This window comes from Lutra lutra, chromosome 7 (assembly GCF_902655055.1).
Source record: "Lutra lutra chromosome 7, mLutLut1.2, whole genome shotgun sequence".
In the NCBI taxonomy this organism is placed as follows: domain Eukaryota; kingdom Metazoa; phylum Chordata; class Mammalia; order Carnivora; family Mustelidae; genus Lutra; species Lutra lutra.
This window is the reverse complement of record NC_062284.1, coordinates 19,371,069-19,503,704: the sequence shown is the minus strand read 5'-3', so window position 1 is coordinate 19,503,704 and position 132,636 is coordinate 19,371,069. Positions and strand designations below refer to the sequence as shown.

The following is a 132,636-nucleotide window of genomic DNA, read 5'->3' as shown; positions in this document are numbered from 1 at the left end:
TACAACTGTTTCTCCAGTCTAACCCCTCCCCAATTTTTCACTGGGGAAAAAAACCACTGTCCTCACTCTTCTTCCTTGTTATGTTCTACATCCAAAAATGTGGCTTGAGGCCAGACTGTATTTTTCTACATCCCTCACCAATTCCACAGCCTGATTGCTGTGTTTCTGAGCCTGACTTGGTCAGCAGATCTTTTATTACTGCAGCATTTGGTGGTTGGTTTCTGGCGTTCCTGACCTTGTACTGCACCCACACAAATCAAAACCACCTTGGCAGCTCTGCAGGAAGATTCAATTCCCTCCCCCAACAATACAAGTCCCAAGTTACAAATCAGGTCCCTGACTAGTTGCCAGTGCTAAGCCCTGGTTCATAGACACCCTGCCCCCATCATGCCCCTCTCAAGCTTTTTGTAACTCTGAACTTTCCAGCTCCACCACCTTGAGGCAGTGTGAACAAAGGAATGAGCCAAGTTCTGAGCTTGTTCTTGATATCTTTCCAGGGGCTATGGGATAGGACCTGTGAAAGTGCCAACTCTTCAGGGGGAGATATCGATGGACCAGCCCCAAGTAGAGTTTGGCAATGGGCACTGCCACTCAGTGGCATAACGTTGACTCATGAAAGCAGTGGGGAGTAGAATGTGGCAGCAGAGTCAGCTCCTAGCCCCTCTCAGCAATTATGGAGCAGGCTGTTGACTTGGGGCCAGGAAAATAGAGTAAAAGTCCCTTTTCCTGGCTTTCAAGAACTGTTTGCCGTAGGCTGAGCTCAACCTGCTTGTCCAGTCTATTCTTCAACATGGGCCCTCTGCTCCGATCACTTTCTAAACCAGAATGCTTTACTCTAAGGATTATTTATTGAATGGATGAACCTCACAAGACATTATGTGAATCATATGAACTGCTTAAGTCACTTCCCTTCCAGGAAGTCATCTCCCTCTGCGCTGGCTCAAGAAGACCTTCTTTTACTCAACATGGTGGACTTCCAGTCTGCTATCTAGTTATATGGGGCTTTGTACTGTATTAAACTTTTAAATTCCTGTTTTGGTTTCTTCAGTGAGAATGTGTGGATATGTGTTCTTAAGGTAGGATCCATCCTTTACTTCTTTGCTTTCCTCACAACACTTAGAACCATGATGCTCAGTAGACAGTTGTTCAGATACTTATTTAGAAAATAGTGGACTATTTTCTTACTAAAAATTGGCTGTATTCTTTCTCTCTCTCATACCCTCCAACATATACATATATGGTCTTATGGTCTCAATGGCTATGTCTCCTTCAAGTTTATATTTGGAAATCCTAACTCCCCATGTGAGGGAGGGTATTTGGAAACGGGGCCTTTGGGAGGAGATTAGATCATGAGGGTCGGTGGAACCCTAATAAATGGGATACTATCCTCATAAAAGAGAACCAGAGAGTTCCCTCTGCCAAGTGAAGAGGTAGAGAGAAGATGGCTGTCTGTGAACCAGGAAGCCCTCACCAGACAGCAAATTTGCGGACACCATGATGTTGGATTTCTTAGCCTCCAGGACTGTGAGAAGTAACTGTTTATTGTTATAAGCCACCCAGTCTATGGTATTTTGTTATAACAACCAAAATGGGATAAGACATATTTTTATATTTATAAATATGCCAAGAATTTTTTCTCAAGGTACTGAACTAAAGGATTATTGTTGGGATGTGTTCCTTCATGAAAGAAATATAAAAATAAGTATAAATGTAAACATACTTTTTTAGTTATTTCATTTTGGGATTTGACAATTCAATGTTATCTCTTATTCAACAGATTTCTATCTATATTATTTTTGCTATATGACCTCATGCATATCATTGCAGTGCTGAGGTGGTTGTAGGGGGAATATATTTGTTCTCTCTCTCTCTCTCTCTCTCTCTGTGTGTGTGTGTGTGTGTGTGTGTGTGTGTGTGTGTGTTTGGAAATATTGGTTCTAATGAGGTTACTGGGAGTTGAACTGAACTGACTCGGGCCTTGGAGAATGGAATCATTCTTCAAAAATTTTTCTTTTTAAGTACTCTCTACACCCAATGTGGGGCTCAAACCTACAACCCTGAGATCAACAGTCACATGCTCCACAGGCTGAACCACCTGGGTATCCTGAGAATGGAATCATTCTTACCAGCTAACCACAGATGAGAGAGGATCTATATCTACATATTACAAATGGGCACCAGAGTGACCTTCATGCATAAATGGTGTAGAATTCTTTTTTCCCAGTGAATAATGGAAACCTTCAGCAGCACAGAGTAAAGTTGGCAAATGCTGTCTGGAGTGAAACCATTGTGTTCTCCTGGGGGACAGAGTCAACCAGTAACGTCCATCACAAAAGCTACCAGGAAGAGCAAAGCTTTGATTAAATTGGGTATTAACCAGGACCTGAGTGCTTGAACCACACTGATAAAGACAAAACTCATCGTACCTACCAGAAACATTCTTTCTATGCAAGATTTAGCAATGAAAATAAACAAAAGCTTTAGCTTGTCAACTACATATACCTTGAAGAGTGTTGAAGTTTTGTTTGTTGTTAAGGCTATTTTGGTTTTTCTGCTTAGTTGGCTATGAAAACTATTATTTGCATTCTTTCACAATATCGTTTAGAGCTTGAAGGTAACTGAAAGAATGCAGGGAATTAATATCCCTTCTCAGAAGCTCTCATTTTATTGAACCCAAATAACTTTTACAGAACAGATTTTGTTATGAATCAAAGGCTGTCATTCCTTCACCACGGGGTGATTTAACAAATTAAAGTTAGGAGAGGAATAGATAGAGCTAATGGGAGTGACAAAGATGCCTTCAGAGTGATTTATTCGTTGGAGAAAAAAAATCGCTGTCAACACCAAGTTCAAGAAGTGTGGGATTGAATGCCTACTTTATAGCACCACCTAGTGGTGATACAGCGCCATCCTTCTGTTAAATGCGGATGTAGTTCATCTTACTTAGCCGGAAACTAGCAACTCCAGGTCGTTAGTCAGTAACACAATCTGTAACTGTAAACTACTAAAAGTGTGAAAGGAGAAAGGTGTCTTTTATCATCAGAACGTGTCTCATTAGATAAAGTGAATTAATATAAAGTAAGCAAAGTATTAGCAGCTCCTATGCCGTGATATTAAATGTAAAGATGTTCTCAGGATGCCTGGCTGGCTCAGTTGGAAGAGCAGGTGACTCTTGATCTTGGAGTCATGAGTTTGAGTCCCATATTGGGGGTAGAGATGATTTAATTAATTAATTAACTAATTAAAATAATTAATTAAAAATTGTTTTAAAAGTACATTTAAAAATGTTCCTGGTAGGGCGCCTGGGTGGCCCAGTTGGTTAAGCGTCTGCCTTTGGCTCAGGTCATGATCCTGGGGTCCTGGGATCGAGTCCCCCACGTCAGGGTCCTTGCTCAGCAGGGAGCCTACTTCTCCCTCTGCCTGCTGCTCTCCCTGCTTGCTCTCTCTCTCTCCCGTGCTCTCTCTCTGGCAAATAGATAAATAAAATCTTTTAAAAAAAAGAATGAAATCTTAAAAATATATATTTCTGCAGTATAGTTTCATGCATAATGCTGACAAAATACCTTTGAACTCACAAGTCATCTTATTTTTTCCCATTATAAAATGAATCCACATCAATTGCAGAAAATTAAGAAAACAGGAAATCAGAAAGAAAGAAACTTCACTTGAGGGGCACCTGGGTGGCTCAAACGGTTAAATGTCTGATTCTTGATTTCGGCTCAGGTCATGATCTTGGGGTTGTGAGCTCAGGCCCCCGTGCTGGGCTCTGTGCTAAGTGTGGGGTCTGCTTAAGATTCTGTTTCTCTCTTCCTCTGCCCCTCCTACCTCACTGGCAAGCCCCCCACCAAAACAAACAGAAAACAAAACAAAACAAAAACCTCACTTGAAATCTCAACACTCAGAGAACTACTTAAACTATTTTCCCCACTTTTAAAAACTAGCAAACCTGCTTGCCACCTGACTTCTTTCACCTAATAATAATTTGTAATGCCAGAAAGATATTTTTTATGAAATTATTTAAAATAATTTAGTTTTCCACTGTACAGGTATATAACGATTTTCTCAATTAGCTCCATAATGTTCAACTCTTAAGTTGCTCCCAATGTTTCTGTCTAAAATAAACCTTTGGAAACATCTCCGTTTATTTCCTTGGTATTAAAAAAATGAAAATTTTTCATTTAAATGAAAAAAAACGTTACAAATGTTTAAATAGTAAATGCTTTCGTAAAAGAACAGCAACATCAAGACAAGGTAGTTTAAATTTCTGAAAGCTGCCCAGCTCCTAAGGCCCGCTGCATGCAAGGAAATTATCTAAAAATATGACCTGGTCCTTGCAGAGATGAGAGTTTAGAAGTAGAGGCAATGTCTAGTGGGTGATGCTAGATAAAATGTCCGCAACAAGATTTAAAATTCTTGCAGGACATGGGTCGTTTCTTCTGTTTCTATTGTTTTCTGGTCTCAGTCTGAATTTTTTGTTTTGTTTTGTTACAAGTGACAGAAAATCAGAAGCTACTAGCTAAAGCACAAGGGAAAGTTGTTGGCCTGTGTGACAGAATTTTCTAAGAATAGGTTCAACTTCAGGGAAGGTTGGATCCAGGCTGCTTCCCGCATCACCCGGCCATCCCGCATCACCTGCTCTGCCCCTTGGCTAGCTTCCTCTCTGTCTGTTCCTTCTCACATTGGTCTTCCCTCAAAGAGACAAAACAGTAGCTCTAGGCTGCACACTTTCAGTTAAAATGCCCAGCTACTCTCCAGGAATGTTCACCATCTTCCTGGCAATACCCTTGAACTCAGTCTTGGGTTAGAGTCTTTGTTTCTTTATCTATGTTACCATCTTCCCTGGTTTATTCTCCACTGTGGCGGAACATCCCCCTCTAGTTAGCTTTCTGAGAGGAGAGGTCTAGAATTGAATGTTCTCTTCTGAGATTTTGTAAGACCAGAATGTTCCTTTAGTTTACCTTCATGCTTGACTAGTGGTTTTGCTGGAATGAGAGAGACTCCCAACGTTATCCATACCTTGTCCTCCTCTCTCTCCTCAGTACGCTTCTAGATCCTTGCAGGGAGGGGGCACTATGATAAATAGAGCCAATGAATTGTGATAGAAGAAGTACATCACTTCCAGGCCCAGGGGGTTGAGAGCTTGGATGCCTCTCCATGCTCTGACCCGCCCCCACCCCCACCCCAGGAACTTTGGAGGACATGTGTTTAAAAGCCCTCTTCAGGATACAAAGAACCTGGAAGCCTGAATCTCAGTATGGAGAACCACTTGCCAACCTGTTTTTAGAGTAAACATTGTTGTGCTAATCTAAGATGTCAGGTTTCTTTCTTCTTTTTAAATTACAACCACCCTCAGTGGAATAAACATTTCTTAGGTGCACCATTCATACGAAGAAAAATTGAGAGCACCCCTGAGGGACACAAAGGAAACTCAAACAAATGGAAATCTGTACTCCTGGAAAAGAAGATTCATGGTCATAATGGTACCAGTAGTGGAAAGTGTATTAATTATGAAGGTGATGTCATCCCTATAAATATGCCAACAGCATATTATTTTTTTGAAGGAAAAATGAAACGATCTCAATCTAAAGTTAAGATGGAAAGGGAATCTTTGGAAAAAAGTTAAATTCAGATTTCGCACATGACTCCAGGATAAATTCTAGTTGGTTGAATAATGAAATGTAAAACAGGATAGCATAAAATTAGAAGAAATAATGATAATTGTTTAGAAACAAATACTGGTAAGACCTTTCCAAGGTATGACATAAACAACTCAAAGCCATGGAGAAGATATTGGTCGATTCCATTATTTAAAGGTAAAAGGAAAAAACCCTAGTGTGAACTCCCCCCCCCCATAAGCAAAGCCACAAGAGAAATAATAAACTGGGAAAGTATTTGCAAATCAATTCACTTCTAAAGAATAATTTCCCTAATACACAAACTGCTCCTGCAAATCTGCAAGAGGAAGACCAATAACTTAGCGAAGAAATGTGCAAATGATATGAACAGAGATAGAAGGAAACATACATGGATCTTAAAAGATGAAATGGTGCTCAATCTCACTAGGAGTAAGTCATTTCATATTGCAACTACAAAGGGACATCATTTTTCACCTATCAGTACTGGCAAAGATCCCAGAGTTTGATAGCATGCTGTATTATTGAGGATACAGGAAATGAGCACTGCTATAAATTACTTGTGGGTGTATAAATTGCAACAATCCTTACAGAGCACAATTTGACAACATCTTTACAAATACCCTTTGACCCAGCAAGTCCTCTTTTAGGACTTTCTCCATATCTGCAGATATGTGAAAGGATGTCAGCGTAGCCTAGCAACATTGCTTGTAACTGTAGAGACAAGAGATGAGCAAAGTGTCAATGTAAGGGGCCAAGGTCAGGCTGCCCCAGGATGGGCCACTTTGCCATAAATACTCTTTTGAGTTCAGAGTAATCAAAACCCCACAGATGGAAGTAAAGCTCTCTTCCTGGTCCTCAACTGCCTAAATGTACGTTGGGAAGGAGAGCCTGTACCAGGACAAGAACTATTGACAGATTCCCTTTTACCTAAGAAACTCAACCACAGAATAGGGCAACTTTTATTTTTCAAAAACATCTCCTTTCACCTTCCTGCTACGGCCTTCCTCCCTGTCGTTGTTTCCTCAGATTCTACCCCTCTCCTTAGCTCATATAAGCTTCACGTTGCCTTATTTTCCTTAGAATTTCCATGTTTATGTGGATTCCCCATATGTATGCTATTAAATTTTATTTTCTCCTGTTAATTCATGTCATGTCAATGTGATTCTAAGTCCACCTAGAATGACCTTGAAGAGCAGAGGAAGGTCTTCCTCCTTGACATGGGCCAACAGGGGATTGCTTAAACAATGGGACGGCCACACAAGTATTCCATAACTGTAAAAAACAAGGAAGAAGTTCAAGAACAAACGAGGATTTATTTCCAACGCATCTGATTGAGTGAAAAAGACAAGTCGCAGAACACGTGTGCAATATACTGTACTAATTGTGTGGGGCTTTTTTTTTTTTTTTAAAGAGGAAAATGTATAGTGTTTCTACATTCTCCGGAATGAAGTATAAAAATCTGGTCATTGTGGCTGTTCATGGGAAAGGAACTGGATGCAGGTGAGGGGCAGAGAGAATTTGTACCATGTATCACTTTGAACCCCTTGAATTTTGAACCAAGTGAATATATCTGTGTAAAAAATAAAAATAGTTAAAATTGAGAGAGAAGACTTGAAAGGAAGATTTGGGGCACTCGCGACTTACATTCAGCATCAATGGTCACACAACCCGTTCAGTGACAAACATCTCACTGAGTGAGGTCATAGCCGAGTCAGGTCATAGGTCACACACATGTGTGAGGGACTCCACCTGCAGTCTGATCTCTGTTGGAGGTTTTCGGGACACCCCTTGTACTGTGGACAAGTGTCATGGCCCTGTCCACCATATGACAAGAGATTTCCAGGTGAAGATGACCCACCAAACACATGAATTTAATTCACCCCTCCTGCCTCTAACAGTCCTATGGCAATGACCAAAGAAACGTAGAAGAGAAAGGCCGTAGTAGCATTGGGAATCCGGGAAGGATGCTTTTAAGAGATCAGAAGACACACAGAAATAGCCCCTAAGATATAAAGCAGATGGCATCATGTTGGTGACAGTTCTAGAATTTGTCTCTAGTTTCCATCTTCTAATATTGTTCCCGAATAAAAGAAGAAATTGTGCTACAGGTAGTGTCCAGAGTAGATATTGGAGCAGGACTAAAGGGTCAGTGTCCCTCATTGTCAGCTGCTTTGAGGGACAAAGGGAACCCACACTAAGAAGTCAAGTGACCCTCAGAACCTATATGTCAGCCTGTCTAGTCACATGGCCCACTAAAAAGCAACAAGTTGCTATATCCAAAAAGTCTTCAGTTCCGGAAAAATTAGAAATCAGTTCTTAAGTGAAAAATTGAACAGATGTTATTCATCCATAATGGGCCTGTCTCAAGGTCTAAGAGGGAACTGAAAGCCTCAGCAGATGAATTCTCCCAGAATGCAGTGCAAAACAAGATGCCAAGGATAAAACTGAAGGCAAGTGTGAGGAACACCATTCATGTGGAGTGACTCAGGCAGTCCCCGGGTTCAAATCCTGCCTAATACTTTATTAGCTCTCTGAACTTGAATAAGCCACATCATGGCTCCTTAGTTTCTTCAGCTCTGAACAGGGGACAACCAGAGGGACCACCGCATAGGAACACCCCTTGTACTGTTTGAGCATTATATAAAATAACAGGTAAAGTGCTTAAAAGATGCCTAAATAGAGTAAGACTCAGATCTGCTTAGCTAAGTTTCTATCATTATTAATATTAACAGACCATCAGCTATGTTAAAAATAAGTATGCTACCACATTCCATGTTCAAATATATATTGAAAAGAAAATGATGCAGAAATCTTCAAAAGTAATAATGACAAGAGTGGCCGCATGCTTCCAAAAACAGAAAACAAGAAACAGTGAAATCAGAAAGATAGAATTCCAAACCAAATATATTAAGTAGGGCACATTTTGTATTTATAATTTAAAAAAACTATGAAAACAATGGCGGTGAGCTTTTATGCCTGAACAACAATAGTATCAAACAACATGGAATCAAAATATATAAAGAAAAACGAATTGAGTCAAAATGAGAGAAGTTAGCAAATTTCTAAGATGACTGATGAAATAGACAAAAACAAATGTCATGGTTTTTTTTTTTAAGATTTTATTTATTTATTTGAGAAAGCAAGAGGACAGAGGGAGAGGGAGAAGGAGAAGCAGACTCCCTGTTGAGCAGAAAGCCTGATGGGGGTTTCCATCCAAGGACCCCAAGATCATGACCTGAGCCAAAGGCAGATACTTAACCAACTGAGCCACATAGGTACCCTAACACATGGTTTTAAATATTGAAATCAAAAGCTTGATTCCGTAGTAACATATAGGATTTTGAACCCCGTAGAAAATACATACTCTTTGTAAGCACACATGGAATATCTACAAAAATTGATATAGTTTTAAACAAAAAGTCCCAATAAACTTCAAAAAGTGGAAGACACTCAGGATAATTTTCTAATGACAATGCAGCAAAACCAGAGATTAGAAATAACACAGAATGTATGCAAGTGTTGAATAATTAAATTGCACCAGAAACATACACTGTATGTTAACTAACTGGAATTTAACTAAAAGCTTAAAAAAAAAGAAAAAACACAAAAAGAATACCCCAGTCCAAAAAAAGAAGAAAAGGATGTATGTCCTTGGAGATCAAAGCAACACAGAGTGACATTCTGTTAGTCTTGGGTAAAGCAGAAAGACATGGCTGGCGCTGCCCACAGTTTCTACTTGGGCAATAAAGACTGTGCAGTAAAGTCACAGAGAAGACAAAGGGAAAGGAAATCAACTCCAAAAGCTAGCAAATGACTCAAAAAAAAAAAAAGAAAAAAAAAAAAAAAGAAAAAGGAAGAAAAGAAAAGAAAAAAGAAAATTTAACAGATAAAAGAAGCAAACATTCATGGAACAGGGCAAACAATGAACTTTGATAAGACCAAAATCAAGTTCTTTGAGAATAACAACTGCTAATAATCAATACAATGGCAAACCATTAGCAACCTTGATCCACAAAAAAGAATGAGAAAAATCACTATCAAGGGAGGGGAGATTTTCAAAATTGTAATCAACTTTATAAATTTGAAAATCTGAATGAAGCGAATATTTTTAGGAAAGTGTAAATTACTAAAATTAACTACAGGGTCAGAAGACCTAAGTCTTTGATGGTTCCATTGAAAGTAACTGTAAAGATAGACAGAGGTAGTCAGAGATCTGGTCCTAAAACTCAGGCAGTGTTTGGGGGGGAATTCCTGTGACCTTGCAAGAAAACGTTCTTGTTATTCAAACTGTTTCAGTGCACAGGAACAGATGGAACATTTCCCTTCTCATTCTAAACGTCTAGCAAAGCCCTAATATCAAAACCCATTTGCATTTGAGAGGCATATAGGTTTGCATGTGCATGCATACAAGTGATCTAGAAGGAATCCAGATCCTAGCAGGCTTCCTTCTGGGAAGGATGGGGACCAGGGCTAGATGAAGGAGGCTTTCACTTCCTACCCTACACATTTCTGCAGTGTGATTTTTCTCAATAAATACACATTGATGGATTAACTATGTAATAATTTTTTAAAGCATTCATTATTTTATTTATTATTACCTTTTCAACCAAAAGAATAGGTAGGAGTACCATCTGTATCAGAAGTTGGCAATTTTTTTTCTGTGCCAGGTCAGATAGCAAATACTTTAGTCTTTTGGGGCCCATACAGTCTCTGTCACAACTGCTCAACTTTGGTGGCCAACACAAAGGCAACCACAAACTATAATGTAAATGAAGAGATGTAGCTGTGCCAAATGAAACTTTATTCACAGAAACAGGCTATAGTTTGGATTTGGTCTTCTGCCATACTTTGCAAACCCTGATCTCTATCAGAAATGAGGAAATCGGTACTTTGGTGCATTTTATTAAACCCCTGTCCAATACTGTGTTCTTTTAACAAATATTTATTGAGCACCTATTATGTTCCAGGCACTGCTCTCAGGACTAGGGATACAGCAGTGAACCGAACAGAGTCACTGTTCTCCGGGAGATTGCATTCTGTTGGGAGAAAATGGGCAATGTGCAACTAAAAAATTAAATACATCAGGGATTAATAATTACAATGAAGGAAATAAAAGAGAGATAGAGAGAACAGGAAGTGGGGATGGCACAGTTTTAGAAAGGGCTGTAAGAAAGCCTCCACATGAGAGGTCTGTGACCATCGGAACGAGGCTGAGGGTGGGCTGTGCCGTGGGGAGACAGTGGGGAGCTGTTCCTGGGAAGAGAGGAGTATAAAGTCCCAAGCTGGGAAGGAGAACAAGCAAAAGGCTGATGAGCCCACAGCAGTGGAGTTAGGGGATGAAGGGGTCATCCGGGATCCAGGGCCAGGGTCTACCAGGCCATTTGAAGCAATATGAGCTTTATCACAGGCTCAGCTCTCTCGGTTCCACGGTGGAGGCTTGGTGGGCAAGGGTGGGCAGAAGACCTACACTTCTTTCCATCTAAGGGTGTTAAGAACCGGGCTGGCCACATCCTTAGGTTTGTGTCTATAAATGAGGAACACCAAGTCCTTGGAGACAACAGGGCTCTGGAAAGGGCACAGAACCCATGGCTGTGCCTTAGTTTCTATACCTGTGACTTTGGGCTAATCACACTGCATGATGCCTCAGAGATGATTTAAGATAACATATGGAAACTCCTTGTGGACCCTCAGGGTCGTGGGTGTGACAAGAATGTTCTCCACACTCCATGGAAGCACCAGACCCATTGAGAATTTTAAACAGACACCTGACTGTCATTCTCCATAAGTGAAAATTTTTAGGTATGAAAAAAAGACCAGTATATATAATATATATTTTTTTACATTTGTCCAACATCGTTCTTTTCCCCACGTATTTAACATGTGTAAATAGAAACACACCATTGGCTTAACTTCTCCCTGCGTCCTACAGCCTTGTCTTCGTGGAGCGGGATCCCTGTGTTCCCACTGCCACCTGCCTGTCCTCAGGACCACTGCCGCTGGCTTCTCATTGGCCAGTCATAGGTCCTGGATACGGTTGCCGTGGTGAATTCGCAACATCGTGTGTGGGTAGGGGCTGATTTATCCTCAGCTCTGAAAAGTTAAGGTTATCCCCAGATAAAGCTTGAAATAAATTATTACTTTCCCCCTCCAGCGTTTTCTTTTTCTTCAATGTATGCTTCCGTGAGCAAGTAATGTTCTTTTACTGACAGCTGAATGAGCAGAAAAATGAGGGAAAGAAAATTATCTCCTGTGTCCCAGTTGTTTACCCACTCCGGGCCTTCCTGAAGTGGAGAGATAAAAATTACAAAGCATGCACCATCATTTTTCTGAAATCGGCTCTCAAGGCAGAGTGGGGTGATCCACTTTGAGGGCCTTCATTTCACCCCGTCATGTGGGGGAGGTCGTATTCCATTCTGCCTTGTCCTCCATTGACAAGCGTGAGGATGAGGAGAAATCATGGGATCCCACGGGGCATGGAGCAGGACTTTCACGATGACAGTCACTCAGCCAACATCTGTGCCTTGGAAATGTCTTCTGGCAGTTGGTGGAATCAAAGCGGGTTTTGATGGGAGTGTGGCAAAACCCATTCAGGAGAGAAATTTTTCTCACCTCCCGGTAAAACCCGTGGTGCATCTCTAACCTATTCATTAACTCAGGGAACCCAAATATAAATTATGTTTGCTATTATCTACATTACTGTTCTGCTCAAGAGCCAGGTTTAAGAGCTGACTGTATTGGTGCTTAATAATACTGGACTGTTTTCCTGATATGATAAAATAACCTAATGAGGTGTATTTTTCACAGGCCTATGTTTCAACATGAGTATGAGATGATTAATTATAATTTTAGGCCAATGTTCCACGGATACCGAAAAATCTACGTTATCACAGGTTGCTTTTATGAACAAAATAGGGCTTACATCATGTACCCTGTAGGTTAACCCAACAGATTTAACTATTGTTCTAGAATGGATCCAATACATAAGGCATGATACAGTTGGGAGTGTACAGAGAAGTAGGCAGAAATTGTTAGCAGTAGACAGTGAGCTCAGAGGGAGTGGTGCCATAAGGATAAACCAACAGAGATAGGATGTCCAGTGATGACCCCTGCATGGAAGGTTCTCCACATGTTCTCCAGCAACATTAGGCATATCCTGTTCAGGATTTTAGGCAAGAAAAGGACAGTGGAGTCAGAGAGAAGAGAAGCATGAGCTGTGAGAATAGAACTGGTTGGGGAAGCTGGTGAGAGTGTAGGTCCTGGCCTTGCAGAGAAAGGCCAACCTAGGGACATGGGTGGGGTTGGCTGCAACTTTTGCTTGGCAAATGAAACACTGGGCTAGTCTTAAACTCAGAAGGGCTTGAGGCTGGGGTTAGGAGGCAAGGGAAGGTGGGTCTTTACTCTTAGACCACTTCAGGGTACGTCTTAACCTATGTGTAGAATCTGAAGGAAAGCTTAGTGGCAGATGTGGACGTTGGGAGTCTCTCCCCAGGAATCAGGAAAACCAAATGCCTTAGAAACTCAAAGAAGGCCAACTACTCCCTGATGTAGTTGGAGCCCAGACGTTGGAGCGAGACTCCCTATTCTCTTGGTATCTAAAAGAGTTATGATCTAAGGACTATTCTTTCTGTCTTTACATGATCCCTGGATAGGGGCTGAAAAAGGGAAGGGAGGGAGGAAAGAAGGATCTGGGACTTGGGGAAAGGTAGGAAGGGCCAAGAAATAATAATCCAGATGCTGTGTTTGCACAGGAGACAGAAAGTCAAAATCCAGGATGATCTGCCACCCTTATTAATGCAGCTAGGGTACCATGGGTGCCCTTGGGGCTGGTGTGTGGCCAGACCCAGAGAAACAGGGAGCTAAAGTGGTGGGATGGACTGAGTTAGCAGGTCCAGTGTGCAGGAATTAGTCGCACAGAGAAAATGCTGGTGACCTGGGACTTAACTGTATAGAGGAGCCAAGTCAGGAAATTCAATGTGCAGACTGCTCAGTCAACAACTACTTAGCAGACATTGGGTGCCAACTATATGCCAGGCACAGTGTCATCTCGGGCACAGGAAAGGAAGAATAAGTCAGGGCAGGGTGCTTGACATGTTTTTGTGCATTTCTTCCTCACACCGACTATTCCTTATCCTCATTTTCCACAAAAGAAATGCAGGGATAGAGATTAACAGCTTGACCAAGGCTATGCCACACTTGTGATGTTTGCTTGTATGTGGGAACTCAGCTGGGTCATGGTGCCCACTTGTCTATTCAAATGTCAGTCTAGATGTTGCTGTGAAGGTATTTGGGGATGAGACTAACATCTAAACCAAAAGACATTCAGTGAAGCAGATCCCGTTCCAAAATGTGGGTGGGCCGCACCCAATCACTTGACGTTCTTAAGAGCAAAGACTGAGATTTCTCAAAACAGAAGGAATTCTCCTTAAGACTGCAACATAGAGACCTGCCAGTGAGGCATCTGGGTGGCTCAGTCAGCCAAGTGTCTGCCTTCTGTTTGTGTTGTGATCCTGGGGTCCTGGGATTGAGCCCCGCATTGGGCTCTGCCTCAGCAGGGAGCCTGCCTCTCTCTCTCCCTTTGCCCCTTCCTGCACTCCCTGCTCATGCTCTTTCTCTCTCTCTCTCTCCCAAATAAATAAAATCTGAAAAGAAAAGAAAAGAAAAGAAGGAAAGAAAGAAAGAAAGAGAGAGAGAGAGAGAGGAAGGAAGGAAGGAAGGAAACCTGGCAGAGTTTCCAATTTGCTGCCCTGTCGAATCCAAACTCAAGACTGCAACATCAACTCTTATTTGAATTTCTACCCTGGTGGGGTTTGTCCTGTGAGTTTTGGACTTGCCAGGTCAAACTGTTGCATGGGTTAATTCCTTAAAATAACTTTCTCTCCCTCCCTTTCCCTTTCTTCCTTCCTTCCTTTCTTTCTTTCTTTCTCTTTCTTTCTTTCTTTCTTTCTTTCTTTCTTTCTTTCTTTCTTTCTTTCTTCTTTCTTTCTTTCTTTCTTTCTTTCTTTCTTTCTTTCTTTCTTTCTTTCTTTCTTTCTTTCTTTCTTTCTTTCTCCTTACCAAAAACAAAAACTAGAAGGGGAAAATCACCTCTTTCACAAATGCCAGAAGTACCTGTTAATGCAGAATCCTACACTAGGAAGGGCTGTGATCAGTGGGACCAGGCCCCCGCCTCCTGAACATGACAGGCAGGAGATCATGCTCTCCATGTAAGGGATTCACTCCAGAACCACCAACCCCACCAACCCCAGCCAGAGAGAGCCAGGAGAAGCCTGCAGGAGGGGCCATTATTACAGGGAACCCAAGACCACCCAGGTCAGTCTAAGGGACCTCTGGGAGTTTTGCCCCAAGACTACATGGTTCTCCACACAGCCAGAGAAAAGACAGAAAGCAGGATGTATATAGACTGTGATAATGGGACCCCGAGTACATATTTGAGTTATTAAGTCTGATGAATAGAAAATCAATTATATATGCTAATTAAACACAGTAAATGTTGGCTTGTGCACTTCTCTACAATACTTACTAATTGCCATAACTTAGATATTTATAAGCAAGCCATTAAAAAAAATCAAAGAAAACTGATGGTTTACAATTTTCACGCCTTTGGGGTTGGGGGAAGGACACTGAATGGAGTAGGAACCATTTCCATGGTTGATCTGTGTTCTTGGTTTATTCAAATCCTTCCAATCAGACATTACCACAGTTCACGTTTTATTCTGGTCCATAAAATACATGATTTGTGAACCAGAAATGCAGGTGAAGGCAACTCATATTTGAGCAACTCCAGAGCATCCAACAATGAGTTGAAAATGCAGGTATTTGGGGGGAGAGAAGCATGGACATAGATTTTTAGAGGACCATTAAATAATTCTTAGATTTTAGAATTTTACTACTGAAGTGCCTAATTTTTTTTTGTTTCAAGTTTTTATTTAAATTCTAGTTAACATACAGCACAATATTGGCTTCAAGAGTGGAATTTAGAGATTCATCACCTACATACAACACCCGGAGCTCATCACAGGTGCCCTCCTTCATCCCCATCACCCATTTAGCCCATCCCCCGCCTACCTCCCTTCCAGCAACCCTCAGTTTGTTCTCTGTAGTTAAGAGTCTCTTATGGTTTACCTTCCTTTTTTTTTTCTTCCTTTCCCTATGTTCATCTCTTTTGTTTCTTAAATTCCACATATGAGTGAGATCATATGGTATTTGTCTTTCTCTGACTTACTTCACTTAGCTTAATACCCTCTAGCTCCATCCACATCATTGCAGATGGCAAGATTTCATTCTTTTTGATGGTTGAGTAATATTCCATTGTATGTGTATACCACATCTGAAGGGCAAAATTACCTGGGCCGCTGAGAAATGAACAACATCAGCCTGTTTCAGGTTCTGACAAAGAATACAGGGTAAGAACAGTCAGGCTTACAGTTGAACAGCATCACATCAACTGCCTGAAATAAAATGGTGTTTATCAAGTACCATTCTTTACATATGGCAGAGCAAGCCAAGAAGTCACAGAGTGGTCTGGGCATGTCCCAGAAAATAGAGGCATCAGCAAAACAATTTAAAAGTGGCCAGAGAACACCATGGAAATAGAAGGGAGAAAGAAAACAAAAAGCAAAAAAATAGGACTTTTTAATGTTAACATACTTGTTAAATAATTGAAGACCTTCTACTTGATCTTCATTTTCAAGGGCATCACTAGGTTCGGGCTGAGTTCCAATCCTTGCTTTTTCGTCTGCAGTGGATGCATCTTGGAAGATCCTGTGGGTTTGTTCTGCATTATAACATAAAGAGGTATCACAGTTCTGGCAAGAAAAGCTCACCTACTTCTTGCTGCTTTTCTTTTCTTCCCTAAAGTTATATGTTGCTGGGGATTTGGTTATTCCAAATTGTCTACCAGAGGACACATATTCAGTTCATATTTCATGTTTTTCTAAACAGATGCCCATTAGTTCATTGAGAAAATGATTCATTACTAGTCATTCAAAATAAATAATTGCTTGTTTTGGTTGGGAGTATAGTGGCCATTTTTCAAAAGACTGTGTTGATATTTTTCTGGTCATGGAGGTTGCAGTAAGTGGCCCCCTTCTTTGTAATAGATAAAAATGGGTTTCATGGAAAGAAAAAAGAAAGGAAAAGGAGGACGCAGATTCCATTTCAAATGTAACATCTTCCTGAACTACTGGCCAATGACTTCCCTACTTCAGGTTTGGGTTTGGGTTTAAATTTGGTTTCTTTTGGGTTTGGGAACCAGATTCACAGCAGTTTCTACTGACTTTTATTTTTTTTTCTTTTCTTTTTTTTCTTTTTCCTTTTGTTTGTTTGTTTGTTTGTTTATTGACTTTTAACGTTCACCAGTAAAGCTCATTTTCTTCCTCTCCAGGACTCAACCATGGACAACAATCTCTGCCTTAGTTTGGGGCAGCACCTTCTCCACACACCTGATTCTAAACCCCTGAGACTCATGACCCTCTTCAACCCACCTCGCAACAGTCACAAAGGTGATGTCCCCTAGCAAATGGCTGATGTCAGCCCAGTTAGAAACTTCTGGGGGCCCCTTTACCATCCAAGTCCATCCCACCAATCTCTTGGCCCTGTCCTGCACTGTCCCTCACCCTCACGTATTCCCCTTCTGTTATATCCCTTTCCTCCTTGAGCTTCTGGAAGGCAGCCACCATTCTCCCATCCATGTGTGCCCCATGCCGGGTCCTGAGCCTGCGAGGTGCAGACATGTTAGGATCTATGTTGTCACATTGAACCACATTGTGGTAGAAAGGCTCATCCCAAGAGATAGGCTATGGGAAGGGATGGCATTAGCATGGCTCTCCCTGAGGTCTCTTTTTATGCTCCATCTTAAATTGTCCATCCACTGTGGATCTTGCTTCCTCCCAGTGGGACAGGGGTGGGAACAAGAGAAAAGCAGTGGCCACCTTAAGGGATGGGAATTGCCACAGGGATGAGCCCCCTGCCCCAGTGTGATGGCTTCTCTCCTGTAATCAGGGACATTGGGCATTCTTTTTATCCCTGATGGCATAAGTGACCTGTTGTAACAGCCCAGGTTGTCCACGAATAGTATTAAAATGTGGACATAAAACTTGAAACACTATAGTGCTCCTGGGCTCCGTGACCTGGTACTACAGAGTGAAATGCAATCCTCTTGCTTCTACCTTTCTACTGATTAGATCATTTTGCCTTGCACAGAGAGCTCCAAAGAGTAGCTGCTAATTTGGAGCCTTTCCAGCTTGGTCACCCTGGGATACATTTATTTAATAAGATGTATTTCTAATGACGGCAGTTGGCTTTTTTTGTACTGTAAGTGCTGCAAGCCCTCCTTGGTGCTTACACCAGCTGAATGCACCCTTACACAGCGAGAGGAAATGGATTTCCTTCTGAAGGCAGATGCCATTATAGCTCATTATAAAGCAGCCCCTTCTGGGGCACCCACAAAGGAGGAACCCCCACAGAGCACAGACAGATCACCCAATGCTGGAGGGAAGCAAGGCTTCACTTAAAAGCCTGGAATTAATACCTAGGGAATCACATACAAAGGTCAACCTCAAACTCAAAAGGCTATCCATGGATCTAATGTGCAAGTGGCAAAAGATCTGGAATATTCTAGAATTTTATTTATTTATTTATTTATTTAAAGATTTTATTTATTCATTTGACAGAGACATCACAAGTAGGCAGAGAGGCAGGCAGAGAGAGAGGAGGAAGCAGGCTCCCTGCTGAGCAGAGAGCCCGATGCAGGACTCGATCCTAGGACCCTGAGATCATGACCTGAGCAAAAGCAAAGGCTTTAACCCACTGAGCCACCCAAGTGCCCCTAGAATTTTATTTTAAAAAATAATCTAAAACATAATCTCGCTAGTTACATTTTGACAATGTTAGTGCTCTTTTTATATCTATTTTTACAGTTTTTATTTTTTTATTAAGATTTTATTTTTAAGTAATCTCTACACCCAGCATGGGGCTGGAACTCACAACCCCAAGATCAAGAGTCCCATGCTCTACCCACTGAGCCAGCCAGGCACCCCTATAATAGTTAATTTTTAAGTAGTTTTAGGCTCGTATAAAGTTGCAAAAGTGGAACAGAGAGTTCCCAGGTACCCTTCACTCAGTCTCCCCCAACAGATAGCATTTACGTAACCCTAGTATGTTAATCAAAACTCAGAAATTGATATTGGTGCTCAGACTGTACTGGTTTTTACATGCATTCATTTTGTGTCTGCATGCACGTGCACACGTGTGTGTGGTTGTCGTGTAGTTCCACAACATTTTATCATTGGTATATATTTCTGCAACCACCATCCCATTCAGGTGATTTTTTTTTTCAAACGGAATATTTCTATATTGTTTTTACTTCTATACAGTTTCAAATATGCAGAAAAGTATAAAAAGTGATAGAAGAGATATCCATGTTTCTAACTCTGGATTTAACATTTTGACACATACACTTCAGAATCTACTAGAGAATTAAAATGTTAAAGAAGCAGCTAAACGCCACCTGATTGGTTCCCTTTCCCTCTTCCTTCTCAGCCAAGGTTGTCTCTGTAGATGCAAGATTAACCGGCAAACCCAGGAAACCAACTCACTCTGCACTTGTCCCTTACCTAAAAAGTGAAATGATTACTACAATAGATATTCAGGCTATGTTTGACTTGCCAGAATTTTAAGTTACATTGTAAAAAAATATCCATCAAAGTTTTTTTAAAAAAATGTATTATAGATATTTAAGAGAAATAAAGAGTTTAGCAATAAAAAATAAAGTTCTGCAGTAACCTTGTTTATCATAGTACTCTAGGAACTGTACGGAATTAATAAATGCATAGATGAATACTTTTCCGATAAACATATTGCATTACAGGCAAAAAGAATGTATTACATGATGGCCTAAAATAGTGTACAAATAAAAAACTATGTATAAATATTCATTTTCACCAACTTGACTTTTCCAGTGGATGGGACATTTTACTGGAAGATTATGGGGGCTGTGGTAGGCATGAGGTTACGTAAGACTATGATTCACAACAACTATGTTAATAACCAAGGATAATTTCTCCATTAAGACAAATCTTAAAATACACATAATGCATGTCCATTTGGCACCCTGATGGTTGGCTCAGTCTTGAGAAAGTATTGCAGACCATCAAACGAACACTGCTTTGAAACAGCTCAAATCTTGCACTGCAATTTTCAAAGATGTGAGTGAGTACCCCCCCACATGACACAGCATCCCAGAGAGCGATCCATTCCTTTCGCCTCTGCCCCCATGACTTCTACCATAGCCTCAGAACACCTGCTGTCCCTGCTTGTGTCCAACCTCTCTTATGTCCAGCTCTGTCTGTTTTTCTCACCCATGCTCCCCTCTTCCTCCCCTACTCTTCGTTTCTTTTCCTATGGCCCAACCCAAACCCTTTCATAGCAGGGAAGGGTCCCTTCTCTTTTAACTTTAGGAGATAGGGATATTGAGCGAGGCATCACAGGGCTCTCTTTGGAAGGCTAGGAGAAGAGAAATAACTAAGAACACTGTGCTAATTAAAAAAAAAATAACAGCGTTGGGGTGCGTGGGTGCCTCAGTTGGTTAATCGTCTGCCTTCAGTTCAGGTCATGAACCTGGGGTCCTGAGATCAAGCCTGCATCAGGCTCTTTGTTCAGTGGGGAGCCTGCTTCTTCCTCTCTCTCTGCCTGCAGCTCCCCTTTTTTGTGCTCTTGGTCTGTGTCAAATGAATACATTTTTTAAATTCTTAAAAAAATATAACAGCTTTATTGAGATATAGTGCACATATCATAAAATTCATCTAAAGTAATACAATTTGGTGGTTTTTAGTGTTTTCATAGATGTGCTCAACTACTAATTTCACAGCATTTTCACTGCCCCCCCCAAAAGTATCCTGTACCCACTAGCAGTCACATTCCCCCTAATTCCAGCCCCTGGAACCACTCATCTATTCCCTGTCTCTATGAATTTATCATTCTGGACATCTCAATGGAAGGAATCATACAGTATGTGGCCTTTTGTGACTGGCTTCTTTATCTTAACAAAAGGTTTTCAAGGTTCATCCATGTTGTACTGTACCATGTGTCAGGTCTTCATTCCTTTTTAGGGCAGAATAATATTCCATTTAGGGATAGACCATATTCTGTTTAACCATTTATCAGTTGACTGACATTTGGGTTGTTTCTACTTTGGGACTATTCTATATAATCCCATTATGGACATTCTTTTTTTAAACTGATAAACTTTTAAAAAAGATTTTATTTATTTATTTGAGAAAGAGAGAGAGAGCGCAAGCACAAGTAGGGAGCAGGGCAGAGGGAGAGGGAGAAGCAGACTCCCTGCTGAACCAGGAGCCAGATGTGGGGCTTGATCATAGGACACAGAGACCATGACTTGAGCTGAAGTCAGACACTTAACCAACTGAGCTCCCCCAGGAACCCCACCATTATGAGCACTCTTGCATGGGTTTTCATGTGGGTATATATTTTCATTTCTCTTGGGTTTATGCCTAGGAGTAGAATTGCTGGGTCATATGACAATATTTGGAGGAACCATGATCATTTCCATGCCTTCACCTATAGAATGAAAGTTCAGTCCAGTCTTCTTACCTTATTATTATTTTCTGCCTCGAACTTCAAAGTCCTCATTAAAACAAGAAAGGTGCATTTCTTCTTTCCTTTCTTTCTTTTTTTATTTTATTTATTTATTTTTTAAGATTTTATTTATTTATTTGACAGAGAGAGATCACAAGTAGACGGAGAGGAAGGCAGAGAGAGAGAGAGAGAGAGAGAGAGGGAAGCAGGCTTCTTGCTGAGCAGAGAGCCCGATGTGGGACTCGATCCCAGGACCCTGAGATCATGACCTGAGCCAAAGGCAGCGGCTTAACCCACTGAGCCACCCAGGCGCCCCTCCTTTCTTTCTTTTTTTAAAAGATTTTTATTTATTTATTTGACAGAGAGAGATCACCAGTAGGCAGAGAAGCAGGCAGAGGGGGAGGGGGCGGGGAAGTAGGCTCCCTGCTGAGCAGAGAGCCCGATGCAGGCCTCGATCCTAGGACTCTGAGATCATGATCTGAGCCAAAGGTAGAGGCTTAACCCACTGAGCCACCCAGGCTCCCGGTGCAGTTTTCTATTAGTCAACTGAAATCATCCCCCAGGTTGTTCAGGGGTTACATCAGGTTTTACTTGGCATCATGAACATTTACCTCTGTGTTATGAGATTTGAGAGTGAAGCATGGGAGTTTTTAATCAAATGTTGTGTTGAAGCTCACTATTACATCATGAAGGTGGGGTGCCAGACATATTTGCTTCGACTATCACTAATCTCACTACTTCCCAGAGCAAACTATGTTCTTACCTTGATAATAAAGGAAAAAGCAGGTGAGCAGATAAGGACAGAATTCTTCCAGATGAGAGCAGAGAGCACAGAAGGCCTTTGGACCTTTGGAGCAAAGCTTCAGAAAAAAAGACTCCACTCTCCTCCAGGAGCAATCCCAAGAGAGGATTTCGTTGTACTCTGTCAGGGAGAACACGCCATCATACACCAAATGTGGAAGCACTTGGCTCATGTTGAAATCCTTCAGTATCCTCTCTCTGTAACTCATGAGTATTTCCGAGAGCTGCTTGTTCCTCTTCTCCTTTTCTCTCTGTGATGTTGACTCGTAGTAATAGAACCACGACCTGGCCCCTCCCTCACCCATCCCTGCGTGTAGAGAGCCGGTGAACTGTCTCCCTCCTGGGCCTGGTTGCTCGGCGGCCTCCGCAGGCACCGTCCGCACTGCACGGACATCTGGAGCAGACTCGCCTGCTGTCCGGAATTATGATAGATCTGCGGGGAGAGGGAAGGCCTCGGATTAAACCCGCATGCTGACCCGCGTGGCCCTAAGAGGATTGTACTGCACTGATTAGCCCCTTGCAGCCCTTAACTTTAAAAGATGAAGAAGAAACAGTCTGGCTACTGCCTGTTGCGTTGAAATTCTTCCTCTCACCCCAGATGCTCATTTTCCCCTACAAATCCCCAAAAAGGTTGTTTTAATGTTAGGAACATAACATGCTCACAGTCTCATCAGGATGTTGGAAAAGGTTCCAGGAACCCTGCGGCTCATCTTTTCCTGCCACCCTAATTTGGGGTTAGACCTGGGCTTGCAGTAAAACTATAGACGGTAGAGGAAAATAGCCAAGAACCAGTGGTTGTTTAACGGTGTTTCAGTTTTATTCAACTATCTATAGAGTGCTCTTTCTTCGGGCCTGGTCCCCTTCCTCCTAAGAAATGCAAACACTTCTATGTGATCACCTGGTTAAATGATTCAATCCCAAGAATGACCCCTCTCCTCTGTTCTAACCCTGGTGTCCACTTAATGAAGCCAGATTAGAAGAGGGGATTATTGCTGGCTCAGGGGAGGCCTTTGCCACCAGTGACGCCTCACGGAAGATTGCACAGATATAATCAATTGCTCCAAGCAAGCCTTCATATTTCTACCTGCCCAGAACCTCCCAGGCCCGGAGTAACCCTGGAGTGTCCCTGGTTGGGTCTGCAGGTGACCAATTCTTTGCTTGTCCACACTCTCTCTCCATCTGCTAGTGTGGGTGAATTATGACTTTGGGGTCCTTCTTCTACCTGCATCATAAGTGTCTTCTCTCTAAATGTCACCCTAAGATCAGGTGCAGGTAAAGAGAAATGATTTAAAGAAGTCCAAAGTCCTCTTACATTTTTCCAGTCAGGAAATTGATGAAAAGATCAGTGGTTATTGTGATATTTGGTTTGGTTTATAGAAGCAATTAGATATTTTTCCAGAATCGGGATGGGAGACTTGTTTCTCAGAAATCAAAACTCCCTTGGAGTGATCTGATGTGGTAACCACAGAGAAATGCTTCTGACCTCCTGTGTGACCTCGAGAAACCAGTGTGCATGTGTGACTTTCATATGCAAGCTGACCAGTCCAGAGCCCCCAACCCCAAGCACCTCCTTTATCAGAGGCTCACATTTCAGGACACCATCCACCTGCCCTAATCACCTGTGGCCTGGGGCCAGATGACTAGGGAGAGACCCTATGTCCCAGAGCCCCCCCACCCTCCCAAAGTATGCAAACTAGGCACTCCCCAGCCTGCTTCCTCTGAATTGCCTGTGATTTCCCTGCAGAGTTCACAATAAAGCCTCTCTCACAACTTCCTCCCACTCCTTCCACCTCCTGACCTACCCTGGTGCTTTTGCTGTATGGCCCTCTCTGGTGTGGCACGCCCCTTCCATTTGGGAATGGTAACAAATTATCTTGTCTATCTTCTTTTTGTTAAGATTTTATTTATTTGACAGAGAGAGGAAGAGAGAGCACGAGCAGTGGGAAGGGGCAGAGGGAGAGGGAGAATCAACTCCCCGCTGAGCAGGATTCTGGGCTCCATCCCAGGACCCTGGGATCATGACCTGAGCCAAAGGCAGATGCTTAACCAACTGAGACACCCAGGTCCCCCACAAATGATCTTCTCATTGGTGGTTGTCTCTTCATCTGTTGGCCTCAATATACCTGAATAACAATGAACTCTATATATTTTTTTAAAGATTTTATTTATTTATTTGACAGAGAGAGATTGACATTGAGAATGAGCAGGGGGAGTGGCAGGCAGAGGGAGAGGGAGAAGCAGGCTTCCTGCTGAGCAGGGAACACGATCCCAAGACCTAAGCTACCCAGGCGCCCCTGAACTCTCCATTTTAAGACATCCATTGAAAGTGCACACCTTGGGCTGGGCTGGGACACTATCAGGAAGCGCTCTGAGCCACATGAAGAACTGGGACAGGCAGTGACAGAACCTCGGCCATTGCTTTACTACCAGCAATTAAGGTAAATGTGCCCCATGTTGAAGCTTGGGGGGAAAGAGTGCCATCTTGTGGTGCGTTGTGGTCTCTCAGGGCATTTCTTTTCAAGTCGGGTTTCATTCGTAGCAGAGCAGCTCCCTCGCTGCCATCTATTGAAAGTCAGCCCTCGACACAAGGGTTTGTAAAAAAAAAAAAAGAGAGAGAGAGAGAGAAATAAAAAATAAATAAATAAATAAAAATAAAAATAAAAGAAATTTTTATTAACATAAAATGTATTATTTGTTTCAGGGGCACAACAAGATTTTTAAATGCAGATTTAGGTTCACAGCAAAGTTGAACAGAAAATACGGAGTTCTCATCCCCTTCAGGCCCCCCACACAGCTTCCCCACTGTCAACATATTCCACCAGTTGGTACATTTGTTGCAATTACGAACGTGCATTGATACATTATCATCACTCACAGTCCACAGTTTGCGGTTCACTTTCAGTGTTGTAAATTTCAAGGGTCTGGACAAACGTATAATGACACGCATCATTCTAGCATCACATAGAATAATTTCACTGGCCTAATAATCCTCTGTGATCCGCCCATCATCGCTGCTCCCCGCCCCCAACCTCTGGCACCCACTGAGAGTTTTACTGGCTCCAAAGTTTGCCACAGGTGATCTTCACTCCAAGATTTTCTGTATTTGGATGCTCACTTTGTGCCGGTGCATGATGTAGATTCATGGTGTGTAAGACAGACAGCATCTCTACCCTGGAGCGGAGGTGCAGAAGGAGATTAAAAAAAAAAAAAAAAAAAAAAGTCAAGTAGACAAAATAATTACAGTATAGCTGAAAAAGAAGCTGAGGGAAAACAAGGGTAGGGCTCCCTTAAATAAAAAGCAGATGAGGCACGTAAGCTAAAACTGCCAGGATGACAAGAAGGCAGGTATTACTGTGAAAAGAAGATACTACCAGGAAGGGAAAGCTCTCAGTGTCAAGAAACAGGGAGGGTTCCGGAACCAACGGACGGGGCTGTAGGATGGGGGTCGAGGGGTAATACTGCAGAGGCCATCAGGAGCTCAGTCTTGCTGGCCTGGTGGGTCCTGATAAGAAATCTGGGTTTTGGGGATGCCTGGGTGGCTCAGTGGGTTAAGGCCTCTGCCTTCGGTTTGGGTCATGGTCTCAGGGTCCTGGGATCGAGCCCCATATCGGGCTCTCTGCTCAGCGGGGAGCCTGCTTCCCCCTCTCTCTTTGCCTGCCTCTCTGCCTACTTGTGATCTCTGTCTGTAAATAAATAAATAAAATCTTGAAAGAAAGAAAGAAAGGAAGGAAGGAAGGAAGAAAGAAAGAAAGAAAGAAAGAAAGAAAAAGAAATCTGGATTTTCTTCTTCGCAACAGGAACCTCCTGAAGGCTTTCCCCGGGGGAGGGATGTCATCTGACGGATGGGTTCAGAAGCAGTTAACATTTTACTCTTTGCTTGTCACTTGCTGTCTCTTTTGCTGTAATTTTTTTTTCTGAACTATTTGGACATTAAATTACATACATCATTGTGACCTTTTACCTCTGAATAACATCAGCTAGTTTTTTCCCTAAGAATGGAGATGTTCTCTTACATAGCTTTGGAACAATTATCAACTTCTGAATTCACAGTAACATAGTATCACATTAGATATTTTACCTAATACATCATTCCTTTTCTAATTTTGTCCAGTTGATCTAATAATGCCCTCGACAACTTTTTTTAGCCAACCCTATCTCCGGTCCAAGTTGAGGTTTTAAAATTTATTTTTTAAATTATCTTTTTTATTGAGGTATAATTGACCTACATTATATTAGTTTCAGGTATACAACATAAAGCTTCAGTATTTGTATGTCTTACAGAATGATGGCTACAGTAAATTTAGTTAACATCCATCCCCGTTCATAGTTGCATTTTTTTCTTTTGGGAACTTTTAAGATCTACTGTAGCAAATTTACAAATACAAATGCAATACAGTGCTATTAACTACAGTTGACATGTTGTACATTACATCCCCGTGACTGATTTATTTTTATCAATGGAAGCTTGTACCATTTGACCCCTTTAGCCCCAAGACCATTTTTAAAACAATCATATTTGCCCATTTGCTTGAGATAACACCTTGATCATTTACTAGGTGGGGTTTTTTTTTTTTTTTTTTGGTATGATATTTGGTCTACTTTTGAGCTTTCTTTTCTGTTCTTTAGCTATATCTGTCGATTTACACTCTAGTTCCATATTCTTTTGTAGTATGTTTTAATATCTAGTAGGACTAGCCTCTACTTACAGCTCTTTCTTTTCATTGTTTTCTTGATATTCTTTTGTGTTTATTTTTTTCATGTGAATGTTAGAATCGGCTTTTCCAGTTTCCTGAAAATGGTCACTGGAATTTTTATTGGGGTTCCATTAAGTTTACAAATAAACCGAGGGTGGCCTGACATGTAAGGATCTTGGGAAAGCCTAGCAAGAAGGAGGATGTTTTCCCATTAGCTCAAGTCTCCTATAACTTTCAGAAGTGTTTTAGGGTTTTCTTCATATAAGTCTCGAGTATAGGCATACCTTGTTTATTGCAGTTCACTTAAAAAAAAGATTTATTTGAGGGCACCTGGGTGGCTCAGTTGGTTAGGCAACTGCCTTCAGCTCAGGTCATGATCCCAGAATCCAGGGATCGAGTCCCACATCGGGCTCCCAGCTCCACGGGGAGTCTGCTTCTCCCTCTGACCTTCTCTCCTCTCATGCTCTCTCTCACTGTCTCTCTCTCAAATAAATAAATAAAATCTTAAAAAAAAAGATTTATTTAACAGAGAGAAAGAGTACAAGCAGGGGGAACAGAAGGCAGAGGGAGAAGCAGACTCCCCGCTGAGGAGGGTGCCTGATGTGGGACTGTATTCCAGGACTCTGGGATCATGACCTGAGCTGAAGGCAGACACTTCACCGACTGAGCCACCAGGTGCCCTCCAGCTCTTTCATTATCATTATATTTGTTATGCTGACCTGTGATCAGCAATTTTTGATGTTAGTATTGTAATCATTTGGGGACACCATAAAATGCAGACAGATAAGACAGCAAATTTAAAGGATAAATGTTGTGTGTGTTCTGCCTGCTCCACCGACGGGCTCTTCCCCCGACTCTCTTCCTCTTCTCCGGCTTCCCTGTGCCATGAGACACAGTAACGTTGAAATTAGGCCAATGAATAGTTTTAATGATTATCTCTAAGTGTTCAAGTGACAGGAAGTGTTCATTGAAGAGCACACTTGATTGTTGTCTTATTTTAAGAAATCACTACAGCCACCCAACCTTTAGCTACCACCACCCTGATCAACCCGCTGCCATCAACATCAAGACAAGACCCTTCATCAGCAAAAAGGTGATGACTCATTGAAAGTTCAGACGATGGTTAGCATTTTTCAGAAATAAAGTGTTTTTTTTTTAAGATTTTATTTATTTATTTGAGAGAGAGGCAGTGAGAGAGAGCATGAGTGAGGAGAAGGTCAGAGGGAGAAGCAGACTCCCCGTGGAGCTGGGAGCCCGACGCGGGACTCGATCCTGGGACTCCGGGATCACGACCCGAGCCGAAAGCAGTCGTCCAACCAACTGAGCCACCCAGGTGTCCCAATAAAGTGTTTTTAAATTAAGGTGTGTACACTTTTTTATTAGACATAATGTTATTGCATACTTAACAGGCTACAGTATAGTAAACCTAAGTATTATATGCGCTGGGAAATAAAAAAAAACTTGATTCGCTTTATTGGAATGTTCTTTCCATTGGAGTGGCCTAGAACGGAACCAGCAATATCTCTGAGATAGGCCTATGTTCCTTGCTGCCCTATTTCTAATATTTTCTCTTTATTGCTCTTACCATACATGGGATTCTCCTATTCATTGTACTTTCTGACTGGATATCACTTATGCGTGTGAATACTATTGATTTTTGCACATTAGCTTTATATATATATATATATATATATATATATATTTTTTTTTTTTTTAGGGAGAGAGAGAAGGAGCCTCTCCCCACCCCTCACAACAGGTGGGGGTGGGAGGGACAGAGAGAGGATCTTAAGGAGCTTCATGTCTGACGCTGGGCTTGATCTCATGATCCTGAGATTGTGATGTGAGCTGAAATCAAGAGTCAGTTGCTTAACTGACTGAGCCACCCAAACACCCAGTTTTATACCCTTTTATCTGGATAAATTCTTTTTTATTTTGTGTTGATTTTGTAATTGATTATTTAGAATTTTCAAGGTATACTACCATGTCACCTTGATTAGAGATAATTTATTTCCTCTCTCCCTTAATCTTCTTTTCGCAGCTGGATTCCATTACTAGTACCTCCATAGCAAGATTAAGTGATAGTGGAGTGAGTGGGCAATCATGTCTGGTTTGTGACTTTGGGGCAAATACCTCTGGGTCTCCCCCTTAAGCTAGAACTTAAGTACTGTGGTTTTATGGTTGAGGTATATAACATGTTAAAAAATATAAACCCATTTCAGGGATGCCTGGGTGGCTCAGTCAGTTAAGAATCTGCCTTCAGCTCAGGTCATGATCTCGGGATCCTGGGATCGAGCCCCATATTGGGTTCCCTACTCTGCAGGGAGCCTACTTCTCCCTCTGCTTGCTGCTCTCTCTGCTTGTGCTCTCTCTTTCTCTATCTCTGGCAAATAAATAAATAGAATCTTTTAAAAAAATTTTTTTACAAGCTTTGATTAGGAATGGGTGCTGCATTCTATCAAAAGCCTTTCCAGCATCTATGAAGTAATTAAATGGTTTTCTTTTTAGGCTAATATGATGAATTATATTAATGTATTTTCCAATATCAGTGTTGTATTCCTGGCCTAAACCCTACTTGATCATGTCATCCTATTTTTCCTTATTCAGTATGGAAACCTGTTCCTTTTTATTAACATTTATTTAAGATTTTTGCCCCAGCATTCATAAGTGATGTTGATTAATTTTCTTCTTTCATGCCACCTTTATCAGCTGTAGGTATGTTATGTTTGTTTCATAAAAAAACACTTAAAACATTTTTATTTCCACGTTCTGTGACAATTTATTAGCACCAAGACTCTCTGATCTTTAATGGTTTGGTTGAAATCCCCTGAAAATCATCTGGGCCTGATGCTTCTTGTGGGGTAGTTCTTTGATAAAACTTTACTTCTTCTATGGAAACTGGTAGGTCTAAGGTTTCTGTTTCTTCTGGGGTAAACTTTATTTGCTTAAAAAAATTATCTATTTCCTTTTGTTTTCCAAGTTTATTTGTAGAGGTATAGAAAGTAGTGTCTTATAATTTATTAAATTTCTTATGTATCAGTAGTTATTTTCTCTGTATCCTTTCTTACCTTGCATATTTATGCCTTTTTCCTTTTTTTCTCTGCCTGTGGAAATCAGTGCTTGTCTATTTTATTTCTCAGGGCTTGGGATCTTGGTTTACTAATCTGATTGAAAGGTTTTCTGTTCTCTAGCTCATGAATTTCTTCTTTTTCCTTATTATTTCCTGTGCTTCCTGCCTTCCTTTATTTTGTTGTTACTTTTTTAGGTTTTGAATTGAGAATTTAATTTATTTCTTTTCATTTTTTAAAAAGATTTATTTATTTATTTGAGAGAGAGAGAGAAAGAGAACACACAGTGGGAGGGCCAAAGGGAGAGGGTGAGGGAGTCTTCAACAGACTTGATGCTAAGTGCTTAGAGACTGACTTGGGTTCAATCTCAGGACCCTGAGACCATAATCTGAACCAGTCAGTGGCTTAACCCACTGTGCTGCCCATGTGCCCCTTCATTCTTTTGTTTTTACTGACACAGGTATTAGGGTTATGAATTTTTCTTTCATCACTGCTTTAAATGTATCCCACAGCTTCTTATGTGTGAGTATTTTCTTTATCATTATTTTAAAGAAATTCTGTGATTTCTATTTTTTCTTCTTTTACTAAAGAGTTGTTTAATAGAGGTCATTTCATTTCCATGTGGAAGGGCTTTTTAAAAAGTTGTTTCCTTTCTAATTTCCAATTCCATTGTACTGGGATCCAAAAATGTTGCCTGTATATTTCTAGTTTATTGAAGCTATGAAGGTTTTCTTTGGCTCTTGGTATATGATTAATCTTTGTGAAGAATGTGTGTGTGCTTAAGTAGTTTTTGATATATACATTAAACTTTTTATTATATTTTGGGGGTCTTTTACATTCTTACATTTCTGTGTGTATACTTGACCTGTCTTGAATAATGTGTAAAAATTTTCCATTAGTGTGTTTGATCTCTTTCTCCTTATATTTCCTAAAGTTTATATTTTATATAGGTGAGTGCTGTGTAGTTTGCCTCATATATATTTTTAATTGCTATATTGTCCCTGCAGAATGTAACATTTTTTACATTATAAAGTGTCCTTTACCTCATTGAATTTTTTGTTTGATTTTTTTAGTATTCATATGTTCCAAATATTGCATAGGGCATACTTACACCCCCAATTACTTATCTGAAATTCAAATTTAGCTGTGCATCATATTTTATCTGAAGTGCTAAATACAGACAAGTCCTAGAAATAAGAATCATTGCCAGTACCCAGATTTTGCAAACTAAATATCAGTTAGGCATGGCACCTTGGAGATGTGACAGATCCCATATGCACAGATGAGTCTAGAATATTTTGTCATATCAGAAGTTAAGGCAGGAATGAAATTTCTCAGGAGTCAACTTGTAGAGCTTCTAGTCCACAAGAGTGCAGAGACATTTATAAACCAGGCTCAGATTTTTTTTCTTCCTCAGTGAACTGGTGCTACAGAATTTCCCATGAGGCCATTGGAGCTGTGGTCATACGGGTGACTGTGTAACTAACTTGTGCCTTTAGACTCTGTTTAAGCCTGACCCTATGTGTACCTCTTTATTTGATGGTCGAGTGCTAATATACATACCTAAACTTAGGGCTTGGTGGGTCAGACAACGCCCAGCTCATGATGGACAGTTTAGGTAGGTTGGTAACTTGATGGCCCATGATCAAGAGATCAGTCTCCACTGTGGTCCAGGAGCAAACCAGAAGCTGCTTCTCAGAAATAAAGAACGACATGCATTTTTCCCCAGTCCTAAAAGACTACGCTGTGATTCCTTTATAAGTTCTGTCAGAGGTTACGCATACTACTCTTACCTATAATGGACACTTCCAACACCACCAAATCTGTTGAATCGTGGTCCACGGGTAAACGTAACTAGCATAGCAGCTTGACCTATTTAGAACCTTCTGCTCTCGCTCCTTCTCAAAACTACAATCTTTTGAGCTACACAGTAATTGGGTCAGAGTAACATATGTGCTCAAATGAGGTATACATTGTCTCTAAAATCCAAAGGGGCTCCCTAGGCATTGTGTCTCTTAGTGAGACTAGTCAAGATTCAGCAACTTTTCCTTCACCCTAGAAATGACATCTCTAGATGCCTTGACCTACTGGGCCCCCAAGAATTTCGCTGAATGGCAGTTCCTGCAATTTTTAATTTTGGGATTTATTTCCCTCCCTATGTCTTTCACGTGCCTTCTCAAGGTGACTATCATATAGTTGACCCTTGAACAACAGGCTTGAAATGCATGGGTCCACTTACCTACAGACTTTTTTTTTCTTAATAAATACAGTAGAGTACTGAAAGTGTATTTTTCCTTCCTTATGATTTTCTTAATAACATTTTCTTTTTTCTAGCTTACTGATTAGTAAGAATATAGCACATAATACATATAACATACAGTGTATGTGTTAATTGGCTTTATATTATTGGTAAGGCTTCTGGTCGACCTCAAGTCTTTTGTTATTCATAGTTAAGTTTTGGGGGAGTCAAAAGTTATATGCAGATTTTTCACTGCACAGGGCGGTGATGTCCCTAACCCTCATATTGTTTAGGGGTCAACTGTGTTTGCCATTTCATATGATATCCTCACTAAGTAGAATCAGCAGCATATTATTCATGATAGGACATTGGTGTGATGTCTTTGAGATAGAGCAGCCATCAAAGTCCTTGAGGACTATATTATGACGTAAAGCTAGAGAGTCCTAGGTTGAAATGATGAATGTATTGCTTGTCTTGCCAACTGAATGAAAACTGCTTCTGATGGCCTTTAACTAATAGGTATAAAGTAAAAGCATTAGCCAGATCAATAGCTGCATGTAAGGTACCAGAGATTATGCTGATTTACTCCACCAATGAAAGCGTATCTGGAAGAGAAGCTGCTACTAGAGACACCGTTTAATTAAATTAATGACAATCCACTATAATTCTTCATCCATTTGCCTTCCCCAAAGTCCAAATAAGGGAGGCAAATGGAGGTGTGGTGAGAATCACCGTGCTGCATCATTCAGGTCACTGAGGGTGACAGTAATCCCTGCAATTCCTCCAGGACTATGGGATTGCTTTTGGTTTACTACTGAGAAAGTTCTAGTGGTTCCACTTGGTCTTTTCTACCAGACTAGCTTTAAGTCCATGGATTGGGGAACCACTGTGGACAGTCTGCCGGTTGCTGAGTATGTCTATTCAAACCCTGCTTTCTGAAACTGGGGAAATAACCACAGTAACCTGATGAGCTCACCATCAGGTAGATCCTAGCCCAAACCTGGAAACAACCCAAATGTCTAACAACACACAAATGGATAAACAAATTGTGGTGTAGCCATACAATGGAATATTACCAGGAGTGGGTGAGGGGATGAACAACAGACATACCCACAGACATGGATAGATCTCAGAATTATGCTGAATGAAAGGAGCCAAAAAACCCCAGTACATAGTATATGATTCCATTTATAGAAAACTCTAGAAAATGCAAACAAATCTTTAGCAACAGACAGCAGATCGCTGGTTGTCTCAGTATTGGAGGTAGAGGCTGAAGAGAGACAAATTACAAAGGAGGTTGAGAAAACTTTTGAGGGGGGGCCCTTCGCAGGGGGATAGCATTTGATCATACATGAGTCATGGAGGAATGGGAGGAGTGGGAACCAGATGGCAGCAGGTTGAGAAGTGACTGGGAAGAGGGTGCAGACAGTGAGTCTGTGTTACTCTGTCCAGAAACTTACCAGGGAAGGGAAGAAAAAGATAGCATGGTTTCAGTGCCATACATTACAGAACTTCCTGCTGGGAGCTGTCTGTGGTTCCAGTTAGCTTACCCCAATTAGCTGCCCCCCTCAGCCCCTGGAATGCAGATCTGCTCCCAGAGTGGCATTCATTCGCCTCTCCACCTTTCTAATAACTGCCAACCTTTATTTTCCAGAGCAATTGCTCTCTGTGTTAATCTCATCAGTCCAACTAAGTTCTCCCATTTTGGAATTCTGATGGCCTTTATTACCTCTATTTAATCATATGATGCGTTCAATTAAATCTTACCAATGTTGAAAGGCACCATAGTGTTAAGTACATACACACTAGCATCAGATTATCTGAGTTTGGAGCTCAGCTCTGTCGTGCAGTGTTTGTGTGACCTTGGTTAAATCACAGACTCCCTGGGTGCCTGGGTGGCTCAGTTGTTAAGTGTCTGCCCTCAGCTCAGGTCATGATCCCAGAGTCCTGGGATCAGGCCTTCATTAAGAAGCCTTCTTCTCCCTCTCCCATTCTCCCTGCTTGTGCTCCCTCTCTCACTCTGTCTCTGTCAGACAAATAAATAAATAAAACAATAGAAAAAACCCCCCAAATAAATAAATGAATAAAAATTATAAATATACATATGTAAATAAATATATATTACATAATCTATATATTATAAATAAATAAATTTATCTGTCAGATAAATAAATAAAATCTTAAAAAAATCCCAGACACTTAGCCGCTCTGTGATTCAGTTAATCCATCAATTTACTGGACATAATAATAGTATTTTTTGCTATAAGCACTAGAGGAGTTAGTAATTATCAAGAGCTTAAAACAATGTTTGCCAGATTCTAAGCCCCAAGAATGTTAATAAAAATCAATTTGTGTTCCTCTTACAGGAAGGTTCACGCTCACAGTTACGTGGTATACAGGAATGTCGGTGGCGTTTGCCCTAACCTGTAGCGAGGAGCTAGCAATTGCTCGTGAGCTTTAAACTTCCTTAGAGGTCTTCCGTGCCCCCTGGCCCGGCGGCCGCTGCACTTGGTCAGCTTCGGCATGAAAGCCAAAGATGGTGGACTCTCAACAGTTACTTTTCAGAACCTAGTCGCAAGTTGGAAGGATGGTAACGGCCAGAAAAAAAGCCACGCTAGGAAATCTTCCCAAGATTTTGGACAATTTGCGTTTCAACCAACTTATGGTGATATTCATGGCTAGCCCCGAAGGCGCGGTCAGCCTTTTCAGGCCCCACGCCACTCTCCACGTCCTGTCCACTCCGCGTGACCACCGCGCCCTGACCACCCCAAACACTTCACCGCCGCGGTGAGCCCAGCCTCAGCCCCAGCCCTGCACTCACCCCACCCCTCGCCCCGCCTCCTGGCGGCTCCTATAACACTAGCCCTGCAGTGCCCCGCCCCACCTCTGCCCGTCAGGCCGCCTCCCCGCTGCTCCTATAGTCCCCGCCCCGCAGTGAGCCCCGCCCCTCATTTTCCCGTCGCCCCGCCTCCCCCATCGCCCCGCCTCCCCGAGGCTCCTCTAGTCCCTGCCCCGCAGTGTGCCCGGCTCTGCCCCTCTCTATTGCCCCGCCTCTCCTCCTCGCTCCGCCTCCCCGCGGCTTCTATGGGTCCAGTCTGCCGAGAGCCCCGCCCCCCGTAACTCCGCCTCCCCGCGTCTCCTATAGTCCCCGCCCTGCCCCTCTTCTCCTCGTCGCCCCGCCTCTGCGTGACGCCCCGCCTCTCCGCAGTTTTCTGTAGCCGGGCCCCTATCTCCCACTCCTCGCGGTGGCTACTGCCTTCACCCCGGCGACTGCCCGCTGAGCGGCGTCGGTGGCTTGGGGAGCCGGCGGACATGGCGGCCGAGGCCGTGGCTTCACGCCTGGAGCGGCAGGAGGAGGACATCCGCTGGCTATGGGCGGAGGTCCAGCGCCTAAGGGACGAGCAGCTGAACGCGCCCGACCGCGGCCAGGCGGAGGGGCCGTGTCTGACGCGGGAGGTGGCGCAGCTCCGGGCCGAGAACCGCGACCTGCGCCACCACCTCTACCGCCTGCGACTGTGCCTCGCCGAGGAGCTGAGCCAGCAGGCTAAGCTGGAGAGCGCGGCGCCGGCGGCGGCGGCGCAGGAGGCCAGGCGCGCAGCTGCGGGCGCGCAGGTAACGCGGCGGCGGGGTCGCTGCGGGGAACGCGGGCGGGGGCCGCCTAGAGCCCGGGACGGGTGGCACGGCCGGTGCGACGGTGCACGGGTGCCGGTGATCCCCCCGGAAGGACGGGTGCGGCCGCGGCGCGCTGCAGGGCCCGAGCCTCACGGAACGATGCCCTGTGCACCTGCTACAGCCCAGGGAACCAGTGAAGGGCCTGGACACCGTTTGGAGCCCTGTATTTCCAGCAGTTGCCGGACCGGCTTAATGGTGTCATTTCTCAGCTCTTCCAGTAAATTGCCACGCATTTTCTTCGGTAGCAGAAATAGCATTTTCCTTTCTTTGAAAAAGATGCTGGAGTGTTTAAAACTCACTATTTCCTTAGCAGGAAGACCAACGGCTACGTAAATAAACTCATCCATTCCGTCTAATGAATGGCTGGTTCTGAGCTATTTACGACAGGTGGTTTTTGTTTTTGTTTTTGTTCACTTGTTGAGAGCTGTATATTTAGCTTTACTATTTAATAGAGTGTTTTAATATTTTGGTCCATTGAAGGACAAATTATTGTCGGGTGACATAATACATTTTCTGAAGTTCTAAAAGCTTTCTCAGTCTGCGGGATGTTCTTGAGTTCTTTACCAAGGGTACTGCAGTGCAACATCTTCCTAAAATAGTGCATTTAAAGTGCCGCAGCAGCTACACAAGCATTTTCCAGCGACATTGTGTTTGAAGTTTAGGGGGAAAAAACTTTAGAGAGCAAAAGATGTTAAATATATTAAGCAAGAGTGTGTGAAAATGCACAGACAGGAAGGATGGAACCCCAGCAAATGACTTGCCCATCTAGAGTTTTAGGCGGTGGTCAGGGAAGCCCAGCGTCCAACTTGGGACACCAGCTGACTGCTGGCATGTCCCTCTCCTGTTTCGAGTGTGTTCCTTTTTCTCCACATTGGTATTTATAACTTACCTTTATTTCTCAGCCTCCTTCCAGTCAAACCCAAGAAAAGAATGCTAAAATGAAGGAGGAAAGCAGGCCTGAGAGCGAGGTGAGTTGTTGCTACGGAAATAACGTAAAATACTCCATGTCATTTAAATATTCTGATACAGTTAATTGCCTGATTTTTAATTAAAATGTAATTACTAATTAAATTACGACACTTGTAGTATATTCAAAACCTTGCAAACCTTAGCTACCAATGTCTTAACTTCGAGCTGAGTCAGCCACAAAGAACCAAGATGAAGTGCTTCTTCATCTATTTAAGCTGAGATAGCAGAGCTTTTCTTTTGTGTTAAGGAAATTAGCCACCATATAAGTCATGAAAACAAACCAGGTAGGTCTTGAGCATAAACAGTTGACAGGAGCAAAGGAGGAAAACCTGGCCTCAGGGGGATCAGTCTGGTTGAGATCAGACAAACAGGAAAGACAACTGAGAATGAAGTGGGATGGCATATGGGTAGGTGGTGAATTGTGGAACTGTGCATACATGGGCGTTGAACCTACGGTAGAGGGAGATATGGTAGTTAGAAGAGGTAGGCTTTGAGCTGGACCCTGAGACATAAGGAGGTGGAAAGTGAATGGGAGGAGAGTTAAAAAAAGACCTGGGGCGGGCAGAGAATGGGGTGAGCCTTACTGCAGGTTGAAGTGGTAGAAAAAAGTGGGCTGCGTATGTTAACCTTCTTGTATTCTAATGACTTTCAGGTGACAAATCAGCCAGATTTTGTGAAGGAAAGATTGAAGCTGTTTGAAATATTGAAGAAAGACCATCAGCTCCCATTTGCCGTTACTGACAAAAAGGGGAATACAAACAACGTGATCACAGTGAGAGTGGCTGATGGGAAAACAGTGAAAGGGGAATTCTGGAAAACGACACCTTATCAAGTGGCTGCTGAAATTAGGTAAACCATAGTTTGAAGAAGATAGTCATTATTCAGTATTGTGCCACAGCTTGGTGACAGTGTGATCCTCAGGGACCATGAAAATATTTTTTTATTACATAAATAAGTTAAATGTTATTAATTTTTCCCATCTGGCTTTGGAAGAGGGCATTTAAATAAGTAATTGAATACCAGGATAAAATTTCTTCCTCTTTAAAATGTCCATATTTTAAAGTTCTTTTCTTTTTTTTTTAAGATTTTATTTATTTGTTGGAGAGAGAGAGAGTGAGAGCAAGCAGGGGGAGTGACAGGCAGAGCTGGTAGGGGCAGAAGCAGGCTTCCTGCTGAGCAAGGAGCCTGATGTGGGACTCAGTCCCAGGACGCTGGGATCATGACCTGAGCCGAAAGCAGGTGACTGAGTCACCCAGATGTCCCCATATTTTAAGGTTCTAAGAAAAATATATAGTAGAGAAAAATGTATAATCTTGACAGGTCACGTTACATTGACTTGGTTCATCATCAAGATATTTCCATGAGATTTTACTGATCTTTCCTGGACTTGACTCCAAGTCTTCGGACCAAGTTGGGCAGATCCCTGAAGGTTTCCAAGCCTGTTTCCTTTTATCTCTGTGGAATAATAATGCTTTTCCCGTTTACCTAATGGGGTTGTAAAAGTTAAGTAAAATCCTGCATATGAAAAATACTCTGAAAACTAAAGTGCTTCTAGAAACAAAACAACTTATTATAGATTGAAGGTGTATGTGTTAGAGCTATTATCAACCCTGGAATAAGTACTTTGACTTTCCCAGAAATTAGATACATTAGTGAATTTACATTATTTTGACCAATATTAATTCCCAGCATTAAATATAATTCTATGGAAGTATAGCTCAAGACTGCCATGTGAATAAACTTGTACTATTTAAAAAGCAAGTTTTTTCAACAATTGAAATATGTATTATATATTATATATATGTTATATATATACATATATGTATAATATATGTATTGTTATATATATATATATATATATATATATATGTATGTATTTTCCATTCCATCATATCTTGCACTCTAACGGCCTCTCCCAACCTGTGTTCCCATGTTTTCCAGGAGAGATAAATAGGTGTGCTGGGGAAAAATGGGGTTTGAGGCAAAAATAAGTTTATGTTTCTTCATGGCGAGTCAGTTTGCATGTTGGCATATTAGAGACTGAGGAGTTCTGCACGAAAGAAACCTGTTTGAACTTGGGAAACAAAGTTATTTGATTATAGGATGGGTACTTCATTGTGCCCTTAATTATCTGCATTTCCACAGGGTACCAGCTTACAAACCCCACAGTCAAGCTTCATGAGAGAGGGATTGCAGGAGTGTCTAAAAAGTAAAGTTAGCCAAAACCAAAAGATGAGCTGGTATATCAGGCAAACCTGGTAAGAAGAAAGCAGCGATCATGATATTACTATGAGACACCAGAATTCAGGACCGAAATCATCCGATGGGATATGGAGGCTTACTGCAAAAAGAGACAGTGTAATCCACAATGACTATTGTCATGGACCTTTATGAGTTAAATAATGTAGCATCAGATCAGATATGCAAAATTATAGACACTCAGGTGTTGTAGGCTTTAACCCGTCCTTGGACAGGTTCTGGACAGATCACATGGGTAAACATTAGTTAGGTTTTACCACCACTGTGCGGTGAACTTAGTCGCTGCTCACCAGTCTCTGGTCTACAGACAGAGATCTCTTGGCACCTGTGGTCTTGTTTTTGGCTCCTCAGAACCTGAATTATATGTGGAAATACACAGTTCCCCTATTCTGTAGGTGAAATGAAATCCATTAGGAACTCAGTAAACATTAAATGATAGCAAGACAAAACAAAATAAAACTTGAAATTAAAAAAAAACCCTCTTCAAAATAACTCAGGTAAAAGGAAATAAAAAACACAGAATTTTTAGAAAATACTTTCATGAGAATATATATCAGAAATCTGTGGAATAGAGCTGGAGTAGTGATCAGAAGCAGATTTGTAGTGTCGAAGGCTTTTCTAATAAGAAAGAGGAAAAGGAAGCAGACTAAGAATTCAACTCAGGCAGTTAGAAAAAAGAGCGGAGCTCTAAAATGAATTAGAGAGGGGCATCTAGTTGACACAATTCGTTGGGCTCTTGATCTCAGATCAGGTAGTGATCTCAGGGTTGTGAATGGGGTTCAGTGTTGGGCTCCTACTTAAAAAAAAAAAAGAGTAAATTAGAGAAAAGTATTAAATGGAAAACTATCTGAATAAGTAAGGGTTCAGTGAGGTGGCTGGATATAAAATAAATGAGAAATTAATAGCTTTATTAAATTATACTGCCTCTTTCCTTGGGTAGCTGAGAGTTGATTGCATAGATGATTATTCCTGCTCTGGGGGAGTCTGCGCATAACAGGTAATGTGGAAATCATTAAGGAAAAAGAAGGACAAATTCAAATGGCACACAAAACAAAACACGGAAGAAAAAATGGCTATGTGTAAAAATGACACATAAAATGGGAAGTGACAGATGTGAAAAAAAATGTACCCTATAAACCAAATGATTGCTCTCTAAGTGTGTTTCAAATTAATAGGAAAAAGATGAAAGCTTCAACAGAGGAACAGATTATCTTAGAAGTGTAAACGAAAATTATTATGTGTTCTCGATTTGTCTAAGGTTTATGAATAGCAGTTAATATTGATACAGTCTTGGGGAAATGGCACTGCTGGAGGGTAGATAAGTAGGTCCAGTCTCTTTCAAACTTTTAAAGCCGTAAAAACATACAGACCCTAACTCTTGGACCTAGGAATTCTATACATAGCCATTTATCTTAAGGAAATACCCTTGTAGAGGGCTGCCTGGGTGGCTCAGTCCATTTAAGTGTCTACCTTTGGCTCAGGTCATGCTCCCAGGGTCCTGGGTTTGAGCCCTGTGTAGGGCTCCCTGCTCAGTGGGGAGCCTGCTTCTCCCTCTCCTGCTTCCCCCTGCTTGTGTGTGTGCTCCGTCTCTTTCAAATAAATAAGATCTTTAAAAAAAAAGAAGGAAAGAATATATCCCTGTAGAAAAAAGGGGCAAAGGACATTTCATAGTAGTTCATGAAAGAATTGTTCACAGAATGTGGTCCTCAAGCCAATAGCATGAACACTACCTGGGAACTTAGATGAGCAAATTCTTGGGCCCTGCTCCACGCCTCTTGAATTAATTAGTCTCTGTGTTTGTGAGCCCCTCCATGACTTTCTGAAGCAAGTCCAAGTTTGAGAACCATTGAGTTAGGCTAAACTGCTGTTTCAAGAGACCCCCACCCAAAGACCATTGCTTGAAAAGGCAGACATCACATGCTCTCATATGACAGTCCAGAGATGACCAGTCCAGGCTGGTGGACATCTCTGGTCCATGCAGTCATTTATGGACCTGGGTTCCTTCTGTCTTGTTGATCTTCCATCCTCTTCTGGCTTGTCCGGAAGCTGAGTGCATGGACTCAGGGACTCACTTGCAGGCAGGGGGAAGACAGCTGAGGACCAATGATGCTTTGAGGGCCAGACCCCACAGCGACACACTTTGATTTTCTCTTACATCCTGTAGCTCACCTTTGGTCACCTGGCCACCCTAGCAGTCAGAGAGAAAGAGACATGTCGCCCCTGCTCGACGGCCACATATCCAGCTAAAGCATTCTCCCCACGGAAGAGGGAAATCCTGGTTTAGGGGACAGTGTCTGCCACAGTGTGCCCCTGTGGCATCCAGGAATCCATGAGATCCCTTTTTCATCATCCAGCACACTCAGTCCCTCCCCAGGCGAGACAGCTTTAGGTCCCATCAGCTGAAAGCGTGGGATTTCCAAGTGATGTGCAGAGCACCCTGTGAGGCTGGTCCCTTATGCTCTAGCAACAGATAAGCTGGCAGACAGGGCTGCCCACCCCACATGTATGTACAGTGGTGGAATACACAGGAAGCCACCACGATTGAAGTGTATTTGGAGGGAAGAGGAAGGAGCACTGGGGGATCAGGTAGTGTAGAGAAGCCATCAGATCCTGCTGGCAGTGATGGGGAAGGCCCGCAGTGCTTGGGTCAGCCCGTCTGGCCGCCCTCTGTTTTCTGGTCCACAGTCCCCCAGAGGCCCTGCTTTTGCTCTTTGGGAGGTTCCTCGTTGTCCATCATCCTCATCAGCCACATATGAAGTATAGGACAGTGTGCCCCCGAGGCTGTCCCCAGTTCCTGCTGGTGCACACTTGGGGGCTCAGAGCTCCTTTAAAGGATTGCACAGTCACAGGTGTTTGTAAGCTGGGCTTGTCCTTTGGCAGCCCCGATCTTTCCAGCACAGTAGGCTTCTGGGCTGTTTGCTTCTAACTCAGCTCCACGTGAAGTCCTCTTGCTTAAGGCATTCTTCTACACAGAGACTTCTCACCTCCCCTTTTTTTTCCTGGGTTTTGGCTTGGCTCATTCCTCTGTCCCTCAGTTAAATGGCCTGAGGTCCCATGAAACCACAGGCTGTGGGAGGGCAGCACCCTTACTCTGATCCCTGCAGTGGGCCTCGCCCCTATTGTCAGTCTTGACGTGTGGCCTTCGAGAATGTCCCTCCTGCCATTTGGGACGAAAGACTTTCTCCAATCTGGCACAGCCTCACATTTCTGGACTCTTAGTCAGTTTGGATTACAGGCCACAGGCAGAGCCTCTCTTGGCAAAGTCCCGTCCCTTCCATCTCCGCCTGCAAACCAGGTATTTCTCACCTGGGCTGAGCTTGGTGGGGTGGTATTTTGCAAAAGCTGCAGTAGCTGTCCAGCGTTTACCAACATTCTTCCTTTCTATGCCTGCTTCCTTTTGTGCTGCAGGCTTGTGAGCCCCTTAGTTTGCTTTCAGGCTTTACCAAATACGTTCTCAACTATTGAATCAAATATCTATCAATATTTGATACTTACCAAATATCGAATACCAAATGATGCCACGGCAAGGGGCGTTGGCTTTCCACATCTCACTGCCCATTTGCTAAGCCAGTGCCACGTGTTTTGGTGTTCACCTCCGGGTCCTCAGTCTTCTGTATTAGTTAGGATCAGGCGAAGTCACTGTGACAGAGGCCACAAAAAATTCAGTGGCGTAAACAGGATCAAAGCCTTTCTCCAGTAGCAGTCTGGAGGTGCGGGGTGCCACTTTGGCAGGGCAGCACTCCTCTCCATAAGTCATCTGGAAACCTGAATTCCCTCCGTTTGGTTGAATCATCAGTATGTACATTCCGTGTCACGCTGTCTGCATGGGCCTGGGGAACAGTGCGCATGCGCTATGGTGTGCAGAGGGCGGGGAGGGGATGGAGAGGGGCTCTCCGAGGTCTTAAGGCTAAGATGCGGAAGTGCTACAGGCCGCTTCTGCCTGCATCCGTTACTTCCAGACCTAGTCACGTGACCACATCTGGCTGCAAGGAAGACCTCAAACTCCTGCCCAGGAAGGAGGGAAAGGATTTGAAGAACCCTTAGCAGTCTACACAGCCATTAAAAATGAAAATAAAATTCTACTACATTAATAGCAGTAGCAAGCATTTAGTAATAAGTTTTTATTGTGAGTATGGCCTTATTTCATCCTTAGGATAAATGGATGAGGAAGCTCCTCTAAACCCCATTTTACAGATGAGAAAGCTGAGGCTGAGAGTACACTGTTCAGTGTTCAAACCCTGGTTGGTCTGACACCGGAGCAGGTGCTCTTAAACCACAGCTCTGTACCGCTGCTCACCTTACAGAAATGCAAGTTCAAACATCATACTGGAAAGAGGACACGGTCTCATAGTACCTGACATTTTGAGGGGACAGAGAAAAGGTATCCTTACACCTTACCCCAGTTGGAAAATTTGGCAGACTATTCCAGCAGAGGTCATTAAAGCACATCTCCCTGACCCAGCAGTCTTACTTCAGGTATTTTTCCTGAGGAAACGACTGGGCACTAAGATGTGTGTTCAAGAATGTTCACTGCAGTATTATTTATCCCCAAACAAAACAAAGCAAAACCCCCCACAAAGAAATACCCAAAATGCTCAGCCACAGAGGATTCAGTAAGTCTTACTAGTGTGTTTCTCAGGTATGTCTGTTGTCAGGGAAAATGTGTGACTTTACTGAGTTTAAGAAGTACGTTACCAAATAACATATCCAGAATGGTACTATTACTAGGTTTTTATATTGATATATATATTTATCAAAAATTGTGATAGGACATACAACAAAATGTTAACAGCAATTTCTGGGTGCTGGGATTGAGGGTTTTTTTTTCCCCTTCTTCTTTGCTTTTCTGTGCTTTCCCGGTTCTTAATGTGTTGTTTTTGTCAATAATTTTCAAAAAATAAATGTGTGTGGGGGGTGTGTGTGTGTGTGTGTGTGTGCGTGAGAGAGAGAGAGGGAGGGAGAAAAGGATGGGTGGATATAGAAAAAAACTAGAAAGACATATACTAAAATGTTAGGAATAGTTATTTCAGGTTGGTAAATTCAGATGTGATTTTTATTTTGTTCTTTGTGTTTTCTTTTTTCCAAGTATTGTTTTTGTTGTTGTTGTTGCTGTTGTTTTTTTACGGTGGATGTGTACCACTTTTGTATTTAAAATAAATGTTATAAAAAATCTATTCTGTTAGTTTACATTTGTACTTTCTATTCACTTAAGAAAAACACCCTGGAAATTATTCTAATCTTTTGTTTTAACGAATCATTGTAGAATGTGATAAGGTTAACTCCCAAGTGACTTTTCTCTTACTAGTCCAGAACTGGCTGAAAGCACAGTTGTAGCCAAAGTAAATGGTGAACTGTGGGACTTGGACCGTCCATTGGAAGGAGATTCTGTTCTAGAGCTGCTTACATTTGATAATGAGGAAGCTCAAGCTGTAAGTATTTAAAATCCAATCAACAAAACAAACTTTGTATTATAAATGATATTATGCATGAAGACACACATTAAAGTCAAGAATGATGAGTTTTGTAACCTTCTAAGACTTAAAATTTGTTTATTGGTGTTTAGTATGTATTTCGTGAGTTTCTATGGACTGAGTAAGTACAAATATATATCAGCTTTTAAAGAAGCCCCTATTTATCATTTTTTAAAATAATTGTTTCCTTATGCTATAATGCTTTATTTTAAAATCAATGTATATTCCAAATGAAGTTTAATAGATTCTTAAAAATGGGTCTACTTTATAATACAATATGTGTAGGAGAGTTTGAAAACATTACCAAAACTCAGATATCCTTTAAATAGTTATTAATGTACTATTCTGTAAAAGAGATACCAGATTTTCATGTAGGTCTCTGATATGCATCGTTGCCTTGACTTTGTAGTTTTCTCTTCACGCAGCCCATTATCCACCTAAAACCTAACCTATTAGCTTAGGTTACATTAATCTTGAAACTTAGGCTAAATTTCTTGATTTATTAACCCAAACTTATAAGAAGCATATTATTATTACTTTTCCTTTTAAAACATGTGAGGTATAATCAATAGCTAAATAATACAATATTAATAAAATCACATTTAAAAGTGATTCAGAAAGAGCAATTTTTAGAAGAAATACATAGCATATATGTGTTATTTAATTTTTCTTGTGAGTTGTTAACACCTGTCTCTTAACTTGATCTTAGATGTCATCCCTAGTCTTTAAAATTTTATAAATTCCCTCAGTCGGCTGACTAGCATCTAAGGCCTTGGAGGCACGTATAGGCACTATAGGGCTGCGGTGGACAAAGCCTGGAGACTCCTACTTCCAAGAGTTTCAAGAGTTTACATTCAGTGGGAGGAGGTAGTAAACAAGAAAACAAACAACTAAAGGTTTCAGATAGTGTCAGTTTCTGGAGAAGTCAAATGGGGGCTGGAACCAGGAGCCTCCATGACAGCTGGCAGGGCAGTTAGTTTTGATCCTCAACTAAGGGCCCAGATCCCACTTGAAATCCTTACTTAGACCTTCCCACATTGGCTCTTGGTTTATCTGCAGGTGTCCCTCCTGAGACTCTTTGAACTTTTTCAGCCTGCCAGGTACTAGGATGGTAGGGGATGGACGAACTACCAGCTTTAATGTTCTGTGGAGATGTGGGCATCTTTGGGGTTTTCCCTCCTTGTATTCAGTGACCTCATGAAAAAGAAAACATTTGTTATCATGGGAAATCTTTCTAGGGTGCCGAGCCAGCAGGCCCCTCTGCTTGCCGTGCTCAGAACATGGTATCTGACATCAGATTGTAGGGTTTCCATAAATATGTGTGGTTGTTGATGCAAATGATAATAGGTAAACACATTCACCAAATGTTTATTTGCCAAACAATTACTGAGTGACCCTGGCCCCTCGAGTCCCCGGTTACCCTAGCACACAGGTAGGTTTTAATCCGTATTTTACAGATGAAGCTCAGAATGGCACAGTAACTTTTCCAAGATCTTGATGCTTCTTTTAGTAACAAAGATTTTTGTTGTTGTTCTGGGAATTTATTTTCCTGTTACTATGGACATATTAAGATACTGAACATAAAGCAGCTTATGAATATTTAGCACATATCCATGAAAAAGAAACCCTATAGAAAAGCAAATCTTGAGGGGCTCCTGGGTGGCTCAGTGGGTTAAAGCCTCTGCCTTCGTCTCAGGTCATGATCTCAGGGTCCTGTGATCGAGTCCCACATCGGGCTTTCTGCTTGGCAGGGAGCCTGCTTCCCCCCACTCTCTGCCTGCCTCTCTGCCTGCTTATGATCTCTCTCTGTCCAATAAATAAATCTTAAAAAAAAAAAAAAGAAAAGCAAATCTTGAAAACTCAGATCTGAAACAATGAGAAATTAATGATTTTTTAAAAGCATTTTTTGCCTTATGGAAAAATTCAAGACCTTTTATATTGTAAAAAATGATTCTATTTGTAAGACTAGTTAGAGCATAATGTAACATACAGAAGAAACTCTTGCTGCCCTCTAGATAAGTTCATATAGAAAAACGACATGAAGAATATTCACATAAAGCTGATACATACGCACAACAAAAACATAGCTAATGGTATTTCCTTTTGTAAGCATATTGTCCAGTAAAAGAATATATATATATATATAGGTGTTTATTATTCTGCTTTAAACCTTTGGGGGAAGTCCCAGGGAAACCGGTGGTAGTAGTTTCTTCCAGTCCCTCAGGGCTTGAATCGGGCTTCGCTGCCCATTTCAAAGGCCACTTCCCCCTCCCTGCCAATCCTCTGGATCCTCTCAGCAGAAGTGACAATAACCCATGCCCTTCTTTTAAGGTCCTCCATGCCACCATTGCTTTCCTGGCTTCATTCCCACCCTTGATTCCTTCTCAGTCTCCTTTGCTGGCTTTTTCTCCTTCATCTGCCAGCAGAGTGGAGAGTTCCTCCATGCTCAGTCATGGCCCCCTCTGTCTTTAGATTCCCATTCCAAGCTGCCCCGTCTGTTCACGGTCCGCTGTCAGTTCTGTCTGTAGCAGGACACGTCTCAGTCTTGTGTACACTGTTGCCCGTGGGATAGCTCCATCCAGAGAGATCGTACGGGGATCTTCAGCATGGCCACAGTGGAACCCTTGATTGTGGCCCCAGAATGGATTTCTTCCCTGTCTGCCATCTCAGGGTACACCTCCTCGCCACACCTGAGGTTCAACCTGGAGTCTCGGAGGCTGTGTGTGTTCACTGCCTGCTCCCTCCACAACAGTCTCGAATTAATTAGTAGGCCATTACTTTCCTGCCGTGTCTTGAATCTGGCCACTTCTCCCATATCCACTGCCACCCCGTCCCAGAGTCTACGATGGCATTATTCTAGCACAACCCGGGAAAACTGCCCACCTGCTGTCCTGTTCCCCTAAAGTCCCTTCCCGTACTGCTACCAAATGATGTTTCAAAATGTAAATTGAATGATTTCTTCTCTGCTTAAAGCCCTTCACAGCATCTCATTGCATTTAGAGTAAAACTCAGCCTCCCTCCTCCCCAGCCACCTCCCCCACCCCAGCTCCGCCCCAGGCTTGTGTGGTTGCTGGCCCTTTCTTCCCTTCATGTTCATGTTGACAGTTACTCTGCCCTCCCAGCACCATCCGGAGCAAAGGGGCTATGCCCAGGGACTGACACTCTGGGGCTGTTTGCAGATCCTACCCCAGCCTAAGGCTGCGGGTTGGGATTGCACGTAGCCTGCCCGGGCAGCCAGCTACCTCCGTTTCGATCAATTTTATTTGTCAAACAGCTTTCTCATTGTAATGTTTCCTATTTAATAAGGGAAAGGAGGGGCTGCCAGGGAACTCAACTGTCTTGCTTCTTTGGCACCTCTATTTGATGACTTCGGTTAGCTTTAGTTTATCCGTAAGCCATCCATTCCTTGGGCATTCAAAACCAGATTCAAAACCCAACTTTCTGACTTTGTAGACCTGTAGAGCAGCCCATGGACGGTGGTAAAATAATTCATGTGTGGGCTGCCTGGGGCTCTCAGGCAGCCAGCCAGCATTCCCAGGCCACATTTGTCTCCCTCCAGAGCAATCTTGTCAAAATCCGTTCAACCTGTGAAGACTGCCGTGTAGATGCAAGCTACTCTGGTCCCCTGCATTCAGCTTAGAGGCTGTCCCTGGACAGGAAAGGAAGGAAACTGGTGTCTGTCACTCCTTGCTTCCCTCCACACTGGGCTGAACTCCACACTGGGTGGCTACTCTGCTCAGCGTCCCAAGCGGGTGGTGGAGGCTTTCACGACCACTCTGCGAGTGAAGACACCCAGAAGTGGTTTCAGACCTGTGCTTACAGCTGCGACTCAGGACAGCAGTTCACACTAGAACCCAGCTTGTGGCCCTAGTGTAATTGCCAGGAGCTCTCAGAAAGTGTTCTCTTCAACAGGGGCATTAAAGCGTTTCTTTTTCTTTTCTTTTTTTTTTTTAAGATTTTTCTTTACTTATTTGGCAAGAGCACAAGCAGGCAGAGCAGCAGAGGGAGAGGGAGAAGCAAGAGCCCCACTGAGCAGGGAGCCCAATGTGGGGCTCGATCCCAGCACTCTGGGATCGTGACCTGAGCCAAAGGCAGTCGCTTCACTGACTGAGCCACCCAGATGCCCCCATTGAAGTGTTTCTTTTCAGACTGATGTTGCTCTGTGTCTTGGCATTTGTCCCCTTAAAGGGGATCCACTTGCCTCCTTGTGTGATGGGACTGACAGTTTTCCATGCCGTCATTGCAATAGCTACTGGCCTCTGTGTTCCCTGCAGGTGTACTGGCACTCCAGTGCTCACGTCCTTGGGGAGGCCATGGAGCTCTACTATGGAGGCCACCTGTGCTATGGTCCACCCATTGAAAATGGATTTTATTATGACATGTTCATTGGAGACAGGTAACACCACTGCAGAGTCACTTCTGAAGGCATGCGTGTATCATGGTTACATATTAATTTAGTGAATGTGTCTATGTTCTGTAACTTGAGTATAGACTGGGTATGTTGGAAAATTATTTTTTTATGAGTTTGGCATGCGTGTATCATGGTTACATATTAATTTAGTGAATGTGTCTATGTTCTGTAACTTGAGTATAGACTGGGTATGTTGGAAAATTATTTTTTTATGAGTGTAGATTCCAGAGCAGCTTCTCCAACTTTCTTTCTTCTCCCCAGAAGGAAGTGATATACCATTTATCTCACATGAGACCTGCCAGAGCCTGGTACTAACTTAAGAACAGAATCCCAAATGTAATCCCCAGAGAGCGGTCTGTTCAGTTTCCGCTCCATGATAATGAAGGGTGCTACCCACTTTGGCCAGACATCTCGCTCAGATAAGTACCAGGCAGAGTAGACACAGAGGCCTCACCTTCAGTAGGTCTGTGCTTGAAATCACTAGCCACAGGCCCAGCCCCAGCCCACCAGCTGTATCCCCATGGCTCTTAAGGACTAGATGCCAAAGGTGAAACCCTAGGGCCTTCCCATTTCTGTCCCTCCCTCAATCCAGTTCTTCCAGTTCTATCTCCTAAATAGTTCTCCCACCCTCCCCTCTTCCTTCGTACTTCTGCCTCATTTAGACCCATGATGTCTCTTGCTGGATGACTTTGGTACATTTTGTCCTTAACTTTCACCACCGCACTGAGCACCCAGTACTCATTCAACAAGATTTTCGGACCGCCTATCTTGTGCTCTGTGCTTGGTGCTGGTAATGCAGCAGGGAACAGATTAGTCTGTTCCCGTGGAGCTCACAGTCTGGTTAGCTTACACGAGAAACAAACTAACAGCCATCTACTCTCAGGTGGTGATGAGTGGTAGGGAGGAAAAGAAGCTGGGTAGGGGGAGGTGTGTGCCGTGACACGTGGTCAAGAAGGGGGAAAGTGGTGCTGAAGCAGGGACCCAGACGGAGGAAGGGAGCAAGTTCTGAGGCTCGTGGGGGGGGGGGTGGTGTATTTATGGACATTTGGGGGAAGAACATTCTAGGCCTCTGGAACCTCCCTGGTGTGGGCCTATGCCTGGCTTGTTTGAGGAAAGGCAAGGAAGCCGGCGTGGGTGAAGGGGAGTGAGAGTAAACCAGGGAACAGGTGAAGGGGGTCAGCCTCTGGCTCCCAGAGGCCCATTCCCTGCGAGTGCCAGACTGGACACTGCAGCTCACACCCACAGATCTGTCCCCAGCCCTGATTCTGTAGTCACTGAAGGCGGGGATTTGTGGGCACTACTTACTACAGCTTTTTTGAACAAAAGTGTCGATGCATGAAGTACAAGCTAGACCGCATGAAAAACAGGCCTCAAAGGAGCTTGCACTCTAACCCAGGAGGATCCTAACTGGGCTTTTCAAATTGCAGAGAACTGCGGGCAAATCATTTCCTCTGCCGGAGGCCTCCCTCAGGATTCTTCTTTGAGCAATGAGTAGATCTTTCGTGCCTGTGGACGTCTAACTCTCTGAAGGCCTGGTGCAGTAAAACACAGAATTCCTCAGTGCAGACAGTGTGTTGCTAAGTGGCAACAGTCCACAGAAAGGACATCGCAGGACGTCTGAGAAATCTGTGTTGACCCTCCCTTGCTCTTCTTTTTAGGGCGGTGTCCAGCACGGAACTGTCAGCCTTGGAGGATATCTGTAAGACCATCATCAAAGAAAAGCAGCCTTTCGAAAGACTGGAAGTCAACAAGGAAGTGCTCCTCGAAATGTTTAAGGTGATTTCAGGAAACTCTTTAGAATAAGAAAACCTTTTGCCAGGAATATTAAAAATGATTAGTTGACACAGACAGCTTTTTTTTTTTTTTTAACAGATAATTGAGTGTTGCTTGCCACCTTGTTCCAGACAGTTTGGCAGCCTACCGTGAGGTGGTCCCTAGTCACCCAATGTGATATGTCCCTACTGAGTCCCAAACATTTCATTTTATTTTTTTTTTAAGATTTTATTTATTTATTTGACACAGAGAGAGAGCTATCACAAGCAGGCAGACAGGTAAGCAGAGAGAGAGGGGGAAGCAGGCTCCCTGCTGAGCAGAGAGCCCAATGTGGGGCTCGATCCCAGGACCCTGAGATAATGACCTGAGCCAAAGCAGAGGCTTAACCCACTGAGGCACCCAGGCGCCCCTGGAACATTTTAATGCAGATATATGTAGGTGGAGGACCAGCTGAATAATTTTCACGTGTGTGTTTATAAATGAGATCAATTTTGGGTGTTATTAATATTCTGACTGCTAAATTCAATGCCACTTCTGCTTTCTCTTTATATTATTTTGACCAACGTATGTAAATATATTCCTCATCTAATTTAATTTTTATTTATTTATTTTTGAGAGAGAGAGAGAGAGGGTGTGTGCACACATGTGAGCAGGGGTGGGGGATGGGGTTGGAGAGAGGCAGAGGCACAGGGAGAGAATCTTCAGCAGGCTCGGCACCCAGCCCAGACTGGAGCCTGACAGGGGACTCAGTCTCACAGCCCCGAGATCATGACCGTAGCTGAAATCGAGAGCCGGATGCTTAACCAACTGAGCCATCCAGGCGCCCCCTGGTTTTATTTTTGAAATCATATCAGAGAAAGCACGTGATTTGAATATGTAAGACTATTAGTTCTGTGGGCTGGAATTAAGATATAGGTTTGGGCTAGGTAAAGTTGCAGCTTCTTGTGTGTGTGTGTGTGTGTGTGCGTGTGTCAAAATGTGCACACTAGAAAAATTTATTACATTAACCATTTTTAAGTACATTCATATTGTGCAACCATGACCACCATCCATCTACAGAGCTTTTTTCTCTTTTCCACCTGGAACCCCACGCCTAATAAACACGAACTCCCCTTTTTCTGCTTCTATAGATTTGACTACCCTAAGAATGTATAAGTGGAATCATATAATATTTGTCCTTTTGTGACCTCCTTCTTTCACTAGCGTTATGTCCTCAAGGTTCGTCCATGTTGTAGCCTAGGTCAGAATTTCCTTCCTTTTGAAGGCTGAATAATACTCCGTCGTATGTATCGACAGCATTTTTTGTTCATTCATTCATCTGTTGGTGGACACTTGGGTTGTTTCCACCTTTTGACTATTGTGAAAAGTGTCTCTGTGAACATGGCTGTGCAAATATCTGTTTTAGCCCATACTTTCAGTTCTTTGGGGTCTATACCCAGAAGCTGCTGGATCATACGGAAATTCTCTGCCAACTGCCAGAATGTCCGCCACAGGAGCTGCATCATTTTACATTCCCATCAGTGGTGCCCAAGTGTTCCAATTTCTCCACATCCTCGCTGTTTTGTTGGTAGTAGCCATCCTAATGGGTGTGAGGTGGTATCTCATTGTGCTGTTGATTTGCGTTTCTTGGATGAGGAGTCATGTTAAGCATATTTTCATAGACCTGTTGGCCAGTTGTGTGTCTTATTTGGGGAAATGTCCACTCCAGTCCTTTGCCCACTTTATAATTGGGTTGTTTGTTTTTTGTTGTTGAATTATAGGAGTTCTTTATATATTCTGGATATTAATCCTGTATCAAATACATGATTTGTAATTATTTTCTCCTATTCTGTGGGTTGCCTTTTTGCAGCTACTCTTAAGGACTAAACTTAAATGTCTGTGAAGAAAAGTGATTTGATTTAAACATACAAGTATGAAACATACTCATGTTTCATAAAAGTTAAATCATACAAATCTATTTTTTTCTCTCAACAGTTATCCCCTTTAAATAGTCATTTAATAAAAAGTACCTGGCACAAAGGTCGTAGTGATGAAAGCAGGAAAGAAAGGAAAAGTGTCTGCTGAGTTTTTAATGTAATGATAGGATCATTTTCTATAAACTTTGTTTTCGTTTTATGCAATAGAACAGCCGTGTCCTCAGAGTTTTATTTATTTTATGTTGTTAAAATTGGAATCTTCTAACCTGAATGCGAGACCTAAAACCATAAAAATCCTGGAGAGCGCAGGCAGTATTCTTTTTTTTTTTTTTAAAGATTTTATTTATTTATTTGTCATAGAGAGAGAAGCGAGAGTGAGCACAGGCAGACAGAGTGGCAGGCAGAGGCAGAGGGAGAAGCAGGCTCGCTGCCAAGCAAGGAGCCCGATGTGGGACTCGATCCCAGGACGCTGGGATCATGACCTGAGCCGAAGGCAGCTGCTTAACCAACTGAGCCACCCAGGCGTCCCGGCAGTATTCTTTTTGACAGAGGCTGTAACAGCTTCTTTCTACCTATCTCTCCTGAGGTAAGGGATATAAGAGCAAAAATAAACTATTGAGACTACATCAAAATAAAAAGCTCCGTATGACAATGGAAACAATCAACAAAATAAAAGGCAGCCTATTGAATGGGAGAAGATATTTGCAAATAACATATCTGATAGAAAGTTAATATACAAAATATATAAAGAACTTATCAAACAGCACCCCAAAAAAGAGTAATCTGATTAAAAATGGGCAAAAGACATGGATAGACATTTTTCCAAAGAAGACATCCAGATGGCCAATAGACACATGAAAAGATGCTCATCATAACTCATCACCAGGGAAATACAAATCAAAACTCCAATGAGGTATCACCTCACACCTATCAGAATAGCTAAAATCAACAACACAAGAAATAGAAAGTGTTGGCAAGGATGAAAGGGGATCCCTGTTGTCCTGTTGGTGGGAATGCAAACTGACGCAGCCACTCTGGGAAGCAGTATGTGGGTTCCTCAGAAAATTAAAACTAGAACTACCTTAGGATCCAGCAATCACACTACTACGTGTTTACCCAAAGAACACAAAAATACTAATTCAGAGGGATACATACATCCCAGTGTTTAAAGCACCACTATTTACAATAGCCAAAATATGGAAACAACCCAAGTATCCATCAGCTGATGAACAGATAAAGAAGATGTGGTTTATAAATCTACAATGGAGTATTATTCACCCATAAAAAGAATGGAATGTTTCCTAGGAAGACATGGATTGGCTAAATAAGTCAGAGAAAGACAAATGAATGATTTCACTCATATGTGGAATTTAAGAAACTAAACAAATGAGCAAAGGGAAAATAAAAGAGAGAGAGAGAGAGAGAGGTAACCCAAGAAACACTCTTAACTACAGAGAACAAATTGATGGTTACCAGAGGGGAGGTGGGTGGGGGGATGGGTGAAATAGGTGATGGGGGTTAAGCGGGGGGGCACCTGTGATGAACACCAGGTGATGTATGGAAGTGATGAGTCACTATATTGTACACCTGAAACTACTAACTGAAATTTAAATAAAAACTTAAAAGAAATACATTTTGGAAATGAGATGAAAAAAATCAGAATCTTCTAGAACAGTGCTGTTCAATAAAAATATAATGTGATAATGATATACTATATATGTTGGCTAATTGAATTTAAGTAAAAAATTTTTAAAAATGAAAATGTAATGTGATCTACAAATCTGAGCCACATATGTAATCTTAAATTTTCTGGTAGCCACATTCTAACAGCAAAAGAATGGTGGGATTAATTTTTATAACATTTTTAACCCACTATATCAAAAATATCACTTCAGTCTGTGACCGACATCAAAGTACTTAATAAGTTATTTTACATCCTGTCTTTCACGGTAAGAAATCCCTTGTGTTTCGCGCTTAAGCTCATCTCATTTCAGACTGGTTCCGTTGCGAGTGCCCTGTAGCCACTCGGGCTCGTGGCTCCTGGTTTGGACACTACTGCTCTCAGCTGTGAGCTCATGGTATTTCCTGGGTCTCAGCAGCTAGAACACAGTAGACAGCCATTCAGTGTCTGTTGAAGAAAGTAAGTTTTTCTTCCCACTTAAATATTTTACATAATAATATGCAAATATGTTTTTCTTTGTAGTACAATCAATTTAAGTGCCGCATCCTAAATGAGAAAGTGAACACGCCAACTACGACAGTTTATAGGTAAAGTGTGGGTCAATTTTAAGCATTGCTCGTGGTAAGCTTGAAGGTGTGAGAAGTTAGAAGCAGTTGGTCTTCGGGTGGATGGTGTATTTGTAAATTCTCGTGGTTGATGTACTACTTGGGTTTGGGACTCCAAAATGTTATCTGCAAAGGGAAATTACTCCCTCTTCGTTTGTATTTATCAGGCTGTTGCTAAACCCTGAATTTTTGTTTCCTGGACGTTAGAGGTGATCGCACCTTTCCCCCCATGGGTGAGACTGTGTTTGCCCAGTGCCTTACATTTTAGTGGGGGCTGTTAAGGAAGGGAATTTTGTTTTGTCCTCCCATATTTTTATTAATGTGGCAGTGAGAGTTGTTGAGGCCATCTTTATTCCACAGTGATTTTTCTGCCTCTCACCACACTCCCCGTTTTCTGGAGTCCAAGAGCATTAACTTTCCTGCATTAGCCGGATGTTCGTGATGAAACATAATGAAAGACAATGTGTTTCCGGGAACCAAAGGCAAATCAAATAGTAGGAAGAGGCGAGTGAAGTCAGTACCACATGACTTAGTTCTGTTCCTTTAACCTCTGAGCCCCTTTTTTATTCATGCATTTTTTAAAAGCTCCCTGTCAGGTAATTGCTGTCCTCCATGTCTGTGTGCTCTGGCCGGCTGGCTGCTTCTGTGACCTTCATGGTCCCATCTTAGAAGATCTGATATCATTATCATATGGTTTCACTTATTTGTGGAGCACAACAAATAGCATGGAGGACATGGGGAGTTAGGGGAAGGGAGTTGGGGGAAATTGGAAGGGGAGGTGAACAATGAGAGACTATGGACTCTGAAAAACAATCTGAAGGGTTTGAAGAGGTGGGGGGGTGCGAGGTTGGGGGGACCAGGTGGTGGGTATTAGAGAGGGCGCGGATTGCATGGAGCACTGGGTGTGGTACAAAAACAATGATACTATTATGCTGAAAATAAATAAAAAAAATGATTAAAAAAAAAAGGAAGAAGATCTGATGTCTATGTAATTGAAATCACAGCTATCCTAAGGGCATTTACTTTCCACAGTCAAGTGTTTATGGTTCTGGGGATTAATTGTGCTGTAAGTCAAGTCATCTCGCCTCTAAGCAAAGCTATGCACAGGGCATTTCTTGCATTATAATATGAACTCACTGTCCTTTGACATTGAAACAGGATAGATACCTGCTTGCCTTATTTTTTCCATTCTCCAATGACCTGATAAGGTTTTATTATTCATTACCTGTAATTCAAATTAATGTTAGAATATGCATTTTAAAGCTTAAAGATACACGAAGAAATAGAAAAGATATGCTGTTTTAAAATTCTGGCTTCTAATACTTGAGCCTTTTTGGTTATTTCTTTGAGCCTTACTTAGGTCAACACTGGCACTTCTTATTCTGCCAGTTTAATTTTTGGATTTTTTTTTTGGAATTTTTGCTTTTCTTTCTATAGGGTTATTTAAAGATTAGAGTATTGAAGTCTTTCGTGCTAATTAGGCATTCCTTCCATTCCTCTGAGTGTTGGTTTACTACTTCCATTTTGGGCAGAGAACAATACAGCCTGGTCATTCAAAGAAATGATATTTTCATCTTTAAAGCTTGTTTCATTTTGGTGAATAAACCAGTCCCTCTATGTATTCATTGTTATTTTTAACCTTTTAAGCAGTGAACTTTAAAAATATTTAAAATTGGTTACAGTAGTTAAGGAACAACTCACTTTCTTTATTAAATTTTCCTTAAATTAATTGATTTTTAAGGACCTCCCCTCTGACTGTTATACAGATGTATAAATACTGTGTCATTTGTATTTTAAATGTTTCTGTTCTTGGGAAAAAAGTCTGCTTATTAAGGTTTGGGGGTCCTTGTTTGTTAGAGGTACAAGTGAACTCCCAGCAACAGTATTAGGTGCCTTTTTTTGTTTGTTTGTTGTGTTTTGTTTTTGAAAGAGAGAGAGAGGGCATTTGCCGCCAGTGAGGAGGGGACAGAGGGAGAGAGAGGATTTTTTTTTTTTTTAAAGATTTTATTTATTTATTTGACAGAGAGAAATCACAGGTAAGCAGAGAGGCAGGCAGAGAGAGAGGAGGAAGCAGGCTCCCTGCTGAGCAGTAAGCCCAATGTGGGGCTCGAACCCAGGACCTGGGATCATGACCTGAGCCGAAGGCAGCGGCTTAACCCACTGAGCCACCCAGGCACCCCGAGAGAGGATCTTAAGTAGGTTCCATGCCCAGCACATGATGCCGGGCTTGATTGCTCGGCCCTGCGAGCCAAAATCAGGAGTCTGACAGTTAACTAACTGAGCTACCCAGGAGCGCCACCAAGTGGGTTTTTTTTTGTTTTTGTTTTTTTTTTTAATTTCTTTTCAGCTTAACAGTATTCATTGTTTTTGCACCACACCCAGTGCTCCATGCAATACGTGCCCTCCCTAATACCTACCACCTTGTTTTAATAGTGGTGTCATCTCTGACACCACTTTTAAACTTTGGCCTGAGAATTGCACTGTTAGTCAGTGTTCCGTTTTAGTAAACCAAAAGACAAGTAAGCATTTTGTCATAATGCCAGAGGCCCTAAAAACAAATAGGACACTCTTGAAATTTATTTATTTACTTTTAAACAGCCCTGATTTTTTTCTTTTATATATTTCCTCAAATTTTCTTTTTTTAAAATGTAAGTTAATTTAATTTTTTTTCAGTGTTCCAAAATTCACTGTTTATGCCCCACACCCAGTGCTCCATGCAATACGTGCCCTTCTTAATACCCACCACCAGACTCACCCATCCCCCGCCTCCCCCAAAACCCTCAGATTGTTTTTCAGAGTCCATAGTCTCTCATGGTTCACCTCCCCTTCCAATTTCCCCCAACTCCCTTCTCCTCACTAACTCCCCTTGTCCTCCATGCTATTTGTTATGCTCCACAAATAAGTGAAACCATATGATAATTGACTCTCTCTGCTTGACTTATTTCATTCAGCATAATCTCTTCCAGTCCCGTCCATGTTACTACAAAAGTTGGGTATTCATCCTTTCTGATGGAGGCATAATACTCCATAGTGTATATGGACCACATCTTCCTTATCCATTCGTCCGTTGAAGGGTGGTTCTTTCCACAGTTTGGCGACCGTGGCCATTGCTACTATGAACATTGGGGTACAGATGGCCCTTCTTTTCACTACATCTGTATCTTTGGGGTGAATACCCAGTAGTGCCATTCAGGGTCATAGGGAAGCTCTATTTTTAATTTCTTAAAAAATTGCCACACTGTTTTCCAAAGTGGCTGTACCAACTTGCATTCCCACCAACAGTGTAAGAAAGTTCTGATTTTTTTTAAAAGGTTTTATTTATTTATTTGAGAGAGACGGAGAGAGAGTGCACACACATGCAGGGGAGAGGAGCAGAGGGAGGGAGGGAGGGAAAAGCAGATTCCCCGCTGAGCAGGGAGCCTGATGCAGGGCTCAATCCCAGGACCCTCGGATCATGACCTGAGCGGAAGGCAGAGGCTTCATTGACTGAGCCACCCGGGCACCCCAGACCTGACTTTTAAGAACAGGTTTAGGTCCACAGCAAAATGGAGAAGGCACAGCAATTTCTCCTGTACCCCTCCCTCACACATGCACAGCCTCACCCACTCTCAACACCCCCCACAAACTGACACATTGGTTACAAGTGATGGACCTTCATATGATGGACACGTCACAGTCACAGAGAGCCCAGAGTCTGCATCATGGTTCACTCTTGTTGGGGTACCTTCTGTGGGTTTGGTGAAGTTTATTTTTAGAGTGAGGTATCAAGTTAGTGCATTTTGTATAAATTGCAGGTAATTTTGGTTTTGAAAGTTAGTATAGAGCAGGGGAATGACTTTTTGATTTTATGAAAGTGGAAGGTTTTTAAGAGCCTTGGGATATGACATTGAAAAGTGGGGTCTTTGTGTACAGTTACTTTCAGAAGATTATGTAACTTTTGAATTTTTTTTAAAAAATTGTATTTACTTATTTGAGAGATAGTGAGAGAGAGAGAGTGAAAGGGGAGAAGGTCAGAGGGAGAAGCTGACTCCCTGTGGAGCTGGGAGCCAGATGCAGGACTCCATAGCTGGACTCCGGAATCATGACCTGAGACGAAGGCAGTTGCTTAACCAACTAAGCTACCTAGGAGCCTTGTAACTTTTGAATTTGAGCAGAGAAGGGAATACTGGGATCTAAGTCTAGATAAATTGCCTCTTTATCCTAAATTAAAAATTAATTTTATTTTAAGTTGTCCCCAAATTAAAAATCGACCGAAGATGTATAAATAAGTGAGATCCTTCACTTTAAACATGAAAACACAGTTTGTAATGAATGATCCGTAAAGCTGAAACTGTTACCTGGGCATGTCTGAAATATTTCATTATAGGTGCGGTCCACTAATTGACCTCTGCAAAGGCCCCCATGTAAGACACACTGGAAAAATTAAAACCATAAAAATTTTCAAGGTAAGGATTTTTGTTTAATACAGCAAACTTAAGATGACCCGGATAATGAGGAATTTCAGTCATATCTTTTATAATCTGAGCATTGCAGTATTGTAAAATACTTCATTATTATTTTTTTACATAAACTTCTAAAAATACTATAATTTTTTACATTTTTGACAATTAGTACCTTACAAGTAGCTGTTAACTTTTTATTATCTAACCTTACTTTGCCTTTCTTTTTCGTATGGTATGTTAAGATACTGTTCTGCATATAGATAGTTAAGATATATAGACATAAGATAGTTAAGATATATAGATTTATATATGTGAAGATATTGTTTTCTCAAATCACCGTAAGTGAACAATAACACTTGACTGGATCATCACGTCCCCCTTCCTCTGCTGTTCCTCTCTTCGGTGGTGCAATTACTCTTGGCCTTGCCCGTCTTCCCCTTCTCCCACACTTCCCATTCCCACAATCCACAGCAGACTCAATAATTTTCTGATGGATTTGGGCTGGGCAGGTTTAATTAGACTCCATTTCAAAGTCTTTCCAGGGGTAATAAGAGTCATCTTTAAGTAAAGCTACCTTGATGATATCACAGAAAATTATGCACATGTTTAAAAGCAGGTTTATTTATCACCAAATGTTTGGTGTGCTTACCTAAATCCTGTTGGATGCGTAGAATTCCTCAACATATTGGGAGGGAAATCCCAAAATGGAAACACTGCAGAGGATCTACGGGATCTCATTCCCTGATAACAAGATGATGAAGACCTGGGAAAAGTTCCAAGAGGAAGCCAAGAACCGAGATCACAGGAAGATTGGAAAGGTACCTGCGTGTCCTGGTCACCAGCAGGATGGGGATTTTCTTTGTTGGCCTCTGATTAAGTTGTTCGGTGTCTCTTCTTCTCTTGTCCAGTCTTCTGTTTTTGCTAGCACTCTGAGTTGAGTTTGCTGTTGGGTTCTTGCATGCTAATCTCCCAAATGTCTTCTCACCTCTTGCCTTCCCTTGTCTTCTGTTAAATTTAGAAATTACACCCTTCTCTCATTCTTACCATGAAACAAAAATAGTGTTTTTAAAAAGTTGTATGTCCTTGATAACATACTTTGTATTTGGGGAACAGGTCAGAAAGATGAGGAGATTTGAGAGCAGGAAGACCTGGGTTTTAGTCTCCATCGGGCCATTTAGGAGCTATGTTATGTGGGGGCTTGGGTATTTGCTTCCGGGACTCCCTGTGCCCATCTCTTCCTCAGAAGCCCTTGCAGGGCTGATGCAAGGACAGATGCTGGATGGTGGTGGCAACATGGGGCAGGTGTTCAGTGGTGACAGCCATGATGATGATCCCCACCAGGTAGAGCCCACCTGCCAAGGTGATCTTTTCTGAACTTTGTGCCACGTTCTCTGCCCACGAGGTCCACGCTCCCAGGTGCCCACTCAGAAATCAGCAGTAAATAAAAGGCGAATGAAAAGCTAACTAACCATAAATACAAATTGTGATTTTATATGCGCTAGTACATAGAGGTAAGTATTGAGGGGGCTTCGGGAAGTCAGTCATTAGAAGATGGAAATTGTAACTGAGTCATTCCTAGCATGTCACATACGTATAGTGAATATTGATCAATGGCAGTGAGATTTGAGATGCATTTATTTGTTTTAATCTAGGAACAAGAACTGTTCTTTTTCCATGATTTGAGTCCTGGAAGCTGCTTTTTTCTTCCCAGAGGAGCCTTCATTTATAATACCCTTATGGGTTTCATACGAGTAAGTTAACTTTTAAAATGTTTTTCTTACCCAGCCCCATTTTACATTTTACTATTTTCTTTCATAGTAAGATGGCCAAGCATTTTCATTAACTTTAGTTTGGTAATATTAATAAGAGTTTTGAACCTAGAAGAGAAATACGGGTGAGCCTCAGAAGAAATTGAGATAAATTCTATATTCCCTGGATAAAATGCATTCTTGGGATTTCAATAAGTACACCTCCCATCCACAGAAGTTTCTAGAACATGAACAATACAGAGATAAGCATTATTAGGCTAAGCATGGAACTCCCTGTGAAGGAGAGGAAAGGAGGAAGTGTCTATCTGGTACACAATGCTAAATGATGAAGGGTTGCTTCTCAAAATATGGTCCATGGTCCCTCTCCATTGTCCATGGTGTGACTCCCAGGTGACTTGGCACCTCCATCCAGAGCCAAGAGTAAAGACAACTGTGTAAAATACCTCCATGTAATAAAGTTTATAGATTAGAAAGTCTTCAGTTTATATCATTTGAACTATAGATTCTGTTCAGAGGCGATCCATGTAGACTATTAGGATTATGTTTCCTTTTTTGCATGTGTTTTTGTCTTTCCCATAATTAATAATTATCTAAAATTTTCACTTACTCAGTTTTATATCACTAACTTAGTTAGTTCTTATCACTAATTCATCCTCAAACTTTTCCTCAAAACTGCAAAACTCCTTACAAGTGTTTTCTGATGATCCAGGTAATGTCTCAGTAATTTTCAAAATGTGGTCCTCTTGTTCTAGAATTAACTTGCTATAGGGATTCTTGCCAACTGACATTTTAGGACTTGCTTTCTTCATCAGTCTCACGACTCCCCTCACGTCTCTACTATGTTCATTCTCCTCTTTCCTCATCCTACATCTTCCTCTTCCTTCCTTATCCCTCTCATCTGGGGAAGCACTTTCTTCAGTAACTTCCTGAGAAAAGGTTAGTGGCGTGAGCTGGTTATTCTCTGTCCACCTCACCAGTCTCGTTTCTCTTCCTTCTCTTCTCGTGCCGTGTCCCTGGAGGCTAAGTTCTATGGACTCTATAACCTGGGCTACATACCTTCCAGTAGGGATTGGCCAGGGTGAAGCCATGGTATGCCAGAGGGCCTTGAAGAATCACTGAAGATTATCCGGGATTTGAGCAGGTGGTGATGGCCATCACAACTGCTATTTCGGATGGGCTGTCTTTGTGGAGAATCAGCACAGTCCCTGGCACCTTTAACTCTCGAGGTTAGGGGCTGAGTGTGTGGAGAATAATCAGAAAACCTCTATGGTGGCCTGAAAGGAATCTCTTATCTTTATAGATGCAAGACACACATGGCTGATGATTAGACCCGAGGCCTGATTGTACGGGCTGCAGAATTGTAAAGTCATTTAAATTCACAGCCCCAGTTGTCTCTTATGCTAAGGTAAGGGCACTTGTGGGAAAGTGTGGGTTCCTGAATTTTGGAGCAAGAATTTTTGGCAGACACAGATGAGGCAGAGGACTCGGAATTTCCAGATACCTTTGTCTGAAGAAATTGGCCTTTATATGCAAACAAAACAAAAATATTCAGGAACTTTAATTTTTTCTCTTCTATATGGTCTTGCCTTTTCCCATATTTAGCAATTTTTTATTATATCTAAATATTGTATATAAAAAGAACTTCAAAGGCTGTAGATAATGTCATCTCCCACGAGAGCATTTACCTCCTGCCAAGACTGAAGGCTAATTGCTTGATCCAGTTAAAGATTGAGCTGAGTTAGGGCTGGGCTTTCATTTTGATAAGACACGGTCTATCTCGTCTTCATCCATATTTCTAGGGCATGACCCTGTGGTCTCCAGACCTGACAGTCTGGTCTCTTCAGCTCTGAAAGCCTGGAGGAGAGTCAATTCTGCTCTTCAAATGTGTTCTACTGGGTAGCAAACTGTTCCAGATCTCATCCAATTACTGTGTTGGCCCAACATCTAATAATATGTCATCTGAATCAGATCTAGGTGCAGATGAGGCTCCTCAAAAGCAAAGTACAGATCACCAAGTGCAGTCCTGCTCATTGTGAGATCTGTGAGCTAAAGGGAAAAGTTATCTGTGGGCCACCCCCCCCCCGCCCACATTACAAAATAATGACAGACAAATAGGATGCAGTACATACTGCCATTCAAAAAGGGTTGGGGGAGAGTAGTAGTCACCGATCTGCAGAAATCCTGACAATGTACTCGTTCTTTCTCCCTGGTCAGAAAATGCACTTTGGTTAGGACTTTTGTCTCTGCATGGGTTCTGGTTCTGACCTTTGCATCATCCTTCCTTTACCATGAGAAATAGCCCATGTAGACCTCTGTGTAGCTTTCTCAATATTCTCAATCTGTTTCTTTTGGTAGGCATTTAGGGGTTCCAAGTCCTCATCTCATTGTGTGCTATCTCTGTCCCTTTTAGTCTACACCAGTACAATTCCTTTAAAAGCTTCATGAGATCTCTTATATACAATTATAGTCAACACTTAGGTGAAAATCACACTTGTGTCTCTTCATGAGCCAGATCATTCTCTACCTAAGCCTGCCTGTGAGGTTGGTGTGAGACAGTACACTTAAGATTTTTTTTTAAAAGATTTTATTTATTTATTTGACAGGCAGAGATCACCCATAGGCAGAGAGGCAGGCAGAGAGAAAGAGGGATGCAGGCTCCCCACTGAGCAGAGCACCCAGTGTGGGCTCTGGCGTCAGTGCAGAGTCTGCTTTGGATTCTCTCTCCCTTTGCCTCCAGCTCATATGCACTCTCTCTCTCAAAACAAATCTTAAAATAAAAAAAATTTAAAAAGTCTTACTGTCTAGGTGACAGAGTCTACCAAGCACAGTCTTAAGACTCTCAGAAGACTTAACCAGCTGTCACATGGATCATTCTGAGGTCTTCACAAGTGACACATAGCCATACCCTCAAGAGCTTTACCCTAGGCCCTGCTTTATTGGTGGTGACAAGCCTTTCTTACCTTGTGAGTCTTTTGCTGGAGAGTCTAAGGATGCAATAGTTTCATTTTTGAATCCCAACAGGTCCTGGCATTTTTGATACTCCCTCTCAAAATCGTAATAGTACCCTATTTAGTTTACGTATCTCTTATATTTTGTCATAGGCAGCCATAAGAAGTCAGTTGTCCCTTTCTTCTTTCTGCCTAGACACATCCTAGCTATAGTCCATGAATTCTTTGGGTAGTTTTTCTGTTTTTCATGACTCAGGTGATAGTGTTACCCGTTTTCTGGCACCACATAACAAGAGTCCCTTTTCTTCATCCTCCAATGTATTTTCCTCACTGTCCTTCCAAGTCCTCACAGAGAGTCTCTAGCCTTCCAGCTCCCGCCCACCATCTGGCTTCAAAGTCAAGGCTGCATATTTTAGGTTTCTGTTGTAGCAGCACCCACATCTGGTGCAAATTCTGTTCTGGTTGTCTATTAAAGCATAAAGAATGTCCTAAAGCTTAGTTGCTTAAAATGGCCTTGGCCTTTTCCTTTCCTTTCCTTTCTTTTCTTTAAAGATTTTATTTATTTATTTGACAGAGAGAGACACAGTGAGAGAGGGAACACTAGCAGGGGGAGTGGGGGAGGGAGAGGGAGGATTCCAGAGGAGCAGGGAGCCTGATGCGGGACTTAATCCCAGGACCCTAGGATCATGACCTGAGCTGAAGGCAGACACTTAACCAACTGAGCCACCCAGGTGTCCCCATTTTTTTTTTTAATTATTATCTCTAACACTTATGGTCTAAGTGTTAGGCTTATCAAGGTGGTTCTACATTGAGTTCCTTGTATGACTGCATTCAGGTGGAGGCTGATGCCAGAATTGCTGGTTGAGTTCAAGTTACATTTGTTAAAATGCATAAATATGAAGCTTACAGCATAAGAAATTTTCACACATGTGTGCATCTATACAATCACCCCTAAATCAAGACATAGAACAGTTCCATCCTTTTTTAAAAAAAATATTTTATTTACTTATTTATTTGAGAGGAAGAGAGACACAGAGAGAGCAGGGGAGGAACACATGGAGAAGGACCAGCAGACTCCCAGCTCAGTGTGGAGCCCAGCACAGGGCTTGATCCCACGATCCTGAGATCATGACCTGAACTGAAATCAAGAGTTGATTTCACCCAGGTGCCCCTAGGACAGTTCCATCCTTTCATAAAGTCCTCTTGCATCTTCCCAATCAATACCTGCCTCCCCTCCTCTCACCTGAGATGATCTTGCTGATTTCTCTTAACTGTAGATCACTTGTGTCTTGTCGTAAACTTCATACAATATTAGCTATTGTGTTTCTGGCTTCTTTTGTTCCACTTAATGTCTGAGATTCATCTAAATTTTGTGTATAATTTTCTTTCTATTGTTTGAGGCTATATAATGGGGTATTCATTTGTTCTCCTGTAGGCATACATTCACATTTACGTTGTTTCCACTTTGGAGCTATTGTACACGAAGCTGTTACCAATGTTTTTGTACCTGTCTTTTGGTGGGCACAGGTACTCACTTCTCCTGGGCATATACCAGGAGTGGAATTTCTAGGTCATAGGATGGTAATGACTAATTTAAGAAAATATTGAATAGTTTTTAGTGGTTGACCCATATACTGTTCCTTCCAGAAATGTATGAGCGTTCCAGTTACTCTACATGCTCCTCAACACTTGATATTTATCAGTTTGTCGTTTGGGGAGGTACCATGGCATTATTCTGCATTTCCCTGATGAGTAATGATATGACAGCCTTTCCATATGTTTGTTGGTCATTTGGATATCCTCTTTCGTGAAGTTCCTGTTTAAGTCCTTTCCCCATCCTAAAAAACTGAGTTGTCCTTTTATTATTGATTTTTAGGGGCTCTTTCTTTATTCTGATATGCGTCATTTGCTGAATGTGTATATTGTGAGTGTGTTTTTTCAAGCTGTGGCTTATTGATTCACTTTCTTAATGATGTCTTTTAGCCAACAGTTCTCATGTTTAACAAAGTCTGGTATATTATTCTTTTCTTTTCTGGTTAGGGCTTTTCATGCCCTCTTTAAGGAATCTTTGCCGATTTCAGAGTCATGAAAACAGTATTCTTTTTTCTATTCTAGAAGCTTGATTGTATTTGTTTTCAGAGTCAAGGCTATGGTCTAGCTTGAATTCATTTTTAGGTCTTGGGGAAGAGGGGTCAAGGTTGATTTTTATTCACAGGTTTATCCAGTGGCTTCAGTACCATTTACTACTGCAGTAGAATCTTTTGTCCTAAGCCATTATATATTTCTGGATATTCACTCTGTTCTTTTGGTCCCTTTGTTGTCCGTCCTTGCATTAACACCACATTGCTTTGATTACCATAACTTACTGTAAGTATATATTGTCTTAATATCAGTAGTTTAATTAAATTTTTATTCAGGATCATTTGGCTATTCTAGATTCTTTGTGCTTCCATATGAATTTTATATCATCCTTTTCATTTCCTAAAGAAAATAACTGCTGGGATTTTGATTGGAATTATATTCATTCTATAGATTAATTTGCAGATAATTGACACCTTGACCACATTGAATTTTCCAATCTCTGGACATAGAAATTTTGTCAGTTCATTTAGTTCTTTCTTTTCCCTCTGCAGTTTATAACTTCTATTTTAGAGGTCTTGCACATCTTTCATCAGTTTATCCCTAGACAATCTTTTGAGTGGAAATATCTGTGTGGCTCAGTCAGCTAAGCATCCAACTCTTGATTTTGGCTCAGGTCATGATCTGAGGGTTGTAGAGACTGAACCCCACATCGGGCTCTGCACTGGGTGTGGAACCTGCTTAAGGTTCTCTCTCTCCCTCTCCCCTTACCCCTGCTTGTTCTCTCTCTCTCTCTCTTTCAAAAAAAAAAAAAAAAGAAAGAAAGAAAGAAAGAAATGAAAGTTAAAGCTGCAGTAAGCTCCATGTCCACTAGACTATCCCCCACCACACCCCGTGGCAAAACAACAACCACAACAACAACAACAAACCTGAAAATACCAGAGATTGGCAAGAATGTGGAGAAATTCTAACTCGCATTGGTGGAAATAGCAAAACGGTACTGCTGCTTTGTAAAACAGTTTGGCAGTTTCTTATACAATTAAACATATGCTTACCATGTGACCTATCAATTCCACTCCTAGTTATTTACTTAAGAAAAACAAAAACATGCACATACAGAGACTTGTATCTGAATGTCCACAGAAACCTTATTTATAGTAGCAAAACTGCAGAAAATAAGCTGTAAGCATAATGACATTTCTCGTCATAGGGCATACTTTAAAATCATTCCCAAACACATAAATTGTAAACATGATTAGCAATATTATCCAGAGTGGGTTAAAAGTCCATTGATTAGCTACTGAGCCTAGCTTTAAAATAGTCTCTAGTCAAAACAAAAAAGCAAACACAAAAAAATTCTTCAATTTTTAGGACCTGGTTTAATCTGAACATATAGAGGCATCTGACATAGTCACGGAATAATTGCTGTCCTTTGTAATGATCTATTATTTTGTTAAGACTTTCTAATTTAGTAAAAATGAAAGATAGGTAAAGCAGCTTACTGAATGGCTGAGACCCAGCTATCCACAACCGGACTGAAAAGTTACTCTGCTGAAGAGTAACAATGGAGTCCTTTTAATTGATATGAAACAAGTGTTGTTTGTTATTTTAAAATATTATGTTTTATACTTTTTTAACTATAAGAAAAAATTTTTCTACTTCATTAAAATATGCTGGCCTAGATCTGTGCCAGACATCCCTTAAGTGATTGACAAATGGTGAGAACCTAAGAAATCAGCAATAGAGATCATCTGATTGATATCTTGAAGAAAAAAAAGTTTACATAAACTAAGAACTTTGGTTGAAAGACTCTCTTTTCCTGTCCTGAGTGATTGAGCTGGGGATGCTGTTGATAGGTAGGGAGGAAGAGAAGACAGCTTATGACTTTATGGATACCAACCACTTAGTGTGTTATAAATTACAATTCTCAGCTTCATTTCTGTTTAAGACTAAATAGATCAAAACTAAATTTGCGTGCAACATAGCATTCACGCTTATCAAGTTATAAAGTGATTCTGCCTCTTAAGTAATAGAAAAATACCTGCTGTTTATCTAGAATGTATAAGGATTTTGGAATTTGTAGTTATAGAAAGTTTATATATACATAATAATATGTAATAACATACATAATATATATGACATATATATAATTTCAATTACTAATTTTCAAAGAATTAACAGATTATATATACTATATATTATTATATAGTATAAAATAAAGATACTTAATGTGAAAATGAGACTGAGAGTACATTAATCTTTCTTTCATGATCCAGAAAGCTGCACACCTAAAACTGAGGGCACATTAACTACAAATTAACATAAAATGTAATCCCAAATTAAGAAATATTCACTCCTAGTGTTACTTTGCATGGACTTGTGACCTGTCATGCCACATTTTAGCATTAAATATGTTTATCTTAAAGGAGGAATACCACCGACGTAACTTCACAGAAGTGCTCTCTCCCAACATGTACAACAGCAAACTATGGGAGACCTCAGGTCACTGGCAGCATTATAGCGAGAACATGTTTACCTTTGATATTGAAAAGGATACGTTTGCCCTAAAGCCCATGAACTGTCCAGGGCACTGGTGAGTATGAAAAGTGAAGCAGATCTTTGTTGCATAAGAGCACATAGCACACCTCATCACAGCTCTTAATAATACTAGTTTGCTTTTTTGGAGTTAACGGATTCCTTTAATCTGAGGAGTGGTGGATACCAGTCATCTTTACAAAGTTCTTTCACTCTGGGGAATGCATTTACTCTTTAAGATGTGTTTGATCTTGGGCAGGTGTGGAATGTTAGCTGGAAACCATTTAGTTTTTGTGCCTCTTAGAGATGGAATTATATATCAATTTTATTAAAATTATTATATTTGGTTTTACAAGAGTAATACACTTCAAATATACCTATTTGCAGAACATTTAGTTCTTATATACTGAAAAGACTGGTGAAGTCAAAATCAGTGGGTTACTGGATTTCACTGATTCTAAGATACCTTCCCACCCACTCTCTGACATTTCAACATCCCTGAAATTAGAATGCATCATGTAATTGGGGCATCTTAGCTTTATGTCATATCTTCATGGTTATTTTCCTTTCTAGTGGTACATAATAGAGTGATATATCTTATAGTCTTGTCTCAGATTTTTTGAAACAATGTAGTTATCATAAAGCTGGTGTGCAAATTCAACCCTTTAAGACAAGCGTACTTCACAATAGGATGTGAACAGACATGAGTCTCTGCAAAAAATATCCCAACTGTTGTAATTTTGTATCATCAGCATACATAGTTTCAAGTAAATTGGCCTTATAAGGTAAGTATAAAACCTCAAAACAAACTGAACAAAATTCTTTGCCCTATTCAGCAAAGACAAAAAGAAGTTCAACTTTATGATGACTGCATGTAAAAAATATATATTTACCTTTAATTTTATGAAAATGGGTGTATAAACATTCATTTGCTCTCTTTTTAAACAGAAGTTGGAACCTAACCTAGAGTCTTGCATTCTCTGTGTTAACTTTTTAACTCAATTTCCTATTGGTTAATATTTGAAGTTATAGCCTGTGATTTCAGCTATAATTATAAATAAGTCTAAATGAAAGTAGGGAATGAAATTTTGATTTTCGTACCTTGGAATAAGGAAGTAGGATCGCAGTGGATTCGTGGTGATGGGATGAAAGCCAGGAGTGGTTTTTTTAGTCTTTTTTTTTTTTTTTCCCCCCCAGAAGGGCAGTCTTTTATTCAATAGGGAACAATTCTTGAGTGCTTATGGTGCTTGGTGCTAGAAATGCCAAGGAAATTAAGACACAGTCCATTTCTTCAGGGAGCTCATGAGCAGAGTGGGACAGAAACAGATAGGTAGACAATCAGTTATGAAAAATGTAAGTTCAGTGTCAAATTAGTGGCATGTTTGAGGTGATCTCAGAGTCTGAGGAGAGACTACCAGGCCCCATTTAGGGAAGTATCCAGGAGGGCTCCACTTAAGAAATAGCCTTTGTGGGGCACCTGGGTGGCTCAGTCGTTAAGCGTCTGCCTTGGCTCAGGTCATGATCCCAGGGTCCTGAGATCAAGCCCCGAATCAGGCTCCCCTGCTTGTCGGGAGGCCCGCTTCTCTCTCTCCCACTCCCCCTACTTGTGTTTTCTCTCTTGCTGTCTCTCTCTCTCTCTGTCAAATAAATAAATAAAATATTTAAAAAGGAAAAAAGTAGCCTTTGAAATGAATTGTACACAGTAAATGGAAATTCATTGGGTGGATAAGAATAGGGAACAGAATTTCTGAAAGAGATAATAGACAGGGTTCTTTCTCAGAGTGCTGCAGTGGTGTAAGTTCAATAATTCCTAGAAGATTTTTTTTTTTTTTTTTTTGAGAAAGAGGGAAAGTGAACACAGGGAGGAACAGCAGGAAAGGGAGAGAGATCTTAAGCCCCAACGTTGGGGCTCAGTCTTACAACCCTGAGATTATGACCCAAGCCGAAATCAAGAGTCGGATGCTTAACCAATTGAAGCACCAAGGTACCCCTGAGGAATTTTTTTTTTTAAACTGGTGATCTAAGAACCAGAATAAGGTCTTTACAAATCTTGAGGCTTAACTGTAATTGTTAATATTTAGATAATTACTTAATCTTTTCTGTGCTGAGTAAAAGCTGTGTGTTGTTGCATCTTTTCTAGTCTAATGTTTGCTCATCGTCCACGATCATGGAGGGAAATGCCTATCAGATTCGCTGATTTTGGAGTTCTTCATAGGAATGAATTGTCAGGAACTTTAAGTGGCTTGACTCGAGTTCGGCGCTTCCAACAGGATGATGCCCACATCTTCTGCACAGTAGAGCAGGTAAACAGTAATACAGGGTGAAGCATGGTCGACATAAATTCAGTGTGTTGCACTGGATACATCTCTTAGTTTCAGAGTCGCTCTAAAGTAAGATGTCTGTTTTCATCTCTGAGGTCTCCTTCAGCTCTGACATTTTTGATCTTCTAATTTGGTAATAGATCAGTAATTTCTTATGATTTTATTACCTTTTCCTATCAAATTTCTTCCATTTTATTAACTTAAATACATTTATTGGAATATTTTAAGATATCTGGTAGAATTTTGTTTTTTCTGTTTGTTTTTCAGGTTTTCATGTCAGTTTAAATAAAAATTGCCATGAAAAGAGTCACCTATCAAATTTGATTTGATAGCTAATTGACCTAATTGACCTAATTGACATTCATAGAACACTTCAACCAATAACAGCAGATTATACATTCTTTGAAAATGTACACAGAACATTTACCAAAATAGGCCATATTCTGGAACTAAAGGAATTATCAATAAATTTAAAGAGATTCAATTCATACAAAATAACATTCTCTGGCTGTAGTGGAATTAAAGTCGAAATCAGTAACAGCTATCTGGAAAACTCCTAAATATTTGGAAAGTAAATAACACACTTCTAAATAATCCATGGATCAAAAAAGAAATCAAAGGGGGAAATTAGCAAATATAATATATCAAAAGAAATGAAAGGAAATACAATATATCAAAATTTATGGGACAGCATTAAAATAGTACTTCAAGGGACATTTGTAGCACTAAATGCCTGTATCAGAAAAGAATAACGGTTTCAAATAAGTAACCTCAGCTTCCACTTTAATAGACTAGAAAAAAAAATACTAAATTATATCAGAAGTAAGCATAAGAAATAAAATAACAGCAGAAATCAATGAAATAGAAGAAAAGAAAAACAATACAAACTTCCAGTAAAAACCAAAGTCTAGGGACGCCTGGGTGGCTCAGTTGGTTAAGCAGCTGCCTTCGGCTCAGGTCATGATCCCAGCGTCCTGGGATCGAGTCCCACATCGGGCTCCTTGCTTGGCGGGGAGCCTGCTTCTCCCTCTGCCTCTGCCTGCCATTCTGTCTGCCTGTGCTCGCTCGCTCTCCTCTCTCTCTGACAAATAAATAAAATCTTAAAAAAACCAAAAACAAAACAAACAAACAAAAAAAACCAAAGTCTAGTTCTCTGAGAAGATCAACAAAGTATAAACTTTTAGTCAGACTGATCAGGATAAAAAGAGAAGATACAAATTAAAAATACTAGAAATGAGAGATATGACATTACTTCTGATTCTATAAATAGTAAAAGAATAGTAAGACAATATTATGAACAATTTTATGCCAGTAAATTTGGCAACTTAGATAAAATGGACAAATTCTTTGAAAGACATACTACAGACTCACTCAAGAAGTAATAGATAATCTGAGTACTCTTTGTTTATTAAAGAAATTGAATTGGTAGTGAATGGTCTTTGCACAGAGAAATCGCCAAGCCATTACAGAATCCCTGGTGAATTCTACCAAGCACTGAAAGAAAAAGTAATATCAATTCTTCATATCCTTGCCAGGCATTAACAGAGACCTCCCACACACTTCATAGTGTCAGTGGAGAAACCATGTGGGCCTAGACTTCCACCCTCTTCTGGCAGTAACAAGGTGCCTCTCCTAGTCCCTGTTTGAGCGCTGTTGGAGGAGGCCTAGTGAAGAGATAGGACTTTTACTACCACCCCATAGCAATGAGGCCATGCATTCAATGTGGTCAATAATGGCCATGTGAGGAGCAGTAACAAGATACTCCTACCTCACCCTGCCAAAGTGTTATCAGAGGAAACCTAGTGGGGAGCCATAAATCCCACTGTCACCATCAGTAATGAGGAGCTCCTACTTTCATAGGTCCCCAGTGGAAAACCTAGACCCTCTATTCCTACTTTGCAGTAACCAGGAAGTACTTCACCCTCCCTGGTGGAGCAGAATCTATGGAAGCCAGCTACAGAGGTTTAAATAAAACTAAAGGTCTTATAACATTTTACCCAAATTTTAAAATTTTATAAGTCAAAAGTCATTCATGCCAAGAATTAGGAAAATCTCAACTTAATGAGAAAGGACAATCTACACTAATGTGGAGATGACAAGGATATTAGCATTATCTGACTAAAATTTTAAAGAAGCCATCATAAGAATGTCTTACAAGCAAGTACAAGCAAGTACAAATACATTTGGGAAAAAATGGAAACATAGCCTCAAGAAAGAAATAGAAAATCTCAGGAAATAAATAAAAGAGGGGTGCTTGGGTGGCGGCTCAGTTAGTTAAGTGACCAACTCTTGGTTTTGGCTCAGGTCATGATCTCAGGATCCTGGGATTGAGCCCCACATTGGGTTCCATGCAGGGTGTGGAGCCTGCTTGAGGATTCCCTCCCTTTACCCCTTCCCCTGCTCTCTTTCTCTTTCTCAGATAAATACATCTTTTTAAAAAAGAAGGTATAAAGAAGAGCTGAATGAAAATCTTTGAACTGAAAAATATAACAACTGAAATAAAACAGTGGGTGGATTCATGAGTAGGAAGAAGGGGACAAAGAAAAGAATCCATGAACTTGAAGGCAACCATAGAAATGACCCAGTCTGAACAACAAAGAGAAAAGAGACTGGAAGAAAAGTGAACACAACTTCAGAGATCCGGGGGACTAAAAATGTCTAATATTTATGTCAACAAAGTTCTGGAAGAAGAGGGGAATAAGGGTAAAAGTGAAAAGTACTCAAAGACATATGGCTGAAAACTTGCCAAATTTGGCAAAAGACATAAGTCTACAGATTCAAGAAGCTGAGAAAACTCTAAAACAGATAAGCCCAAAGAAATCCATATCAAGATAAAGCATAACCAAACTCCTGAAAACTAATGACAAAATTTCTGAAAGCAGTGAGAAGAAATTGACGTTATCTTTAAGAAAAGTTTTTGTTTGTTTTGTTTTGTTTTTGCACAAGAGCAGATTTCTCACCAAAAGCCACAGATGTCAGAAGGAAGTGAACAACACTTTTCAAATGCTGAAAGAGCTATCAATCCAGAATTCTATATACAGAAAAAATATCCTTCAGGAATGAAAGGGAAATCAAGACATCAAGCCTACCTTAAAATAATGGCTATTGGAAGTTCTCTAAACAGAAAGGAAGTGATTAAAAAAGGAGTCTTGGAACATCAAGAAGGAAGAAAGAAAAATCATAAGAGTAAAACATAATTTCATTTTCCTTTTGAGTTTTCTGAATTATGCTTGATGGTTGAAGGAAAAATTATAACACTGATATGGTTCTGAGCATATGTAAGAGGAAATGTGTAAGAAAATTATCCTATATGTGGAGTAAAGGAGGTAAGGTTCCTATACTCGAATTGGCAAAATGATGACGGCAGTAGGCTGTTATGTAATACCTAGAAAAACCACTAAAAAAAGATACACAGATATATGCTTAAAAATAGATAAAATGGAATTTTAAAAAATATAACATTAAGCCAAGGAAAAGCAGGAAAAAGAAAACAGAAATGAGTAATAAGACCATACAAGAAGGAAACAATAAAAACAACACAAAAGACGAACTTAAAGCTTAACATTTTTAAATGTAGATGGTTAAAATAACCAATTAAAATGGAAATATATTAAAATGTATGGAGCACAGCAAAAGCAGTGCTAAAAAGTAAACAGATAGCACTAAATGCATATATTATAAAAGCAGAAAAGTCTCAAATCAATATCTAGGCTCTCATCTCAAGACCTAGAAAAAAAGAAGAGCAAAATAAACCCAAAATAACAAGGAAGGATGGGTTAAAGACCAGAGCAGAAATCAATGAAATTGAAGACAGAAAAGCAATGGAAAAAAATAATGAGACAAAAAACTGTTTCCTTAAAAAGATTTAGAAATTGGCAAACTTCCTTCAAGACTAACAAAGAAAAAAGTTGGGAAGACACAAATTACCAATATCAGGAATCAATAGGGGATATCACTAAAGACCTTGAAGACATAAAAAACATAATAAATTACTATAATAACTGTACGGGTCACCTGGGTGGCTCAGTTGTTAATTGTCTGCTTTCAGCTCAGGTCACGATCCCAGGGTCCTAGGATCAAGCCCTGCATCGGGCTCCCTGCTCAGTGGAAAGCCTGCTTCTCCCTCTCCCATTTCCCCTGCTTGTGTTCCCTCTCTCTCTGTCAAATAAATAAAATCTTAAAAAAATAAATAACTATACATAAATTAGTTTGATAACTTCGTTGGAATGTACTAATTCCTTGAAAAGCACAAACTACCACAAATCACCTGATAGGAAATAAATCATTTGAAAAACCCCATCACTATTAAGGAAATAGAATTTGTAATTTAAAAATTCCCCCAAAATGGAATCTCCAGGCTCAGGTTTTTTTCACTGGAGAATTCTATTGAACATTTAAAGAAGAATTAGTACCAATTCTATACACTCTGTTCTGAAATAGGAGAGAATACTTCCTAGTTCATTTTATGAAACTAGTATTAACTGATACTAAAACCAGACAGAACCACAGACCAGCATCCCACATGAATACAGTTGCAAAAGTCCTTAATATACTATTAACAAATAGAATTCCACAATATATTAAAATAATTACACATCATTAGCACTTGAGGTTTAGCCTTCAGGGATGTGAGGCTGATTCAGTGTCAGAAAATCTGTCAATGTAATCTACCATATGACAGGCCCATTGGTGGGAATATAAAATTCAACAACATTTGGGCATTTTCTTAAAAACTTAAACACACACCTACCATATGACCCAGCCATCTTACTCCTTTTTTCCCCCCAAGAGAAAAAGAAAGCCCACGTCCATGCAAAGACTTGAACACAAACGTTCATTGCAGCTTTATTCAAGATAGCTGAACTATAGAAACAACCCTAATATCCAATAATAGATGGATGTAAAAAGTAACTGTGGTACTTGTACCAATGGAAAATTACTCAGCCATAGGGAGGAATGATCTATGGACACACATAACATGGGTTTATCTCAAAATAATTATGCTGAGTGAAGAAAGCCAGTCACAACTAGAGCATGTGCTGCGTGATTTCACAGATGAAAACTGAAAAAGTCAAACTGGTCCATAGTGACAGAATACAGATCCTTGCCTGTGCCCCCCGCCCCTTCCTAAAGGGCTCTAGTTTTGTTGGCCCTATTCTGTTTGCATTTAAACGTGCCCTCCTTTCTCCCCACCCTCACGGGCCCTAACTCTGATCCTGCTGCACTCTCTGGGACCTCATTTATGTTCCAAGCTCAGCTGCCAGTCTCACCTGCATCTCAGCTCTCCTTCCTAAGCTCCAGATCTCCACTTCACAGGGCCTGGTAGACCTGTCTACCTGGCCATCACAAGCATCCTCACATCTGCCACATCTAAAATTAGCCCCTGTTTCTGCCTCCCATGCCACTGCCTCTGCCTCCCCTATTCACTTTCTCAGGGGATGCACCAACATCCTCCCCACTGCCCAGGCCAGGAGTCCAGGTGTCTGGTACTCTTCACTCCTCATGTCCAGTTAGTCGCCCTATTGATAACTCTCCTTAAGTGTATTATCCATTCCTGAATAATTTTATTCATTCTTAAATTTCCAGCATCCAGCACAAATTCCTTGCATTCCAGCTACTTCTTTCCAGTTCAAACCACCATGACCTCACTCCCATAGGACCCTCCCAGCTTCCCAACAGGCCTGCCTTTTAGTCTTACCAATCTTTGCCCCATACTTTAAAGGAACAGATTGAATTGTACTAGTCTCTTGCTGAAGAAATCTCCATTGGTTTCCCATTGCTCTCAGGCTAAAAAGGGCAGACATTACGCTGGCTTTGAAGATCCTTAATTTTCTCTGGCCCCTGCCTGCCTCTAGCCTGATCACCTACCACCCTTCTGTGCCCTCTTCCCTGTGATACACAGCTCCGTCCCACAGCAGCTTCCTGTGGCTCCCTGGTTGTAGCCTGCTCCTCTGTCCTCTGGGTCTTTACTCTTAGTATTTCCTCTGCTCCAAAAACTGTGCCCTGGCTTTCCATTGAGAACTCTTAACTTACCCTCTGGCTGCAGTTTGGCTATCACTTCCTCTGGACAGCGGCCCTTCCCCCTATTGTGTGGCACTGCTCATGGTGAGGTAGCCTTGCCTGTTTTTTTGTCTCCCCTCACCCCTACCTCAACACTGGACTGGGAGCTGCTGCTCACACCTGACATATGGTGGGCATTCCCTGAATATTTGGTTAAGGAGTAGAGGAACAACCAAAACAGTCTCACCGACTATACCATAAAAACATACTTTATTTTTAAATTTAATTTGGTGTTAACTCTAGAATATTTTGTTTGCTCTCATTTCAGATTGAAGAAGAAATAAATGGCTGTTTGCAGTTTTTGCAATCTGTTTATTCAACATTTGGCTTCTCCTTTCAATTAAATTTGTCAACAAGGCCTGAAAACTTCCTAGGCGAGGTTGAGATATGGGATGAAGCTGAAAAGGTAGGGGGAGACAAAGTGCACACCTTCCTTTCTGGGAGCATGGAAACCACCGGAATGACTGCAGTTACCTTGCGTGAGGCGGATGTCATGCTTTGAAATAGAAATATTTAAATTGGAAGTTATGGGGTAAATATGCAGATTGTAGAACGTGGCTGTCCAGTTTTCTTCCTAATAGTGATAATAACACATTTTTTTTCAAATAGTATAAGGTTTATATCAGGTTTTTATTTATACTCTTTCAGTGTCAGTCACTAATAACCACTTTCCTAAGTTTTAAAAGGAATCCTCTAATTTGCAGGCACTCTTGGTGTTGTGTGCAGCTTATTTTAACCTGTTGCCTATTGAGCTGTCTTAGTGTGACTCATAGATACAGACACACACACCGATGCTTGAATCCCCTCCACAGTCACAGCCTCTGGTGCCATCTTCTCTCCAGACACACCGAGAGACACGCCTGTCACATTTCAGCTTTGGAAAACCAAGATTAAGGAGCTCATCATTCTCCTCTCTCTCTCTCTCTTTCTTCTTACTAAATGTGAAAAGAATACAGTATATTTCCTGCATCAGTCTTTATTTGAAATGAGGATGGTATTACGGCCAGACACCACAGGAGTGCCTAAACCCTGACCTGCCTGTTAGTCCACCTCTTCATGGAATACTGATCACACAGACCATGTAAGGACTTAAGAATCAGAGGAACACTGTACGGAGAGTGTGACAGTTAGTTTTCTGTTAGGTACTGAGGCAGGCAGAGACTGGGTAGAAGCAATTTCAGCTTGAGATCTGATTAGGGCCTTCTCCTCCCCTCTGTCCCATGCCCATCCTAAAGGCACCTTCTTCCATATCTGTAGCGTGGAGGAAGAAAGTCAGCCTAGACAGCCTTCCCCTGACTAGCCATATGGAAGTAGGAAGAGCAAAAGAGTGCACAAAGCTTGACTCTGGAATATCCTTTGCCTAGTTTCAAAGGTTACCTCCATGAATGAATTACAGAAGAAGCATTTAGGTCTGAAATGGTGATGATGATGACGATGATGGTGATAACACCTACTGCATAAGGTTATGGTGGGCTTAAGTGGAATAATTTACATGAGGAATTTGTCATAGTGCCAGGCACATATAAGTGTTAAGGAAATGTTAGGTGTTGGTATTATTAATAGTAGTAGTGTTATCATTATTATCACTCCACACATGGAGTGCTGGGGGCCAAAAAGTGGGTGAACCAGTTGTGGGCCTGGCACGGGGAGAATGGGCTCGGCAGTCTCACCGTCTTTTTGCTCTCTTTTAACTCATTGATTGTTCCCTCAGGAGATGGGAATCCTTCTACTCTGGGGAATTTCTCCCATGATGTCTACCTCTGATCTGGGAATCAGTGAGATGAAAAAAAATACACACACACACACACACACACACACACACACACACATATACATATCTATATTCAAAAAAAATTTTTTTTGTCTTAAGATGTCTCTGAAATGGTTTGAAAGAGATAGTAGTTAAGTCAGCTCCAAGGCCACATTGTTCCTGGGTCATCAATTCACGGTTACCTTATTTCTTATCTCAGATTGTGTGTAGTTATGGAACCCAGCAGAACTCACTGGAGCTGTGCAGTGTAACCATCAGATGACAGCTTGTCCAAATAACCAGAATGTCAGGAGCAAAAAATTCCCTAGATTTGAATGACGTGAGTCCTATTTTCTAGTAAGTTTCATCAAGAAATCTGTGACCTGAAGAAAAGCCACTTTTTCTTGTGAAAATTAAAATCCACAAGAAATAGTTTAATGTTCCGGCTCTCCAATTTTTTAATTTAACCTAAACTTGGTTATAGGGTTCCCTCTCATATAAATGTGAAGGGGGTCTGGGCTGCTGCTTCAGCAGACCTGATCTGGACTCTGCTCCTGGAATCTATGTAAATCCACCTGCTACTTGGAGTTGGAATAACCCCTCTCCAAATCTCTCCTGCATCTTACTTTTCCAGCATTCTAATGAGTCATTAAGATCTCTAAGAACATTCCAAGCCCACACCCACAAAATTTCAAGCAAATAAATATGTTTAGAGCCCAGGATGTACCACAACATAGACCCACAGTACTATTGGGAGCCAGAGACTTGGTTTACCTGGGAAAGAATAACCAGCCAGAAGAGCAGAAAAAGAGATATTGATTTCTCCTCTACTAGGATGCAGGCATTGTCCACAGATGTGAATTAGAGCAGTTCAGTCTCCCCTCAGAGATACACGTCCTCCCGTATCTTGCATAAATTGAAAGCTTTCTTAGCCTTGGCTGTTCCTACCAGGCCATCTGATCACTGTGTCTTCAGATGCCCAGTGAGGATCAGTGCCCTTTACTTTATGCTTTCCCCCTAAAACTGGCCCTTCTTTGGTTTTTTAATTCCCTGGGAGTCTCCTAAATTCTCCCCATCACTTAGTTGCCTTCTGCAGCACAGCTTCATTTTCTCTGCGGATATATCCCAGTATCTCTTCTCCTTGCAGAAGCAGTGTAAGGCAGAGGCTAGCCTCCCAGCCTGGGAAGTGAATCTTTGATGGTGGACTTCTCCAGTCCTACGTAGAATGCAAGCTGTTCTAGTAGTATCAGGCCCATGAGGGAGCCTCCTGGGATCTCAGCCAAGACCAGCACCTAACACACCCCTAACTGAGATCCTGGAGAAGACTGCCAGGACCCCACAGGTCAGCTTTCTTGATGACTCTGGCTTCGGACCCCAGGCACCACCACTGCTTTGACTTCCCTGTCAGCAGTCTACTACCAAATGTCAACCCCTTCATGGGCACAGATAGATTGAGGTGATGACAAGACTTTGGATACTGGTTTGGCAGTACTCTGGCCAGGGACTTAGGAATGCCCAGATGCTTCCCAGGGAAGCTATATCCATAGGAAATAGCTAAAAAACTCAAAGACACTTACATTAATACTTATACCCAAACACCATCATTTCTTGAGGGTTTTCACTACAGGCTATCGTTAAAGAATTTATGTGGCTTAGGCTGAAGATCAAAGTGGGCCTCCTGCTCCTACCCACTATAAAACATTAAGGACGCCTCTCCCCAGCTACATGTATAGAGGTATGGAAAAGCAAGAGACAGTGGCAAGGCCCTTCCTCTTGGCTTTCTTGCCCACCTAAACACAGAATGGAAGGGAGGACACGCAGTGGATAAAGGAGAAGGATCAAAGTCTTCATGCCTTTTAATGAGTGGAGGCCTTACCTACAAAGAGCTGGGAAGTGTGTAGGCAGAGGGGGCCTGCATTGGCTTCCCTCAACACTTGTCTGGAATTCACTGTAACAGCTTAGCACATTGTCTTTTAATTTTTCCAGTTACAGTGTGTATGAGAGCAAGTACTATCTTAATCATCATTATGTAGTCCCTGCTCAGTAACTTATTGGATATAAAACACACGCAACAAATAAATGTTAAGCTAAAATAGAATATAATTAAGATTTGTAATAACTTACTTTTTTGAGTTATGTGGCAAAAATATAGAGTACAATGATGTATAAGTTTTAAATGTTCTCTTCTTTTAAAAAAAAATAGCAACTACAGAACAGCTTGGTGGAATTTGGAAAACCATGGAAGATGAACCCAGGAGATGGAGCATTTTATGGCCCCAAGGTAAGTAGATTGTATACCTCAAAAAGAGTAAAATTTAAAGGAAAAATGAAAGCTGTCTTTAAGTAAACATCATTTAATTTACAGATTGATATAAAAATCAAGGATGCTATTGGCAGATATCATCAATGTGCCACAATTCAGCTGGACTTCCAACTACCTATTAGATTTAATCTTACATATGTTAGGTGAGTAATTGAATATGACAAGTAATGTAGTACTAATATGACAATCTTTTGTCATTTGAGCATTAGCAATGCAAAAATAAACATCAATACATAGACCAGTAAATATCTAGTACTGCATGTGCAATATACTCATATATTTTTTATATATATTATTTTCTCAAGTTTTTATTTTTCAAGTTTTTATTTGAATTCCAGTTAGTTCATGTACAGTGTAATACCAGTTCCAGGTGTACAAGTTAGTGACTCAAACTTTCATACAACACAGCTCAGCACAAGTGCACTCCTTAATCCCCATCACCTACTTCACCCATCCCCCTATCCTGTCCCTTCTGGTAACCATCAGTTTGTTCTCTACTGTTTCTTGATTTGTCTGTTTCTTGATTTGTCTCTTTTTCTCCCCCTACCCCTTTGCTTGTTTGTTTTGTTTCTGAAATCCCATGTATGACTGTCTCTCTCTGACTTATTTCGCTTAGCATAATTCTCTCTATCTCCATCCATGTTGTTGCAAATGGCAAGGTTTCATTCCTTTTTTATGGACGAATAATATTCCATTGTATATATATACCACTTCTTTTAAAAAGGTTTTTATTTATTTGAGAGAGACAGAGAGAGGGAGCACAAGCAGGGGCAGAGGCAGAGGGAGAAGCAGACTCCCCACTGAGCAAGGAGCCTGACACCAGGCTTGATTCCAGGACCCCAGGATCATGACCTGAGCTGAAGGCAGACATTTAACAAACTGAGCCACCCAGGCACCCCTTCCTCTTCCTCTGTATCCATTCATTGATCGATGCACTCTTTGGCTGTTTGCCTAGTTTGGCTATTGTAGATAATGCTGCAGTAAACATCAGGGTGCATGTAGCCCTTTGAATTAGTATTTTTGTATTCTTTGGATAAATACCTAGTAGTGCAATTGCTGGATCATAGGGTAATTCTATTTTTAACATTTTGAGGAACTTCCATACTGTTTTCCACAGCAGCTGTACCAGTTCGTATTCCCACCAACAGTACAAGAGGGTTCCCCTTTCTTCATATCCTTTCCATTACCTGTTGTTTCTTGTGTTGTTGATTAAGCCATTCTGACAGGTATGATGTAGTTTTGATTTGCATTTGATTTCATTGTAGTTTTGATTTGCATCTCCTTGAAGGTGAGTGATATTGAGGATCTTTTCATGTGTCTGTTGGCCATCTGGATGCCTTCTTTGGAAAAATGTCGATTCATGTCTTCTGCCCATTTTTTAAATTGGATTACTTGTTTTTTTGTGTGTTGATTTGTATGAAAATTCTTTATGTATTTTGGAGACTAAGCCTTTATTAGATACATCATTTGCAAATATCTTCTCCCATTCAGTAGGCTACGATTTAGTTTTGTTTCCTTCATTGTCAGAAGCTCTTTATTTTGATTTAGCCCAATAGTTTATTTTTTATTTTGTTTCCCTTGCTTCAGAAGACATTTCTAGAAAGAAGTTACTATGGTTATTGTCAAAGAGTTACTGCCTGTGTCTTCTTCTAGGATTTTTATGGTTTTGGATCTGACATTTAGGTCTTTAATCCATTTTGAATTTATTTGGTGTAAGGAAGTAGTCCAGTTTTTGTTTTTTGCACATAGCTGTCCAGTTTTCCCAACACTGGTTGTTGAAGAGACTATCTTTTCCCATTGGATGGTATTTCCTGCTTTGTTGAACATTAATTGACCATGTAATTGTAGATTCGTTTCAGGGTTTTCAGTTCTTTTCTATTGATCTGTTTTTGTTCCAACACCATACTGTTTTGATTACTACAGCTTTGTAATATAACTTGAAGTCCAGAATTGTGATGCCTCTACCTTTGTTTTTCTTTTTTAAGATTGCTTTGGCTATTTGGGTTCCATACAAATTTAGGATTGTTTGTTCTAGCTCTGAAGAATGCTGTTGGTATTTTGGTAGGGGTTGCATTACATGTGCAGATTGCTTTGGGTAGTATGGACATTTTAACAATATTTGTTCTTCCAATCTATGAGCATGGAATGTCTTTCCATTTCTTTTTGTCACCTTCAACTTCTTCCATCAGTGTTTTATAGTTTTCAGAGTACAGGTCTTTCATCTCTTTGGGCAGGTTCATTCTTGGGTATCTTATTGTTTTTGGTGCCATTGTAAATGGGATTGATTCCTTAATTTTCTGCCGCTTTATTATTAGTGTATAGAAATGCAACAGATTTCTGTACATTGATTTTATATCCCATGCATTTGCTGAACTCATGTATCAGTTCTAGCAGTTTTTTGGTGGATTCTTTGGGGTTTTCTACACAGAGTATCATGTAATCTGTAAATTGTGAAAGTTTTACTTCTTCCTTGCTAATTCGAATGCCTTATATTTCTTTTTGTCATCTGATTGCTGAGGCTAGGACTTCCAGTACTCTGTTGAATAAAAGTGGTGAGAGTGGACATCCCTGTCTTGTTCCTGACTGTAGAGGAAAAGCACTCATTTTTTCCCTATTAAGGATGATATTAGCCATAGGTTTTTCAAATATGGCCTTTATGATGTTTCCTCTAAACCTACTTTATTCACTTTTTTTTAATCATGAATGGGTATTGTACTTTGTAAAGTGCTTTTTCTGCATCTATTGAAATAATCACATGGTTCATATTCCTTTCATTAATGTGATGTATCATGTTGATTGATATGTGAATATCGAACCACCCTTGCAACTCAGGAATAAATCTCACTTGATTGTGGTGAACATTTTTTTTTTTTAACACATTGTTGGATTCAGTTTGCAAATATTTTGTTGAGGATTTTTTGCATCTATGTTCACCAGAGATATTAACCTATAGTTCTCTCTCCTTTTTTTTTTTTTTTATGGTATCTTTATCTGGTTTTGTTATCAGAGTTATGCTGGCTTCATGGAATGAATTTGGAATTTTTCCTTCCTTTATTTTTTTGGGGAATAGTTTGAGAAGAATAGGTATTAACTCTTCTTTAAATGCGTGGTGGAATTTACCTGTGAAGCCATCTAGTACTGGACTTTTGTTTGTTTGGAATTTTTCATTACTGATTCCATTTCTTTGCTGGTTATCAGTCTGTTCAAGTTTTCTATTTCTTCCTGTTTTAGTTTTGGTGATTTATATGTTTCTAGAAATGTATGCATTTCTTCTAGGTTGTCCAATTTGTTGGCATATAGTTTTTCATAATGTTCTCTTATAATTTGTTTTATTTTTGTGGTGTTGGTTGATATTTCTTCTCTCTCACTTGTGATTTTATTTATTTGGGTCCTTTCTCTTTTCTTTTTGGTAAGTATAACCAGAGGTATATTAATTTTATTAATTTTTTTAAAAAATCAGCTCTTAGTTTCATTGATCTGTTCTATTGTTTCAGTTTCTATATCATTTATTTCTGCTCTAATCTTTATTATTTCCTTCTGCTGGTGTTAGGTTTCCTTTGTTCTTTTTTCCAGCTCCATTCTTTTTTCCAGCTCCATTCTTTTTTTCCAACCTTACATTAAGTGTAAGGTTAGGTTATTCATTTGAGATTTTTCTTGCTTCTTGATGTAGTCCTTTATTGCTATAAACTCCCCTCTTATGACCACTTCACTGCATCCCAAAGATTTTGGACACTTATGATTTCATTTTCATTTGTTTCCATGTATTTTTCAATTTCTTCTTTTATTTTCTGGTTGGCCCATTCATTTTTTTAGTACCATGTTATTCAACTTGCATGTATTTGTGGTCTTTCAGAATTTTTCTTGTGGCTGAGTTCTATTTTCACAGCATTGTGGTCAGAAAAAGTACATGGTGTGATTTTGATTTTTTTTAAATTTGTTGAGGCCTATTTTGTGACCTAATATGTGATCTGTTCTGGAGAATGTTCCATGTGCACTTGAAAATAATATGTATTCTGCTGTCTTAGGATGTAATGTTCTGAATATATCTGTTAAGTTCATTTGCTTCTGTGTGTCATTCAAAGCTGTCGTTTCTTGTTCTGTTTAGATGATCCATCCATTGATGTGAGTGGGATGTTAAAGTTCCATAATATTATTGTGTTATTATCAATGAGTTCCTTTATCTTTGTTATTAATTATTTTACATATTTGGATGCTCCTGTATTGGGTGCATAACTATTTACAATTGGTGTATCTTCTTGTTGGATCGTCCCCTTTATGATTATATAGTGTCCTTCTTTGCCTCTTGTTACAGTCTTGTTTTAAAGTTTAGTTTGTCCAGTGTAAGTATTGTTACACTGGCTTTCTTTTAACATCTATTTGTGTGATAAATGTTTCTTCATCCTCTCACTTTCAATCTGCAGATGTTTTAAGGTCTAAACTGAGACTCTTGTAGGCAGTGTTTGATGGTTATTTTTTTAATCCATTATGACACCCTGTGTCTTTTGATTGGAGCATTTAGCCCATCTACATTCAAAGTAATTATTGATAGATATGTATTTGTTGGCATTTTATTACTTGTTTTGTAGTTGTTTCTGGAGATTTTCACTGATCCTTTCTGTCTTTCATGTTCTGCTGATTTTGTTTGGTGATGTATTTGGATTACTTTGTCTTTATTCTTTACATGTTTGTTTACTGGTTTTGATATATGATTACTATTAGGTTTGCATATAACCTCCTCTGCATATAGCAGTCTATATTAAAGTGATGGTTGTTTAAGTTTGAATCCATTCTTTTCTCCTCTCCTCCCCATGTTTTAGGCACCTGTTTTAGGCATATCCTTTTTTTGTGAATTCTTTGACTGATTTTTTTTACAGAAATATTTTTACTGCTTTCGTGTTTCCCACCTTTATACTATCACTTTTGGTCTCTCTTTTCTACTCAAAGAGCCCCCTTTAGTATTTTTTGTAGGGCTGGTTTAGTGGTCATGAACTCCTTCCATCCTTGTTTGTGAAACTTTTTATCTCTCCTTCTATTCTGGTGGGGTCTTTGCCTGGTTTGGGGATCAGGGTAATACTGTCTTCATAAAGAGTCTGGAAGCTTTCCTTCTGTTTCTATTTTTTGAAACAGCTTCAGGAGAATAGGTATTATTTTTCTTTGAGTGTTTGGTAGAATTCCCTAGGGATTCCATCAGGTCCTTGGCTCTTGTTTTTTGGGAGGTTTTTGATCACTGCTTCAATCTCGTTACTAGACATTGGTCTATTCAGGTTATCGATTTCTTCCTAATGCAGGTTTGGAAGTTTATAGGTTTCCAGGAATGCATCCATTTTTACTCAGCCTTGAAAAAGAATGAGATCTTGCCTTTTGCAACAACATGGGTAGAGCTAGAGAGTATAATGCCAAGCAAAATAAGCCAGTCAGAGAATGACAAATACCATATGATATCATTCATACATGGAAACAAAACAAATGAACAAAGGAAGAAAAAGAGACAAACCAAAAAACAGACTCTTGATTATTGGAGGACAAACAGATGGTTACCAGAGGGTTGGTGGGTAGGGGATTAAGGGGATGAAGGGGATTAAGAGTCACTGTCATGATGAGCACTGATTAATATATGGAATTACTGAATCACTATATTGTACACCTGAAACTAATATAACACTGTATGTTAACTACACTGGAATTTTTTTTAGAAATCCATCAAAGTAGGAGAAGGAAATGTAGTGAATATTTTTGTTATATTGGAGAAGTTTCTTTCTTTACATAATGTTACTGTTAAAATTCATAAAGGAAAAAGACAACTTTGGGCATCTGGATGGCTCAGTGAGTTAAGCATCTGCGTTCAGCTCAGGTCATGATCTCAGGGCTCCCTGTTCAGAGGGAAATCTGCTTCTCCCGCTCCCTTCGTCCCTCCCCTCCACTCGTATTCTCTCTCACTGTCTCTCTCTCTCTCTCAAATAAATAAATAAATAAATAGATAGATAGATAGAAGATAGAGAAAGAAAGACAGCTTTGATTTGCCCAAAATTAAAAACTTATGATAGAAAAGATAGTATAAAAACGGGCAAAGGACAAGTAAATAAATGTGCTTGGAAGAAGTATTTTCAATTTCCCACATTAGAAAAGGAGTTAATTTCCTTAATGTATCTTTATATATTTGTTTACTGTATATATATGTGTGTGTATGTGTATATATACATATATATATATAAAATACTATATATAGACACTTTTGCACATATATGTTTAAAAATTATCACCCCCACTCCAACTAGACAATGGACAAGGGACAGCATAGAGCTTTTACTGAAGTAAAAGAAATATAAGCAATTGGGGCACCTGGGTGGCTCAGTGGGTTAAAGCCTCTGCCTTTGGCTCAGGTCATGATCTTAGGGTCCTGGGATCGAGTTCTGCATCGGGCTCTCTGCTCAGCAGGGAGCCTGCTTCCCCCTCTCTCTCTGCCTGCCTCTCTGCCTACTTGTGATCTCTGCCTGCCAAATAAATAAATAAAATCTTTTAAAAAAAAGAAATATGAGCAATCATTGAACATGTAAATTGATATTCAACTTAACTAATTACAGCAGTGCAAATTTTTTTCAAATTTCATTTTCTGTCTTTATAACTCACAAATGATTCATCCCATGATTCATCTTTAGTGTTTATGAGATAAGAACAAAATAAGAACAAAATCTGTTTTTTTAAAGATTTATTCATTTTAGAGACAGAGAGAGTGTAGGGTTGGGGTGGGGGAAAGGGACAGGGAGAGAGAGAATCTCAAGCAGGCTCCCTGCTGAGCGCAGAGCCCGACCTGGGGCTCCATCCCAGGACCCTGAGATCATCGACTGAGCGGAAACTAAGAGTCCGTCCTTCAACTGACTACACCACCCAGGTGCCCCAAGAAAAATTTTGAAAAAATTATGATTTGTAAGATTGCCTGTCGTATTACTAAACTGAGAGTAGCCAGTAGTTTAGAATAAAAGATAATCAGTAGACTTATAGTAGAAATAGTGCCCTAATATTACCTTGCTTTTTCCTACATAATATACTTCATTTTTGTTTGGTTCGTATTATTATCTCTAATACATGGCACATTATATGCTTAAAGATGATTTATGAGGAATCAATTGTTTTTCCTAGTTCAGGAGAATAACTTTTAAATAGAAGGCAAGAAGATAAAGTTATGACTGAATCTTAAGAGAATACATAAATGTTTAATTTCCATCCTTTTAGTAAGGATGGAGATGATAAGCGGAACCCCGTGATCATTCATCGAGCCATTTTGGGGTCAGTGGAGAGAATGATAGCCATCCTGTCGGAAAACTATGCAGGGAAGTGGTAAGTAATACAGAAAAGAAAAACTGTCTATCATTTTGAAATATCCTATCTAACAAGATAGGATTACTGCAAAAAAAAAAAAAAAAAAATCGGTGGCTCCTGCATTGTAATTAGCAAGTATCCAAACACCGAGTGGTCAACTCTTGTTGAATCTACCAGGTCAGGAAACCAAAACAAAGAAGACAAAAGCAGTGTGGCCTAAAACTGTATCATTTACCTTTCAGGGCATGCGGTAGAATTGAAGAGTTATCTTTTCACCTATGTCAAGCCCTTTAAAGATCTAGTTGTGTCTGGTGACCCTGGGAGTACCATTCCACCTCCTGCTGAATGGCCATCCCTCTTTCAGCCCGTGTTGTTCACCTCCTGGGGGTCCCCAGTCAACATAGGGAGAAAAGCACCTAAACCTGGCTCAGAAATGGCTCTGAATGATACTTTGGCACAAACCCAATGAGGACAGCTACAGTACCACTTAGGAAAGAAGTGTGGCAGGGAAATAAGTGTATCTCACAGTCCTCTTCCCTTGGAAGGCAAAACGGCCAGACCCATGGAGTTACAGCCATGACTGGGCTCTGGTGACTGCTTTGACCTAGAAGTAATTCGATTGGAAAGTAGATGACAAGTAGATTTGGGGGAGAGGAAGGTGGATCATCACTCAGAATGGCCCTTGAAGGTGGGGTCACCCACCCCAAACCCTTACTGTGGGTTGTTTTTAAAGATTCAAATAAAGGAGGACCCATTCTAGGGTTACCATCAGCTTCATTCTTCCCCTAGAGACTGCTCTGTGGTTCACGAACAAAGTGGCCACTTGCGGATTTAGGATCAACAACATGCCCCCGCCCCCAAGTTCCACTTGGCTATGCCTCTTCCAAGGCCTCAATCTGCCATCAGTAGCAATCAATCCTGACCCCTTCTATGGAATCATAACCCTGGGGAACCATCAGCTTTCTGGTTCCTTCTCATCATGCAAGTGCCAGCGACTTGTCCTTGCTGGAGAAGGGATCAACTCTGGAATTTGCTTAGCTCTTCCTTCCTCCCATGCCTCTGTCAACAGCACCATGTAAATACTTACACTATTGTGTCAGAAACACAATAACGCTTCTGGCCCTGGAAGTAATTGTTTTTAGCAAAAGAAGTAAGGCGCCGAGCTGACGTTGTGAGATTTGCTGGTATTACCATGCCCCCGGGGCAGCTCGCCTTGCTGGCAGTTGAGGCACCAGGTGGCAGGTGATCCATCTTGTGGTAGCGGCATCTAATGGCAGGTAGAAATGCTGCAACCCAGCAACCCCACGTGGTATCTTCATCTCTCATCTCATTTTGAAGAAATTGACTGAGATCTGCTCATGCGGTTCAGTTCTGATTGAGTTCTGTGCTGCTGTTGCTGGTCAGGGTCCCTGTAGCTCCCATCGTTGGTCCTGGGCGCTGGATGTCCTGCTCGTGTCACTGCCACAGGTCCCTCCCAGAGCTCCATGTCTCTGCACCACCCCCACCAGAACTGACTCCATGTAGTCCTTCCCCCCAGGGACTACTCTGTCCCAAATCCAAGCACCGGCCTTGTACATGCCAGATAACGTGCCTGGACTCGAACCTGTCTGGGGCTGCTGGGAAGGCAAATGTCTAGGCGGGTACTGCAAGGTGGGAAACTCCCCAAGCAGGGAGTCTTTAAGAGGTCCTGAGTAGCTGGAGTCTGTGTGCATCCCTGAAGTTTTATTTGTGACCTTCGAGAAACGTGCTTAGGTATCATGGGGTGTCCGAGCTGTTAAAGTTACAGGTAAGCCAAAAATACAGATATGAACACACATGCTACCTAAGTATGAGTTAACACATCGACATTTCTTTATGGTTGATTCTGTTTTAAATACTTTAATGTAGGTAAGAGATGGTGGGGTCTTGCCCTAGAGTCGTGGCAGTGAATGTGCTCAAAGGCTAAAAAGAACTAGTGGGATCAGGAGATGGAGGGGAGAAGGAGGTGGTGCTGTGCACTCGGTCCTTCATCGCGCAGACTCGGGGCACAAGCTGTGCAAGCCATCGGTCAAGAGTTCAGACACCTGCCTGAGATGTGGTCGGGGCCTCCCCAAGGGCTCAAAATAGCAGTTGTTAAAATGTGGCTCCCCTGGGGATGGGGTGAGGACAGAGCTCAGAAGGAGATGTTTACTTTTCACATATCCAGTGTATTCCCATGTTTTCGCCTCTGTATTCCTATTTTACTTTTATCATTTGCGTTATTTTGCTTTTGTAATTTAAGAATAAATATATAAATATTCATAAGGTGCCGCCACATAGTAGTTCCCACTGCATTTCCTTTCACCCTCAAACGAAGTCCTGATGAAGAAATATTTCCCACATTAAACATGCTTATACCCAACTTCCCATTTTTTTTTTTAATTTCATTTTGAGATCATTGTAAATTCACATGTAGTGGTAAGAAATCATCGAGAAAGGTCCAGTATACCCTTCTGTCAGTTGTCCTCAGTGGCAGCATCTTACGAAACTCTATGCAATGTCATGACAAGGAAATTGACTTTGATACAATCTACCAACCTTATTGAGGTCTGACGAGCTCATAGGCACTTGTGTGTGTGTTGAGTTCTACAGAGTTCTATAACTGTGTACCCACCATCAGCTAAGACATAGGACAGTTCTGTTGCTTACGAGGACTCCTCGTGCTACCCTTTTATTGTCACGCACCTCCTATCCCACCCCCATCAGCATCCCTCGATAGCCACTCATCTGTTCTCCAGCTCCACAGTTTTGTCATTTCAAGAAGGTGACGTAAATGGAATCACACAGTGTGCAACTGTGTGTGACTGGCGTTAATCACTCAGTGGCATTCCCTTGAGCTCCATCCAACTCGTTTCATGTCTCAGTGGTTGGTCCCCTTTCACTGCCGATAGTGTTCCATGGTGTGGATGCACCAGTCTGACCATTCGTCCATTGAAGGACATTTGGAGTGTTTCCAGTTTGGGGCCATTATAAATAAAGCCTCTGTGAACTTTAGTGGGAAGGTGTCTGTGTGAACATGTTTTCATTTCTCTGGGATGTGCCCAGGGGTGTAATTGCCCGGTGGTGTGATACGTGATGTTTAGCCCTTCCTCCCAGTGGCTGACCTGTTCCACCTTCCCTTTCCTCCCATAATTCCCAGCTTCCCCTTTTGTGTCCCCTGTTGCTTTTTAGCTCTCGATGTGGTTTGGTTTACTTCCACACCACTCTGCTGAGTCTGCTCTCTTATGAAGTCTTACTTTTAAAAAAATCTTTGGTTATTTTTTAAAATCACATAATACTTGATCATCATTAAATTTTGAAAATATGATCTTATATATTTTTCAGGCCTTTCTGGCTGTCTCCTCGTCAGGTAATGGTCATCCCTGTGGGGCCAACTTGTGAAAAATACGCACTGCAGGTAAAATCAGAGATAGGAAAGTACATAATCATCTCAGCATGTCGTCTGTGGAGGTTATTGACTTGGAATGTTATTTGTGCCTTAAAATATTGCATAACTAATACATTACGTTAGCAACCCGAATTTTCAGTAATTGAGAGTAACATCTGAGTCACATCTCTGCAACTGGGTCAGAACTACTTTGTTTCTTAATGTTTTTGAGAAATTGGGCTTTTAAAACCTCTCCTATTTAAGTTATTCTTTTCCATAGGCCTCTCTTAAGGAAGAGCACTTGTCTGTTGCTGTGTAATAGAGAACTCCCAAACTCAGCAGCCCGAGACAGCAAACATTTATTATGACCCAGTTTCTGCGAGTCAGAATCTGGGAGCAGCGAGGCTGGGTGCTGCTGGCTCATGGCCCCTTCAGGGCCTCAGTTTGCGCTGCCGGCCCAGGCTGCCCCCTTGGGGGGCTCACTCGCATCATCAGTGTTGGAGGCCTCAGTTCTGCACCCTGGGGGGCTTCTTCAGAGGTTCCCTGAGTATCCTCCCAACGCGGCAGCTGGTTTCCCCAGAGGGAGTGATGTTGAAGATGTAGAAGCTGTAGTCTTTCGGCTTCATCTCAGGCGTGATGCTCCATCACTCCTGCCCTTCTCTGTGGTCCCATAGAGTCACCTAGTATCCTGTGGCAGAGACGACACAGGATGTGAATACCCTGTGGGTCATCTCAGAGGCTGGCTACCATAAATACCATCATAATGAAAGTGTTTTATTTTCTTGTAGGTATCCAGTGCGTTTTTTGAAGAAGGATTCATGGCCGACGTTGACTTAGATCATAGCTGTACACTAAATAAGAAAATACGAAATGCACAGCTGGCTCAGTATAATTTTATTTTGGGTAACTTAAGTTTATATTTTCTCAAATGCTTGGGGTTTTTTTCCACTTTAATTCCAAAAAACAAAATGGTTTAACTCTCTGAACATAGTATAAACTACGTGAGTATAGTATAACCACGGGAATGGTATAACTACATGAATATGGTACAACTATGTGATTATGACAATTTATTACCTGTCCACAAAGAATAGCCCACGGTGTTCCTAGTTAATTATTCTTAAATACTCCTTGTGGTTTGCTGGAAGAAGAATTGTAAAACCTCACATGAGTCCTGTGGGATGATATCACTAGCAGTAGTTAACATCTCAACTTAACAAAGAAAAAAAATGTGAAAATGATCTCATCTGTAGAATTACACTCTTCATGTTTCACTTATGTGACAGGCCTCAAATATCCTCCCTTGCTTTTCTGATTTATTACAAACCCTTGGGATTAATCAGTGGGAAAATTGCCAAATTTAAGGTGATCGAAAGAAAAGAATTTAAGTGAAAAAGTATCCATAAGACATATGAGTACTTGGATGCAGCATCTAAAATTTTGACTTTAAAATGATTCAGAAATCAAGAGAAGCTGATCCTGGCTGCCTCCAGGCATGATATTGTTATCTCCAGTAAGTTGAGTGATTCCGTAGAAGGTAAAATAAATATGCATCAAAAGTGTTTGACTGTGTAGTAGATACTGGGATGTTTCATTCAGGTTCCTTCTGGTGACAGAACTTTCACACCGACTTAGACAAAGACGGAATTTACTGGAAGGGTAATGAGATATCTCATGACACAGATGGTAGAATTAAATAGCCAGACCATTAGAAGAGTAACTGGAGGAAGTTACTCAACCTTTATCAGTACTGTTTTCCTCATTTCTAGCTCCTACTTTGTTTATGGTTCTTTATGCTTCTCTTGATTATCCACTATATTCCCCTTAGCTGGTCACCAGTTTCTTCCTTCCACATGGCAAGAGACAAGCCTGCATCATCCTACAGTAAGGGGCACCAGAGAGAAACTTTCTACGTACATTCCAGAAAATTTTGGTTGTCTGGTGGGCCTGGTGCTTACTCATATAGAGTCAGGGGATCTGTGAGACCTCCCTGCTCCATTTTATACCCCAAGACCACACAATATGTGTTCATGCAAGTGGACAAGAGGAGAGGGGATTAGATGTCATTCCTTCTCTCAAGAAACACACTATCAGAGGATGACTTCATGGTCATTAGATTGATAATTAGGGATTAATACTGAAGAAGAACTCAGTAAGACATGTGTCATATGACTGTTGACTTGATATTTAATAAATCACTCATTTAAAATATGTTTATTACCCTTTCTTTTCCACAGTGGTTGGAGAAAAGGAAAAGACAAATAATGCTGTAAATGTTCGAACAAGAGACAACAAAATTCACGGAGAGATTTCTGTAGCTTCTGCCATTGATAAGTTGAAGAATCTCAAGAAATCACGTACACTAAATGCTGAGGAAGACTTTTGAAGTTCTTTCCTGTACTTGCTTCTGTATAACCTTGTTTTGACCCCTAAAAATGCATTTTTCTTTACCGGTAGTACTACTTCTAAGAACTTTTTTTTTAAGATTATTTTCTTATTTATTTGTCAGAGAGAGAGAGAGAGGGAGAACACAAGCAGGCAGAGCTGCAGGCAGAGGCAGAGAGAGAAGCAGGCTCCCCATTGAGCAAGGAGCCCGATGTGGGACTTGATCCCAGGATCCTGGGATCATGACCTGAGCCGAAGGCAGCAGCCTAACCAACTGAGCCACCCAGGCGTCCCTTCTAAGAACTTTTGACTCACTGATGGGCACAGTGAGAAAGGAGACAATGAATTAGTAGCTGATATAAAAGTTTAGTTCATTAATGTGTCTGAGGACAAGCTTGGGAAATTCTTAATTTCCCAAATGCCTTGAGAGCCTTAAGTGGGAAATGTTATTTATTGAAAGAGGGTAATACTAGGATATGAATATTAGGAGAGGTCATTACTGAGATTGTGGTTTTCAAAAAATAGTCTTCAAATTAAAACCTGCAAAGCTTTTTTAAATATAAGGGAAAATCTTATTTTCTAGGACAATACATCTCAGGTATTTTTACAGTTGTTTTACTAAAGTTCACATGGAAACTCTCTCTCCAAAACTGGAATCGTCACTTAATTTGTTTTAATTAACCAACAGCCACAAAAGCAGCAGCTAGTACTAAATATTGGATTACTGACAAAGGACTTAGAACCTCAAATTCAGTGTTGTGGAATCTACTGTTGTTTGCAGTGTAGGTTAAGAGTTGGGTTTTAATGCTTCTAACTGACAGTTGTTCATCTGTAGAAAAAATAAATTCTTAAATAAAAGGCAGCACACAGTGTTTCCAGTATTTCAGCTATGAGCTTATACCACAGTAAGCTGCTCCCTTAGAGTTAAATTACTTTTTTCATGAGATGACATTCTACTGATTTACACTGTTAACTTTAAAAATAAAACTGTCCATTATTTTACCAGCAAAAATGGGTTCATTTTGGAAAAGCAGATGATTTTTATTTTGAGGCATGTAAGCTATCCCAAAACCATAGACAAGTCTGGAAAACAAAGGAGCGAAGGCTGCTCTTTCACAGAGTGAAGGGGGCAGGGGGGTATTGGGAAGGGCTGTTATAAACAAAAAGTCCACCAAAGTAAACTGGGAGTTGAAGCGTAGTGGCTTTTCATTGGCTGGGCTGTCACCCCCGCAAAGAGAAAATCTTTGGTCCTCTTGCTGGGGTCAGAGTACGGGCTCTTCCTGCTGGGGATGCAAGGTGCTTGTCTTGTAGTACAATTCTGTAGTCCATTAGGAATGGTAGGGCACGAGAGCTCCCCCTTCTGGCCTCCTGGCTCCATCTTAAATGGAGTTTCCTTCACTCCGTTCCACAATTCAAATGGATTTCTGATTTTAACTGAGAGGAATGCCTCACTGCTCAAAACCGAATTGAAATAGCTTCATGCCAATAGAGAATTTAGCTACCAATCAAGAAGTACTTATTGGGCGTTTTATCTGGCTAGACGCTGTGGAATTCAAAATGAATCTAAGACATGCTCTCTTTTCTCAACACCTTTTTTATTTAGCATCCTAAACAGTAAACAAAACTGTATTATGTATCAGACCTGTATGGTACGAAGAGGCGCAAACTGTGTGATATAATTTTTAAGGTAATATTTATGGAGGGCTTACTGTGTGCCAGACACCATTCAATATATTCTCTTCATTCATCAAAACTGCTAGTGAAGGAGTGGGGAGTCAGAAGGCCCCCAAAGAATCTTGTGGCAGGTGGGTGGGAAGGAGGAACGCAAGTCAGCATCTCAGGACAAAGTAGACTCTGACGAAAATAGGCGCAATCGGCCATCTGAGCACACAGGGAGCCAGAGGCCTGGGGGTGCAGCTCCCCTGCCCAAGGCCGGCCTTCTCCAAGGAGGGGCCCGTGCTTTGGACCCTCCTTTCATATCCCAGGGTTCTCGTCCCAGTACCTCTGGACCTGAATGCTTGCAAGGTATATTTACTGTCCTCTCCCAGGCTCAGAGGAAATTTCTGGAAGCGTCTTTAAAGAGTTGGCTAGTGGTGACACCCACAGCTGACCACAGAGAGATGCTAGTTGGGCACTGAGCAGGTCCGCAACGCAGAAAAGGGTGGCGTCCTTTGGGGCTGCCTGTCACAGCGCGGGGTGGGGGGAAGGGGGGGTGTCACGTCCCTTACTGGGGTTGTGCCACAACTTCTTCATATGCAAACAAGTACCGTCTCGATATGCAGTCAAATACGTCATCCCCACCTTCGCAGAGTTCCGAGCAGTTTTCAACCTCTCTATATACATGATGGCCAACTTCCCAATCTGCGCGCCTCTGACTGCAGCCACTTCAGGCGTGAATTTCGGTCCCGGGTGACCTCCCCCAGTCGCTAGCCACGGAAGGAGAAGGGAGCGCCTCGTCCGTGGGGAACTCAAACAATCTCACAGCGTCGCGGCCCCCCACCTCCATCCCAGCAGCGGAGACCACGACCCACACGGCTCCGCAGACCCCGCGCGGACCTGGCTATGCGCCTGCGCCCTGGGCTCCCCGGGGACGCGCCTGCTCACGCCCCCGTGGTCCGCGCCGACGCCCCGCCCCTTCGCCTAGTCCCGCCTCCCGGCCCGGAAGTGCGCGCGCCGGCGAGATGGCGGTTTCGGCGGTCCCGTTGCGGGCGCTGCGCCGCTTGTGCCGGGTGCTGCTGTTCCTCTCCCAGTTCTACATCTTGTCGGGCGGGGGTAAGTTAAAGGCCGGGGTCCACGCGGGGTCGGGCTGAGCGGTAGCGAGGCCCCAGGGAGCTGCGGGAAGCGTCCGCGCTAGGCCCGCGGACGGAGGGCGGAGGCTGAGTGCCGGGCGCGGGGCGGCAGGTCGCTGCAGCTCTGTCTTCCGGGGGTCCTGGCCGCCCTCTCCGCGGCCGCGCCTTCCCTCAAGGACCCCGGCTCATTAGCCGAACTCAGCTAATGAGCCCTGGCGTGGGGTTCCGAGGGCTCGGGTGTCGGCGGGGGAAGCGGACCTGGAACCTGATACCACGCTTTGTTCCCTCGTTGCCCATCGATCCAAATTGGTGTAGACCCCATTGGCGTTTCTTTGTTTAGTTTTCTGGGCAGTCAAGCTGTGAGGTATTCATGAGCAGTTATTGGCCTGGTGTGGACCTTGCGTCTCAACCACAGAAACCAAGGTTTTCCTATCCCAGGATAACATGTTTCTCTAATTGTAGGATCCTTAAATTTAGAGCAGTCGCAGCCGCTGGCTCAGTCAATAAAGGATCCGGGCCCAACACGTACTTTCACAGTAGTTCCCAGGGCAGCAGGTACTAGACATTTTCTATTCTAGTAAATGTGTATATTTATATCTAGTGGTTTCTTTCTTCTTTTAGATAAAATAACTTTACGGTTTTTTTGAAATTTTTATTGTATTTCAGGTTACGTGAACTAAAGACAGACACACAGATGTTTTTCTGTAGACTGTCTTGATACTGCAATACCTTTTGACGTTCCGGCCTCATCTTTTTTTTCCAGTTCCCTATTCCTCATTTCTATCTCTTTATTTTTCCGCCCCGTTCATCAAGATCACCTTCGACCTTAGTGCTTCTTTCCCTTTAGAAAATTTATTTTTCTTTTTAAGGCCCTTCATTCCTGGGCATGAGAGGCTCCTCCCAAGGCTGTGTGAAATGGAAGGATCACAGACAGAATAAGACTTGGACTCTAGGTGTGCATGAGCTACTGGGAGCTTGAGCAAATTATTCAACCCTTCAGCATCGCTTTCTTCATCTTTAAGGTGGTGAAGTTAGCCTGACCCTCTAAAGTCATTTTGGCTTTGTGATTTCTCAGTGTCCAACTTCAGCCACGTAATCAGAATAAAAGAAAAGATAAATGTTATTTTGCAGAATTGACTATGTAATCCAGTGACTTTAAGTTGGATCAGTTTTAAATGAGTCTTAGTGTGTTTTGCTAAACAGAACCTTTGTCTTTATAGTTCATCCCTTTAAAGTTCCATTATTTGAATGAACTGAAACTGACAGGTATTTTACTGATTGTTATTTGGATGTTAAGACTACTACAAGACAGGAGTATACTTGAATTTTTTTAAGGATTTTATTTATTTATTTGACAGAGAGAGATCACAAGTAGGCAGAGAGGCAGGCAGAGAGAGGGAGAGAAGCAAGCTCCCTGCTGAGCAGAGAGCCTGATGTGGGGCTCGATCCCAGGACGCTGAGATCATGACCTGAGGTAAAGGCAGAGGCTTAACCCACTGAGCAACCCAGGCACCCCCATACTTGAATTTTAAAGCACAGATTATAGAGAAAGCACAAGAATTTTTTATTCTTTTGGACAGTTTTGAAAGCATCTCTTCTTCCCCCAGGAATACCTGGAAATGATCGTTCTCTTAATTGATAAAAATATATTGTCCTCCTGGTAAGGTTGTCTGGGAAAAAAATTAGAACCCACTGAACAAGTTATTAATATGAAGAACTGTGTTGGACATGGGTAGTATAAAACTGTAAGTGGTACTAGCAAATTAAGGCTCTTTGAAGTACCAGTGTAGAATAATGATGGAGAACATTTTCTAAAGTTGGTACCCTGTTGTACTGAATGATTTACTCTGGAGGGTCAGTGTTGTGATTACCAAATCCGTGAATTCAGAGGAAAAGAATACTGGATTAGAAACAGAGATTTGGGTCACGGTTCCAGTTTTTTCACTCCGTGATCATGAACAAACCTTACCCTCTCTAAGCCTTAATTTTTCATCTTGTTACAGAGTAGATTTTTTTGAGGCCCAAACTTACATCCAACTTTGTGTGTACATTGTATGTACATAAGCACCTTTGATTTTCATGTTCTTTGGAGGGCAGTAATTGAATTCTTTGTACTTAGCTGTTGAACTCCTGCCCCGGCTCACACAACTTGGTGGCAGAACCTTGCTTTAATTGCAGGTGTCTCTGACTCCAACCTTGTCATTTTCCATTCCAGCGCAGTATTTCATTGCTAGCAGTCGTGTCCCTTACCCTAGGAAATTGTTTTTTCCTGTGGTGCTGATCAATGTTATATGAGAATAAGCTTCTCTCTTACTTTTCACAGAAAGTACTGATATCCCACCTTATGTGATGAAGTGTCCAAGTAATGGTTTGTGTAGCAAACTTCCTGCAGACTGTGTAGAATGCAAGACAAATTTCTCCTGTGTCTATGGGAAGCCTGTCACCTTTGACTGCATGGTCAAACCTTCTGTTACCTGTGTTGTAAGTACTGCTACTTACTAATTTGAAATAAACTCACTGTAAACCTCAAGCTCTAACTACAGTTTAGACTTGACCGTGGGGGAAATCCTGAAAGAGAGCGAAGAGAGTGCTCTGCATTCCACAGGTAATATTTTAGGAGCAAAAGTAACGTGATCAGAAGACTGAAGCTTCCATTTCCAGGTGAGGTTTGGTAACCAGGGTTCAAATGGCAATTTCTTGACAAAGGAAATTGGAGCAATTATCAGACTCCTTATACAGAAAGTCAGAAATAGAAAAGGCTCACATGCACTGTTGCCTATTAGAAATGACCCTGTTAGGGTCATCACACCTATATCCTATCTCTTGATATTTTGCCAGACAGGAAGGGGCCTAGGAAGGCTTTAATAGTTGGTGTTCCATTGAGTGCTCTAGGGATGCCTGCTTCCAAGCTGCTTGACTCTGGCTGCCTTTAGAATCACTCCTGGAACCAGCCCCAGGCCTGCTAACTGTGCATAGGGCCGGGAGACTCAGGTACCTGCATTTTTAAACTGGACCGGGTAAATTATTGCACATTCCCTCTATTGCACTCACCTGCTGGTGAGAGGAAGCGTAGAAATGATTAATGAAGTAGTGTTTTACTCTTGGCCTTGCCGAAACTAGCTGTGTGGCTTAATAATCTTTCTCTTGTTAAATGAGAGAAATGAGCGGATGGGCCCAGAACCGCTTTTCCTAAAGTGTTTCTGTGAAACCCTACTTTTGGTAAATGATCGTGGAAGAAGAAACAGATTCCATACAACATCTTCTCTTGCAGACCTCTTTTGACTTGGCAGTCCTAGTGTTTCTGTCACTTGAACAGGGTTCCTTCCCCCTCCAGTCTTTGGAACTTGGTCTGTGGAAGGCCTGATTGGAAAGTTTCTTACACCCTTACACTCTTTCTGTAATTTTCCCGGTGAAGTCTAGTATCTGTGAGGGAGAAGGAAGGCTTGACTTCAAAGGGGAAGTAAGATTTTGTGCTGTCAGTGTCTGAATTTAGTTTTCAGGAACTTAAGTATTGCTGTTTTATATTTTGTATAAGCACAGCAGAAAATTGAGCTTCAGTGCCAGATGGTGTTCTTGACTGCCCTTGAATTATTAGTCTTTGTGGCTGAATCTTGTATACAGTATTCTCCCTTGTTACCTGATAGTGAAACTTACTAATTTGAAGGCTTTTAAAAACGTTCTTTCTACCTGAAACTAATGTAGCACCGTGTGTCAACTATACTCCAGTGAAAAAGTGAAAAATGTTACCTCATGGGTCTGACAGATAGTAGGTACTTCGTGAAGAATGGGAAAACTCTGATGGTCTGGGGGAACTTTTCCAGAATTGTGGTTTGCCTCAGCGGGCTTTGATATTCACTCCCAGCACTGGTTACTGAGTGAGACAGGATTCTCAGTTTCTTCCTTCTTTAGATGTTTCCAACATAAACAGTTTCATTTAGTAGGAAATAGCAGAAGATAGGAAAAAGAACAAAGAGAGAAGTTGCAGAGCTTAAGGGAAGTTTCTGAACTCCTCGGTCATGGTGCCTGCTGCCTGTTGCCGTCCTCAGCCCCTGGCCGAGATGTGTCCTGGGCGGGACTTTTTCTCTCCTCCTCCTCCTCCTCCTCCTCCAGGAGCTTTCACATCACCTGCCTCCTCTCCTGGCCAGTGACCCTGAGTCCTGTCAAAGCCCAGGTACCCCGTCCTCAGGGGTAGGACTTGGAAATGTGCCCAAGAGAGCGTGGTCAATCTTGAAAGTGGAGAGCAGGAGAATACGTGAATTGGCTGCCTGGAGTGTGCTGGGACTGCTGTTGCCTGGTGAGCCAGGGCACTCAGAGCCAGGGCACTCACGTGTGTTTTCTTCATTTGTTTTATAAAGATCTGTAGGGTCTCTTCTTGGTAAATAAGTTACCATTTCCGGAAGGAATCATCCACGACCATCCGGTGCAAGCGTGCAGATGCTTATTTTCACTCACCTGCACGTGCATGCACGCAGGTTCCTCCCTGTCCCCTGTTCTTTTGAACCTAAGTGGCAAAAAAAAAAAAAAAAAAAAAAGAACTCTTCTAGTCCTTCTCTGGACATGCTGAATAAGGACCCCCAGGCTAAGGGAATCTGACCTGGATCTTTTACAGAAAGAAATGTAAAAACCCTGCATCCCCTGCCGTGTCCGATCCCTCCTGTTCCAGTTACGGTGGTAACTGCCCAGCCAGTTGATGTCTTCTGGAAATGTGCTTGTCAGAAATGTTGCTTTGCATTACTCGGAGAAGCTATCAGACTGCTAATGTATCTGAAGCGGGTGTAATGCCTTCCCATGGGTTCGGGGTTCTTAGTAATGACAGCTGTTTCAGGGAGGGAATTGCCTAAATCAGATGGTGCCTCCCCCAGTTTGGGTGTTATTCATAAATGCAGTTTTGCACTGATCAGAAAAATTAGTAAATTAATACTTTAGAGATGACCATTTAAAAATGATTCTGAAAACTATTACGTTATAGTGTCAAGTGGGGAAAAAGGATACAGAATGCTTTCAAAATTGCACTTACGTAAATCTGTATTATAGGAATTAAAAATGAAAGATTAAAAGTTGTTCTCTCTAGGGGCGCCTGGGTGGCTCAGTGGGTTAAGCCTCTGCCTTCGGCTCAGGTCATGCATGATCCCAGGGTCCTGGGATCGAGCCCCACATCGGGCTCTCTGCTCAGCAGGGAGCCTGCTTCCTTCTCTCTCTGCCTGCCTCCCTGCCTACTTGTGATCTCTCTCTCTCTCTGTCAAATAAATAAAATCTTTTTTTTAAAAAAAAGTTGTTCTCTCTAAAGAGGTTACAGGCTTTTCCCTGTAATTTCCAAAGGTGCAACACGCAGCATGTGCTACTCTTACAAGAGAAAACAACATAATGATTTTTTAAATTGAAGTGAAAAAAATCTACAGTCTTAAAAGTTTAGCACCAACGATGAACATTTATTGAGTCTCTACATGTGGCTCTTTCAAAGTGGAGAGTGATTTTCTGGGGGTGACCTGTTTGTTGATTATACCGAGTGGAGGTGTGAGTAGCAGTAGCGGCCAGGAGGTCCTGGGCCCCGGTGAGGATATTAGGGAGGATTTGCGACTCGGCCACCAGCCCATGTGTCGTGCTTTTGGGAGCACCAGACTGGGTTTCTGCACATAACTGGCAGCTCAGTGACCTTGAATAGATGTACTCATCTGTCCTTCCAGCTCCTGGTGACTCTGGAGCTTGATAAAATACATTTTCCCTTAACTTCTTTTTGTACCCATGCTCATTATGAAAAATTTAGCCAAGTGAAAGTGGTAAAATACGCTTACCATCCTGGAATAACCTTTGTTACTTTGATGTAAATTTATGTAGATTTTTTCCCTTAGGCATATATATTTTGGGGCGTGTGTTTTTATGATGATAGGATCCTACCGTATATGTTTGTTTTGCATACATACTGGTTTGGTACCTATTTTCCTCCCACCTTCTGCTGGTATTATTCACAAGTCTTTTAGGATCTTTGTGCCTTGTATTATTATTGACATATTCATGAACTGTTATGATTGATTCACTCTGTGTCCTTGGGCATACAGGATCAAGACTTCAAATCCCAAAGGAACTTCATCATCAACATGACTTGCAGGTTTTGCTGGCAGCTTCCAGAAACCGATTACGAGTGTTCCAATTCCACCAGCTGCATGACGGTGTCCTGTCCCCGGCAGCGGTACATGGCCAACTGCACTGTGCGGGACCACGTTCATTGCCTGGGTGAGTTGGAGTTCAAGGAGACTCATGAGCAAAATACTTTTCTTTAAGCTTATGTATGGAACTTTAATTAGCAGTTTGAGAATGAAATTTAAATTTTTTTTTTTTTAAGATTTTATTTTTTTATTTGAGAGAGAGAGATTGAGCACGAGCAGAGTGAGGGGCAGAGGGAAAAGCAGGCTTCCAGTGTGGGGCTCGATCCCAGGACTGTGGGATTGTGACTGAGCTAAAGGCAGACGCTTAACTGACTGAGCCACCCAGGTGCCCCTATTTATTTATTTTTAAGATTTTTATTTATTTGAGAGAGGGGTAGCGTGAGTGAGGAAAGAGAAAGAATCTGAAGCAGATTCTGCACTAAGCGCAGACCCGATGTGAGGCTCATTCCCAGCACCGTGACATTACGACCTGAGCCGAAACCAAGAGTCAGACGCTTAAGTGACTGAGCCACCCAGGCGCCCCAAATTTAAACTGTTTAAATCAGAAACATTTATTGGCACTTTCTGGTTACAGCAGGCCTCGTTAATAAACTCAGTGGTGACAGATGGTAGCTACACTTGTGGCCGGCGTGGCGTAACAGAGTTGTTGAATTGCTTCCTGTGTACACCTGACACTAATATAACATGGTGTGTCCACTGAAAGATAAAAAATAAACTCAATGAACTAAAAAAAAAATCCAGAAAATATGCCATTCTCGTATCTTTTAAAATGTAGTATTTGCTAACGGAAGAAGGAGTGTGTAAGGTGTGAAGCGTGACATGTAGTAACGTTTTCCCCAAACAGCCAACGAGAGCGGTGTGCTGGCACCGCAGCTGAGTGCTCTCCTGCCCCGGCTTGCCCCGTCTGCTCTCGAGAGGGGACCACCTGTGGATGAACTTTCTGATCATTTGCTTTTCTTTACATTTTGTGTAGTTCTAGCACATGTAAATAATAACATGTGAGACATTAGTCAGTAGGGCGTGTTTTAGACTTCTGTAAAATAGTCGTCTGTTTATGGTCTGTCCTTTCTCTTTTCCTCTCAACTTTATGGCTCTAAGATGATCCATGTGTCTTCTTTACTTATTGTTTTTTGCTTCTGTATAATAATCTGTTGTAAGATTCTATCATAGTTTCTTTCTTCTATGTATTTGGGTTATTTGCAGTTTTTTGCTTTCCCAGGCTGTGGTGCTCTTAGAGTTTTGTACACACCTCCTGCTTGTACGTGTACGGGCGCATGTCTAGCGATATACTCTCTAGCATGTATTATTTCCCAAAATGCTTGAACAGTTCCCTTGCCACCGTTGGTGCATAACTGTTCTTGATGCATATGCTCTCCAATACTTACTATTCAAAAGTATTGTCTTTTTCTTAAAGATTTCTGGGAATTCTTTTATATTTTGGATAATAACCTTTTAGTGTGCCTGAAATTCTTTCCCAGATTTTAAATAACCCCCTCCCCCACTTTTTTGGGGTATCTTTTGGATAGAGCTTGACTTTTTTTTTTTTTTTTAAACCATAGCCTTTTTATTTCCTATACTTTCTTTTAAAATTTGGAAGTTTGCTCTTTCACAGAGAGGCCTGTAATCCATGTGTAATTGCTTTCGGTGTATGTTGTAAAGTAGACTCGGGTCTCCTTTTTTCCCCACAGGGATAGCCAGTTGTCTCCAATCAGTGTGTGCCCTGTGTCCCACAAGAAGTGTTTCTGTGTGCCTGGGCTGAGCTCTGTCTCCTTTCCCCTTTGCTTGATTTATCTGTTTGATAAATAAGACCACATTGTTTTATTTACCCTAAACTTCACCTAAGTCCTGATAGCTTCACGTACTTAGAGCTGTAACCCTTACTTAACTGACTTAAGCATTAAGTGTATGCTTATCAATGGTAAGGACTAACTTTTTACCATTCACTGTAGCAAACTTATTGTAGAGAGAGTTGACTTTTAGATTTTAAATTACAAGGCCACTAGTCTCTTTGTAAGAATATTTTTATACTGAGTGTTTTCCCTTTTTTTAAGGTAACCGTACCTTTCCAAAGATGCTGTACTGCAACTGGACTGGAGGTTATAAGTGGTCTACTGCTCTGGCTCTGAGGTGAGCTTGGCTACGAGCCAGTTAAGGATGCTGTTCGGGTTTCGTGGGATCAGTGGAATCTTCCAGATGTTGAGCTCAGCCGAGTCTCTCCTTAGAGAAACTTAGAAAGCTTAGATTCTTTCATTGTGTGAGGGAGGCCCTAGGAAACATGGCTGCAGGAAGTCATTTAGATGATCAGACCAGTACCTTCATGGACATTAATGGCAGGATGTTTGCTTTTCTCCCAAGATGTCTGCACATTCTAGAGATGCCCATTGGAGTCATTATTACAGATTAGAACCAGTCAGGGTTTCCCATCCTGGGTGTACTGTGAGTTAGTAACATGGTATATACTATTTAAAATAGGTGGGTTTATGATTTGTAGTTTTAATTTTTAGTAACTTCATCCTTTATTATAAAAACTAACATATGCTCCATCCTAAAAACTGGAAAAATTGAGATAAAATAAAACATGAAAAATCACCTCTAATTTCACCATCCAGAGATAATTGTGGACTTAGAATTTTAACATAAAAATGTGCTTGAATTTGTTAAACTTTATAGCAGTTTGGGGGGAAAAACTACCAATTCTTACCCCCAGAGGGAAGGGCAGGTTGTGATGCTGGTTATTCACTAATTAAAAAGTCAGGGCATCTACAGTTGAAGGTTTGGTGCTAGAGCCCGAGACCCTGTGGGCTGTAGTGTGACACTCAAAGGGTTTGTCACCTTCGTCACTGATGACATCCAGTCCAAATAATTCTTTGCTGTGGGGCCAGTAGGGCGGTTAGCAGCATCTCTGGACTCGACTGGCTAGGTACCTCTGGCACTCCACGGGGTGATAATCAAAAATGCCTTCAGAGACTCCCAAGGTGCCCCTTGTTGAACAGCACTGCTCTAGGGTTTGGGCTGGGGAGGGGCAGAGCCTGCCTGGCGGGAAGGCCCAATTGGAGAGTAAAAGAATAGTCCAAGGAAGAAAATTTGATAAACCAAAAATGAGATTTGATAACTAGCCAAATCGTCTTTGTCAGCAGTCGTTCAAATGAAAATGAACAACGGACTTTTTAATTTTTTTTAAATAATCTTTTTATTTTGGAATAACCTGAGACTTACAGAAAAGTTAGATCATTCCTATACAACTGTCATCCATCTCCCCCTTGACTCTTCACATCTCACGTTACCGAGGTACATTTCACAACTTGATTTTTAAAAAAATAAGAACTGTTTTCAGAGCTCAACACAGTTTCTTTCAGAACATTCACTGAATGGGATAATGGCCAGGGTTTGCTTCAAAGTTCTCTGGCACAGGGGCGGGGGTGCTTAGAGACACAGCAGGGCTGGCCACATGCTGATCAGTGGTGGAGCCGGGTTGGGGCTACTGTTCTCTTCACCTCTTACTTTTATATGTTTGGAAATGTTCCATATAAGAAGCTTGAAAGAAGTACAATGGGAAGTCGTCCGAATATTGTTAGATCTTAGAATTTGAAGGAACCTTAAGAGTCACTTGTTCTTAACACTCCATTTTTGGAGATGACTGACAGAGTTCAGATGACTTGATCTGGGGCCCGTGGTAGTGGGCTTCCTCGCGACCCCACCACCAGACTCCATGTTTGTGTCCTGCCTGTTGAACTGGCTTCCCACTTTGTTCCCCTGCATGTGCCATTTTCAAGACTGGAAAGCAATGAGAGGGATGGATTACTTTTCTCTAAAAGAGAAACATTAGATTTCAGTATGGCGAAAAATTTTATGTTTACCTTTGACATTTAGACAGTCTTCTTGCCCATGATTATTTGGTGTTGTGAATTTGGGAAGTAGACGTTTGTGCCCTCACGAAGGGTTGTGATCGTTTGAGGCCCTTTCACATGCCTGACTTCGTGCTGGTATCGAGCCACAGCTGGCTGCGGCCGGCAGGTGGCTGATGGTCTCCCCTCCCATAACCCTTTGCTCTTGCAGCATCACCCTCGGTGGGTTTGGAGCCGACCGTTTCTACCTGGGCCAGTGGCGGGAAGGCCTCGGCAAGCTCTTCAGCTTCGGCGGCCTGGGCATATGGACGCTGATAGATGTCTTGCTGATTGGCGTTGGCTACGTGGGACCAGCAGATGGCTCTTTGTACATTTAGCCGTGGTTATGTGCTTCAGAGAGGAGCAGTGCTTTGAAGACTCTTTGCCGGTAGGAGTTGATGTGCTGTGACTAATGTATTTGTATGTTTTTAATGTACAGCATCTGTACTTTGCCTGCCTTGATGAAGGTAAAATAAAACAAAACAAAACAAAACAAAACCAAAAAAAAACAAAAAAAACCATGCTTGTCTGGAATTTGTTTTTATTTGCCTGAAATTTATTTTTTTCTGTGAAAAATTGAAACTTACTCATCGCTTCTCGGCCTTTTGGCTAAGATCAGGTGTAAAAAATACGAGCTTACTTAAACTAGAACAAAGCTGCTGTGATTGAAAATCTGCTTAAGTCCTATGACTTCAGTGTTAGATTAAGTCAGTATGTCACTTGGATCTCCAGCCTTGAAAAGATTTTCAGTCACGATTGCAGAAAGTGGAATGTGTGTTTATTCTTCAGCTAAATAAAGTTCTCTACCTGACTTCCTTCTGTAAGTTTTGGGGTGCACCATCTCTGGCCTGGTCTTTATATATGACGCTTGAAGTAAACTGCAAAACTTTTGTGTGTAATTGCTCTGGTTTGAATTTTGTTAGTAACGTATTTTCAAGAGTACTGGAAAGTTAATAAAACTACAGGTTCCTTTAAGAAGTATGTATAGGGACGCCTGGGTGGCTCAGTTGGTTAAGCGGCTGCCTTCGGCTCAGGTCATGATCCCAGCATCCTGGGATCGAGTCCCACATCGGGCTCCTTGCTCGGCAGGGAACCTGCTTCTCCCTCTGCCTCTGCCTGCCTCTCGGCCTACTTGTGGTCTCTCTCTCTCTCTGACAAATAAATAAATAAAATTTTAAAAAAAGAAGTATGTATAGATCTGTGTTCTGTATTAAGACGGAATCAAGTAATTGTAACAGCTCTGAGGTAAAATGTTTTATTTTTCAGAGCCTTACTCCATTTCAACAGATTCAATGCAGTTGACTGGCTCATTGACACACAGTGGAAGTGTTGAACAGTGTGTTTCAGTGTGAAAAATATTTTGAGTCTTTATAAATCTGTTGCAGATCCTTTCATGGAAAGAAAGACAGTTATTTCAAATGCATTTTATTTAAGGTTTCCTTTGAATCACTGAAAAATTCTTAGCATTTTCCTTTCAAATTAGAGTATCTGAGTATTACTTTTAAATATCTGTGTTAATAAGTAGGAGGCTTAACCAGCCTATCAGATCCAGAAGCTAGGAAATATTTTTTAGCATATTTTTGTAAATCTCATGGGGGAAAAAAAGGCATCTTTTCTTCACAAGATTATTAATTACAGTTTACCTATAAACTACAAGGGAACTGAACCGCTTTGGTGTGGTAACCTGCCCCTTACGAATGCTTCTTTCAAAGCTCAGAATCTCTTCTGAGGAGGGGTTTTCTCTGGTAGTTGAGTGACAGTTCCAGCCCTGGCCACTAGGTGGTACATTTCCACTATGTTGAGGGTAACTGGTTCTTTCCTAGGAACGCGAGCAGGGGCACAGAGCGTGGGCAGTGCTTCAGATGGGAGCAGCCTAGTTTGCACGGACCTTTCTTTTCCAGGGCAGACACACTTTCTCATCCGTCATGGGTACACGAGACTCTGGGCTGAGTTGCTCCTTCTTCAGCAGGCTTCTGTTCAGACAAGGAAGCAGCTCCCTTGCTAGCTGTGTAAGAATTTCCCCCTGAATCTCCTCAGTAGTTCGCTCTACACAGAAGAGGCTCGCGGACGTTGCCCTGTCGAGCTGGCCTGAGGAGCCAGGGCAGCGGTGGGAGTCAGCGGCTGCGCTCAGTGCTCGCCAGGAGGCGGGTAGCGGCTGCTTTGCCAGTTGAACATCTTTACGGCTTTGGGGCCTGAGCTCAGTCATGAAGTTCCAGTGTTTGAAAGGTTCAGAATCCATGAAAGGAGACACAGAAATGAAATTGCTCTCAAATGCTGGTAAACTTTTAGAAGGGGATGGTCTTGGGCACCTAGAAACTATAAGCAAATCAGGGATGCTTGCTATCCAGGATTTGGTGGAGCTGATGACCTCCGTGACAGAGAACTAGCAAGAAAAGGAAGAGATTTCCAAATGCAGTCTAAACAGATTTGTGAATGATGAGTTCAAACATGGCCCCTAAAAACCAAACAAAAAACAAAAAAATGAAAAAAAAACCTAGGCTTTCCAAGGGCACCAGAGAGGGTAGGTGTGATCTCTAGAAAATTCCATGGACCTCTGCTGGCGACAAAAAGGTCATTGTTGGGTCTGACCTTCAGGCTCTGGGCTTGTGTGCTGTGAGCTCAGACTAGGGACTGTTAAAAATCCCGAACAGGTAGGACTGTATCAGTCATCGCCCTCTATTGACGGTTTTCTGGAAATTCAGAATTTTATCACTGCGGCATGCCTTATGTCACTACTTCATCCTAAGAATCTCTCCCTTGCTTTGGCAGAGCTCTACCGCTCGCCTTCGTAATTCCGCCTGGGCAGGTGCTGTGTTCTTTATTTCTGTCTCCCTCACTGTCCAGAGCACAGCGTCTTGCACACTGAGGCTCACATATATTTGCTGGCTGAGTTAATGCCGTGGGTGCCTCAGAGGTACCGCAGGACTTGAGCTCCTCCAGGGAGTGCAGCTGAGGTGGCTGCTGGGAGGCAGTGCACAGCAGTTGGACTTTGAGTAAATATTGGCTGTAACACCATGTTAATCTGGTTTCTGCAAATTGCTGAGGAACAGCTCTGGTTTATGGTGCTTATAAAAAGGGATTTAAAAAAAAAACATCTTAATATTTCAAGATCTTAAACTGTCTTCTCTTTGCCACAGTCTTTAATACTTTCTGCCAGAATTGCATTTATTTTTGGCATATCATCAGCTAAGGAATTTGCAAATGATTTTAACTCCTCCCGTAAGCAAAGAGTGGAAAATGAGCTATATCTGATGCAGCTTCTCAAATACAGCATCAGGACCTTAAAAACGAAGGCAGGTTCCTTCCCTTTCTGCTCTGAAGCTTCCTTTCTGTCCATGCTGTGTCTCCTGGAAGGGTCACAGAATGTTAGGGTGTTAATTTTGTGTTAAGTTAATTTTGTGACCTAGATGAATTTGGTATAAATATCTCGATTTGGAGTGTTGACATTATCTTCTACAAACACATTTTTATGCAAAATAAGGAAGCTTTGATTGAGACACTTGGACATAATTTACTAAGTAAGATGCTCTATGGGGCAGGGCTCTGGTTCTGTGCTAGAGTCCCCTTTGTGGTCCCCACCTGGCACACAGTAGGTGCACAGTGACTGTTCAAAGAGTGAATAATGGAGGATCTCTGGGAGTAAGACAAATCCCTAAAAGTACTGCTAGGAATGTCTGGACAAAGTGGTGGAGTGCAGCTGGCTTACAACAGCTCCCTTTCAAAAAATGCCTGATGACACAAACACGAGCAAGTAAAAACTGGCACTTCCTTCCTGCAAAAAACAAACATAACCCATCAGCAACAAGGAAAAAGACAACCAAATGTCAAAAATGTCAAAAAATGGTCAGAGAAGAAAAAAAAAATGTGGCTCAAGTCTGCCAGGCTACTCCTGCAAATCGTCCTGGTAAGTCCTCAAAATCCAGCAACTGACTGGCAAGAGAAACAGATCGATTTGGGGAAGGGGACTATCCTTGTCCTTCCCTGGTTACTGCAGAGGGGGGCGGAAAGGGCTGCTGGGAACAGACGGGAGGGGGCTTCTGAGCAGCCAGGACTGGGGGGGGTCCCACACTGAACCAGAGAAAGGCTCCAAAGCTCAAGATGACTTCCATGGGTCATGCAGTGCACTTCCTGATGAGAAGAGAAACAAGTAGAAAATCTTGGTCAAGAGACCAGAGACTAGGTATTCTAGCAAAGGTAGTTCAGTTGCCTTCCCTCTGGCTGTCAGGCCACAGAACATTGAATAGAACACAAAATAGGACTTGCAAATGGCTCAGAGGAGAAAAATAGGGGAATTTATTCACATAGTATCATGAAGTTGCCCACATTACACAAGAACACAAGAAATGACCCACCCCTTCATACCCACTAGGATGACTATAATCAAAAGTCAATCAGCGCTCCTGAGTGGCTCGCTCAGTTAAGGGTCTGCCTTCGGCACAGAGTGCTGGGATCAAGGCCCATGTTGGGCTCCCTGCCTAGTGGGAAAGCTATTTCTCCCTGCCTGCCGTGCCCCCTGCTTGTGCGCACTCTCTCCTCTCTCTCTCTCTTTCTCTCTCTCTCTCTCCTCTCTCTCTTCGTGTCAAATAAAATCTTTTTTTTTTTTTTTTAAAGACAATGATAGGTATCAGTGAAGAGGTGGAGAAATTGGAACCCTCTTACACTGCTGACGGGAATGCAAAATGATTGCATCCACTTTGGAAAACAGTTTGGAAGATCTTAAATTTTTAAACAGAGTTACCACGTGACTCAGCAGTTCTCCTGGATAGAGACGCCGAAGAAGGAAAACGTGTGCCCATTACAAAAACTTGTTCATAGCAGAATTATTTTTAACAGTCAAAAAGTGGAGACAACCCAAGAATCCACCAACTGAAGAATAACGCATACACAAATGTATATCCATACAGCAGAGTATTAGTCGTAAAAAGAATGAAGTGCTGATACACGCCCTAACTCAGATAAATCTCAAAACTATGGTGTTAGTGAAAAAAGCCAGTCACATTTCAGCAGGTGAACTTTATGGTATACAAAGTATATCTCAAGAAAGCTGGTTTTTAAAAAAGAAATGGCAACTGCCTGGAGGGTATGTATGAACACATACTCCCGATGTGAATTTGCCTCCCGCAGTCTTCACTCCTTCACACAAAATTGCTGCTGATCAAAGAACTCATTTCACAGCAAAAGAAAAGTGGCAGCAAGCATGAGTTGATCCTGAGAAAGGGGGAAATGTAGTAACCAGTACTACAGCTAGTAGCCAGGCTGTGATGTTAACCTCTAGGTATTTAAAAACAAACAAACAAACAAAAAACCAGAATACAAGCAACACTGCCTCAATTTTTTCTAGTTTCTTAAGGTGAAAGTTTGGGGCATTGATTCAAGACATTTCTCATTTCCTAATACAAGTGTTTAACGTTGTGAATTTCCCCATAAACTTTGGGTACATCCCACAAATTCTGTAATGTCTGATTAAAAGTGCTTTATAAGGGGCACCTGGGTGGCTCAGTGGGTTAAGCCTCTGCCTTCAGCTCAGGTCATGAACTCAGGGTCCTGGAATCGAGTCCCACATCAGGCTCTCTGCTCCACAGGGAGCCTGCTTCCTCCTCTCTCTCTCTCTCTCTGCTTGCCTCTCTGCCCACTTGTGATCTCTCTCTGTCAAATAAATAAAATCTTAAAAAAAAAAAAGTGCTTTATAAGTCTTCATTTGGCTTCCTCTTTGACCTAAGGGTTATTTTTAAAAGGGACGCCTGGGTGGCTCAGTTGGTTAAGCAGCTGCCTTCGGCTCAGGTCATGATCCCAGCGTCCTGGGATCGAGTCCCACATCAGGCTCCTTGCTCATCAGGGAGCCTGCTTCTCCCTCTGCCTCTGCCTGCCATTCTGTCTGCCTGTGCTTGCTCTCTCTCCCTCTCTCTCTCTCTGACAAATAAATAAATAAAATCTTTAAAAATAAATAAAAGTTAATTAATTTATTTTTTCAGAGAGCACTTGAGTGGGGGAGGGGCAGAGGGAGAGAGAATCTCAAGCAGGCTCCCTGCCCACGGCAGAACTGGCTGCGGGGCTGATCTCACGACCCCAAGATCATGACCTGAGCTAAAATCAAGAGTCAGACCCTCAACAGACTGTACCACTCAGGCACCCTGACCCAAGGATTATCTTTAAATTGTATTATTTGATTTCTAAATATATAGGAATTTTCAAGATATGGTTTTATAATTTCTAATTGAATTCTAGTTGAATTAAAACTAAAATTTTTGTTTTAATTCTTCTAAATTTGTTGGTTTGCTTTATGGCTCAAAATATCATCTGTCGGCTCGTGTCATGTATGTACTTGAAAAGAACGAGTATTCTACTGCTCCAGGTAATTGTTTTTATAACGTCAATTAGGTCAGGTTGGTTGATAGTATTTTTCAGGATTTCTACATACTTGCCAATATTCTGTCTACTTATTCTATCCACTGACCGAGGAGTATTGCAATCTCCAGCTATAATGGTGGATTTCCGTATTTCTCATTCTGGTTTTATCAGTTGTTGCTCTATTGTTAAGCATCCACATTTAGGATTGTGATGACTTCTCTTTTTTCATTGTAAAATGTATGTAACACAAAATTTACTATTTTAACTCTCTTATGTGTATAATTCGGTAGGATTAATAATATATTCATATTGTTGTACGACCATCATTACCATCCATCTCCAGAAGTTTTTCATCTTCCCAAATTGAAACTCTTCACCCCTTAAACTAATCCTTATTCCCCCACCCCCAGCCCCTGGCAACCACCATTCTACTTTCTGTCACTATAAATTTGATAACTCTCGGTACATCATATAAGTAGAACTAGACAATATTTGTTTTTTCGTGTGGCACTTAACCTAATGTCTTTGAGGCTCACCCATATTATAGCATGTGTCAAACTTTTATTCCTTTGTAAGTCTGAATAAGATACCATTATTTATGTATACCACATTTTGTTTATCCATTTATCAGTTGGTAGAAATTTGGGTTGTCCCTACCTGTTGGCTATTGTGCATAATGCTCTTGCGAACATGGTTGTACAAATATCTGTTCGGGTCCCTGCTTTCAGTTACTCTTGATCCCAGAGTAGGTTGCTGAATCACGTGGTAATTCTTTTTTTTAAAGATTATTATTTATTTATTTGACAGAGACCACAACTAGGCAGAGAGACAGAGAAAGAGGGGGAAGCAGGCTCCCTGCTGAGCAGAGACCCAGGTGCGGGGCTCAATCCCAGGACCCTGGGATCATGTCCTGAGCCGAAGGCAGAGGTTTTAACCCACTGAGCCACCCAGGTGCCCCTCATGTAATTCAGTTTAATTTTTTGAGGAACCTGTGATATCTTCTTGATGGATTGACCTTTTAATTATCATGAAATGGCCCTGGTAACATGCCTTGTTCTGAAATCTAATTGTCTGATATTAGTATAAATACCTCCCCTTTTATTTTATTAGTGTTTGCCGATGTATCTTTTCTTATCCTTTTACTTTTGTAACCTTCCTGTGTTTTCATATTTAAACTGATTTTCTTTTAAGCAGTATATATTTGGTCTTGTTTTTTCCCTGTAATCTGACAATCTCTTCTGTTTAATTGGGGGGTTTTAGACCATTTACATTTAACATCACTAGCGATATGGTTAGGTGTTAAATCTGCCATAGTGTTAGTTGTTTTCTCTTTGTTCCATCCATTCTTTTCCTGCTTACTTTTAGATTTGTTGAATTTTTAGAAATTATTTTCAGCCATTTTCTTCCAAAAATTTTTTCAGCCCCTTCTTCTGAGACTCTAATGATACAAATGTTAGATTTTACTATTTTATTGTCTCATGGGTTCCTCAGGCTCTGTTCTTTTATATTTATATTTGAAAGAGAGAGAGAGAGAATGCTCCAAAAAGGGAGAGCATGAGTAGAGGGGAAGGACAGAGGGAGAAGCAGACTCCCCACGGAGTAGGGAACCTGATGTGGGACTCAGTCCCAGGATCCTAGGATCATGACCTGAACGAAGGCAGATGCTTAACCGACTGAGCCACCCAGGTGCCTGGCACTGTTCTTTAAAAAAAAAAAACAACTTAGTGTATCTTCTCAGGTTGTTCATATTGGAAATTTCTGTTGTGTGTGGTTTTTAAAAAAGATTTTATTTATTTATTTGAAAGAGAGAGACACAGTGAGAGAGGGAACACAAGCAGGGGTAGTGGGAGAGGGAGAAGCAGGCTTCCTGCCAAGCAGGGAGCCCATGCGGGACTCAATGCAGGGCTCAATGTGGGGCTCAATCCCAGGACCCTGGGATCATGACCTGAGCTGAAGGCAGACGCTTAACGACCTAGCCACCCAGGCACCTCTACTGATCTGTTTTTGAGTTCACTAATTCTTTCCTCATTCATCTCCAATCTGCTATTGAGCCTTTCCAGTGAGTTTTTAGTTTAAAATATTGAAGTTACATAGTTCTCTTTGGTTCTTTTTTATATCTTCAATATATTTGCTGAGATTTTCTATTTTTTATTTGTTTTCAGAGTGCTCAGAATTGAAGCATTTTTATTATTGCTGCTTTAAAATTCCTGTCAGATAATTCCAAAGCTGAGTCATCTCGGTGTTGGCACATTTGATTACCTTTTCTCACTGAAGTTGTGATTGCCTTATTACATGACAAGTGATTTTTTATTTGTCTTGGGCATTTGGGGTATTGTGGGGTATTGTTATTTTTTTAACCCCTTCTGTTTATGTGTAGCATGCAGATAGTGCTTGGATGCATGTTCAGCTCCCTGCTGCCTTCACTGACTTTACCCTGACAGAAGTGGACCATTGATTCACATTGCCTTGTTGCAGATGGGAGTAAGCTAATCACAGGAGTACTTGAAGAAGCAAGCTGCTGTGATATGAACATATTTGGAGGGCCACATGGCAGGGAACTGTAGGCAGCTGTAGGAGCTGGGGGCTTCGGTCCCACAACTGCAAGGAATTGAATTCTTCCAACAACCACATGAGCTTGGAAGAAGACCCTAAGATCCAGAAAGGAACCCACTGACACTTGGATTGCAGCTTCGTGAGACCCTGGAGCAGAGAAGCCAGCTAAGCCATTCCAAACTCCTGATTCCCAGGTATTGCTCCAAGCTTTCCTATTTCTGGGATTTCCCAGTTTCTGGAATTTTTTTGATGAAAATTTTTCTTTAATTTTTTTAGAGATTTTTTATTTGTTTATTTGAGAGAGAACATGAGAAGGGGGTGGGTGACAGTGAGAAGCAGACTCTCTGCCGAGCAGGGAGCCTGATGCGGGACTTGATCCCGGGACTCCAGGATCATGACCTGAGCCGAAGGCAGTCACTTAACAAACTGAGCCACCCAGGCACCCTCTATAATTTTTTTCATATGAGGATACTTTTATTTCACCTTTATCTCGGAAAGATAGTTTTGCTGAATACAGAATTCTGGGTGGCAGTTTTTTCTTTCAGCACTTGGAAAATTTTCTGACACTTTCTTCTGGCCATCATTATTTTTATTATCATTATTATTATTATTTTTTTTTTTTAGAAAGAGAGAGAGACTGTATGTGAGTTGCGGGGGAGGGGCAGAGGGAGAGAGAGAATCTTAAGCAGGCTCCATGCTCAGTGTGGAGCTGGATGTGGGACTCAGTCTCATGACCCTGAGATCATGACCTGAACTGAAACCAAGAGTCAGATGCTGAATTGACTGAGCCACCCAGGTGCTCCTGGTCTTCTTGATTTCTGATGAGAAATGTACTGTCATTTGAATATTTTACTGCTGCAAGTGATAACTTTTTTTTTTTTCTGGCTGCTTTCAGGATTTTTTCTTTGTCTTCAGTTTTGAGAAATTTGATTATTATATACCTAGGCACGGATTTCTTTGAGTTTATCCTATTTGGGGTTTGCTTAACTTCTTGAATCTATACGTTTGTCTTTTGCCAAATTCGGGGAGTTTTCAGTCATTATTTAAATATTTCTTCAGCACCACATTCTCATACTGAGTTTCTGATGACATGAATGTCTTTTTCTAATTATTACAACATGTCCCACATGTTTCTGAGATTCTGTTCATTTTAAAAATCAATTCTCTGTCTGTTCAGATTAGATAATTTCTATCATTCTATCTTCAGGTTCATTGATTCCTTCTAATGTCATCTCTATCTGCTGTTCAGCCCATTCAGTGAGGTTTAAAATTTTGCTTAGCTTATTTTTCAGTTCTCTATATTTTGGAGGGTTTTTCTTAAGTCTTCTTTTTCTTTGATTAAGGTTTGTATTTTTTTTCCTTTTACCCCCCAGAGTGCTAGTACTTGCTCTTTGGAACATTTTTGTGGTGGCTCCTTTAAAATCTTTGTCCCATAATTATAGCATCTGTATCATCTTGGTGTTCATGTCTGTTGATTGTCTTTTCCCATTCAAGTTGAGATTTTCCTGGTCTTAGTATGATAAGTAATTGTGGGTAACCAGGACATTTTGAGTGTTGTTACAAGATTCTGTTTTCTATTTAAATCTTTTTCAGCAGGCAGTTAGCCTGTTTAGGTTCAGAGTGCATGTTCTGGCACACTTTTGTGGGCTGTGGTTCAAATGCCAATTTAGTTTGCTGTGCTATTCTGGTCTGCTCAATGTGGCTCAGAGGCCAGTCTGAAATGAGAGCAGTATTTGACATTAAATTAAGTTCTCTGATCTCTTGATGTTTCGATTCTGGTTGGTCATGTATGGACTGCTTTGGGGTCTGCTCAGGTCATCATACACAGATGTAAATTGTCCCTGTCTCCAGTTCTTTTTTTTTTTTTTTTTATAACCTCCCTACCCACCTCACTCACTTTCTGACTTGAAGGGGAAGGGTGCTGCCCCCCTCTTGCTGTTTGCTTAGTGCACAGGGGATAGTTATAGTCGTGTAACTACTACACCAGGGTGTGGTGGAGGAGCACCACCTTTTGCTGATGTTTGCTTAGTGCAGGACAGTTGATACCAGGGATCCCTCCATAATCTCTGCCGTGTTAGGGAGGAGGAGGGGTGCCACCTCTGCTCATGTTAGTGTAGGATCATAAAGGCTGGTGGCGCTTCACTCCAAAGTCTGCCCCAAATCTCAGGGTGGATGAGGTGGATCTCCTCATTAGTGAAGTGCAGGCATGGTCAACAGGTCTCTGCCTGTGGTCTTCATTGGGAGGGGGGCAGCTGCCTCCTCATTAGTGTAGGGCAGAAATGGTTGATAGCCTTGACTCCAGTCCCTGACACTGAAAGTTGGGTGGGGTTGGGGTAGCTTTTTGTGAGGAATTCCATCTGGAGTAGTGGGTTTCATCCTGTAGGGCTCCCTTTTGTCAAAGCTTTTGTCCAGAGAGAATAAGCTTCCTTTGGAGCTTGTGGGGTTTTTTGGTCTGTGTCTGTTGATATTTCTAGGTTGTGGGTGTCTCTAGTGCTCAGGAAGGATATATAGGGTGTTAACACACACACACATGCACACTAAAAAACCCAAAGAAATCACTGCCTTGTTTTCCTCAAGGTTTCTGGTCAGCCCAACTCCCATCTCCATCTCTTAAAAGTTTCTGATGGTTGCTTTATGTATTTTGTTCAGAGTTTTGGTTGCAAATAGTGGGAGGAATAAGGTGAAATGTGATTACTCATTTTGTCTGGAACCAGAAGTCATGAATTTAAATGCTCTCCATTCCTGTGTAAATCCAAGTTTCCACCTGCTATCATACTACCAGTAATAAAGAGTAAGACTCCACTTCTGATGCTGGACCATTTACAGCTTACAAGAGCCACTCCTCCTTCTTCTCTTTTTGGCCAACATTTGGGGCCAAGTTCAATAAGAAAGCTGATAAGAAAACCTGAACACTCTTGGTGGTGCCAAAAGGAGGTTCAAACCACACAAACCCCAGCTGGAGTGCCCAAACCCTTTCCTCAGCCCTACTCTCAGCCACAGTACAAGCCAAAGTCACTGGCCCCACTTTGCTCTTGCCATTTGGACTGGCTTGTGCCTGCCCTTCTTTCCTCAGGAAATCCCATGAATAATAAATCTCTCCATGTCTTTTTGGTGTGTATGGCATCATCATATCAACATCTCAACTATTCCAGGATAGTGGGCGGGTTGGGGAGGGCTCATCCTGCCCTGCTTGGGGTGACTATCAAGCACTCCTTTTGCCTCAAGAATTTCCTTTAACATTTCTTATGATACAAGCCTGCAGTCAATGAATTCTCTCAGCTTTCATTTGTTTGCAAATGTGTTTTACCTTAATTTCAAAAGATATTATCACTGAGTATAGAATTCTGAGTTGACAGTCTTTTCCCCCCCTTTCAGCACTTTTAAAAATGCCATTCCATTGTCTTTTTGTTTGCATGGTTTCTGATCAGAAGTGTTCTGTAACTCTTTCTTTGCTCTTCTGTGTGTAACTTACTGCTTTCCTCTGGCTGCCTTCAACCTTTCCTCTTCAGCTTGGAGCAGCTGGACAATGATGTGTATAGGTTGTGAGTGTTGGGGTTAAGGAGAGTTGATGGTGGTGTTGGTGGCTTTTTTTTTCTTTCTCTCTCTTTTGTTGTTTATTTTGCTTGGAATTCTTTGAATTCTTGAATCTGTGGTTGAATGTCTTTTATTATTTTTGGAAAATTCTTGCCTAGTATCTTCCAATATTTCTTCTCTTAAAATTATCTCAAAATTCTCTCTTTTCCACATAACAAATAACATGGAGGACATGGGGAGATGGAGAGGAGAAGGGAGCTGAGGGAAATTGGAAGGGGAGGTGAGCCATGAGAGACTATGGACTCTGAAAAACAACCTAAGGGTTTTGAAGGGGTGGGGGGTGGGAGGTTGGGGGAACCAGGTGGTGGGTATTGGGAAGGACATGTATTGCATGGAGCACTGGCTGTGGTGCAAAAATAATGAATACTGTTACACTGAAAAGAAATTTAAAAAATAATAATTTAAAAAAAATTCTCTCTTCTCCATCTGTGATTTTATTTTATTTTAAATACTTTATTTGACACAATAGCAGGCAGAGGGAGAGGGAGAAGCAAGCTCTCCAAAGAGCAGGGAGCCTGACATGGGGCTCAATCCCAGGACCCTCGGATCATGACCTGAGCCAAAGGCAGCTGCTTAACCAACTGAGCCACCCAGGCACCCCTGTAATTTTGACTACATGTGTGTTAGACCATCTGATGATGTCCTACCTACAGCCCTTGAATGCTCTGATTTGCTTTTACTAATTTTTTTCTCCTTGTGGTTCAGTTCACATCATTTATATTGACCTGTCTTCAAGTTTATTGATTTTTTCCAAAGCTATACTCATTTTTAAAAAATATTTATTTATTTATTCATAAGAGACAGAGAGAGAGAAAGAGTCAGTCAGTCAGAGGGAGAAGCAGGCTCCCCGCTGAGGAGGGAGCCTGACGCGGGACTCGATCCCAGGACCCCAGGATCATGGCCTGAGCCAAAAGCAGACGCCCAACCATCTGAGCCACCCAGGTGCCCCAAAGCTATACTCGTTTTACTTATGCACTGGTCACAAGAATTCTTCATCTATGATATCATATACTTTATTTCTAGCATTTCTATTTCACTCCGTATTATGGTTGGCTCTCTTTGGTGAAATTCCCCATCTGTTCCTGCTTGTTTTCCCCCTTTCCACCAAAGCATTACCAAATTTATTTTTAAATCCCTGTCTAAAAGTTCCAACCAGATGGGTCATCAAATCGATTGCTGCTGATTACTTTATCTCTAGATTGTTTTCTTTCACTTTTTTTTCGTTTAAATTGTGATTTTTTTTTTTTTATTGTGTGCCAGACATTGTGTGTAGAACAGTATAGACTGAAGGAAATTGCATTTACACCTGCGTATGGGCATGCCTCTTCCGCCTGGATTTTAGTATTCAAGGTTCAGCGCTCCCAGTTAGGAGTTGAGCCAGGTCTGGGTTTTATTGTTGCTATTGCTATCTGCAGAGTAGCTGACACTTTCAATTTCTCTAAATGTGGGATGCTTTTACATGTGCTCGTAGTGGGGACTGCGACACCAGATGGTTTCTCTCAGTGTTCCTGATAATCCCTTCACCTTCCAGCCTTTCCTACATGCCTATACCATTGAGAGGCTCTTTCTATACTCTTGCCTCTCCATCAGGAGTTGTGCTAAGACTTGTTTCTCAACTCTGGGCCATTGGTGAGAGGGGCCACTCTGTTATCCTGGTCTAGCCTCACCCTTAGATAGACTGTAAACCTCAGTGTGGGGCTTTCTCAGCATTCCTGCCCAACCTCCCCAGGGAAACTCAGTTCTGCCTTGTCTCTAAATTCTGCTTTTGGATGGAATTTTCCTGACCCTCTCCCCTCACTGGTAGCAGAGCTTTGCTTTTATTGGTGTCAGATCCTGGGCCCAAAATGATTTCTTGCCTTTCCCTTCCACCATAGCAATGGATTTGTCCCTATGTCCTTGGGGCAAGAGGTTTCGTACCTCTCTCCCAGAGGCAAATAGGATTTGCTTCTACTCTTTCTCAAAAGCAATGGATTTTTACCTCTGCCCCTCCCTCAATGTCTGGCTTTTGCTTCATAGGAGGAACGGATCCAGGGAAGGGGCAGGGTCTTGTGCCTATCCTCCAACAGCAGCTTGCCTCCTGCTCCTCACATGCCTGTCCCTTCCCAGGCCCCTGCTCTGCTCCTAATATTCTCTTGAGAACAAGTGAATTCTGATTCACCTAAGACTGAATTCCTCAGCCTTTCTCATTTACATCCAGGCCCACAATTGGTTTTTAATGATTTGCTAAAATACTAACTAATGTCTTCATACCTCCTGGTGGCCATCCTTCTCCTGTGCTTGGCTGAAGGGGAAACAGGTTGTGCACTACATTTCCTCTTGGAGAGTGTGTGCTCCCTTTTTGGAATTTAGCTTATTTGGTTCCCTTGTAACCTTACATCTCTGATAGGCTCAAGAAAAATTGGGTACTCCAAATTGTAGACTAGCCAGATTTTCTCATTTTTCCTTGCAGCTTTCTATATCCTCTATGGAAGCAGAAATTAGATGTTTTAAATTAAAATTACTACTCATTTTAATTTGTCTATAGTCATCTATCAAGAACATTTCATGAACTTTTTTTTCAATTATATCCTTCTATATTTATAAAATGTCTTTAAAAGAGTTTCCCAGCCATATTTAAAAGCTAAAAGCTGTGAATTACCTGCTTTTATTCTTATTTTGTAACCAAGGTCATTAATGAATATCCCTTCGAAAAAATTTGAGTCAACCACAAAATCAATGGGTGAATTTTTTCCTTTTTCCTTTAGAAGTTCTTGAATTGTCTTCTTTTGAATTTATATAAGCTGTCTGTAACCAATTAGGGCAGTATCTCCTGTGGATTTTAAGAGACCTTGCAACCTAGTTTATTTTCCTTTTGTGTTAGGATTGTTTGCCTGAGTGGTTAGTTCAGGAGTGTGCACATAATGACAGAACATTTTTGTGATTATTTAATGTTCAAATTTCCATGGCTGTGTAACAATTACCTCAGAGCTTCAAGGTATAAAACAATCACTTACTTTCACAGATACTATGGATTGGAAATTTGGAAAAGGCACAGCAGAATGTTGTGTTCTGTCCCATGATCACTGGGGACTGAAGCTGGGAGACTCCAAGAATGGGGATGGCTTATTCTTCACATGCCCGGTGCTTCCCCTCCAATGTGGACCCCTCCATGTGGTCTCTGCATGGGTCTGGTTGGGCATCCTTATAGCATGGTGGTTGGCTACACAGAAGCCGGATTCTCTCTTCTAGCCCAGCATTGCAATGTTACTTCTACCCCAGTCTATCCATTAAGTCAGTTACAAAGGCACATTCAAGCTCAAGGGGAATGGACATAAACTCCATCTCCTATTGAGGGAGTAGGTAGACTCGAAAAGTGTAGGAAACTTGAATTTTGTAGTAGATATTTTTAGGAAGTACTATCTATTATAATTAATTTCCAAAGTCTTTCATGAGATGGAACAAAAGAGGGAAGGGGGCTGGAAAAGAAGAGGAGAGGGAATTGGCTATCATCTCCCTTGGAGCCCCTTCAGAATACTTCAGAACTTTTGATTCCTGTTTCTTTATGGGTAGGATGAGAGATTAATTGCCAGCTGCTCTTTTGTTTGCAATATTGACAAGTGTCTCTGCTAGCAAAGATCCTACTTTGTGTTTTAAGTATTTGCCAGCCTGTGTCCATTTTAGGGTCATGCCAACTAGCTTCTCTCATCCAAGGCATTCCATCTCCTGACCTAGCCACACATGGACTAGCTGGGGGAGATCAGAAAAATCTGGGGTGTGTGTGCCCGGCATGAGTCTGAATTCATCACTGAAGTTTTTCCTTTCTCACCTGGGATTTGGGAAATCTTCTAGGTAGACAGTTCTAGAATTTGAATTGAGTTTAGAGGTCTCCTCATGTCAAATAAAGAATGTCCTGCATTGGATATGCGGGATTATTTTTTTTTTCTACTTGTTTTCAGATGCCCATCAAAATAGCAATCCTGTCTATGTCAAAATTTACCCAAAGTGGCCACTGTGACTTCAAATTGTCTCCCTGAGAGAAATAATGGCATTATTTGAGTAAGACTTGTATTGTGGAGATATGAAGTAAACAGGTATTTGGCCTGGTTAGGGCACAGACTCAGACTGAGATGATCCCTCAAGAATGGTGGTAGTTGGTAGAATGATGTGTATGTAATCTCCAGAACCTGGCCCAGAGCCAGCTGTACTCAACTGTGGAATGAAGGACCCTCCTGTAAACTGTGCAGTTGTCTTGAGTGTCGTTCACCTGTAAGAAGACATCTATAGAGTGAGGGCAGACACAGCCCTTGGAGCTGCTTGAAGAGGGACTTATTCGATCCACATCTGCCCTCTCCTTAGAGACAACCCCTTGCAGGCAAACAATACTCAACTCACTGAAGAGCTTAATGAAATATTTGGAGCTCAGACTGACACTCACCTTGTTGTCACAGGCAACCTCAGATGTGGCCTCAGACAGAAGGTTGACTCAAGCGGTGTACATGCAAGTACTATGCATGTATCTACCTGTCGCAGCCCACTAACCTAAGACCATCAGGGTCACATCAATGACCCAAAATGTCAGCTTATTTAGCTGGCTGCAGTAGGGGAGAAACTTCACTGCTGATGCGTCTCAACCCTCAGTGGTTCTGACTTACTGGGTTGCAGTAATTTTCCACATACTGCACAGAATTTCCAGCTGTGCATGCTCCATGGCTGTGCAGTGGAGGACAAGTCAGCCTTTGCTTCCTTGGGCTCTCCCAGCATCAGCCCTACTGCTCCCTCGGAGGTATGGCCCAACCTTCTTCCGAGCTACTAGTTGTGGGCACACCACCTCTCTCCTTTGTTCCCTAGCCCTAGCTGCAATGCTGCACAGGGTAGCTAGCAAGTATCACCACTACCTGGGCGTCCGTATTTGCTCTTTATCTTCTTTCCACCTTTCAGCTCCCTGTGTGAACCTCCTTCTGATTGATACACCACGTGTAGTTTCTGGATGTTTTGGTTTTGGGGCCAAACTCTGCCAAACACAACTTCTTAAGAAGGAACCTGTGTCCTTTCTGCTTGCTCTTTTCTTCCCTCTTTCTTCTGACTGGGATGGGATGCAATGACCTTCGTGATAGAACCACACACCGAGGAAGGCAGAGCAGAAAGACGGAAGGTCCTTGAGGGCACAGCTGAGCCTCCACCCCACCTCTGCCTTCATTTCCAAGAGGGAGAAACAAAATGCTCTCTGTTTACACCACAGTCTGTTCTTAGCAGCCAAGTACTGTTCCTAAGTGACCTGCCCCGTAGGTCCTCACACAGCATCAAATGGAACGGGAACAGCTGAGGTCTGGGCTACATAAGGAAGGAAATTGCTTGAAGAAGTAAATAATTCAATTAATTTTTTATATAACAATCATGGAAAATTTTGAAAGTAGATGATGAAACTGGAGATTTATAAAACCTTCGCTGGCCTGTGACACTCGGGAGGGAGGCAGGCAAGGGCCAGTGAGCCAGCTGACCCTGCACCCCTCTCTCTCCGGAACCAGAGTACAAGTGATGTGATAGAAATGGTCGGGCAGTGGGGCTTGATGAGGAGGAGGGCAGCAAAGTTGCAGAAGGCTTAGGCTGCAGAGCTCTCGAATACCTCCGTGTGGTCTTTGACTGCTCGGGGCCTCTGTTGCTTCATCTGTAAAATGGGAGTATTCTTAGCTGCTACTTCAGTGAGTTTATGTGGACACCAGATGAGACAATTTACATAAAACAGTCAGCATAATGCATGATCACTGCATCTGATGTTTATAAACCACTCTAATTCACAAGCAAGAAGATTGCAAACTTTGGTTTACTTTACTGTTACTTACTGTTATTAGCCGCAGTGACTCGTGACTGTTCTCACAGCAGTGACTTCTCGGGCGTTCTCAGGTGACAGTCACCGTGAGTCAGGGGTTGGTCCCCAGCTTTGTAGCTCCCGGCCCTCAGTTTACTCAACGCCCTTAGGGGGCCTGGCAGGAGGACTGTCAGCCAGCCAACTCCAGGAGACTTGCAACAGCGAACATTGCACCTGCAGGAGTTTCCACAGAGAATGGCCCACCCGCTGCAGGGGCCCCTTCCCTGGCAGGCTACAGATGGTGGGCAGAGGGTCCAAGCTCAGGGTGACAGTGGCTGCCACCTAAAATCTACCATAGAACATGGTGAGGTAAAAGCTAGCCAGTAATGACAAGACTGGATGGTCTTGAGCATTGTGGTGTATAAACTGCCAGAGCTTGAAAATCGGGGTCATGCCCAACCCCCTGAGGTTATGAGATGGGTGCGTGTGCCTGCCTCCCAGCATCCCAGCTCCAGCCTCCTTAACCCCTCAGCAAAGTCTGGATGGATGACAATGCAATCCATTAAGCCTCAGCCCAGCCCGAGCATTTCAATCGATTATGATGATGTTAACCTCGGCCATTTTTCTGTAATTAATCCCTGTGGGCCTTTGTCAATTGCTTCAGCCACACTGTAGATGCGAGTCCAGAAGATGCGGTGACCTGGAGCCCTTTCCTCTGGGGCCAAATGGTCACCCTTACTGCCGAAGCCATCCCGATCACAGCCCGCAGAATGACCCATCTTCCACAGGCAGCCCTGAGGTACCCGAGGAAGATTAAATTGTGGTCAGAATACTTCAGTTAAGGATAACAATGCTTCTAATAAAATGCTAATTTGTAAGTTTGAGTGATTACAGGGGTAACCCAAGTTATCTGGAAAAATTAGATCTCGTCGTTTCCTGCCAGGGCTGAATTAATGAGATGTCACCACCGTGCACTCACTCTTTTATCAAGATCTCCTTTATGATGTATAATCCAAGGTTGATGGACCTATAGCGCCCAGAGCCATTCATTCGACAATTAACACATCTGTCTGTGTTTCTACAAATCATGCATCTTCTGATACAAGATAAGGGGCCCTCGCACCATCCTGTGTCATCATCAAATACATACGCACACACTCACACACTTACACACCACGTCTCGCCTGGGTTGTAAGTCAGATTTTATTTCGCTCACCTGGTAGCGACTGACCAGATACACCTGTTGTGCACAGGAAAGTATTTTCCAAGGCCTGGCCTCACCCTCCCATTGTTTGGACAATGACAATGGCATGTGTTTATAAAGCAGCGGGGAGTCTATAAATGTCAGGGAATGCAAAGGGAGGTGGGGAGTGTGGGTAGGGAGTGGAGACCAGATTTCTGGTGGGAATGAGAGGCTACTGCTCCTCCCTGAGTGACTTAACCATGACTTAGTTGTAGCTCCTGTGTCCCACATGTTCAGACACGGGATGTTCGATCCAGGACTCTGATACCACCAGGGGAACCTGGCCAGGCTGGGGCTGCATGTTCGAATGCTAAATGATGATGTTTGGCGCATGTCTGCTTAACATCTGGCTTCCAGATGCGATGCCTGCCTTGTGCTGTCTGCCTTGAGTTTGGAGCGTAATCACGGTGAACAAGCCAAAGTGGGTGAGAAAAGGGCACTTCTCGTGACCTATCTGTTCTGTATACATTAATCTGTGTAATGATTGATCTCTAGCTATAATGCTGATTTTGTCCCCGAGTCTCCTTTACAAATCTCTGTCAAGAGGTCCCAGTGGAGATCGGAGGCTGGAAGAAGGGAAGTCACTTGTTCTGCTAGTGGCACAGCCCCCAAGTCCTCACCCTGTGCCCTCCTGCCTCTGTGGGTGGCATTGTCAAGTCCTCTCCCCCTGCACTCTGCCCATTCAGCTCTGCAGGCCAGCCCGTGGCCCAGCCCTTCTTCCGTGTTCTTGCCCCAGAAGACAATGACTGTGCCCCTTCCCAAACCCCCCAGGAATCATGTCCTCTCCCTTCACTGTGCTGCCCTGGTGACCCGTCGTCTTGGTGACCTCCTCAGGACTGCTCTGTTAGCTGGAGTCCTGCCCCACAGGTGGCATCAGGGACCAAATGGCTGACGGATTCTACTGACATTATGTGGGCCCTGGTGGAGTGTGTGTGTGTGGGGTCTCAGCTAGGTGGGGGGAATCCAGACTCAGGGGTTGGGGAAGGCTGATTTACCCCAGGCTGGGTCTTGGCATGGTGGGGGCACTGGATGGGTAGGGAAGATTTTTAGGGAGTTGGAAGCTTAGGAGGACCCAAGAACAGGAAATGGCACGTTCAGGGTGTGACAGAAGGCACATGTCTACTGTGAGCACTCTAACCAAAGACTAGAGAGCCCCTTCCCTTCCCAGACTCTGGTTAGACGATACTTTGGGTCTCATATGACCGAAGTCTACACCGTGGTCATTGGGTACAATTAGGCTCTCTCAGGAGGTGTTCGTGACACTGGGGGGACCAAAGCCAAGCTGAAGGTTTTAAGCCCAGGTGAGCCACGACCCAAGGGCCCAAAGGACCCAGGGGCCACAGGGCTACCTATCACCTCCTACGGGTCCCTCCCTCGACAGCAACCATTTCCTCTGCGTCCTCCACCACTGCCGCACCGTGACCACCCCGGACTTGCCTTCTCCCCAAGGGGTCTCTCACACTCGAGGGTCACCCTGTGGCCTAAAACCCCTCCTGACTCTCTGGAGAAAGTTCAGACTTCCCGATGGAGCCAGCATGTTCTGCTCCCGGGCCTTCCCATCCTCTCAGGAGTCTCTGGCCCCCACGCTCTTCTCTGCTTGGGCCACGCTCCCTGGTCAGCTCTGCTCTAACTGCACGTGGTGGCACTGAGAGCCGCTGCCTGAGCCCCAGAACCTTCCTCCATGAGGTCGTGTGTTGCTGGTGTGCTGGCCCGAGGGCTGCTGTCTCCCACCTGACTGTGCGCCCACACGGGCAGGGACCCCCTCCACCCGGTTCTCTGGCTGGTCCCCCTTGGTGGATGTTCTCCACCTTTCCTTGCCTGAGCCAGGTGGGGCGGGCCTGCTTTAGTCTTTGTTCATTCACTGCCAAATGAAAACCTCCCGAGGGGGCCCCATGTTGTCTGATTTTCCAAGACTCTTCATGTCAGAACCAGCTGTGAGTCTCGAGAGTGGAAAATTCCCTCCCAGAGGAATGGGGGCTGTCGCAGAAGCAGGGCCCCGGGCATGCCTGGGACCCCAGGGAGTCAAGGGTCTCCTTCATCGGGGGACAGTTGGCTCTGAGGTGATTCCAAGCACCCAGCCTTCTCTCCTCCTCTGAACCCCACCTCGCACCGGGCACATACACCTGCCACCGCACCTGTCCCCGGCTCTCAAGGCATCAACTTGACATTACCTTATGGCTGTGCCGCCCCGGCTGGTGGCTCAAGTAATTGGTTCCAGACACTGATGCTGATCCGGCTGCTGCCTTGTGGCCAGGCCCAACTCTCCCTGCCATCCCCCAGGACCTCAGCCTAATGACAGAAGGCTGTGAATTCCAGGTGTACCCGTTACTGCCTGGGGTGCTAGGCAAAGGTATGCTCTTCCACAGGTGTCCTCCTCTCTCAGACGTACCATGGGGCTGGGAAATAAGAAAGGTGCCTCATGCTGTCACACACTCACATTGACAAATGCTCTTTGCCAGGCTGCAGAACAGGATGGAGCTTGGCACCATGGAGGGCAGACGGGCCCATGAGGACGGAGGCTATTGGGAGAAGGACATGGCTGCAGCTACGTGGGGTGGGGATGGTAGGGATGGGGAGGACAGCTCTCAGATGGACCCCTTCCGAACCTGCCTGCCTTGGGCTCTGTGCCTCCAAGGACTCATGTTTGCTTAGGCCAGATCCTTTATCACTGCTCCCTGGGCCAACGGGATGCTCGAATTGCCCTGTGAGCCAGCAGCACACTCTCCATCCTCCAGCCTGTGCCCTTGGGGACGTCGGAGTGTGAGCCCAGTCACCAGCCCAGCCAGGGTTTCGAGGAGCCTCACCTGCAGCTCCTCCCTGTAGGGCCTCTGCCTCCCAGGCTCTGGGACCCTCCAGGGGGCACGGGGCAGCCCTCGCCTGCCAGCCAGATCTTGCCCCGCACTTAACCTCCCAGTCACAGCCTACGATGTGCAGGCACAGCTCAACCAGGGCTGCAGTGGCCTCTGCACCCAGAAACCAAAGCCCCTGCAACATGGCCGGCCTCCGTGAGGGCTCACCGACTAATGCCGTGCTCCCCAAAACAGCCCTCACCTTGGCCTCCAAAGGCATGTGTGGTGCCCCTGAGCTTAAGGCTCATGTTTTTTTCAGCCAGCGGAGTATTTTACCCAAATTTGAATTTGTGACCCACATTTAAAGGTTTAAGATAAAACCTGGATCTTCAGTGCTACTTCTCTCACTGCACTATCCTTGCCCCCCTCTCATTGCTACACCCCTCAGCCTTACAGGACTCAGGTTTGTGTCCATCCCTCATACTCCCAAATCCCTAATCCCTGGGTCCCACAACCCCTCTCTCCTGCATTCTTTTATTCCTGTACCTCTCACTCCTGAGTCCTTCATTCCTGGATCCCTCCATTCCTGCCTCCCTCCATCACACACCTCCACCTTCCCCTCTTCCTCCTCCTCCACCTCTTTAGGCTTCTCTTTCTCCTGCACTCAGTAGGCTGTTCTCAGCCCCTCAACCGAGGACACAGGCATTCTATCCTTTCTGGCAGATGCTCAAAGCCTTCTCTTTCTCTCCCAGTGGGCTTTTAGGGGTCCTTTGGGGACGGTTTTCCTGCATCCTTTGGCCTATATGGCCCCCTGCTGGCATCCCCGCCCCTGCAGGTCATTTCTTGAGCGAAGTCTGGTCAAGATGACCTGAACTCAGATACGTACTGCATTGTCTCCTTTGTCCTGCTAAGGTGGATAAGAAGGTTGTGTGCACTGTAGCCCCTCTGCCAGCCATATTCCCTCTTGCAGAAGAACCAAGGTACAGTCTGGGTACCCCAATTCCAGGTTCCCTCTACGAGCTTCCTGAGTCCCTCCCTATGCTCTGGTCCCTACCCTGGGTGCCAGGAGCCTCAGAGCCTCTTGTCTGGGCTTAGGTTGGGGCAAGAATATCAAGGCCCCTCCTCCACTCCCCAAAGTGGAAGCAGAGCCAACATCACAGAGCTCTTGCCAATCTGTCCCCAGAGCTCTCTAACCAGAAACCCTCCCTTCCCTGCCTTCCCGATCAAGCAGATTTCTAGAAGGGCTCCGAGGGGTTTGGGGACCTCTTGGCAAGTCTACCTGGAAAGGGTAACCCCTTTAAGGCCCAACCGACACTCATAGGCCACCTGCTGAAGTGTCTAGACCAGCACCCTTAGGATGTCGGGCGCTCAGCTCTTCTCGCTCTTGGTGTGGTGGCCTCAGCGGGGACCACACTTTGTGCTGCTAGAGAAGCCACGTGCGCCTTCCCGAGTCTCGTTTCTGAAACGGAATGCGTCTCAGACACCATGCACTGGCACTTTCCCAGTGTGCTCTGTGTTTTCCTGGCTGGGTCCTTCTCTACTGTGTTGCTGCCTTCCTTACCCAGCTCCCGGGCCCCTGACAGAATGTGCTCTTGCTGTCACAACTCACTTGTGCACAGGTGTGAAGAGACCTGTAGGAGACGGTCCTGGGGTGAGTTGTTGTTGTACTTAACCCTCCAAGCTGCCCGCGGTCCACATCCACGTCGCTGGGCGGGGCTGGTAAGTTGGTCACCAACTCCAAGGTGACCCTTGGAGGCCCAATTCTCCTGCCCTCTGTCCTTCTCCCTAGGCTCCAGTAGAGTCCTGTGAAACAGAGGGGCGGTCACTAATTTGGTCGTAATCAGTTTGGAGCAGGCCGGTCTGAGGAGTTGGGAGGACGCTATCAGGGAGAAATGAAAGGATGGCAAAGGTTGATGCAGTCGCCTGGGCCCACCTGGCTGAGTCCGAGTCATGGACAGAGTCCTGCTCCCAGGCACGGGCAGGGGAGGGGTGATTAGCAGAGGGTGCTGTCTTCACGGAGCCCTGCTTCTGCTCCACCTGCTCTCGTCACCTCGCTTGTGCCAGAATGGCCTTGGACTCCCCAATTCTAAATAATTTCGGAGAGTGTGGAAGGGAAGTCAGTGCCCTGGAACTCTAGAGGGAAACCCTGCCCCTGGGTGCTGGATTCCTGGCTGATGGCTCCCCGGAGACGGAACGCATGGGGCTGAGGCATGTGCGGACCAGGGCCCCAGTTGCTGGGAGTGGAGCATTCGTGGGGACACCTACGTCTTCCACGGATACTGGGGCCCCTCTGGCACTGACATTTCTGGGCGTCCTCTGGCATTCCTACAATGCCTAGGAGTAAGTCTGCTCCTCTGTCTCCATACCCCAGCCCCCACTCTCGTGCTCTGCAGGAGTGTCTCTCCCTGCCCTGCTGTGGCCCTCTGTGGCCCTGGGGGGTGCATGGCGGTGCACTCAGGTGCTCTGCTGGGTGGGTCCCCAACCGTACTGCTCCTGCCCACACCTCTCCATAGAATCTCTGTTGCAAAAGCCCATTTGGTTTCCCTCCCCTGGTGGCCTGGCTGTCTGGATAGAGCTGGCCGGCCAAGCCTGATGTCTCTGCCCTAGCAGATGCCTCAGTCTTTATGCAAATAGGCAGAGACCCCATTTAGCACATATGGCCCCTTCATGGGAATTAGGAACAGGTGTCTCTACTGGGTAGGCGAAGCTGCCAAATGTGCCCCTTCTGTCGGACAGGGCAGAGCTCCAGGGCCAGGCATCTGTACCTTGGTCTCCTTCCCCGGGAGCCCTGGTGTCTGGTGGCTGCGAGCAGGCATGTCCACTCCTCAGATAGGATGTGCCGAGAGAGTGACCAGGCTGCCCAGGCCCCTCTGGGCTTCCCAGCCCTGAGGCTTCCAGCTCTTTTGGACATGAGGTGAGGGGGAGTGGGGCCAACAACTCTTTCAAGCTGGATCCCTGCTCCAGACACACTTGGGTAGTCTCGGGACCTACTGGCTGCTGAGGAAGGCTGGAAAGAGCCAGAAACTGCTGGAATGGGGATATCCACGGCGAAGCCCCGCCAGGTCTGGGACATGCAGTGTAAGGGAAGCCAAGAGGGAGATCCCACAGCACTGCGGGCAGGAGTAGCCTGGGGGCACCCACAGTCTGATGGGTGCACATCCCTGGAAGAGGGCACGGGGCTGTGCCAAGGCCTCAGCACCTCTGCCAGCAGCCCCTGCGACCGGCAACCCCCAGCTTGGCTTTGGAAAGGGGGCTGCGATGGGGGAGTGCCACACGGTCACCTGTGTCAGCGACTGGTCATCCGAAAGCTTGTCCAACATCAGCCACTTAATAGTCACGGATGCCGAACAAGCTGCCCAAGGCCACGGCGAGGAAAGGGAAAGGGGG

The 132,636-nt window shown here is 42.4% G+C and overlaps 2 protein-coding genes and 1 long non-coding RNA gene across 5 annotated transcripts; 2 read left to right on the top strand and 1 right to left on the bottom strand.

Moving 5' to 3' along the window:
- Window positions 1-35,222: 35,222 nt before the first annotated feature.
- TARS3 (threonyl-tRNA synthetase 3) lies at window positions 35,223-94,965 on the top strand. 2 transcript variants are annotated; one of them, XM_047737804.1, is made up of 19 exons: window positions 35,223-35,641; window positions 36,604-36,669; window positions 37,323-37,519; window positions 44,235-44,358; window positions 48,675-48,796; window positions 50,470-50,587; window positions 54,704-54,768; window positions 59,153-59,231; window positions 59,900-60,046; window positions 60,881-60,979; window positions 68,451-68,617; window positions 70,700-70,862; window positions 77,209-77,346; window positions 80,894-80,971; window positions 81,056-81,156; window positions 88,244-88,348; window positions 91,673-91,745; window positions 92,504-92,618; window positions 93,953-94,965. In XM_047737804.1, the coding sequence occupies exons 1-19, from the start codon at window positions 35,342-35,344 to the stop codon at window positions 94,099-94,101; spliced, it is 2,406 nt and encodes an 801-aa protein (XP_047593760.1). In that variant the 5' UTR covers window positions 35,223-35,341; the 3' UTR covers window positions 94,102-94,965. The 2 variants fall into 2 exon arrangements, with proteins under 2 accessions (XP_047593760.1, XP_047593761.1); XM_047737805.1 differs by lacking the exon at window positions 36,604-36,669.
- Window positions 92,058-96,704, bottom strand: LOC125104901 (uncharacterized). The gene is made up of 2 exons (XR_007128757.1): window positions 95,810-96,704; window positions 92,058-92,403 (listed from the first exon to the last, which is right to left on the bottom strand). It is a non-coding gene; the product is annotated as an uncharacterized LOC125104901 (long non-coding RNA).
- Window positions 96,705-96,756: 52 nt separating this feature from the next.
- Window positions 96,757-107,430, top strand: TM2D3 (TM2 domain containing 3). 2 transcript variants are annotated; one of them, XM_047738486.1, is made up of 6 exons: window positions 96,757-96,872; window positions 97,352-97,444; window positions 99,213-99,370; window positions 102,946-103,120; window positions 105,105-105,180; window positions 107,110-107,430. In XM_047738486.1, exons 1-6 carry the CDS (start codon window positions 96,782-96,784, stop codon window positions 107,273-107,275), a joined length of 759 nt encoding a protein of 252 aa, XP_047594442.1. In that variant the 5' UTR covers window positions 96,757-96,781; the 3' UTR covers window positions 107,276-107,430. The 2 variants fall into 2 exon arrangements, with proteins under 2 accessions (XP_047594442.1, XP_047594443.1); XM_047738487.1 differs by lacking the exon at window positions 97,352-97,444 and having other exon boundaries at window positions 96,764-96,872.
- The last annotated feature ends 25,206 nt before the right edge of the window (window positions 107,431-132,636 follow it).

Coding starts and splice junctions, on each gene's coding strand:
- TARS3 (XM_047737804.1), top strand. CDS start 35,342: ATGGCGGCCGAGGCCGTGGCTTCACGCCTGGAGCGGCAGGAGGAGGAC. Junction 35,642..36,603: donor GCGCAGCTGCGGGCGCGCAG/GTAACGCGGCGG, acceptor TTTATTTCTCAG/CCTCCTTCCAGTCAAACCCA. Junction 60,980..68,450: donor CCCTTATGGGTTTCATACGA/GTAAGTTAACTT, acceptor TTTATCTTAAAG/GAGGAATACCACCGACGTAA.
- TM2D3 (XM_047738486.1), top strand. CDS start 96,782: ATGGCGGTTTCGGCGGTCCCGTTGCGGGCGCTGCGCCGCTTGTGCCGG. Junction 97,445..99,212: donor AGTAGTTCCCAGGGCAGCAG/GTACTAGACATT, acceptor TACTTTTCACAG/AAAGTACTGATATCCCACCT. Junction 105,181..107,109: donor TCTACTGCTCTGGCTCTGAG/GTGAGCTTGGCT, acceptor TTGCTCTTGCAG/CATCACCCTCGGTGGGTTTG.